The 131,020-nt window shown below is 46.3% G+C and overlaps 4 protein-coding genes across 10 annotated transcripts; 1 reads left to right on the top strand and 3 right to left on the bottom strand.

The window, feature by feature from the left end:
* The first annotated feature begins 17,642 nt into the window (after nucleotides 1-17,642).
* On the top strand, nucleotides 17,643-55,463 carry LOC141073814 (peptidoglycan recognition protein 1-like). Of its 5 annotated transcripts, none has more exons than XM_073561261.1 (7): nucleotides 17,643-18,440; nucleotides 37,521-37,625; nucleotides 43,365-43,566; nucleotides 43,918-44,036; nucleotides 49,947-50,148; nucleotides 53,900-54,018; nucleotides 54,092-55,463. In XM_073561261.1, the coding sequence occupies exons 1-7, from the start codon at nucleotides 18,413-18,415 to the stop codon at nucleotides 54,202-54,204; spliced, it is 888 nt and encodes a 295-aa protein (XP_073417362.1). In that variant the 5' UTR covers nucleotides 17,643-18,412; the 3' UTR covers nucleotides 54,205-55,463. The 5 variants fall into 5 exon arrangements, with proteins under 5 accessions (XP_073417362.1, XP_073417361.1, XP_073417365.1 ...); XM_073561260.1 differs by having other exon boundaries at nucleotides 17,657-18,440; nucleotides 54,112-55,463; XM_073561264.1 differs by lacking the exon at nucleotides 43,918-44,036 and adding an exon at nucleotides 37,927-38,004 and having other exon boundaries at nucleotides 17,665-18,440; nucleotides 43,365-43,507; nucleotides 54,112-55,463.
* An 8,612-nt stretch (nucleotides 55,464-64,075) lies between these two features.
* LOC141073815 (uncharacterized) lies at nucleotides 64,076-93,869 on the bottom strand. 2 transcript variants are annotated; one of them, XM_073561265.1, is made up of 2 exons: nucleotides 93,573-93,869; nucleotides 64,076-65,514 (listed from the first exon to the last, which is right to left on the bottom strand). In XM_073561265.1, the coding sequence occupies exon 2, from the start codon at nucleotides 65,345-65,347 to the stop codon at nucleotides 64,559-64,561; it is 789 nt and encodes a 262-aa protein (XP_073417366.1). In that variant the 5' UTR covers nucleotides 65,348-65,514; nucleotides 93,573-93,869; the 3' UTR covers nucleotides 64,076-64,558. The 2 variants fall into 2 exon arrangements, with proteins under 2 accessions (XP_073417366.1, XP_073417367.1); XM_073561266.1 differs by lacking the exon at nucleotides 93,573-93,869 and adding an exon at nucleotides 93,464-93,485.
* A 5,176-nt stretch (nucleotides 93,870-99,045) lies between these two features.
* On the bottom strand, nucleotides 99,046-107,516 carry LOC141073813 (uncharacterized). Its single transcript, XM_073561259.1, has 4 exons — nucleotides 107,369-107,516; nucleotides 103,763-103,886; nucleotides 103,286-103,387; nucleotides 99,046-103,032 (listed from the first exon to the last, which is right to left on the bottom strand). The coding sequence occupies exons 1-4, from the start codon at nucleotides 107,492-107,494 to the stop codon at nucleotides 100,706-100,708; spliced, it is 2,679 nt and encodes an 892-aa protein (XP_073417360.1). The 5' UTR covers nucleotides 107,495-107,516; the 3' UTR covers nucleotides 99,046-100,705.
* Nucleotides 107,517-115,391: 7,875 nt separating this feature from the next.
* On the bottom strand, nucleotides 115,392-122,254 carry LOC141073817 (uncharacterized). 2 transcript variants are annotated; one of them, XM_073561268.1, is made up of 2 exons: nucleotides 122,016-122,254; nucleotides 115,392-121,287 (listed from the first exon to the last, which is right to left on the bottom strand). In XM_073561268.1, the coding sequence occupies exon 2, from the start codon at nucleotides 121,273-121,275 to the stop codon at nucleotides 120,202-120,204; it is 1,074 nt and encodes a 357-aa protein (XP_073417369.1). In that variant the 5' UTR covers nucleotides 121,276-121,287; nucleotides 122,016-122,254; the 3' UTR covers nucleotides 115,392-120,201. The 2 variants fall into 2 exon arrangements, with proteins under 2 accessions (XP_073417369.1, XP_073417368.1); XM_073561267.1 differs by having other exon boundaries at nucleotides 121,781-122,254.
* Nucleotides 122,255-131,020: the final 8,766 nt, after the last annotated feature.

The following is a 131,020-nucleotide window of genomic DNA, read 5'->3' on the forward strand; positions in this document are numbered from 1 at the left end:
CCAAGTCTAATATGTCGAGCGGTTTACTTCTAGATTTTCTTGGTCAGTCCCACCCTGAACAGTGGATTGAGCTTGGCTATCTCATTTCCAAAGCCAGATTAAATTCCGGGAACTTTTCATCATCTGATTCCTCCATTTACGCCTTGGCTAAAAGACAGATGAATACGACAATTCAGAGTTTACTTAGAGGCAACCAGAGTTTGGGAAAACTGATTGAAGACCAGAACCTTAAATACGTAACTGTTCCATCTCCATCACACCCCAAACCAAAAAGCGGTAATTAATACTCAGGAGGATACATTGTCAAAACTCATGGCTCTCAGATGACCGGAGAGGTTGATGCCATTCAGATTGAGCTGCTCAAATTGGTTCGGAAAGGTACAGAGCGCCCAAAATTTGCAGCTGTGCTGGCCAGAATGATTATACATTACTATGAATTTAGCATTGGGCATTAACCCCTTCCCACATCCTGATGTACTTGAACGTTAGTCACAGCTTGCTCCGATCATTGCTGTTTAACCATTTATCTACTGTTGTCGATCACTGAACAATCCCTCCTCACACGTGACCTGACCGTAGGATGATGATGTTTTACTATGGCCGCCGGGTGCCTTTATCACCAATAAAGACCAGGCTGTAGTCTCAAAGGAAATTAGGGAAAAGAAAGGTTTTAAAAAATGTGAAAAAAATACTAAAATTCAAATCACTTCCTTTTTCACCATTAATAAATAAATAAAAAAAAGCAAATTTGGTCTGTAAAAGTCCAAACTAACAAACTAAGAAATTAATTAACCCCTATGTTTGATTATATAAAGAGAAAAAAAAACGCCAGGATTGTGAATTTTTTTGTCACCACACTTCCATAAAAAAGGCAATAAAAAAGTGTTGTTTGTAACGTAGAATGGTATTAATTAAAACTTCTCCTTCTCCTGCAAAGAATAAGTCCTCACACCTCACCATCCATGAAAAATAATGTTATGTATCTGAAAAAATTTCAAAATAAACAATTTTTTTTCATTTTTTACATTTTTTTCCACCACTTAAATAAGCACCTTAAAAACTTAATAAATATAATAGCGGAATTGTTTCTATTTCACTGCACTTGGAAATTGTTTCCTGGTTTTCCGTACACTATTCCGGAAAGAAAAAGGGGAGGAAAAGCAAAAATAAAAAAGCAAAAATTGTTCGTGATAGGAATGATTTATTTTTTGTGGTACAGATAAGGTTTGTGATGGGTCAATCAAGCAAACTCCTCTAGATCCCTGTAAGGAGGTGGCCGGTCCCCTCAATCGCACCCTCCTCTTTGTCTGTGTGACTCCCTGTGCACTTTCCTGTATATATGTTCTTTGTGTAATGTAATGTATGTGATATTATGTATTGTGTATGTTCTCTTTTAAATGTCTGTGCAGAGTTAAGGACAGGCAATAGTTAAAGGGGGGCTGAGCTTGCAGCCAGGACAGGACGCAGCAGCTCCTCAGAACTGCCTGGGACACTAGTGAGGGCAGACATGATTTTTGGATAGGGCACTGCCAGACCCCCCCATACGGGAGAGGTCTGTTGCCCCGGATTCAAAGGACTCCAGGGACTCGAGGGGTCCCAAGGATCAAAGGTCTGAGGTTCACAACATGGGTCCCAGGAATCTGGAAGGGCCCCTGCTGGAGGGGTGTCAAGGGCCCAGGACTCCAGAGCATGGACCACTGACTACCTTTGGCTGCCACAGCTGCTGTGGGTGCGGCTGCGGAGCATGTTAGAGAAAGATCAGGAATCCAGTGCTGTATTCTTTTGTTATTCTACTCCATCCATGTCTATTAAAAGTTATTTTCCCTGTTGGAGAACAGCTGCCTTTCTGGAGTATTAATTGACGGGACTGCTGTGACCAGAAGAGAGATGGTAACCTGTGGGGGAAATCTGTGTTGGTCCCATCTATCTATGTGCAAGGCACCGGGGGTACTCACTGAACGTGTGCTCAGTGGACTCTGTCTAAGTACTGTGCCTTTAAATAGCCCGGCCACAACTACCCTCTGGTGCCCTTGCTACACTTGGCGTAGTGCGGCAGGATGGACACCCGCAGCCTAAAGACTGATGATGGAATACTTAAAACTTGTGATTTTGGAATGCTGTCTGTCATAGAAGAAACAGAGATGGCAGCTGAATATGATTGTGAATCTGAAATGTGTGATGTGCTGAGATGGAGCTGTCAGCTGACAGCGATCCCGAGATGTGTGACTTTGAAATTGGGACTTGTGATGTGTTGCTCGCCATGACTGGATTCCAGATGGCGGATGTTGTGGACTTGGAAAAGAAGGCGCATGTTGGTGCCATAACTGGATTGCTGCCTTTGGTGGCATCATGCAGAGAATTTGGTGCCAGAAGAGAAAAGGCCGCACCCTGTTGTGAGAGATGCCCGCCCTAAATGGGTGCGGGTGAAGAAGGAGCTGCCGCCCTTGTAGCCTGATCAGGAGAAACAGTTGGAGCAGCAAGAATGACTCCACCCACCACTGGGTGGAACCAGAAAAAGATGGACTGTCTGTAAGTGGATGAGATGCCATTACTGGCTGGCATGGAGAGGAACAGTATGCCCTACCGCAGCGACATTGGGGGTACTCCAAGGCCTAGGCGGAGATGGGCCTGAGGTTCAAGGCCTGGTGGTCGGAAGAGTTGGAGGAGTGACCCCCATGGCAGTGGCCAAGCCAGCAACCGGTGGAGGACGAGGACCTGACGACACCCCGGCGGGAACCCCGGGGAGTGCGGAGGATCCTGGAGGCAGCCTTGCAGGGGATCATGAAGGCCACGATCACTGATACTAGCAGATGTTCAAGAGGACTACCGGCGGCTGTGGCGCTGAGTAAGGGACCCCTGTCTGGCCACCCCACTGCTTTACCTTTGGCCTACTCACCGCCCGTGGTTCCGCCATCTTCCCTGGAGGCGTCCTGGCTGCTGACCCCGCCATCATCTCCAGAGGTGCCTCGGCGGCCGACTTCGTCATCTTCCCTGGCCGCGTCGGCACCCGCGCTTCCCCAGGCAGCACCCGTTCCAGCTGACAGCCGCGGTCTGTGTGCAGAGGAGTCCCATGTGCCTACAGAGGCCGAGTGGATCCATGAGGTGATTTGAGAGAAAAAGAGGCCGGAGCGCCGCATCCATGAGGAGCTGCAACACTCCGACGGAGGAACCACAGCAGGCCAGATGACCTGTGGCGTCATCAGGTACCTAATCCGGAACAGGGGCTATGGCTTTGAACAGGAGCTGGAGACTGGTGCCAAGGTCTACATAAATGCTGTCTTCCATTTGTTTAATGGCCTCCTTCGGGAGGGGGACTACATGTCATTTATAAAGGAAGAAGGACCCCGGGGGCTGGCCCCTGATCGAGGGACTGGTCTGTCACAGGAGGTCTCAGATGACCGGCTGCTACAGCCGCAAATGCCATGGTGGCAAATGCCCCAGCCGCACAGGAGAAAGTGGTGCCTCAGGGCAGTAAGGCGGCCGCAGATGTGTCCACAGAGCCGGAGGCTCAAGGAACTGCAGGACCACCACTGGAAGGAGTGCGGAGTCGGAAGAATAGTGGGGACTCCTCCTCCAGTGAGTCCTTGTCTAATATCTATGTTGTAGTACAATGGCCAAATGTGGCCCACTATGCAACTCAGCAGCTGTCTGCAGACTGAGCGGCCCCTTAAGGAATTAATGTTAGTTGGTGCCGGTTGCACCTAGCAAATATGATGGACTGTTTCACGTCCAACAGAGGACAATGGACCTTGCTTGGCGGCCAAGGACGATGCCGTTTGTGGTGGCCACCTGTTGACGGCCACATTTGTTTGTTTTTCCCCTCCTCCTAGTTTTCTTTACACCCGTTGGTGTCCCCCCTGCTGGATCACGGGACCCCATGGGGTTAATAGCTGTGGACTATGGATGCGGCTGTTGGACTGCCCATTCCTGAACTTTGTCCCTACTTCAAACCACGAACTAGCCCCATGTTTGTAATAGCAGCCCACCACTGCTAAAAAGGGGCCCGTGATCCGCTGAAAGGAGGGAGGAGGAGACTGTCCTCAGAAGGACCAGGGTCATCCCCACACAGAATAAGAACTATTGGGTCTGAGCGTGGCCCACTTCAAGGACTTTGGCCGCCCATGTTAAAGGGATAACCGGGCATTATCAAAATTTATGAGCGCTTTATGAACTGTTGTCTTTTCGTAATTGCCGTGGCCGGGAACAGTCATGCTTAAGGAGGGGAGGAGTGTAAGGAGGTGGCAGGTCCCATCAATTGCACCCTCATCTTCGTCTGTGTGACTCCCCGTGCACTTTCCTGTATATATGTTTTATGTATAATGTAATGTATGTGATATTATGTATTGTGTATGTTCTCCTTTAAATGTCTGTGCAGAGTTAGGGAAAGGCAATAGTTAAAGGGGGGCTGGGCTTCCAGACACTAGGGGACAGGAGCAGCTGCTCCTCAGAACTGCCTGGGATCCTGGGGAGGGCAGATGTGATTGTCAGACGGGGCACTGACAGACCCCCCGAACAGGAGAAGTCTGTTGCCCCGGACTCAAAGGACTCCAGGAACTCAAGAGGGGTCGCAAGGATCAAAGGACTGATGATCACAACACCGGCCCCAGGAATCTGGAAGGGCCCCCACTGGAGGGGTGTCAAGGGTCCAGGACTCCAGCGCGTGGACCACTGTCTACCTTTGGCTGCCACAGCTGCTGTGGGTGCGGCTGCAGAGCGTGTCAGGTAAAGATCAGGAATCCAGTGCTGAATTTTTCTGTTATTCTACTCCATTCCTGTTTATTAAAAGTTATTTTCCCTGTTGGAAAACAGCTGCCTTTCTGGAGTATTAATCGCCTGGACTGCTGTGACCAGAAAAGAGAAGGTAACCTGTGGGAAAAAGCTGTGTTGGTCCCGTCTATCTATGTGCAAGGGACCGGGGGTGCTCGCTGAACGTGTGCTCAGTGAACGCTGTCTAAGTACTGTTCCTTTAAATAACCTGACCACAACTACTCCCCCCGGTGTCCTTGTTACATCCCCATCGAGACTCCCACCAAGTGAAGATATCTTGCTCTCTCCGGTAATGATTCTTCCTAGTTATCGGTCTTCACAGCGACCCTCAAATATTCCAGGTGCTCTTCCCATCTTAGAACCAGCACTGCAGAAGCTTCCATACTTGTCATTTCACGCCGCGCCGGCCGTCATTCATTTATTCCAATGTTTCCAGCATTTGTTTCATATTTTATTTGAGAATTGGTAACAAACTTTTATTTTTTAGGACAGTTCACAGTTTACACCTATCTGAGATGAAATCCATTTTTTTTCTATGGAATCTGAAGAATCTAATCCGTTTGATAAATGTTGGTTTTGAGAACAGTCCAAGACATGAACTACACAATAATAATGTTTCAGAGGAACGGAGACACTTTTGGCCAAAAAGTGGAAGCATCAAAAATCCTTCCTCATAATGAATTCAATGCTGTTGTGTAATTTAGGGGTATTATTGTAATATCAAGGGACCATTCTTTGTATCTAAAAGGAAGCTTTGGATTCATGACTTCCCACATATCAGTCCATGATAACACCTCTGTATTCAACAATGCAACAATGAGTCCTCTGTTCTTCGAGATTTGCTGGGTCATCTGTTATCAATGAGTCACCGTAGGAGGCAAAAACAGAAATACTAGCTAAGTCCAGAAAACCAGAGAAGTTGGCAGCTATCGGATTACAGACCCCTGAACCTATCAACAACAACTAGCAGTAGCCGTGGGGGGTTCCTACGGTGCCCTAGACCCCTTGATCACAGCCGGAGAACTACATAGGCCTAAAGACAGAAAGGGAAATCTAAACTGCCCCAGAGCAGACCCCAAAGCAATAGGCAGTCCCCAACATATAATGACGGTGAAGCAAGATGAAAAAACACTCACACAGATAGAAAGATAGGCTGAGCAAAAGATGGTGCCCAAGCTAACTACATAGGACAGGATAGAAAAGCTGCTGTCTGTAATCTGCCAAAACCCTATCAAAACAAGAGCCAACAGCTGATAGGGAAAAAAGCCCTGAAGACGCTAGGCTTCAAAAAGACTATATCAGCACTCAGGTATCTTCTGAAGACAGAGCAAAAAGGAATTCAGCACACCCCAGCAGGGAATGGCAGAAATCCAGAAAAACAAGGAAAAACAAAACCAAAACACAAATGCAAAAGGCAGAGCAGAAAACTTAGCTTTTGAGGAGCAGAAATCAGACTGGTCTCCTAGAATCCCTCAGAGAGATCACCAGCAAGGCAGAAGGGCGTCGGCTGCCTTATATCCAGTCAGCAATTCCCGTCACCCAGTCATCATCATCCTGCCCAGATGCTTGGTAATCAGCCTCACTACCTTCCTTCACCAGAAGAGGGAGTTCATCAGACCTCAATGGTGAAGGGGAAAATGAACTCACAACAGTCATCTGTAGATTGGTTCTGCTTTACTTTGCCTTTTACTTTCTGTCCTTTGTTTCAGTTTATTTTATAGGAAACTAGCTGAAGAGCCCGGTGTTGCTCGGGCATAGTAACTAACTGTGGTTAGTTATAACAAATTAGGACGGGATCACAAATGCGAGAAACTTGGACAAGTCTCGGATCTTAATACCCGGCACTGCCGCTGGCACTCGGGAGCGGTGCGTGCGGCTGCATAGAAATACATGCAGCCGCATGCTTCTCTCCCGAAAGCAGGCGGCAGTGCCGGGTATTAAGATGCGAGACTTGTCCGAGTTTCTTGCATGTGTGATCCCGGCCTTATAATGATTATATTGCACATAAAAACATTTAATCCTGAGAGATACTGCACTAGTTCCAATAAAAAAAGAAAAAATACTGATCAAACACTGAGATAAAATACTGACCAAATACTGAGGTAAAATACTGATCAAACACTGAGATAAAATACTGACCAAATACTGAGGTAAAATACTAAAACACTGAGGTAAAATACTGATCAAACACTGAGGTAAAATACTGACCAAATACTGAGGTAAAATAATGACCAAATATTGAGTTCAAATACTGATCACTGAGGTAAAATACTGATTAAATACTTAGGTAAAATACTGACCTAACACTGAGGTAAAATACTGACCAAATACTGAGGTAAAATAATGACCATATATGGAGGTCAAATACTTATCAAACACCTAGATAAAATACTGATTAAATACTGAGGTAAAATACTGAACAAACACTGAGGTAAAATGCTGACCAAATACTGAAGAAAAATACTGATCAAACACTGAGGTAAAAATACTAAAACACTGAGGTAAACCACTGACCAAATACTGAGGTAAAATGCTGATCAAATACTGAAGTTAAATGCTGATCAAATACTGAGATAAAATACTGACCAAATACTGAGGTAAAATAGTAAAACACTGAGGAAAAATACTGACCAAATACTGAGGTAAAATAATGACCAAATATTGAGGTCAAATATTGATGAAACACTGAGGTAAAATGCTGATTAAGGCTATGTGCCCACGTTGCGTGTTAAAACGCACACTAAAAACCGGACTCCTTCCCAGAAATCGCACTTTTTTTCCCGTGCGATTTCACCACGATTTTGCCGCGATTTTCTCAAGCACTTTCCAAGCGATTTGAAGCATCGCTTGGAAAGTGATTGACAGGTTGGTCACACTCGTCAAACATAGTGTTTGACAAGTGTGAGCAGCTTTTTACTATTGAGGCCGCCTATGCGGACTCAATAGTAAAAGATAAAATGTTAAAAATGATAAAAAAAATAAAAAATAGGGGTATATTTACCTTCCGACGTCCCGCGCTGCCATCCCGGGCCACAGTGTTCCCAGTAATGCCTTGCGAGACCTGTGATGACGTTGGTCTCGCGTTACTATAGCGATCTCGCGAGACCGCTAGAGTCACGCGAGACTACGTCATCACAGGACCATGCCGCAAGGTATTACTGGGAACGCTGAGGCCCCGGATGGCAGCGCGGGACGTCGGAAGGTAAATATACCCGATTTTTTTTTTTTTTTTTTACAGGGGTATGGTACCCAGGGCCTGGAGGACAGTCTCCTCTCCTCCACACCGTGGGTAACAACCGCACATGAGACGCTTAACTTCGCGCTTGGTGGGCATAGCCACATGCGGGAAGTAAGCGGTTCTCATGCATTCCTATGGGTGCGGAATCGCGGCAATTCTTTGCGATTCCGCACAAAAGAATGACCATGCTGCGATTTTTTCCGCGATGCGTTTCCGCCGCGGAAAAAACGCAGCATTAGCACAGCATGTGCGGAATGCCATAGGAATGTATGGGGGGCGTTCTGTACATGATTTTTAAACGTTTTCGCAGCGTTTTCGCGCCAAAAATCGCGGCAAAAACGCTTAAAATCGCATCGTGGGCACATAGCCTAAATACTGAGGTAAAATACTGACCAAACACTGAGGTAAAATAATGACCAACTATTGTGGGCAAATACTGATCAAACACTGAGATAAAATACTGATCAAACACTGCGGTAAAATACTAAAACACTGAGGTAAAATACTGACCAAATACTGAGGTAAAATACCGACCAAACACTGAGGTAAAATACTTATTAAATACTGAGGTAAAATACTGACCAACTACTCTTTAATTCTTCTGCGAGTTTTAGTCAGGGGGACATGCCCAGGTAGTGAGGACATCAGTGCTGGGCTGCCTGCACCTACACACACAGACTACGTCTGTCTGCTACAATCCCCTCTTGCAGTGAGGAATCCAGGCCATTTTTACCTTGTGCTCTGGGTGACTAAACGCTTCAGCACTATTTCCCAGGAAGGCTTGTTAATGCTAGCAATAGGGGAGCCTCTGTGACATACGCAGTGCGGCTCTTCTTATACATAGCAAGGCTGGAGTGGGCAGAGCAGGCAGTACACCTGCAGCACCACAGTCAGTGGGACAGCTCTGAATTGTGCTGCACCAGGACCCAGGTAACTGGCACCCTGCTCCTGCCATAGCCCCCCTCCAGGCATCATCCTCCCCTCAACCAATATCATCTGGTGCTTGATTGCAGATCATGGGCTGCAGGGAACCATCTACACACAGCATCAATCCCAGAAAGGCTGCAAGAAGAATTCTTCGCTAACAACGTGGGTTGTGTGGACAGGCCTTTGCGTGTGGAGTGAGTGTGGCTATGCAGAGTAGGCGGGCTATGTTGAGTGGGCATGGCTCGATACATACACACACACATACATACACTCAGTTTTATATATATAGATCTTTTCATGCCACTTACATAATTGGTGATCTCTAATGGTATCAGAAATAGAAACATTTGAGCTTTTAGTAAATGTCAGTGTGATGGTGTGATATGCTATGTAGATGTCATTTTTTGTATATTCCTATTTTTCTATTTCAGTCATTTTCATAGTGTTTTTCTTATTATATTGTAAGTCTACAGCCTCGCTGTATCTGGCTCTTGATGACCCCCTGTAGTGCATTAATCCCTAAGGCCCTTTGTTCTCCTCTGGGAGGCCTGGAAACCGGCCCCAACTTGTTTGACTACCCCTGGACAAGGAAGGGGGTGGGGGGAAGAACAGCAGCTGGACAAGTCAGTTCCTGCTTGGAGAGGATCGTGTACAGACAGCACTTCAGAGAGAGAAGGACCCATTTTATCCTCTGGTGCTAGAGTTTTGGAATCTCGTTTCCCTGGACATTTTATCCTGATACTGGACTGCATTCTTATTCTGGACTATCTTATCCTTTGTGTGGTGGACTGAATATGGACCTTTTCGTATTTTTGCCTGAATAAAGGTCTTGGAATTGTTCACTCTTTGCTTGCTTTGTTGATTGTGTGATACCAGAGAAGGACCCCGTGACAACTGGTGGCAGCAGTGGGATCAACAGAGCGTCACCCAATGGAGAACCACCCACAGAGTGAGTACAGAAATTGGACTGTATGCAGTTTACAGGAGAGAGCCAGAGACCTGGGCCTGAACTACCAGGGACTGACTAAAGAGGCCTTAATCGATCTACTGGTGGGTGCTAGACCGGCCACCTCCTCCCAGATGTCTGAAGGACGAGCACTGGAGACAGGGATCCCCATCCAGAAAAGCCAGTGGCTGGTGTGGTATTATTATTATTATTATTATTTATTGTTATAGCGCCATTTATTCCATGGCGCTTTACATGTAAGGAGGGGTATACATAATAAAAACAAGTACAATAATCTTAAACAATACAAGTCATAACTGGTACAGGAGGAGAGAGGACCCTGCCCGCGAGGGCTCACAATCTACAAGGGATGGGTGATAATACAGTAGGCGAGGGTAGAGCTGGTCGTGCAGCGGTTTGGTCGATCGGTGGTTACTGCAGGTTATAGGCTTGTCGGAAGAGGTAGGTCTTCAGGCTCTTTTTGAAGGTTTCGATGGTAGGTGAGAGTCTGATATGTTGTGGTAGAGAGTTCCAGAGTAGGGGTGATGCGCGAGAGAAATCTTGTATGCGATTGTGGGAAGAGGAGATAAGAGGGGAGTAGAGAAGGAGATCTTGTGAGGATCGGAGGTTGCGTGCGGGAAAGTACTGGGAGACGAGGTCACAGATGTATGGAGGAGACAGGTTGTGGATGGCTTTGTATGTCATGGTTAGGGTTTTGTAATGGAGTCTCTGGGCAATGGGGAGCCAGTGAAGGGATTGACAGAGGGGAGAAGCTGGGGAATAGTGGGGGGACAGGTGGATTAGTCGGGCAGCAGAGTTTAGAATAGATTGGAGGGGTGCGAGAGTGTTTGAGGGGAGGCCACAGAGCAGGAGGTTGCAGTAGTCAAGGCGAGAGATGATGAGGGAATGGACTAGGGTTTTTGCAGATTCTTGGGTGAGGAATGAACGGATTTGTGAAATATTTTTGAGTTGAAGTCAGCAGGAAGTGGAAAGGGCTTGGATATGTGGTTTGAAGGAGAGATCAGCGTCAAGGATTACTCCGAGGCAGCGAGCTTGTGGGACTGGGGAGAGTGGGCAGTCATTTACTGTAATTGATAGGTTCGTAGGGGGGGTCACGCGAGATGGGGGAAAGATGATGAATTCTGTTTTGTCCATGTTGAGTTTCAGAAATCTAGCGGAGAAGAAGGATGAAATAGTGGACAGACATTGAGGGATTCTGGTTAGTAGGGAGGTGATATCTGGTCCAGAGATGTAGATCTGTGTGTCATCAGCGTAGAGATGATACTGAAAGCCATGAGATTCTATGAGCTGTCCCAGGCCAAAGGTGTAAATAGAGAACAGCAGGGGCCCAAGGACTGAACCTTGTGGGACTCCGACAGATAGGGGGCGAGGTGAGGAGGTGGTGTGTGAGTGGGAGACGCTGAATGTCCGGTCTGTTAGGTATGATGAGATCCAGGATAGGGCCAAGTCTGTGATGCCAAGGGATGAGAGAGTCTGTAATAATAGGGAATGGTCCACTGTGTCAAAGGCAGCCGACAGGTCCAGGAGGAGGAGGACAGAGTAGTGTCGCTTGCTCTTGGCGGTTAAGATGTCATTGGTGACCTTAGTAAGGGCAGTTTCAGTGGAGTGGTGTGACCGGAAGCCAGATTGTAAGCGGTCGAAGAGGGAGCAAGAAGAGAGATGGGAGGACAGTTTAAGGTAGACGTGTTGTTCCAGGAGCTTGGAGGCGTAGGGGAGATGTGATATAGGGCGATAGCTAGATACAGAGGATGGGTCAAGAGAGGGCTTTTTGAGGATAGGTGTGATGGAGGCATGTTTAAAGATTGAGGGGAAAACACCAGTTGTTAGTGATAGGTTGAAGAGATGGGTTAGGGTTGGGATGAAGACTGTGGTGAGGTTTGGTATGAAGTGGGATGGGATCGGGTCAAGTGTACAGGTGGTGAGATGTGATCTTGAGAGTAGAGTGGAGAGTCGATCTTCTGTAATGGTGGAGAAGTTGGTTTTGAAGGTGGAGGGCTGGGAAGTCGGGAGGAAGGGCTCTGGGGGTTGTTGACCAAAACTGTCTCTGATGTTATCAATCTTCTGCTTGAAAAATGAGGCAAAGTCTTCAGCTGAGATGAGTGGGGAGGGAGGAGGTGCTGGGGGGCGGAGGAGAGAATTGAAGGTGTTGAATAACTGTTTAGGGTTGTGAGACAGGGAGGATATGAGAGATGAGAAGTAGGTTTGTTTAGCTGTGGCGAGTGTGGTCTTGAAAGTAGTGAGGGACTGTTTGAATGCGATGAAGTGCTCGTTGGAGTGGGATCTTTTCCATCTGCGCTCAGCAGCCCTGGAAGCTCACCTCAGCTCTTTGGTCAGGCTGGTGTGCCAGGGCTGTTTGTTGATTTTGCGAGTTTTGTTATGTGTAAGTGGGGCAGCGGATTCCAAAGCTACAGCTATTGTGGTGTTATATAGAGCGGCAGCATCATCCGCATTGTGTAAGGAACTTATATCTGTAAGAGGGAGGAGGGATTCAGAGAATGAGTGTAGGTCAAGGTGTTTAAGATTCCTGCAAGGGTGTGAAAGTTTGTGGGGTGGGGATTGTAGACATGGAGTGAAGAGGGAAGAGAATGTGAGAAGGTTGTGGTCAGAGAGAGGAAGAGGTGAGTTAGAGAGGTTAGATAGGGAGCAGAGGCGGGTGAAGATGAGGTCCAGTGTGTGGCCATCTTTGTGGGTGGCTGTAGAAGACCATTGAGTGAGGCCGAAGGAGGAAGTGAGAGATAGGAGTTTAGTGGCAGCTGAGAGGGAAGTGTCAATGGGGATGTTGAAGTCGCCCATGATGATAGTAGGGATGTCCGCGGAAAGGAGATGAAGTAACCAGGTGGTGAAGTGGTCAAAGAAGGTGGTGGCTGGCCCTGGGGGGCGGTAGATGACAGCCAGTTGGAGGTTGGAGGGGGAGTAGATGCGCACAGAGTGCACCTCAAAGGAAGGGAGGGTAACAGAGGGTGGCAGTGGGATTGGGGTGAAGGAGCAGGTATCTGACAGGAGAAAACCAACTCCTCCGCCATGTTTGCTGCTGGGGCGGGGGGTGTGAGAAAGGTGGAAGCCGCCATACGAAAGTGCAGCAGGAGAGGCTGTGTCAGAAGGGGTGAGCCAGGTTTCGGTGATGGCGAGGAAGGAAAGTTTGGTAGTAACAAAAAGATTGTGTATGTAGGAAAGCTTGTTGCAGACAGAGCGAGCGTTCCACAGAGCTCCTGTTAGTGGGACTGGGGAAGCGGGGGCTGGGTGAATGGGTATAAGGTTGGAATGGTTACGGAAGGTTGTGATAGAGCGTGGATGGGAGGTAGAAATGACTGTGGGAATGTGGTGATGAGGACCAGGATTTGGAGAGATATCACCAGCAGTGAGAAGGAGCAGAGAAAGTGTTAGCAGGTTGGAGCAGGAGAGGGAATGAGGGGGCTGTCTGTGTTTGGAGACAGAGGATTGTATGGTAAGGAACAGTTTTGAGGCGGAGGTGAGGTGGATGGGGAGGATTGAAGAAGAGATGAACAGTTCCTTACTAGGAGTAGGGATTAGGGGAATTAGCAGAAAGCGATGGATTATAGGGGTGAAAGTGAAAACAAACAGAAACATTGTTTACAGTGACTGTGTTCAGTTACTTTCAGTTCCCTTCTGGTTCAATTCTGGTTTTAATTCTTAAATTAATCTTCACACTTCTAGAACACACTTATAGGAATCACACTGCAGACTGAAGTCTTTATGCAGACTTGTGCTCTGCAATATATGTACAACTAAGTGCAGTCAGGTGTGAAGCAGAGAGGAGTGGTCTCTGCTCATCTTGGTCAGAGAAGTAAGGGTGGACCAGATGCATATGATCAAGCCAGAGTAAACAAGGTCATAAATACCACTGGGGTAAGCTGGGGTTAGCTGAAAGGCATACCATGTGAATGCTAGGTGCAGAGGCAAGTCTATGTGCAAAGCTGGGTGATGCACTGTGTACCCTTCATAGACAGACAGCAGGAGAGCTGGGTGGATGAACATACCATGTGAACGCTAGGTGCAGAGGCAAAGCTATGTGCAAAGCTGGGTGATGCACTGTGTGCCCTTCATAGACAGACAGCAGGAGAGCAGGAGAGCTGGGTGGATGAACATACCATGTCAATGCTAGGTGCAGAGGCAAGTCTATGTGCACTGTGTGCCCTTCATAGACAGACAGCAGGAGAGCTGGGTGGATGAACATACCTGTCGGAAGAATAGAGATGCTTGTTAGAGTGCGATGGTGGCAGGTAGCAGGGCACAGTCTGTATACATCCTTCTGGTATGAAGAAGAGATGGCGGTTCTGGGCCCCGGCATCTCTCAGGAGTACAAGGAGGAGGCTGCCCGCCGGGCACAGCAGAGACAGGAAGGAATGGAGCTTGAAAAAGGGAGTAACGCAATGTGGAGTGTAACCCCAACAATCCGGGAGCCTGTACGGATCACCTGGACAGAGTTGAAGCCATTTGATGAGGCTTCTGAGATGTGGAGGGGTTCTTCAAAGACTTTGAGCAGCAGTGTGCTGTGATGGAGGTGCCCCACTCTAGCTGGATGCGTTTGTTAGTGGGGCTCCTGAACGGAAGCATGGCGGAGGCTTACCGAACCATTGATGCACTGCGGAACCGGGATTATAACATTGTAAAGCGGACTATCCTGGATTACCATGCTATCACCCCTGACTCATATAGGGCCAAGTTCCGAGACCTCCCATGCACCACGGGGGGATCGTTTAGGATGTATGCACATTAGATGTCCGAGGCATGTCGGAGATGGCTGGAAGCAGAAAACGCCTTTACTGTTGAAGATGTTATACAGGCGTTCCTTATAGAACAATTTCTTGCCAAGTGCCCTGCAGAGGTACGGGAATGGGTCCGGGAGCGCACGCTGTGTACCGTGGATAGAGCTGCAGCCCTGGCCGATGAAGCCGTTACTATCCGGCCGCAATGGAGGAGGCTTCTGGACAATGAACCACGGCCTGCTCCTGCGCCCCGTCCCCCTCCAATTATATCTGCCCTTCCACCTAGTTGCAAGCCGATGACAATCACGCCTCGCAATCCTAGGCCCCAACAGTTCCGACCACGATGTTATGGGTGTGGGCAACCTGGACATTTGCAGTCTGGCTGTCCCTCCAGGATTCGGAGGGAGCCCCACGCAGCCCCACCTCGTCCAGTGCATCTTGTACATTCCACCACACCTGAGGAAGAGCTACCACCACCCCCACCAGAGTGGACCACGGCACCATAGATACTTCTCCTGGAGTGTACAGACTCCGACCTCTGTCCTTTAGCTACTCAGAGCAACGGCAACGCCATCTGCAGGATGTCTTTATTGATGGATACAGAGTGCAGGATTTAGAGACACGGGGGCATTCTTGACTATCGCTGACCCCCGTGTGGTTCGACCCGAGGCAATTTACCAGGGTCCGGGAATTCCCATTGTCCTTGCGGGGGGTGCCCGCAAATATATACAGCGAGCTTCTGTGCGTTTGAATTATGGTTGTGGAGAAAAACTGTGTTGGATTGGAGTTATGGGAGGACTTCCTGCAGATACCCTCCTTGGTAACGACATTGGGGAGTTACAGTGCCAATTTGTGGGAGCAGTCACCCGACTACAGGCCCTTCAAGCACTACGTCATCCGGACCCCACCGGGGAGCAACCACCACGAACCGCATCAGAGTCGGTAAGCAATACTTTTGCTGCTACTACATTGGCAGAGTCTTGGGACAGAGAGGAGTTTAGGAGAGAAATAGAGGGTGACACTACCTTAGCAACCCTTAGGCGAAAGACAGAAACTGGGCACATGGGAAATAATGGGGATGGCTTCCCTCGAGAAAACGGACTGTATTATCGTGTAACAAAGGGCAGTGACCAGGGCAACCCTGACGCAACGACCAGGCAACTCATTGTCCCTCAGAAGTACAGGGCACAGCTACTTCAACTGGCCCATGACATCCCCTTGGCTGGGCATCAAGGGAGAAAAAGGACTGAAAAGAGACTCACCCAAAGTTTTTACTGGCCGGGCGTCTCGCAGTCGGTAGCCAATTATTGCCGCACCTGCGATGTGTGCCAGCGAATGCGGCATCCAGGAGCTCGACATAAGGTACCCCTGCAATCCCTGCCCATAATTGAGGAACCATTTCAACGTGTAGCCGTTGACATCATAGGTCCTCTGGCCCACCCCAGCAGGTCAGGGAAAAAATATATCCTGACCGTGGTGGACTATGCCACTAGGTATCCTGAAGCTGTGGCCCTGTCCAGTATTACAGCAGTAAAGGTAGCCGAGGCCCTTGTTACCATCTTTACCCGGGTAGGGATTCCTAGTGAAATATTATCGGATCAAGGCACTCAGTTCATGTCAAATCTGGTCCAGTCCCTATGGCATACCTGTGGTGTTCGAGCCATTCGCACCACTCCATACCACCCGCAGACCAACGGCAGGTCAGCACCCGGCGCACCCGGGCAAGTGCCGGGGCCCTGGCGAGATGGGAGGGCCCACTCACGCTGTCTGGGATACCCGCCGGCCGCCGCCACGCCCCCCATGTACTGACCCCATCCTGCGCCCTCCGCGAGGGACCCACGCAGTGACGCAGCCCCATACAGCCAGCAATGATCATCGCTTCCTTCGGCTGTAATCTTGTGTGCGGTGCCAGCACAGGACCTGTGATGAGGTCACAGGAGGGGAGGAGTCGGGTCACATGATCAGGGCGGCTGCAGGACTCTGCTGTGCAGGTCGCTTTTCATTATGGTGCTGGTCTGGATGGATGAGGTAACGTTTATGTGTGGGACAGTGGGGTCAGGGAGGGGTTTAACAAGGTGGATGTAGCAGAGCCGTGTGTGTACTTGTGTGGGGTCAGGGAGGGGTTTAACAAGGTGGATGTAGCAGAGCCGTGTGTGTACTTGTGTGGGGTCAGGAGGGGTTTACAAGGTGGATGTAGCAGAGCTGTGTGTGTACTTGTGTGGGGTCAGGAGGGGTTTAACAAGGTGGATGTAGCAGAGCCGTGTGTACTTGTGTGGGGTCAGGAGGGGTTTTACAAGGTGGATGTAGCAGAGCCGTGTGTGTACTTGTGTGGGGTCAGGAGGGGTTTTACAAGGTGGATGTAGCAGAGCCGTGTGTGTACTTGTGTGGGGTCAGGGAGGGGTTTAACAAGGTGGATATAGCAGAGCCGTGTGTGTACTTGTGTGGGGTCAGGAGGGGTTTACAAGGTGGATGTAGCAGAGCCGTGTGTGTACTTGTGTGGGGTCAGGAGGGGTTTTACAAGGTGGATGTAGCAGAGCCGTGTGTGTACTTGTGTGGGGTCAGGGAGGGGTTTAACAAGGTGGATGTAGCAGAGCCGTGTGTGTACTTGTGTGGGGTCAGGAGGGGTTTACAAGGTGGATGTAGCAGAGCCGTGTGTGTACTTGTGTGGGATCAGGAGGGGTTTTACAAGGTGGATGTAGCAGAGCCGTGTGTGTACTTGTGTGGGGTCAGGAGGGGTTTAACAAGGTGGATGTAGCAGAGCCGTGTGTGTACTTGTGTGGGGTCAGGAGGGGTTTAACAAGGTGGATGTAGCAGAGCTGTGTGTGTACTTGTGTGGGGTCAGGAGGGGTTTACAAGGAGGATGTAGCAGAGCCGTGTGTGTACTTGTGTGGGGTCAGGAGGGGTTTACAAGGTGGATGTAGCAGAGCCGTGTGTGTACATGTGTGGGGTCAGGAGGGGTTTACAAGGTGGATGTAGCAGAGCCGTGTGTGTACTTGTGTGGGGTCAGGAGGGGTTTACAAGGTGGATGTAGCAGAGCCGTGTGTGTACTTGTGTGGGGTCAGGAGGGGTTTACAAGTTGTACGGAGCAGAGCCGTGTGTGTACGAGGTGTACGGAGTGAAGCCGTGTGTGTACGAGGTGTATGGAGCAGAGCCGTGTGTGTACGAGATGTACGGGACGGAGCCCTGTGTGTACGGAGCTGAGCCGTGTGTTTATGGAGCGGAGCAGACCCAGGGGTGTACGGAGTGAAGCTGCGTGTGTACAAGGTGTACGGAGCGGAGCCGTGTGTGTACGAGGTGTACGGAGCGGAGCCGTGTGTACGAGGCATACAAAGCGGAGCCGTGCGTGTACGAGGTGTACGGAGCGGAGCCGTGTGTGTACGAGGTGTACGGAGCGGAGCCGTGTGTGTACGAGGCATACAAAGCGGAGCCGTGCGTGTACGAGGTGTATGGTGGGGAGCATTTATACCTCCCGAGTCCCAACTGTCCCGGATCCAGCGAGACAGTCCCGATTTTGAGAGAGAGACTGCCCCAGCCGGGAGCATGCTTTCCCCGCGGGACACAGGAGTACACAGCGGAGCCCCAAGGAGCAATTTAAAACTTGCACATAACGTTCTACCGGAAGAGACGTGCTGGAAGCTGACCAGAAATTAGGTCATTTCAGTAGGAGATTGTGACGGAACCATGGAGGCACTTCAGGGAATGCTTCAGATCCATCACCGTGTCCTCCTCTGACAGCGGACAGCGAGATCGCCTTGGAATCGGGGATGTCGGCCATGTGAGCGGATCATGATATGTCCTGCACCAGGAGGCTCAGGTAGGCACTACAATGGGAGCTGGGCTGCTATAGTATCTTTATAGAATTTTTCTTTCTCTGTTTCTTTCTCTCTCTGTTCTTTCTCTCTAATCTTTTTTTTCTCTCTCTCTGTTCTTTCGCTCTCTGTTCTCTTTCTTTCTGTCTCTGTTCTTTCTCTCTGTCTGTTCTCTCTTTCCTCTCTTTCTTTCTCTCTCTCTGTTCTTTCTTTCCCCTCTTCCTCTCTGTTCTTTCCCCTCTTTCTTTTTCTCTCTACCTCTCTGTTCTTTCTTCCCCTCCTTCTTTTTCTCTCTCTCCCTGTTCTTTTTTTCTGTCAACTCTTTTTCTCTCTCCGTTCTTTCTTTCCCCTTTTTTCTCTCCCTCTCTGTTCTTTATTCCCCTCTTTCTTTCTTTCTTTCTCTCTGTTCTTTTTTTCTGTCCACTCTTTCTCTTTGTTCTTTTTCCTCCTTTCTTCTTTCTGTTCTTTCTTTCCCCTCTTTCTTTCTCTCTCTATCTGTTCTTTCTTTCTTTACCCTCTTTCTTTCTCTTTCTCTCTGTTCTTTTCTTTCTCTCTCTGTTCTTCCTTTCTTTCTCTCTGTTCTTTATTTTCTTTCTTTCTTTCTCTGTTCGTTCTTTCTATGTTCTTTCTTTCTTTCTCTCTCTGTATCTTTCTCTGTTCTTCCTTCCATTCATTCTCTTTCTTTCTCTGTTCTTTATTTCCCCTCTCTTCTTTCTTTCATGCGTACACTACTAATCAGTAGCCTCCATCACATGAACGTGTTTTGCCACAGAGCGAGTGTCCGTGTGGATCACATGCGTGTCCGTGTGATCCACACAGAGAGAAGTCCGTTTTTGGCCATCACCACGGATGTCACACGGCATGAGTCGTGGTATGTGTTAAGGGGGGGCCAACTGAGACTTTTTCGCCCGAGGCCCTCAAAAACCTGGAGCCGGCCCTGACCAACGGACTATGTGAACGCTTTAATGGAACCCTAAAAAATATGCTGAGGGCTTTTGTTGACGTTGAAAAAGACTGGGAAAAGTACCTGCCACATCTCCTCTTTGCCTATCGGGAGGTTCCCCAAGAGTCCACAGGGTTCTCTCCCTTCGAACTGCTGTTTAGCCGGAAGGTCCGTGGGCCTCTCACTCTTCTGAAAGAACATTTGGAGGGAGACATCTCAGATACCGGAATGCCCTTCGTTCCCTATGTTCTAGAGCTCAGAGACCGTCTCGCCCAGCTAGCTACCTTCGCTAAAGAACATCAGCGAATGGCCCAGTCCAGACAAAAAACCTGGTATGACCGTAATGCAGGAACCGGGAATTTATGGAAGGACAGCAAGTGCTCATGATTACTGCTTCCCCTGCCAACAAGCTTCAAGCAGTGTGGGAAGGCCCTTATCAGGTTGTCAAGAAAATTAATGACACTAACTATGTTATTGCCCTGGACTCTAGTAGTCGACGACAGAAAACCGTCCACATTAACATGCTGAAAGACTACCACGACTGATCTCTGCCTGTTCTAGCTGTCTGCCACCCCCCTAGTGATACCGCCGATGACGAGTATCTCCCAGATCTCCTCCAGGTTGCCCAAGCGGGAGGATCACTGAAACAAGTGCCCCTGGGCTCCCATTTATCGGATATACAAAAGGACGATATTGTCGCTGTACTAAGGCCGAGGGCTGCTGCTTTCTCCTCAAAGCCGGGGAAGACTACTCTCACCAGCCACCATGTGGAAACCCTCGGACAACGCCCCATCCAGCAGGCTGCCTACCGGGTTCCAGAGGCTGTTCAAGGCATGATAAAGAACGAACTGGAGGCGATGAAACAACTGGGAGTTATTCAGCCATCTCACAGTTCTTGGGCCTCTCCTGTCGTCCTGGTCCCCAAGAAGGATGGTACAATACGATTCTGCGTTGATTACAGATGACTAATTGATGCCACCAAGAGTGATGCTTATCCCATGCCCAGGATTGATGATCTATTGGATCGTCTGGCCAGTGCCCAATTTGTGACCCTGTTAGACTTGAGCAAGGGGTACTGGCAGATAACCCTAACGGAGGACGCTCGGGAGCGCTCAGCCTTCATTACTCCATTTGGGCTTTATGAGTTCCTGCGAATGCCCTTTGGGATGAAAACTGCCCCCGCTACTTTCCAGAGACTGGTGGATCGACTGTTACAACAATGTCAGGACTTTGCATGTGCTTACTTAGACGACATTGCCATTTTTAGCACAACCTGGGAGGAACATCTTAAACATTTGGGCATAGTGCTGGACTGTATCCTTACTGCAGGACTGACCATTCGCCCTGATAAGTGACAAATAGGGATGGCTGAGGTGCAGTACCTCGGACATAGAGTAGGGGGTGGGACACTAAGGCCTGAGCCTGCCAAGGTGGAAGCCATTAGCAACTGGTGTAGACCCCAGACTAAAAAGCAGGTACTTGCATTTTTAGGAACTGCTGGTTACTATCGCAAATTTGTTTTTAACTTCAGCACCTTGGCCAAGCCCCTAACCGACCTGACCCGCAAGAACATGCCTAGGAATGTGACATGGACGATGGCATGCGAGGATGCCTTCTCAGCGTTAAAGATTGCCCTCGTCACTGCTCCTGTCTTGGCTGCCCCGGATTATAAACGCAGGTTCCTTGTGCAGATAGATGCATCCACCTTTGGTATAGGGCAGTACTTAGCCAAGTTCACGCCGCTGGAGAAGAACATCCTGTTGCTTTTGCCAGTCGGAAACTACTGGATCGGGAAGTTGCCTTTGCCACTATTGAAAAGGAGTGCCTTGCCATCGTATGGGCGCTAAAAAAATTGCAGTCCTACATGTATGGCAGAGACTTTACAATTGTTACAGACCACAACCCCCTCACATGGCTGAATCGCGTATCAGGGGACAATGGAAGATTGCTGCGGTGGAGCTTGTCCTTACAACCCTACAGCTTCTCCATCCAATACAAGCGGGGAAGCCAACACCAGAACGCCAATGGACTGTCTCGACAAGAACCATAGGCTCCCCAGGCCGACCTACCCCTGCCACTGTACAAGGAACTATAAATAACTGAGCAATGTGGACTAAAGTGAGCAGGCCAGAGGTCTGTGTAGACCTCATGGCGTGCTCACTTATTATGGGGGGGGGGGAGAGGTTGTGATGGTGTGATATGCTATGTGGATGTCATTTTTTGTATATTCCTATTTTTCTATTTCAGTCATTTTCATAGTGTTTTTCTTATTACATTGTAAGTCTACAGCCTCACTGTATCTGGCTCTTGATGCCCCCCTGTAGTGCATTAATCCCTAAGGCCCTTTTTTCTCCTCTGGGAGGCCTGGAAACCGGCCCCACCTTGTTTGACTACCCCTGGACAAGGAAGGGGGTGGGGGGAAGAACAGCAGCTGGACAAGTCAGTTCCTGCTTGGAGAGGATCGTGTACAGACAGCACTTCAGAGAGAGAAGGACCCATTTTATCCTCTGGTGCTAGAGTTTTGGAATCTCGTTTTCCTGGACATTTTATCCTGATACTGGACTGCATTCTTATTCTGGACTATCTTATCCTTTGTGTGATGGACTGAATATGGACCTTTTCGTATTTTTGCCTGAATAAAGGTCTTGGAATTGTTCACTCTTCGCTTGCTTTGTTGATTGTGTGATACCAGAGAAGGACCCCGTGACAGTCAGAAAAATAGCTTTTAACTTTTTTTGCGCCAGACATTCCACTAATGAACCATTTGTTCTCCTCCACTTCTGAAGTAATCATCTACACTGAAATGCTTCTGCAGTCCCTCTCTCTCTGCAGAGACATCAGGGTACTTACCGCCAAGGCTCCCATCCTGCTCCTTCCAGGTCTGCTGCTGCTTGGGTGCAAGCACCCTTATCCAGCGGTTTCTCAGGTTTGCAAGTTATTATCGCCAGTTTATTTCTCATTTTTCTTCCCGGACTGCTCCTATTTTTGCCCTGACCCACAAAGGAGCCAATCCTAAGGAATGCACTCCTGAAGCAGAAGAAGCCTTTGTATCTCTCAAGCAAGCATTCTCCTCGGCTCCAGTGCTGCATCGCCCAAACCATAACAAACAGTTCTTCCTGGAGGTGGATGCATCTTCCACAGGGGCCTGAGCCTTCCTCACTCAGAAGTCTTTATCCGGTCGCATGGTGTTCTGCGGCTTCTTCTCTAAAATATTCTCTGCACCAGAATGTAATTACTCTATTGGTGAAAGAGAACATCTCGCGATCAAGCTGGCTCTGGAGGAGTGGTGGCACTTGCTGGAAGGAGCGCTGCACCCTGTAGTAATTTAAACTGACCACAAGAATCTGGCTTATCTGCAGTCTGCTCAGCGGCTTAACCCCCATCAAGCCAGGTTGTCTTTGTTCTTCGCTCGCTTCAGCTTCACACTTCACTTTCGTCCGGTTGATAAAATGTTAAGGCAGACGTGCTCTCCATGTCCTTCCAGGTCACCAACCAGGAGGAGGAGCCTAAGCATATCATCGAGCCCTCCAAAATAATCAGTCGCTCCGCTAGACTTATCTCGTGTCATGATCCAGGCCGGGTTTTGTATCCTGTCTCCCTTTCCCGGTCTGATCATGTCAAGGGTTAACTTTTCTCTGCCTCGTTCTGGCACCAGGCTGGCTAGTTCTCTTCACTGCATCCTGCAGGCGGTGTCAGTTATAGTTTCTGCCTATGGCATGAGTAGCTGACTCCGTGTATGCCCTGATTTGTCCTTCTGCTATTGATGACTTTGCCCATGTCTGTTTAGTTCCCCTCTTCCCGTCCCGACTCTGTGTTCCCCTTTCATGTTTTGGACTCTCTGGTATTTGGCTTGGCTTGGACCCTGACCTGCTGTTTGTCTCTTGTCTTTCGCATATCTGCTCCTGACTGGTACTCACCCATTTGGCTTGTTTCTGACTCTGTGTTTGTTTATTCCTTTGGTACTGCGCTACAGACTAATATCGACCCGGCTTGTTTGACTATTCTGCTGCCACCTGCTGGTAGCCTCGCTCTTGCACTGCAGGCCTGCACTTGCTGTGTGCAGTCCTCCCTCCACTCTATTGCTATCTATTGGAGCTTGTTGCATCTACCTGCATAGCAGCAGCGTGACATCTCGTCTACCCTCCGGTAAGACTTACGTTGCTGAACCTGACAGGATACGGGTTCTTCTCTGGAGACATTCTTCTAAGGTGGTGGGCCATGCAGGACAGAAGAAGACTCCTCTCCTTATATCTCTACACTATTGGTGGCCGATTCCGTGCAAAGATATTGCTTTTTTGTCTCTGCTTGTCCTTCGTGTGTCCGAAATAAGACTCCCAAACAGCTTCCAACCTGTTAGTTGCTTCCCTTGCCTGTTCTGTCTGCTCCCTGGCAGCATATCTCCATGGATTTCATCACGGATCTGCCAATGTCGGCTGGATTGTTTTTCCAAGGTGGCTCATTTCATCCCGCTATCCGGTCTCCCATCTGCGCCAGTACTGGCAAAGAATTGATTCCTCAGATTTTTCGTCTCCATGGCCTACCGCTTCACATAGTCTCCGATAGAGGTGTCCAGTTTACTTCTCGTTTCTGGAGGGCCACCTGTAAGCTACTGGATGTTACTTTGGATTTCTCATCTTCTTACCACTCTCAGTCCAATGGCCAAGTGGAATGAGTCAATCAGATCCCAACTAATTTTCTCCGGCATTTTGTTAATGCTCATCACAGTGACTGGGTTGAACTCCACACTTGGGCCGAATTCTCTCACAATAACCATGTAAGTCTTCGGCCAAATCTCCATTTTTTGTGATTTACGGTCAACACCCCAAAGTGCCATTCCCTGTGGCTGTCACCTCCGATATTCCAGCTGTCGATTCCCTCGTCAGGAACTATTCCCAGATCTGGGAGGACACCAAAACGTCTTTGGTAAAATCCTCCAAATGGATAAAAAGACACGCGGATAAGAGACGTCTGGATTCACCTCTGTTCCATCCTGGAGATAAAGTCTGGCTGCCATCTAAGTATATCCGCCTCAAGATACCATCCTATAAATTGGGTCCTTGCTTCATTGGTCCCTTCGAGGTGTTGAAACGGATTAATCCAATAGCCTACAAACTCAAACTCCCGGCCTACTTGCAAATTCCCTATTCCTTCCAGGTGTCTCTTCTCAAACCTGTTGTCCTCAGTTCTATCTTCAAGGTTCCTTGTGCCACTCCGACTCCTGTCAGCGCTGAGGACGTTTTTGAGGTAGAGAACATTTTGGCCACTAAGAAGGTAAGAGGAAAGACTTTCTTTCTTGTGGATTGGAAGGGATTTGGTCCTGCCGCTCTACTCCTGGAGAAATTTCTGACAGGCTTGAAAAAGAGGGAGCGTAAGGGGAGGTACTGTAGCGCCCGCATCTCTGCCTGCAGTCCCTCTCTCTCTGCAGAGACATCAGTGTACTTATCGCCAAGGCTCCCGTTCGGCACCTTCCAGGTCTGCTGCTGCCTGGGGTGCGTGCACTCATAGCAGATCTTCAGGCACTGTGCTTAGAGTGCGCTCACACTTCTTTCTTAAAGGGGCCCGCTCGCGTTCCTCTAAAGTGTCCCGAGCCAATAGCTGGAGGTCACTTACTATTTAAACCGCCCCCTCCAACATGGAGGTGCCTGTGCAATGTTGTGAGTTTATTTGTAACACGCTTGTCAGTTCTCAGGTCCCTATACTAGTGTAAAGAGGTGTCTGGAACCCTCATTTACTCCTCCCCCACTGTGAGGTTCTGAGCCATGTTTCTGTTCTGCCTGACTTTGCCCTTAATTTTGCCCTTATCAAAGATGGAGTGAGTAGCTTCACAAGGGGCCATCTTGTTCCTGTTTGACTTTTCCTGTTTCCTGCCTGCTGTGTACTTAAGGGACTCTGCACATTATACCTGTGCTTGTGTATCTGGATCTTCACCTGCTGCCAAGCTTGGAGAACTTGCATTGTGCCTGCTTCTTCTAAACCTCGGGATTCCCCGTTTGTTACTTACCTGCCGTCCTGCCTGACCGCCTCTCCTGTCCGGATCTGCTCTGCTTCTGTCATCTCTGCGGCCTGCTCTCCGCTTGGAGCCCGGTCCAGTCTCAGGACCTTAGGACTGTGTGCGCCTGGACCTCAGACTCTCGCTTACCTGTTGCCAGAACTTATATCTACATACCGTGCAATACTGAAGCTTGTTTACTATAATACCCTGAACTACATCTGCATAGTACTGAGACCTGTTGCTACAATACAATACTGAACCTTTGAACATATACTGTGTTTGTCTTCTCTGACCTATGCCACTGAGTTCCATAGAACCTATAGTACTAATTTGACACCCACATGGGGACTATGCGGTCCTTTCTACATTATGCTGTATTTGTTATGCAGTGTATGTCATGTATTTTATGCTGTGATGTGTTTGCAATGTGTGTACCACCATATGTTGCACCTGTTTATTATCTATTGTGGATGTTCCCCTTTAAATGGCTGTATATAGTTAGGGACAGTGAATAGTTAATGTTGGGGGCTGAGCCAGCAGCAGCAGTAAGGCAGGAGGAAGCTGCTGTCCCCAGTCAGAAGCTTGGTTACGTTAGCCCTGGGAAGATGTACAGTAAGAGACGGGGCACTGCCAGACTCCCAGATGGCAGATCTGTTGCCCTGGACTCCAAGAACAAAGAGGCGTTTGAAAGGACACAAGAGGACTCAAGAGGGGTCCCAAAGACTAAAAAGGACTAAACACTGCAACACGGGCCCCAGGACCACTGTAAATCTTCTGCTGCTGCAGCTGCTGTGGGTGCGGCTGTGGAGAGTGTCAGGGAGAGATCAGGAATCCAGTGTTGTACTCTTCTCCTTCTATTGCATCCCTGTTCATTAAAAGTTATTCCCTGTTGGACAACAGTTGCCTTCTTGCACTCTAATTTGCCTGGACTACCATGACCGGAGAGAGAACAAGGTAAACTGTGGGAGAAGCTATGTCGGTCCCGACTACTTATGTACAAGGGGCCGGGGGTGCTTGCTGACCGTATTCTCAGTGGACTCTATTTGTGTACTGTGCCTTTAAATAACTCCGCCACAACTACCCCCCGGTTGCCCTTGCTACACTTTGCGTAGTTGGCAGGATGGACCTGAACAGCCTTGCAACCCTGGGACCGATGGATGGAAGATTTAAGACTTGTGATTTTGAAGTCTCCGCCACAGAAAAAACAGAGATGGTGGCTGACCATGATTGTGAGCCAGGGCAGAGACGGGCTTACGCTTCAAGGCTTGGTGGTCTGAGTTATTGGAGGATGAGGACCTGATGGCACCTCGACGAGAACCCAGGGGAGTGCGGAAGACCTTGGAGGTGGCCTTGCGGGGGATCATGACGGCCGCAATCACCGGTGCTGGCGTTCATGCAAGAGGACTACCGACGGCTGCGGCGGTGAGCAAGAGACCCCTGCCAGGCCACCCCGCTGCTTTGCCCTTGGCCTACATACTGCGCATGGCTCCACCATCATCCCCGGAAGCTTCCCTGGCCGCCCAGGAGAGAGTGGTGCCTCAGAGCGGCGAGTTGGCCGCTAATGTGTCTACGGAGCCGGAGGTTCCAGGAGCTACAGGACCAAAACTAGAGGGAGTGCGGAGCCGGAGGAACAGCAAAGACTCCTCCTCCTCCAATGGGTCCTCATCACAGGCGTACGTGGTGGTACAGGGGCCAAATGCGGCCCACTATGCAACTCATCGGCCGTGTACAAACTGAATGGCCCCTTTAAGACATAATATTGGTGCCGATTGCACCTCAGATTAAGGGACTGTTCCACGTCGCTAGGAGGGCAGTAAACCCTAGATGGTGCCCAAGGACAATGGTTTCAAATGTGGCCACCTGTTAACGGCCATGATTATTTTTGCCCTCCTCCCAGCTTTGTTTTCACCCGTTGGTGCCTTTCTTACTGGATCATGAGACCAGAACCCCCATGGAGGTTGATCATGGTGGACTCTGGATGTGGCTGCTGGACTGCGTTACCCTGAACTGTGTCTCCACCTTGGTCCTTGAACTAGCCCCATGTTAAAAAAACGCAGCCCACCACCGTTAAGGGGCCCGTGGTCCGCTGAAAAGAGGGAGGGGGGAAACTGCCGGGCCTGAGTAAGGCTCACTAGTGCTAAAGGGCCCATTGGCTCTTATGGAACTATGTGTGACATATAAACTGTGAATTGTTTTCCTATGTTCATATGGGCAGGACTACAGAGAGACTGGGACTCTGATGTTATATGTACATTTTACAGAGTTTGCTGTTATGAGTTCATTTTCCCCTTCATTACTGAGGCCCGAGGAACTCCCTCTTCTGGTAAAGAAAGGTAGTGAGCCTGATTATCAAACACCTGAGGCTGATGATGATGACTGGCTGAGTGGAGTTACTGACTGGATATAAGGCTGCCGACGCCCTTCTGCCCTGCGCGTGATTTCTCTGTGGGATCCTTGGAGACCAGTCTGAATTCCTGCTCCTCTAAAGCTAAGTTTGCTGCTCGGCCTTTTGCTTTGGTGCTTTGACTTTGTTTTGCTTTGTTTTTCTGGATTTCTGCCATTCCCTGCTGGGGTGTGCTGAATTCATTTAGCTCTGTCTTCTGAAAATACCGGAGTGCTGATTTAGTTTTTGAAGCCTAGCTGCTTCAGGGCCTTTTTCATATCAGCTTGTTGGCTTATGTCTTTGATAGGGTTTTGGCAGATTGCAGACAGCAGCCTTCCTGTCCTTTCCTATCTAGGTAGTTTTGGGCCCCGTCTTTGCTCAGTCTATCTTTCTGTCTGTGTTAGTATTTTCATCTTGCTTCACCGTCATTATATGTTGGGGGCTGCCTATTGCTTTGGGGTCTGCTCTGGGGCAGTTTAGATTTCCCCTTTCTTTCTTTAGGCCTATGTAATTCTCCGGCTGTGATTGAGGGGTCTAGGGCATAGTAGGAACCCCCCACGGCTACTGCTAGTTGTGTTGATAGGTTCAGGGGTCTGCAATCTGATAGTTGCCAACTTCTCTGGTTTTCTGGACTTAGCTTGTATTTCTGCTTTTGCCTCCTATGGTGACTCATTCATAACAGTTTGCCATGGCCGAGGACGGCAATGTTTAAGAAGGGGAGGAGTGTAAGGTGGTGGCAGGAACCCTCATTTACTCCTCCCCCACACGGGGCCTATGTGGTCCTTTCTACATTATGCTGTATTTGTTATGCAGTGACTAATGTCTTGTGTTTTATGCTGTGATGTATTTGCAATGTGTGTTCCGCCATATGTTGCACCTGTTTACTATGTATTGTGGATGTTCCCCTTTAAAAGGCTGTATATAGTTAGGGACAGTGAATAGTTAATGTTGGGGGCTGGGCCAGCAGCAGATAAGTAGGAAGAAGCTGCTGTAACCAGTCAGAAGCTTGGGTACGTTAGCCCTGGGCAGACATACAGTTAGAGACGGGGCACTGCCAGACTCCCAGATGGGAGAGCTCTGTTGCCTCGGACTCCAAGGACTCAGAGGAGCTTGAAAGGACACGAGAGGACTCAAGAGGAGTCCCAAAGACAAAAAAGGTCTAAAGACTGCAACACTGGCCCCAGGACTCTGGGAAGGCCCCCCACTAAAGGGGTTTTAAGCACCCAGATCCCAGCGTGTGGACTACTTTAAATCTTCGGCTGGTGTGGGAGCGGCTGTGGAGAGTGTCAGGGAGAGATCAGGAATCCAGTATTGTACTCTTCGCCTTCTATTCCATCCCTGTTCATTAAAAGGAATTCCCTGTTGGACAACACTTGCCTTCTTGGACTCTAATTTGCCCGGACTACCGTGGCTGGAGAGAGAACAAGGTAAACTGTGGGAGAAGCTGTGTCGGTCTCGTCTATTTATGTACAAGGGGCCAGGGTGCTCGCTGACTGTAATCTCAGTGGACTCTGTCTGTCAACTGTGCCTTTCAATAACTCGGCCACAACTACCTCCGTTACCCTTGTTACACTAGCATAAGAGCCAGCTGCACCCGCCAGTGCTCACCTGAATGGCAGCAGAGCCAGCTGCACCCACCAGTGCTCACCTCAACAGCAGCAGAGCCAACTGCACCTGTCGGTGCTCGCCTCAATGGCAGCAGAGGCAGCTGCACCTGCCAGTGCTTACCTCAACAGCAGCCGAGCCAGCTGCACCTGTCAGTGCTCTTCTCAACGGCAGCAGAGCCAGCTGCACCCATCAGTGCTCACCTCAACGGCAGCCGAACCAGCTGCACCCATCAGTGCTCACCTCAACGGCAGCAGAGCCAGTTGCACTCGTCAGTGCTCATCTCTCCATTAGACTGTCCTGTCTTCACCTGCGGTTCCTGTCATCTTCTCGGCCTGTCTGCATCTGTTGGACATTTCCCTGGGCCATTCCAGTTATCCACTCCTAGGGGTCAGCCGCCATCTACCCAAGGTCAGTCCTGAAGTAGCACCTGGATCACCTCCCTTGTCTCTCCATGGATTGCGGTGTCATTAGCTGCTGTGTGTCTGTGGTTGGATTGCGTGAGGCTCCTAGTCACAAGAAAGAAAAAAAGACGGCACAATAAGGCGCAACCACCTAAGTGAAAAAAGGCTTTATTGTAACAATAGTGCACACACTAGTTAAAATCATTTAAAAAAACATAAAACCATTATGAAGGCTATGTGACATGGATAGCAACAATATGCTGACAAACAATATAATCTGCTTTATTACAATAGCAAATGATGTTATACACAGTGCAGTATAACATTAATCATTGGTGAGTATGGCCATTTCTGCATTCACATAATATGCATAGGACCACAGTATTTGACACACTATTAGGTGCTCACATGTCTTTGCATTGCCAGGGGTGATATTTCTTATTATGGGCTACTATTTATTGTGCCATATGTTGACAAATGTAGGTTTTTTTTATTTAAGAATTACGTATTTACTATTACAATAATTTTCTGCATATTTGATTGGACAGTAATTGTATCAAGATTGTAACATCATTTGCTATTGTAATAAAGCAGATTATATTGTTTGTCAACATATTGTTGCTATCCATGTCACATAGCCTTCATAATGGTTTTATGTTTTTTTTAAATGATTTTAACTAGTGTGTGCACTATTGTTACAATAAAGCCTTTTTTCACTTTAATAATCAGGTGGTTGCGTCTTATTGTGCCGTCTTTTTTCTTTCTTGTTTCCATACATCTACTTTTAGCACAATGGTAGCTCCCTGTACATAGGATATTGCTTCCACGTGGTGGTGCCCGCCCTTCTTATATTTTCTCATCAGGCTCCTAGTCACGCCCCTCCAGTTCTTACTTGGGCTTTGGCACAGTGGTTCCACCACCCAGCCAGTTACACTGTTTACTTAGGTATCAGCTTATAGCTGCCTATCGAAGTCTATGGAGGATGACAAAACAGAGAGACACACACAAAAAAGTAGCTACTGCTTTCTAATGTTTTATCTCATCCAAAGGTGAATTCACAGCAGCATTGCTTAGTACTAGTGTATAATGTCCTCCAGACTGCTGCTTTCTGGTGTTTTAGCTCACTAGCAAAGCAGGATTCACAGCTATACTGCTCAGTACTGCTGTATAATATCCTCCATGCTACTGCTTCTGATTATTTGCTATATAAAGACAGGTGAGCAGGAATTCCTCATGTTTGTGCAGTGGTCAGAATGTAGTAATGGAAGAGTTTGATCTGTCTCTATTATGGTCAATGGTGGGATCCTGTGTCTTCCATCTTTTTGGTCCTTGTGAGTATAGTGATTGTGTACTTTTCTGTCAATGTAATAATATGAGGGTTGCTTTGCATTTTTCAATTCCATTATTTTTTGGGAACTACAACTGTTTAATTATTATTATTTATTACACATTATGTAATGTAATAAGTAATATAAATGTATAAAATGAAGAATATCACTGTCCGCACAAATCAGTAAGTTGCACAATAACCACAATCACAGCACTAGAAACCCAAGGTAAAATATATGGAGAAAATGTCAGCCAAAATGGTCTTATAAAAATCAGTTAAACTGCACATGTAGGTATCATACGCGGGCTGTAGCCGTGTTCGAGGTACTCGTCTCTTACAGACCGATGACGCTGGTTTGCCAGGATCAGATATTTCACAGTTTAATGAGGGATGCCACCATTCAAAAATAAACTTTTTACTGACTGGGCCCTTTGTATGATTATATACAGGAGATAGCGGGCACTTATCTTGATGAACGTTTCTTTTACAACACCAAGCATTTTCCGCACATAGTTTCCTTCCTCTTTTCTCACTTGTCCTCCGTCTGCACATTTCCTCTTCTCTTCACCACAGCCCAGCATAGTACCGCAGTTCAGCTGGTTAGAGTCCTATGCTCAACCTGCAGTTCTGTGTCCTTTTTTCCTTAGGGAACAACTTGACCTCTATGGCCGGTACTTATCTCCTCTGTCTCTGACGCTCTGGACCTCCCCCCCGGGGCTCTCGCTTCGTCTCACCTACTTTGTCCCGTTTAAGCCCGTTACCTTTCCGAGTTATAAATTCCAGACCATACTGCTAGGCGTCCTGACCTGTCTCCGATCACTCTATTTCCTCAATCACTTCTCTTCTATCCCTCTGCCCAGGATCTCGCTATCCTCAGTCTCTGTCTCCACTCTTGGTAGGGACACCCACTTTAGACCTCAGGGCTTTACTCTTTCCACAGTGGGCCCTTTTTGGCTATCTGTCAGGAACTGACTCTTTCCATTTAGCTTAGCCCCTACCACTATGGGCTAATCCCAACTGTTAACTCTCACTTTCCCTGCACTCCTCAGTAACACCATTAATGCATCACACAATTCACATTACACACCATGACAAGATACTTGTTCTTCAAGAGAGAATGTGGACAGCATGTCCGTTTCCATACAGGTATACCGAGCTCTCTGCTCAGCCCCCGCTAAATGTCATATTTGGGTATTTTCCATCTCTTTTAAGTTTTGTCCCAAATTTTAAAGCTATGTACACCCCTTCTACTAAGTCCACATGGCCTAATGGCTACTTTTTCCCTCCTCAGTACTTACTGGGTTCACTACAACTGATGCAAAGAATTTTAAAAGTTTGTCCCAGTGACATTTCTGCCTAGAATAAAACGTTATCGCTGCAGAGTCCAACTTGTAGTTCTCCAATTATTTCAGAAGTACAACTCTCACTGTGTCCTGACAACCGCAAGTCAACTTTTCACACATGAGTAAATGGCATTATGCATCAGATGCAGAGTTAGTATTTGGTCACAAAGTCACCCGGGTGCCATAGATGGGCACAGCCCCTATGTCCTCCTTCCATCCCCTCTCCATCCGTTATTTCTTACTCATTCTGATGAAATAATGGATGGCTATCCTAATCCTATTATCTAGATTAACCCAAGAAACAAATAAAGATCTGGCTATTACTGCATTTTCTTTCATGTTGTTCACAGCGTTGTGTGGCAGTATCTGGTGTTACATGTGAGGGTCACTGTATGTTCCCCCCAGGATGCGCACAGAGTCATAATGAGACCATGAGAGGGCATTGCAGTCGCAGGTGTAGCTGTTGTTGCAATGCAGACTAAACTGAGCATAGGTCTTGGACATGCTGGTTGTCCAAGGCAGATTTATGGAAAAACTGCTCTGGGTTTTGGTGTTTTGAAACAGACTGCAGATGGTAGTGGTGCAGTCCATTTCATTCCCGTCCTGGGTTTTCCATGTGGCTGAAGGCCACAGGTTGCTAGTTAAAAAACCTGCAGTATAGGGTTTGGGTGTGTGGGTTTAGAGTCAGTGTCAGTCTGGTGTTGGCAGGAGCACAGAGCAGGAGGCTCTGCAGAGCTCCACCTGTGTGAGGTAACACAGGCCAGTGGAGCCAAACAGCCAAGGCAGCTGAAAGCCTGGCACCCACAGCATACACAGATGTGCAGTCGCCCACTGCAACTGGTGTCAAGATGAGGACTGGCTGGGTCACTGCCTCATTACTGCACAGGGGGCTACTGCTGCACTACATATGGTGGAGAGAATGCGGGCAGTGTGAACTGAGGCATACCCAGGGCCGGCGTTAGGGGCAGGCAGACCAGGCAGCTGCCTAGGGCCCCTGCTCCCCCAGGGGCCCCCAGTTAGCGGCACATCACACAGCCGCTATGGGGCCCCTGTGAGGCAGGGGGGCCCACCTGCCCCCGGCACCGACTCCCCCGCCGCCGCAGTAAACTACCGGCGTCATAGTCTATGACGCCGGTAGAGTTCACAGCAATGATGGAGGAGAGAGCGTTAGCTGACACTGCCTCACCCATCATTCCCCGCTCTGCCTCTGACACAGCGGGTGAGCGATGACGTCATCGCGCGCTCACTGTGTGCATAGCAGAGCAGGCGACAGCAGGGAGCAGCTCGGGCACAAGGACAGGTGAGTTTTTTTTTTTTTTAATATATCTCTGTGTGTGCTGGACTGTGGGGCCACTCTCGGGGGGGGGGGGTGAGGGTATGCTATGTGCGATGTGCGGCTGGGCTGTATATACCGTGCGGGGCTGGGTTGTATATACCATGTGTGGCTGGGCCATATATACCATGTGCTGCGCGCTATATACTATGGTGCTGGGCTGTATACCATGTGGTGCAGGGCTGTATATACCATGTGTTGCTGGGCTATATATATACCATGCAGGGCTGGGCTGTATATACCATGCTGGGCTGTATATACCATGCAGGGCTGGGCTGTATATACCATGCTGGGCTGTATATACCATGCGGGGCTGGGCTGTATATACCATGTGGGGCTGGGCGCTATATACTATGGTGCTTGGCTGTATACCATGTGGTGCTGGGCTATATACCATGGTGCTGGGCTGTATATCATGTGGGGCTGGGCTGTATACCATGTGGGGCTGGGCTATATACCATGTGGGGCTGGGCTATATACCAAGGTGGGGCTGGGCTATATACTATGTGACTGCATTATATACCATGGGGGGGTACATTTTACATTATATTCTATGGGGGAGGCTGTTATATAATAAGGGGGCTGCATTATATTCTATGGGGAGGTGGGCTGTATTATATTCCATTTGGGGCTACATTATATTCTATGCGGGGCTGTATTATATTTATTATATTCTGTGGGGGGGTGATTGCATCATACTGAGGGGCTACATTATACTATATGAGGGGGCTACATTGTATTCTATGGGGGGCTGCATTATATTCTGCGGAGGGCTAGATTATATTGTATGGGGGCTTCATTATAATTTGAGGGGGCTACATTATTTTATGGGGCTGCATTATACTATATGAGGAGTGCTACATTGTATTCTATGGTGGGGCTACATTATACTATATAAGGGGCTGCATTATATTCTATGGGGGGATGAAATATACTCTGAGGGGGCTGCCATATATTCTGTGGAGGGGCTGCATTATACTATAAGAGGGGGGCTGCATTTTATTCTATGGGGAGTTACATTATATTGTATGGCAAGGCTGGATTATACTCTGTGGGGTGGCTGCATTATACTGTATCGAGGACTATGGGGAATACATTATATGAAGAACTATCGGGTGCATTATACTATGGAAAGTGAATTATACTACATGGATGACTATGGTGGTGCATTATACTATATGGAGCACTGAAGAGTGTATTATACTATATAGAGGACTATGGGGTACATTATATTATATGGAGGACTATGGGGTGTAAACTGTAGATGTGCTGCTGATAACATGATACTGTATGATGATCTGTTAGTGATCCATTAGTCATCGTTCTGTCTCCATCATTCTTTCTCAGACGGTGGAAAGAGGCCGGGAAACAAGTGTTGAACGATTTCAGTATTGTCAATCACACTCACTTAGCAGCCTGAACTCAGCACATGTAACTACAACCAAAATGCTTCTGTGTGATGTGCAATATGTTAGCATTTGGGGCCCCATTTTAAACTTTGCCTAGGGCCCCACTTTGCCTAAAACCGGCCCTGGGCATACCCAAAGCGTGCTGCATGTCGGTGAGCAAGCCGGCTGGGAAAATGGAGGAGCTTTTGCAAGAGGTGCTGCAGATTCAACAGCAGCAGGAGCTGCAGTTCCAGCAGTACCAGCAAGAGGTGCTGCAGTTGCGGCAACAGCAGGAGCTATTGTGCCAGCAGCAGCAGGAGCTACAATTTCAGCGGCAGCAGCAGGAGGCGCTGCAGTTGCAATTGCAGCAACCGGAGCATCAGCAGTGTAAAGAGGAGACCCCTAAGGTGAGGGATGATCAGCGGTGTAAAGAGGAGACCCCTAAGGTGAGGGGCGAACAGCCGTGTCAAGAAGAGACCCCTAAGTTAAGGGGCGATCAGCGGGTGTACCAGTGGTCCTTTACAGAGTCTCATCCCGCCAGGTCTCCGGTGTATGAGCTATTGCAGTTGGTGGAGAAATGGCTCCAGCCTGAGACTTTGACCCCGGCCTAGATGATAGAGAGGGTGGTGGTCGACCGGCTGGTGAGGGCTCTGCCGGCTACCATGCAGCGTCGGGTGGGGAAACGGGACCTGGGCACTCTGGACCAGCTGATAAGTGGGATTGAGTATATAGAGCCACTCAGGATGATGTACAGGAGCATGGGAAAAGTCCACAAACCACTGTTGGGGCTAACCAGGACCAAACGTGTGATGAGAGGGTAACCCAAAGTGAAGGTGACAAAACTCCTGTTTCCCCTAAAGTGGCTCCAAGGTATAGTTGTGCTGCAGTGGTTAAGTGTTGGTGGTGTCAAGGGCCCAGAGATGTGGCTGTCAACTGTCCTCTGACATCTGAGCTTATGGACTGTGGGTATACTCGCTGTGTGTCTCTCTATGCCCAGCCAGTCTGTACCGCCACTACGGGCACTGCCGACGGCGAACCGCAGCTGTGCCGGGTACTCATCATTAAGTGCCAAACAGAGGCTCTACTGGACTCGGGGAGCTTTGTGACTTTGGTCCATGGGTCCCTTGTTGCTGGGGACAACTCCAGAGGACAGAAAGTGGGGGTGATGGGTATCCATGGGGAAATCCGGGAGTACCTGACCGCGGAGGTTAATTTTTTCACATCATGTGGGGACATTAAACATGTGGTGGGAGTGGTGAAGACCCTGCCATATGGGGCTGTGTTGGGAAGAGACTTGCCCCTGTTCTGGTCCCTGTTGGAGACCAGGGTCAACCCTCCCAAGGTAATACTCTTCCGGGCGAAGAACCCAAAGATCCTGAGATAGGGATACCTGCCATAGAGGTCGCCAACCTAGGAACAGGGTGTAACCCCGATAGGTTCCACCTAGAGGTTGTGGCAGAAGAGGTTGTGGAAACCCGACTGAACCCCGAGCTGGAAATGTCTCCTGATAAGTTCGGGACAGCTCAGTTCCAGGGTCCCACGCAGAGACGCAGGTATAAAAAACGCACTTATAAAATGAAAGCCTGGAGGAAACGGGAGTGTGTGGTCGCAGAGGCGACTAGGGACGTACGCACGAGGAACCCTCTTGCACCGGCCAAGGATGTGGCCAGGGGTCAGGGTAAAATGGATAGAGCTCTCACTAGGCAGCAACTTCGGGGGGGCTTGGATTCGGGTGCGACGTGGTACAGATGTATGCCCGGAGTTGCCGGGGCGGACCACGGCGTTTCAGCATGACATAGTCACCGAGGCACGAGTAAGGGTATGGAGTAAATGGTACCAAGGGCCCGAAGGCAACTACTTAGGTCACAGGATGAGCTGTGCGTTTAGTTAACCCCAAATAAACAAACATGTACATGTATATAGCGACGCATGTCACCCATGGCTCCAATTGTAAAAAGCATATACTGCATGCATACATATTTTTTTACATATGCCTTTATTTAGTAATGAGCAGTATGGATACGATCACGTGTATCAGGCGAGGCATCGGCGCTGCCGTCAGGTTTGGGGAGGTTAGCAGAGTGCGGCTGTCTGGACCTTCCTGTATTGGCGCGGTGGGATGTGTTGGCCCATATTGAGCATCTATTTTATAACTTTTTTTTACCAGTTTTGTATTAACTTACTATGTAAGATTTTTTTTTTGCCATTTTATTAATTGTCCATTACAATAAGCTCAAATTGTTATCTTGTTAAAGTTTGTTTTCGTGAAAAAAAAAGGGAATAATAAACTTTCCAACTTCAGAAATCCCCGTATTACTGATGCCAAAACGCTGTGTGATAATGATACTTGTTCTCTAATTTTAGGTGTGACCTCCGAGGTCCCTCCCCGTCCTCTCCGGGCGCTCACAGATCTGTATAAAGGGCGATGGGAACACCAGCGTCCTCGATCAAAGGAGTGTCGTCCTGGAGGTGAGTCTCGCACATTCTCTGCAGACGCAGAACTGTTTTTCTAATTTTTTGAATTTCAATAAAAAAGTTTTATTGAAGGAAAAAAAAAATAATTTTTTTACATTGCTCCATAAGGGAAATGACTGGTCACATATGCTGCATGGCGGCTCAGAAGCTTAACGCTCAGCATTATGTCCCGCCATATGTCGCAACGTGATTTTCTCTGTTAGTTACGGCTAATACAGAATTATTTGTGGTGGTCTTTATACAAATGTATTGTGTGACAATTTACTGTAACATCCTTGTCTGATCAATCTCTTAGAGAAGTTGCTGTCTTGATCCGGTGTCACTATGACTCATCTCGCACTGTTCCTTTCGGCCGTCTGCATCATGGCACATGGTACGTTACCCTCCATACGGTCCTAATATGGGAACTTTACTGCCAGTGAGGGTTTTTCACTATAGGAGATACAGAACACACACTCTATATCCAGTCATTGGGCTCTCTCTTGTCTGGCCTTGATTACAGACCTTCCCCAGCAGGAACAATACTTTACTGGTTTCCGCTCATGGCTATAATTGTGCTGCCATAGCGGATCGTCTACTGTACATACGTGTGCTCATCACACCACGTAAAATCTGCAGCCCCAGCTATGTCTGACTTTTATATCTCCTGTCCAATCCTCACCTGGTCTCTGAGTCCTTAAGACAACAGTCCCCAACAGTCCAAGGCACAAGAATCCCTTCAAATTGACTGATTAATAGACAGTAGACAGCTGAAGAGACCCTGTGCTCAGGATCATGCTGAGAGCATCAGCTTTATTTTATTGGAGCACAATATAGGCAGGGGTGAAGCTAGCCTCTCTGCTGCCTGAGGTGAACAGCAAAATGACGCCCCCCCCCCCCGCACACACAAAGTAAATTTTCATATCTATCCTGTAAAACTGAGTTCAATAGTGAACATTTTGATTTAGATAAATAGAAAAAAAGGTGTCCAAACACAAGGATGTCAGCGCCATCACACGCACATACAAGACCAACACAGAAGTATCCAGAACAAGGGCCATTAATGGCAATGGTAGGCCTGGCACAGGGCCGGACTGGGACTAAAAAGCAGCCCTGCCACACAAACCCCACCAGCCCACAAACTATAACACTCCTCACCCCGATCAGTGAATTTTTGCTATACTTTGTCGTCCCCTCATCACTCTCTTTAAGGAGTTATTTGAAGAGCCACATGTGAATGGCACCACAGTGTGTATGACTGACCACAGCTCCATCTACATGGTGCTCTTCAAAGCTACGTTTCCCAGGATCATGGGGTCCCAGCGGTCTGATCCACAACAAACAGAAAGTCATCCCCTATCCCCACATAATGTCCATACAGTATTATGGGCCCCATATAATGCTCCATACAGTATTATGGGTGCCATATATTACTGCATAAAGTATGTTGGGCCCCAAATATTATTTCATAAAGTATAATGGGCCCCATATATTACTTCATACAGTTTAATGGACCCCATATATTACTTCATACAGTATAATGGGCCCCATATATTACTTCATACAGTATAATGGACCCCATATATTACTTCATACAGTCTAATGGGCCCCATATATTACTTCATACAGTATAATGGACCCCATATATTACTTCATACAGTATAATGGGCCCTATATATTACTTCATACAGCATAATAGGCCCCATATATTACTTCATACAGTATAATGGGCCCCATATATTACTGCATACAGCATAATGGGCCCCATATATTACTGCATACAGCATAATGGGCCCCATATATGACTTCATACAGGATAATGGGCACCATATATGACTTCATACAGTATAATGGGCTCCATATATTACTTCATACAGCATAATAGGCACCATATATTACTTTGTACAGCATAATGGGCCCCATATATTACTGCATACAGTATAATGGGCACCATATATTACTTCATACAGTATAATGGGCCCCAAATATTATATATTATTATATTATATATTACTTCATACAGTATAATGGGCCCCACATATTACTTCATACAGTATAATGGGCACCATATATTACTTCATACAGTATAATGGGCCCCATATATTACTTCATACAGTATAATGGGCCCCATATATTACTTCATAGAGCATAATGGGCCTCATATATTACTTCATACAGCATAATAGGCACCATTTATTACTTCATACAGTATAATGGGCACCATATATTACTTCATACAGCATAATGGGCACCATATATTACTTCGTACAGCATAATGGGCACCATATATTACTGCATACAGTATAATGGGCACCATATATTACTTCATACAGTATAATGGGCACCATGTATTACTTCATACAGTGTAATGGGCCCCATATAATTCTTCTACCCAAACCCCGCTGTTCTGGTCTCCTCAGTGTATTTGATCCTCCGCAGTGCTTGGCACAGGGACATCATTAACTTTACCTATATAATTGTCCACTTGGACTGATAGTAAGTGATTTGTTTGTACCCTGTTGTCTGGCGCTGGCCCACTTTATGGGGGTGCTCAGGGCATATGATTATACACCAGTAAAAAGTATGAGAGGCTCAATGTGACCAGTGCCACCTAGTTTCCTACCCCTCTTATTTGACTGGTACTGTGGGCACACTGACTTGTACTGAGGAAAAGAGAGAAAGAACAGAGAGAAAAAGAAAACAGAGAGAGAAAGAAAGAACAGAGAGAGAAAGAAAGAGGGGAAAGAAAGAAGAGAGAGAGAAAGAAAGAGGGGAAAGAAAGAAATAACAGAGAAAGAAAGAAAGAAGAAGGAAAGAAACAGAGAGAGAAAGAAAGATTCTATAAAGATACTACAGCAGCCCGGCTCCCACTGTAGTGCCCACCTGAGCCTCCCGATGCAGGACATATCATGATCCGCTCACATGGCCGGCATCCCGAGTCCACGGCGATCCTGCTGTCTGCGCTGTTGGGGGAGGATACGGAGATGGATCTGAAGCATTCCCTGAAGTGCCTCCATGGTTCCGTCACAATCTCCTCCCGAAATTACCTCATTTCCAGTCAGCTTATAGCACGTCACTTCCGGTGGAACGTCACGTGCGAATTTTAAAGTGCTCCTCGGGGCTCCGCCGTGTACTCCTGTGTCCGCAGGAAAAGTAAGCTCCCAGCCGGGGAAGTGGGGCAGAATCTTTCTCAAAATCGGGACTGTCCCGTTGGGAGGTATGAATGCTCCCCACCATACGCCTTGTACACGTATGGCTCCGCATACATCATACACACACGGTTCTGCTTTTTATGCCTCATACACACACGGCTCCGTTCTGTACACCTTGCACACACACGGCTCCACTCAGTACACACATGGCTCCACTCCGTAAACCTCGTACACATGCGGCTCTGCTCCGTACACCTTGTTCACACGTGGCCACGCTCTGAAAACCTTGTACACAAATGGCTCCACTCCGTAAACCTTGTACACATGCGGCTTAGCTTCATACACCTTGTACACACGCGGTTCCGCTCCATACACCACACACGCGACTCTGCTCCCTACACCTCGTACACGTGCGGCTCCACTCTGTAAACCTCGCACACGCGCTGCTCCGCTCCGTATACCTCGCACACGCGCTGCTCTGCTCCGTACACCTCGCACATGCGCTGCTCCGCTCCGTACACCTCGCACACGCGCTGCTCCGCACACACGGCTCCACTCCGTGTACACAGACGGCTCTGCTCCGTACACATGCAGCTCTGCTCCTTACACCTCGCACACACACAGCTCTGCACACCCCACACACTCGCGGCTCTGATCCGTACACCTCGTACACACACACGGCTCTGCTCTGTGTACACACACAACTCCACTCCGTACACATCTCTGCTCCGTACACATCGTACACACACAGCTCCACTCCGTACACATCTCTACAACGTACACCTCGTACACGTGTAGCTCTGCTCCGTTCACCTCCCACACACGCGGCTCTGCTCCATACACCTTGTACACACACACGGCTCCGCTCCGTACACCTTGTACACACACACGGCTCCGCTCCTTACACCTCGTACACACGCGGCTCCGCTCTGTACACCTCGTACACACGCGGCTCCGCTCCGTACACCTCACACACTCGAGGCTCTGCTCCGTACACCTCGTACACACACACGGCTCCACTCCGTACACGTGCAGCTCTGCTCCGTGCACCTCGGTCCTCGTACACACGCGGCTCTGCTCCTTACACCTCGTACACATGCGGCTCTGCTCCTTATACCTTGTACACACGCGGCTCTGCTCCTTACACCTCGTACACACGCGGCTCTGCTCCTTACACCTCGTACACACGCGGCTCTGCTCCTTACACCTCGTACACACGCGGCTCTGCTCCTTACACCTCGTACACACGGCTCCGCTTCGTACACCTCGCACACACAGCTCCGCTCCGTACACCTCACACACTCGCGGCTCTGCTCCGTACACCTCGTACACACACACACAGCTCCACTCGGTAAACATCTCTGCTCCGTACACCTTGTACACACAGCTCCACTCCGTACACCTCACACACTCGCGGCTCTGCTCCGTACACCTCGTACACACACACACAGCTCCACTCCGTACACATCTCTGCTCCGTACACCTTGTACACACACACAGCTCCACTCCGTACACATCTCTGCTTCGTACACCTCGTACACTTGCAGCTCTGCTCCGTACACCTCACACACTCACGGCTCTGCCACATCCACCCTGTAAACCCCCCTGACCCCACAAATAACTTCCCTCATCCAGAATGATGACAGCCAGCACAGACAGCAGAGTCCTGCAAAAAAACAAGGGCTGATGCGCACAGGACCTGTGATGAGGTCATAGGAGGGGAGAAGTCAGGGTCACATGATATCCGGATTGAAGGAGCTACAGATAAGGAGAGGAGCGACTACAGGACCTGTGATGAGGTCAAAGGAGGGGAGGAGTCAGGGGTCACATGATCAGGGGGCCCCTGACTCCTTCCTTCCTGTGATCTCATCAATTACAGCTTCTTGCACACTGCAGCACCAGCGTGCAGAGGCTGAATTGTAGGTGCTGCGGGTAGAGGAGCGCATAATGCCGCCCCCTGCTGCCTGCCTCTTCAGCACCTGGCTCAACTTGGCTCATTATAGCTGCGGCCCTGAATATAGGTGCATTTTTGCATTTATATTTCAGCCGCAAGCAGACCCGGACTGACCCACGGGAGAGCAGGAGAATCCTCTGGTGGGCCCCTGTGCAGGAGTATCTCACCATCCTCTTATATGAGCAGTACTTGGCACTATATACTTGATTCACTATGTACAGACAAAGGCGACATCTCCTTTATTCCACAATCAACCTATCTGATTGCTATAGAAATTTGTGAATGTAGCTGAAAAGTGGGGCCCTGGAGTTGATGTTACTGGTGAGCCCTTGGCATCCCAGTCCGACACTGGCCACAACCCTAAGCACAGTTTCATAGAGATCTACGAAGCTGATAATTTGGGTCATTAGACCCTTGGTTATTACACTTGTGTGGGATTGAAGTTTCATTAATTGGAACTTTTGAGAAATGTCTTAAGCTTTATTGTCATCTTCTATCTTCAGGAGCGCACCGCTCCCCTGCCTGCCGACTTACTACTTGCTTGGTGGCGGCGTGCTCCTGATGATTGGCAGTTTGCTGACGACTGTAGATGTGACTTACCGAACAGAAATTGATAATACTTTCTAATTTTATTTTTTTTCCATCCAGGATGTCCCAATATCGTCAAAAGCTCGTCCTGGAGTACAAAGAATACCAACTGCAAATCTGGATTAATGACTCCTGTCCCCTGGGTGATTGTCCATCATACGGACACCCCGACCTGCCAGACAAAGGACTCCTGCACCGCACAAGTGAGAAGCATTCAAGACCACCACACTCGTAACAGAAAGTATTGTGATATCGGCTACAAGTTAGTATTGAACTTTGTCTTAGGGTGTACATGGCTTAGAAACCTTTACCATCTTCATATGTGGGTTAGTGGGACGGCCTGTCCTTGGTAAGTGTGATCCGTGTGTGGTGCATCTGGAAGCAGCCCCACCAATAGTCTGACACCCAATAACCACAATTTTGTGGCAGCATTATATAGATACGGTATATCACTAGATGATGTTATGTAGTCACTGTGTTGGTTATTTGTACTACGGACACCATACAGGGAAAGTGACAATGGGAGATATCACACGTGGATGGCTCCAGGATATTTCCAGATTAATAGAGATGATTATTACAAAGTGCAGAATTCTTTCCTGTTATTTCACAGCTTTATAATTGGAAATGATAGCACCATATTTGAAGGTCGCGGCTGGACAAAACTCGGGGCTCATGCCCAAGGCTTCAACTCTAAGTCCATTGGCATCTCTTTTATTGGAAACTTTCTCAGTAAGTAGAGAAATGGATTACATGATGGAAGTGGACATTAAAACGCTTATTATTAAGACTGATTGGAGAGGGTCTGACTGCTGAGATCTAAGTGACTCTGACATGACAGCCAATATAGAAATGTATTGGGCGGTGATGGCGCAGGAGGGATTCTAGGCCACATGTATACTGCAAAGTTTCCCAAAAAGGTTTACTTAAGTAGTTTTAGAGATCCTCATCAGTTCTATACTAGACTGTGAGCTCTCAGGATGGGTTCACACGTAGACTATTTCGTGCAGAGATTACGTGCAAATTTCAAAACTGTTTCTGCACTAAAAACTGAGTTTTTTTGTTGCCGAAAATGCAACGAGACAACTGAGAAAAGCGATTTAACCCACAGGTTTCAGGATCCCTGTTGAAATGACGGAGTAAAAATAGCACCAAAATGGTTATTTTCTGAAGAAGACATAAACATATTCAAAATCACAAAAAAAACTATTTCTGCGCAGTCAAAAAAGCAGGAAATAGATGTGATTAAGATAAAACACATCCACATGCTGTCTTGAATAGGATGAAATAAATATGCACTACCCAAAAAAACTCGTAATTTGGATTGTGGCCGCACTACTCGTACACCATCCGGCAGTACCTGTCTTTTTGTGTAATGTACCTGACATCTTTCTTCCTCTCCTCTTGTAACCAGACCATCTCCCATCTTCGGACGCCTTGAAAGCAGCCAAAAGTCTCATTCATTGTGGAGTCACCCTAAAGAAGATCAAACCCAACTACACCCTGAAGGGTCATCGCGACGTCCTCGGCACAACGTGCCCTGGGAACGCTTTATATAAAAACCTCCAGCAATGGGGCCGGTTCTTGGCTAAGAAGGAATCGCTGCCATAGTGCTGTACACTGCAATGTAGGAGAATAAATCCACGCACCGCACAAATGAGTCTGCTTTTATTTCACCACAAATGGCCGAAAGATCAGAAAATACATAAATACTAAACTGTAGATCTATACATTCAGAATGAGCCCGTTATGTACTGTAGCTTCTCGACATTGGGGGTCAGGCGTTCTCAGCAGAGTCCCCACATTTAATAATAAACATTACAGAGGATTCTTCTCCTATGGATTAATCTTAACCAGATAAAAAATATGTTTTATAATAAATAAATGTCCTCATCCCACGGCTCAGTCCTGGATAACTGGTCCCTATTAATCTTGGGCCACCATGCTTCTGTCTCTGGAGAAACAATACTGAACACCTCCTCAGCCTTGCGGATTGACGAGCTTGCGCCTAATGGTGCCCATATGCATTAGATAAAGGTTTCCAAAATGGCCAGTTTCGACCATAACAATCGGTGGCTGTTTCAGATGGTACTTTTGACCAACGACCAAGTCGAATTTTTGTTCTGATTCATAACACCGGTTGGACTTGTCTGATTTTTGAGATGTACTATGGCTACTTCGACCAATTTTGATCTGATGTGTATACGGACCTTCCCTCCCTCTTTGCTGTGGGTTAATACAGCAGTACTGGGCACTATGGTGAGCTCTGGAGGACTCTCGGCAACTGTGGCTGACTCTAGGTGGGCTGTTACTGATTCTGGGGGGTATTATACTTGACCTTGAGTAAACTGCGTCTGCCTTGCAGAGAGCTTTGATTCTGTGGACACTGTGACTAATTCTGTGGGCTCCGTCTTACTCTGTGGACACTAGCTGACACTGAGTGACCTGTATCTGACTCTCAGGGTATTGTCGTTGACTATTGATGAGCTGTGGCTGGTTCTTGGGACACAGTGGCTGACTCTATGGACTGTAGCTGACTCTATGGGCATCGGGCTTGACCTTGGGTGTGCTCTAGCTAACTATTTTCATCTGGCTTGTCTTTGGGTGGGTTGTACCTGACTCTATGGGCATCGGGCTTGTCTTTGGGTGGGTTGTAGCTGACTCTATGGGCATTGGGCTTGACTATGGGCATCGGGCTTGTCTTTGGGTGGCCTGTAGCTGACTATGGGCATTGGGCTTGTCTTTGGGTGAGTTGTAGCTGATTGTTGGGACAGTGGCTAACTATGGTTGGGCTGTAGCTGACTCTGTGGGCATCAGGCTTGTCTTTGTGTGGGCTGTAGCTGACTGTGGGCATCGGGCTAATCTTTAGGTGGGCTATAGCTAACTGTGGGCATCGGGCTTGTCTTTGGGTGGACTCTAGCTATTTGCTTCGGGCTTCGCTTTGGGTGGGCTGTAGCTGACTATGGAAATCGGGCTTGTCTTTGGGTGGGCTGTAGCTGACTTTGTGGGCATTGGGCTTGTCTTTGGGTGGGCTGTGACTGACTCTATTGACATCGGACCTGGCTTCGGGTGAGCTGTAGCTGACTAGGTGAACTACAGATGAATCTGGTGAACCCTGGCTGATCCTTCGGACACTGTGGATCACACTAGAGCGATTTATTCAGGGGTGATGGATTCTGTAGACACTATAGTTGATTCCATGTGGGCTGTGGCTGACTCTTGGGGCGCTGTGCTTGACTTTGGGTGAGTTGTAGCTTACTTTATGAGCTATAGTTAAATCCCTATCAGGTTTACTAACTGTCCCAAACCACCACTCTAACATTATATCTGCCAATTTCTGTATTCTAATATGGTCTTAAAAATTATCTTATGGCAACCGCAGCTCAGCATATGTAAGTAAATCAGGACTAGTCTGGCAGGGTGCAGCTTCCCTTTCAGTTCTTCTAATCACATTACTCTGGGTGTCATTGATATCCTCCAACCCATGCACTATCACAGTAGGAATCTTGGAAATTTCTTGCATTCGTGCTGACCCTGATGTTGGGGGAAGGCCGAGATCACATTCTTCATTATAGGAAGGGGCTGAAGTCTGGGCTATGTGTGGCCCGTCATGGTCCCCCCTGCATATCTGTATGGACCATGTGCACTGGGCACAGTCATGGGGGACAGATCAGGGTCTTCCCCAAACTGTTCCCACAAAGTAGAAGCTACAATTTTTCACAATGTCTTGTGCTGAAGGTTAAGATTTCCCATCACTGAAGCTGAGGGTCCAAGGCCACCCCCCTGATAACAGCCCCTAGCATTATCCCCCTCCACCATTTTTACAGCGGGCACAATGCAGTCAGGGGGGAACGTCCTCCTGGAGTCACAAAACCCAGACTCCTCCATCAGACGCCATAAAGAGAAGTGCCATCTGTCACTGCACAGAACACGTCTCCTCCAGAGTCCAGTGATGGCAGCTTTACACTACTCCATCTGACTCTCGACATTGTGCTTTGTGATGTACGGCTGCATGCAGATGCTCAGTCATGAAGCTCATGACATTTACACAGGTGGCTCCTATTACAGGATAGCACTGGTATCATTTTGTCACAGATCAATAAGGGCAGGTGGCATGGCGAGGTGTCTGAAGTTATACCCCAGGAGCAATAGGACCGAATGTTATACATTGGGGATAATGAGGCTGAAACAGAAACCTGAACTCAATGACTGAGACATGTGTCCAATAGTTTTTTCTTTAGGCCGGGGTCAGACTTGTGAGAAACACATGAAATACATGCAGCCGCGCACTCCGGTCCTGAGTGCCGGATGTTAAGATGCGAGACTCGTGCGAGTTTCTCACAAGTCTGACCCCGGCCATATCGTGCATATCTACTTTTGGGAAAGCTAAGTGACAACTAGTATGGCCGCCATTACAGTTCCTGCAAGGTTTAGGTGCCGTGCTGCACACGTGTTGTTGTGATTGCTGTGCATGGAAGCTGATCCTGTGCAATCATGGAGGGGACGCAGTGATAGTAATGGTCAGGATGGAGAAAATCTCTGATATTAGCTGTTTTACCTCTTAGGTGCCCAGGTTATAGACGCCGTTATAGGTGGTTAGCAAAGGGAGACTATCGACGTCATGCGACCTGTGAAGGCTTATCATGGCAGCGTCGGCATGAAAAGGTTCTCGAGTCAGCCATCACCATATCACTATTATATATAGATACTATGTCTTCAAAAGCATCATGTAAGAGGCTAACGTCCCCAGGGTGAAAAAAAAAGCTAAAAGTAACGTTCTTAAAGTTTATTTAAAAATCCCCCCCAGAAAATAAAAAAAGCTGGTTGTTTTGCTCTCCTCAAAAATGATTGCAATTTTGTACAGAAAAAGCATATGTACCCCAAAATGTTCCTACTGACAATGACAGGTGAGCCCACAAAAATCAAGTCCTCAAATAATGTATCCAAGAAAAAATAAAAAATGTTAATTTGAATGCAATAATAAAAAAAGGGGAAAAAAAAAATCGTCCGGTCCCAAAGGAAAGTATTATTATTATGTTCTTTAACAACTGTGGGTTCCTCTGGTATCTCCTGACTTCTAAGGTAGCTGTGGGTTTAGGAAGGCATCCACTCACCGCTCTGGGGCAGGGCCAGATTTCCCAATCCTGACATCAGGTTATAAATACAGAAGCAGCAGAGACATTTCTCAATCTACACAAGGAGTCGTCAGCAGCTCCCCGGTCATATGTGCCCTGACACCATGATCCGTCTGCTCCTGACTCTGTCCCTATCCTGCGTTGTTACACACGGTAAGTTTCTGTGCAATTACAATGCTGCAATAAGGTGATTGATGTCGTAGGAAGATGGATCTTGTGCAGTCTAGACAGGTCCACCAGTGTCTAAACAGGTCCACCAAGGTCTTCTCTGCTGTTATCTTGATTGTATCTGCCATTAGGTTGCTGGTCTTCCTCTTTGCTTTATTCCTTCAATTCTTCTGACCATGATGTCCTCCTCCAGTGATTGCTCACTTCATATGATGAGTCCACAGTGGACACGTCGTAGCTTAGTGATCCTTGCTTCTAGTGACATGTCTGAATTGATTTCTTCTAGTGAATGGAAAAAGTAAGTGTCCAGCAAGGACTAGCCGCCTGTCCAAGAACCAATGCAGAACACATCACGTCAGCTCATTAGCTGGAAATTGGGATCCAACCGTGCATAGATTTTCTCCAGGATTAGTAGATTCCCAAGTGCATAGTAAATAGTCGATGCAGCAAAGGAACTGTCAATAAAACGTCCATGCTGCAATAAAACTTCAGACCAGGCGCTGCTGATCATCCAACACGTTCCAGGGATTAAACTTTAATCCCCATTGATTGCAGAAATCCCAGCGGTGACTAAGGTTCTGTTGTTAAGTTTTTACTATAACACGTTTTATTGGAAATTCCTTTTTTGCTGCACCCTCCGATTATCCATGCTTTGTCACCGGCTGCTGCGCTCCCCCATCCATCTGCTTAGAGGGACAGGAAAAAGGATTTCATGTGCAAAAAAAGATCAGTTGCATTAATAATGAAAATGGAAAAAAGAGTTGGGCTCCATTAATTATTACGGGGTCTCTCTGGGGTCCATTGTGTGTCTATTTTCCAGAATAGCAAACAAAAAAAAAAAGTCAAGTGTGCAGAGAACTTTCTTTTGTTCTAAAAACTGGCGCAAAAGGGACCTGATAATCTTTGGGGTCCCTCTACTTCCGTCTGCTTCACTGACGCATGTGGAGACCTTTGTGCATGAATTATGTTTTTTGTCCTTTAAACCAAACATAAAAAGGAACGTACATAAAACTGAAGTCAGCCTTACTGTCATTACATCAGTGAAGGAACTCAGGGAGTGTGAAGGCTCAGGATTGGGGGAAGCAAAATACTTGCCTTGTCCTGGCACTGGCCTTAGGTCAAGCTCATGTCTTGCCATCTTTGGCATCAGGGATGGGGTAAAACTATCATCAGAAGCGGGAGCATCAATACTTGAAGAAAAGCACCTCTTTAGGATATTTGTCCATAGTAAAGTATTTAGTTATTTTTGGGTAGTTTCCTTACGAACTTAATGTAACTGGATTTAGCGGTGCCCATTTACTGCAAACGTCAATGCGTCTCCATCTTCCTTTTCGTCAAGGTTGTCCAACTATTGTAACAAGAGCACAATGGGGAGGGAAGAACCCAACCTGCCGATCCTATCTGAGGACCCCTGTGCCTAATGTGATCATCCACCACACGGAAGGGGCTTTCTGTAACTCCAGGACGACGTGCAGCGCCCAAGTCAGGAACATACAAAACTATCACATGAAGTCCAGAGGCTGGTGCGACATTGGCTACAAGTAAGAGGCAAAACCACTGGCCTGAAGGTCAAAAATGGCCAAAGGGAATAAAACTGTTTCATCACCTTTAATAGCCAAATGCTCATTTGCAATGGGATAAAGAGTGATGCCGGACGCCCCCCACCCCGACCTTCATTCACCTTTGATAGCGGGTTATCTCCCCTGAAAAAAAAAGATCAGTCATGGAAATTTAACTCGACAAATCCTTCTTTACCCAACATCATCTACTAAGAGAAAGTAGGGTGACCCCTGCACACCAGGCATAGGAGAATTTTAGGCAGGTCTAGTAAATTTGGCAAATTTGTCTAATTGATGAATAAACAGGAAATAATTATGTTCCCGCTCTACGTACTATGGACAGATACAACCTTGCCGAGACATCCAGTTAGGTCCATATATATTTGGACAGAGACATTTTTCTAATTTTGGTTCTAGACATTACCACAATGAATTTTAAACAAAACAATTCAGATGCAGTTTAAGCTTTCATTTGAGGGTATCCACATTAAAATTGGATGACGGGTTTAGGAGTTTCAGCTCCTTATCATGTGCCACCCTGTTTTTAAAGGGACCAAAAGTAATTGGACAGATTAAATAATTGTAAATAAAATGTTCATTTCTAGTACTTGGTTGAAAACCCTTTGTTGGCAATGACTGCCTGAAGTCTTGAACTCGTGGACATCACCAGACGCTGTGTTTCCAAATTTTTGATGCTCTGCCAGGCCTTCACTGCGGTGGTTTTCAGTTGCTGTTTGTTTGTGGGCCTTTCTGTCTGAAGTTTAGTCTTTAACAAGTGAAATGCATGCTCAATTGGGTTGAGATCAGGTGACTGACTTGGCCATTCAAGAATATTCCACTTCTTTGCTTTAATAAACTCCTGGGTTGCTTTGGCTTTATGTTTTGGGTCATTGTCCATCTGTAGTATGAAACAATGACCAATCAGTTTGGCTGCATTTGGCTGGATCTGAGCACACAGTATGGCTCTGAATACCTCAGAATTCATTCGGCTGCTTCTGTCCTGTGTCACATCATCAATAAACACTAGTGACCCAGTGCCACTGGCAGCCATGCATGCCCAAGCCATCACACTGCCTCCGCTGTGTTTTACAGATGATGTGGTATGCTTTGGATCATGAGCTGTACCACGCCTTCACCATACTTTTCTCTTTCCATCATTCTGGTAGAGGTTGATCTTGGTTTCATCTGTCCAAAGAATGTTCTTCCAGAACTGTGTTGGCTTTTTTAGATTTTTTTTAGCAAAGTCCAGTCTAGCCTTTTTATTCTTGATGCTTATGAGTGGCTTGCACCGTGCAGTGAACCCTCTGTATTTACTTTCATGCAGACTTCTCTTTATGGTAGATTTGGATATTGATACGCCTAACTCCTGGAGAGTGTTGTTCACTTGGTTGGCTGTTGTGAAGGGGTTTCTCTTCACCATGGAGATTATTCTGCGATCATCCACCACTGTTGTCTTCCGTGGGCGCCCAGGTCTTTTTGCATTGATGAGTTCACCAGTGCTTTCTTTCTTTCTCAGGATGTACCAAACTGTAGATTTTGCCACTCCTAATGTTGTAGCAATTTTTCGGATGGTTTTTTTTCTGTTTTTGCAGCTTAAGGATGGCTTGTTTCACCTGCATGGAGAGCTCTTTTGACCGCATGTTTCCTTCACAGCAAAACCTTCCAAATGCACCACACCTCAAATCAACTCCAGGCCTTTTATCTGCTTAATTGAGAATGACATAACAAAGGGATTGCCCACACCTGTGCATGAAATAGCCTTGGAGTCAATTGTCCAATTACTTTTGGTCCCTTTAAAAACAGGGTGGCACATGTTAAGGAGCTGAAACTCCTAAACCCTTCATCCAATTTTAATGTGGATACCCTCAAATGAAAGCTGAAAGTCTGAACTTCAACTGCATCTGAATTTTGTTTAAAATTCATTGTGGTAATGTCTAGAACCAAAATTAGAAAAATGTTGTCTCTGTCCAAATATATATGGACCTAACTGTATATGTATATATATATATATATATCACCGATAGACAATTATTTATCGGAGGATCCACTGACACGCAAATCTCTGCCAGGGATCATCATTAGAATTAGCACATTTGCTGTTCCTGTAGGGCTAGGTCTCGGCCGTTCTATTAACATCAATGGATGTAAGTTACATGCGACTTAATTCTGTATGGAAATTTTCTGCTGCATGTGAATGGAATGAAGTATGGGACGTGGTCATACGTGAATGAACCTTAAAGAGTTTTTCCAGGACACATATTAGTGGCCTATCCATAGGATGCGAGACTGGTTGGGTTGGACATGTGGCACCTACACCAATCTCCTGATGCAGCTCCGGCTGGATGCACACAACATGGTGTAACGGCTGTTCTCGGGTACCGCCTGTTAGTGCAAATTCATTTTAATGTGAGATTAGCAGCTCTATCGACCACAGCCAAAACACACTGTGCGGAGCTGAGACTGAGATAGAAGCAAAACATGGAAACTTCTCTATAAAATGATTTTTAACCCCTTTTTATGCGCCGTACATGTAAAGCGCATGTCGTGTCTCTCCCTTTCGTATGGGCTCCAGCACTGAGCCCACATCTTTCCCATGTTTTGAACAGCTGACATGTGCCCCTAACAGCCACGGGTAGAATCGTGAGCCACCCGCGGCTGTTAACCTGTTAAAAGTCGCTGTCAATCTCTGACCGCAGCATTTAATGTGATCATGCTGCAAGCACATCACTAATCCCGCCCATCGGCGCCCATGTCACATGACCGAGGGTCTCCGATGGTTAGGCATGACAATCCAGGGTCTACAGCACACCCCTGTGATTGTCATAGCAAGTCAAAATAATTCTGCTACACAGATCATTGCCTGTGTGTAGCAGAGGCGATCAGAAGATCGCAGCTTCTAATCTCCCATGAATACTATTAAAGCAAGTGAAAAGTAAAAAAAAAAGTTTAAAAATATAAAAAAAAAATAAAAATAAAAGTTCAAATCACCCCCCCCTATTCGCACCATTCAAAATAAAACAATTAAAACCCCCCCACATATTTGGTATCACAAAGTTCAGAATCACCCGCTCTATCAACATATCAAAGGAATTAATCCGATCAGTAAACGGCTTAGCAAAAAAAGTCAAAACGCCAAAGTTACTTTTTTTGGTCGCCGCAACATTGCATTAAAATGCAATAGCGGCGATCAAAACATCGTATCTGCACTAAAATGGTATCATTAAAAATGTCAGCTCGGCGCGCAAAAAAAATAAACCCTCACCCAACCCCAGATCACGAAAAATGGAGACGTTACAGGTTTTTTTTTAGCAAACTTTTGATTTTTTTTTCACCACTTAAATAAAAAAGAACCTAGACATGTTTGGTGTCTATGAACTCGTAATGACCTGTAGAATCATAATAGCAGGTCAATTTTAGCATTTGGTGAATATGGTAAAAAAAATCTAAAAAACATTTGTAGAATTGCACTTTTTTGCAATTTCAGCGCACTTGGAATTTTTTCCCGATTTCCAGTACAAGATATGGTAAAACGAATGATGTCGTTCAAAAGTACAACTCGTCCTGCAAAAAACAAACCCTCACACACCCATAGTGACTGAAAAATAAAAAAGTTATGGCTCTGGGAAGAAGGGGAGCAAAAAACAGAAATGCAAAAACGAAAAAGGGTTGCGGCGTGAAGGGGTTAAAAATTGCAGATAAAATCTAATGATGATTTCCACCTCTCTCCATGCAGTTTTCTTATTGGAGAGGATGGCCTCGTGTACGAGGGCCGAGGATGGACGACACTCGGAGCACATGCCACATCCTACAACCCCATCTCCACAGGCATCAGCGTCATAGGATCCTTCACCGGTAAGTGGTGAGATATTCTCTGCATGTGATGGTATTGGGCAACAGTTTCTCAGTTCTTTTCTCTTTTGCTCAGGTTCATTCTTGTTTTTTCAGACCGTGCTCCCAACTCTGCGGCTCTTAACGCAACAAGGAGCCTCATCGCTTGTGGGGTCTCCAAAAATTTCATCAAGGGGAGTTATGCACTGAAGGGACATCGCAATGTGATGAGCACAAGCTGCCCAGGGAACAGCCTGTACCGGGTGATTCAGGGCTGGCCGCACTTCAAGGCCTGAGGTCGACATTCCCACTGATCCAACATCTACAAATCAAAGACGTCATAAAGCATGAAGAAGAGGCCACAGCTGAGAACATCCTCAGGTGGTGACGCCGTGACGCTTCCCCAATCATTGTCTGATTATAGACATATTTATCGCATATCATTTGCCATTTTTTCCTGGTACATATTCTGTTTGTATTTTCTGTATTATACATGAGGCATGCAGCTTCAATGCAATGGTTTGATTAACCAGATGCAAAAATTGGTCTACGCCTTTCTCCAAAAAAAGTCTCAATCTGAAAAACCTGGAAGATTCAATGAATGGATTGCTTCAATGGCAAGAGAGCAACTTAAGGGCCTGTTCACACATAGCATTTTTGCTGTTTTTTTTTCCCCATGCAGAAAGCAGCGATTTACAGTGTTTTTTACCCACTTAGTTGAATGCATAAAAAAAGCGCATCAATAATATGCGTAATGCAGGCAGCACTTTTCCTGCCATCACTCTTCGTTTTTCATGAAGAAAAAAAACCCACTCTAAAAAAGCACTGTGTGAACATACCCTTAAGAATTCTGAAGGTTTCTTATTTTCTAACAGATTATTTAGAAATATATCAGCGATCGTCAATACTCTAGTCCTTTGTTAGAGTTGCAGGGTGAAGGCTGCAACACGCCGGCACGGATCCTATATGGTGCTTGGGCAGGAGCCATACAGACTCCATGTGCGTTCCAGGGTCGTCTTCCTGCATAAACCCATTAATCTTCTTTCTCCCTTGGTAATACGATCTCTATCCAGCACAAGGATCAGGCCATACTGGTTAAGTACCTCTGCATGTATGGAATAGTGTAAGGGGTGTACATAGAAATTCATGGACCTGAATTGCCCCCTTTTTGCCAAAGAACCCATTGGGTTCCCCACGATTGCTTTGCAGGGCTCAAAGAGGGTGATAAAGAAAACCCCCATAGCTAACCGCTTAGATACCACAGTCACTGGTCACCTTGGCATCTATACAGTATAACTGCTGTGATTGGAGCCATCTCTAATGTCAGCACTTACCGACAAGTGTCTGCTGTGTAAAACAGCTGGCACCCGCCAGGTATACAATGGGGGCTTTAGGGTACGCTCACATAGCAAATAAAAATAAAATTTTGTCCCATTCTCATCCAGAAAAGTGGGATGATTTTTTTCTCACTTGTCATCCGTGTACAATCTGTTTTTTAACTCAGCAGTGATTAATCTTTGAATGGACAAGTTACAGTTTCCGACGCTACAGAATTGAAATGTGCTATAAAAATTGGATGCCATTCTGATGGTCCGTATACTGAGGGTCCGCATACTGACGGTCCGTACACTGATGGTCCACGTACTGATTGTCCGTGTACTTAGGGTCCACACACTGATGGGTCTGTATATTGATGGTCCGCACACTGAGGATCTACGTACTGATGGTCCGTATACTGAGGGTCTACAAACATACTGATGGTCCGTACACTAATGGTCCGCGTAATGAGGGTCCACACACTGATGGGTATGTATACTGATGGTACGCACACTGATGGTCCGTGTTCCGAAGGTCCACACAGTGATGGTCCTACAACTGAGGGTCCACGTTCTGCGGGACTGCACAATGATTGTCTATACTGCATGCGATTTTTCTTCTCACAGCCATGAGATTTTGGAGTGAAATCGCAGCACGCTGAATACAGATGAGAAGACATACACAGATCTGCACGGCTTCATTGAATAACATTGGTCCGAGCACATCACCTTTCTTTCTCGCATTGCACTCATCCGATTTATATGCCAATGTGAGCAAACCCCAATACAATTCCGACTGGTGGAGTTTAGCAAAAAGATTTGCAGGATGCCGTATACGAAAGAGCAAGTCAATAGACAAGAGCCCCATGAACTTCCTTTTACCTGCAGCTACCTCGCATCGCCAAGTGTGTGTCGCATCGTAATGATGTTGTGGGGACTACACCTGCTGATAACAGATGTTCACTTATATTTCTGTCTGCTTATTGGGGAAAACTAGGACACATTCTAACCCCACAAAAGGCATACACAATTAACCCCTTTGTGACTGTCGCTATATAAACCGGACACCGATCAAGTACTTACCGCATCCAGACACACAAGGCCTTATTTGCTGTAATAATCAAAAAATAAATAGGAAGTTTGCAATAAATCAATTCAATAAAAACAATACTAGTTGTTGAACACAAGTAATGGCAGGCACTGTACTGAATAAGGATCGTACCTCTGACGGTAGAGCCCCAATGGATTTGATGATAAGCGAACTCCGTGCAGTGCCTTCCCTCCCACTACTCCCCCCCTGGTGATGCCATAATTTAGGACGCCCCACTGACCAACGGAAAGAGAGAGGAAGGGGCGTCCGGCCACACCCTCGGGTTAAATTCAGGTGCTGGGGTGGGAGTCTTTCTATTTCCTCTCCGGCTGATATCTAGGAGCTTTTGTGCCAGGAATCCCCTGAAGCCATTGTCTGAGGAATTGATTGCGGCCCTGCAGCAGAGAGCAGCACAGGTGGGTGATCCATGTATTATACCCCCTTTATCTAAACTGGATGGGCACCCACCTGTGCCCTCTCCTGATCCCCCATTGCCGCAGGCCTCCCCTTTGTCTCCTGGGGCCCAATCCTCCCCTGGGCCCCAGGCTTCTCTGTCACCCCCTCATCCAGCTCCAGCACTGCCCTCGCAGCACACATCCATCCCTCCATGCCCCGACCTCACCTGTCTCTTCCGCTGGCCTTCTTCCCCCTGCGACGTCCTCTTCTCAGCAGCCACCCGGCTTATCTGGGGCTGCTCCTGCCTCCACTACAGCTGCTCCGGCCTCCTCCCCTGCAGTCTCGGCGAGACCTGGCAGGCGCTCTGAACGCACATCGCACCCACCGGAGCGTCTCCATGTCGGTGGTGGCGACGCCCCTGGTCACCGATGCCCCCGGTCTGCTGCTGTTCTGGGCCCTGTCCTGGCCACTCACGCTGCCTCAAGTAGGCCGCAGGCCCGGACTCCATTGTTAGGCTCCGGGCGTGTATCCAAGCCCGTTGCCACGCCCACTTCCTCCACCAACGGTCCACTCACCACCCACCCCTTGTCTAGCGCAGAGAGGTGGGTGGAGTCGGTCAGAAGCTCTGCCCATTTCCACCCAGCGTCACCACAAAGGCCCTACCTGCAGTATGCCCACCTCTACTGTTTTAATAGGTGCCAGTCATCAGAGCCGGCTGCAGGCTCCGCCCACCCAGCGTCACCACTGCTCCAGTGGCCGGCCCAGCACAGCCCCCACCACTACAATACCGAGGCCAGGGCAGCAGCTTCCAGAGGGAAGGCAGCGAAGCACTGAGCGCAGATTAACCCTTTCCAGTAGCAGTAACGTCCCACTACCAAGCCTGGACTCCCACGTCTCCCCTACGGGCGCAGCATTGCCGCAGTGCGGAACGTCGGGAGTTTGGGTGGAAATAGCCATGGTGCTGCCGAGCGTGCTGTCCGGTCCAACCCGACCGTTCAGGACGCTCTGCAGCAAAACCTATGTGTAGCACAAAACAAACACAGCACACTACCAACCCCCCCAATGTCACAAACACCTTCGTCGCACACTATTCCATTGGCGGTCAGATCACCATCCCCCTCAAGGTGCACATCACTGCCAGTGAACGCCTATAGTGATAGCAATAATAACTCCACACCACTTATTCTCGAACCTACCAACAACCTGCATGCATCCAACCATCACGGACGTAGTCACATACGTCACAGATCCTCCACACCCTCCTCAGTGGATTCCCACCACCACCATTCTCGCTGTCCCTCTGTTTGTCGCTGTTCCCATTACAGGCGAAGGCGTAGCTCCAACAAGAGCCGCCACAGGTCATGCTCCTCCAGATGGAGGTCACCATCTGAACGGTCCGATGCGTCCGAGGGGCACCGCAGCAGGCGTTCTTGGACAACCAGCAGAAGACGTCGCACAAAATCTCCACCCCACACCAGTAGCCTGAGGTGCATCGATGAACATCTTGTGACCTCCAGCCAGACCGTCATTCAGGAGGGAGCGCTGTCACGAGCTCACGACAGCCATCGGCTGCGACGTGCTCCATCATCATTATCAATCCGAGAAGATCCATCTGTATTTCTGGAGGGAGCGCTGCCACGAGCTCACGACAGCCATCGGCTGCGACGTGCTCCATCGTCGTCATCAATCCAAGAAGATCCATCTGTACCCATCATGGCCCAACATCATCAAAGTTCTATCACCGAAGCAGGTTTTCAGCAGCAAATTTCCGGGCAATATCGGGCCGCCAGCCGGGAGCAGGATATCGCCAGGGTACCTCCTTCAACTGGAGACACGCGATCGGCGACAGACAGTGGTGAGTCACGTATAAACAACACGCATAACAAAATACACAACACAGAAGAGAGCGATCTGGCATCTGCCATCAGGGCATTAGTCATCCACTTGAATCAGCCCGGAGGTCAACCCATCACCGGGGGCATACCTCAATCAGCTAGTCTACACAAAGATGCCTTTTTCTGCGGAATTAGTCAGCTAGGTACACACATAAACCTAGAGAAGAAAGAGAAGATCTGGAATAATGACTATGTAGACATATGGTCACTCTTATCTGCGGACCAACAGTCAGTGGATAAGGAAAGGAGGTCTGGCGAATGGTCATACGATAGAAATAGAGGTAAAATAGCACATACAATGAACGACTGGCTGCAGGCCTTCGCAGTCCTCGGCTGCAAAATGGGTCAAAAACATCCTGAACGCTGCTCTGAGTTATTCATATACCAGGATTTAATATATAACTCCTATAAGTCTCATGGTGGTGTTGCTTGGAAGCGCTATGACGAGGAGTTCCGCAGGAGGCTAGCCCTGCAACCTGATCTAGGATGGGGTGTAAAAGCGACAGATGTTTGGCTACGACTAATGCTTACACAAAAAAAAAACCCTTTTCATCAACGGCCACTAGTTTCTCAGCAGCCACAGGCCAGAACTCAGTGGTCGTACGGAGACCAGGGGCCTGCTTGTTATACAATAATGGAAACTGTTGCTTCCAGGCAGCATGCAGATATAGACACGACTGCTTATCCTGCGGTGCCGGACACCCTGCAGCAAGGTGTACACGCCTCGCAGGTGGAACTTCTACAAAGCAACACCCCGGTCAACGTAGCCACAATGGGCCCCTGGCTAAGCCTTTATCCCAATAAAGAAGCTGCTCAGCAATTATACGATGGTTTTAAGTACGGTTTCTTCATCCCCTTTAAATTTAACCGAACACCAAAATCAGCAAAAAATCTAAAATCAGCTCGGGAGTTTCCGGAGATTTTACAGCAAAAAATCATAAAAGAGGTAGAACTAGGCAGGATGGCGGGCCCTTTTCAATCATTAAAAATTTCAGAATCTCGCCTTTAGGTATTGTGCCAAAAAAAGAACCAGGTAAATATCGGCTAACACATCACCTTTCCTACCCAATAGGCGATTCGGTCAATGACGCAATACCCCCAGAAGACTCGTCGGTAACCTACGCTTCGTTTGACAGAGCAGTTGAGCTTGTGCGCGCGGCGGGGCCCGAAGCCCTGCTGGTAAAAACCGACATAGAGTCAGCTTTCCGTCTTTTACCGGTGCACCCTGAATGCTTTCATTTGTTGGGTTGTAAGGTAGACCAGCTTTTTTATTTCGACATGTGCCTACCAATGGGCTGCTCCATTTCCTGTCACTATTTCGAGCTTTTCAGCACCTTTTTAGACTGGGTAGTGCGTCACGAAACAGGCAGCAATTCAACAATTCACTACCTCAATGATTTTTTGTTTGTCGGACCGAGGGAATCTAATCTCTGTTCTTTTCTTCTTCAAAAGTTTAAATTTATTTCTAGGCGTTTTGGTGTCCCACTATCGCCGGAGAAAACGCTCGGTCCGTGTAACATTCTCCCTTTCCTCGGTACGATGATTTTTCGTTTACCGGCGAATCAGAATCGCTCAATGAAAGCGGATTTGTCCACCTGGAAAACATTCATGGAATCCTACAATGGGCATACATGTGTCAAGTCTCAAGAAACGCTAAACAGCGCCCTTGGTCTACTGGTGGGCGCGGAACTCACAAATGGTTTTGTCGCAATCTACTGCAACCAATGGTGCAAAAGCAGATGGCCGGTCCCGTGGACCTCTGCCAACTGGGGCCGCAACCCCGTTTTGTGGGAGATATTTGCCATAGTTACATCAGTCGAACTATGGGGTGACAAACTAAAAAATGCTATTATCAGATTTCTAATCAAAAACCAAGGAAGTGCAAAATGCTTAAACTCTATGTTTTCCTCATCACCACCGATTCTTGCGCTGTTGCGCCGCCTTGCACTATTATGCCTTAGACACAACATCTGTTGCCGAGCCAGAGTGACGTCTACTGTGGATGATAAGATGGTTAACTCTCTGTTGTCTTCCGATTGGCAGGCCTTCAAAGTCTTCCTTCCAAGCGCAGAACCAACGGGCCTACTGTGTCCTTCTTCCCTCTGGGACACAGTGGCCAATCACTGATGCCCTTGATCCGAGCCTCAGTGACACCGGCTACCTGGCAGGTTTATGGTAAGGCATGGGAAGAGTGGTGCTCGCTAATTAAAGGGAGGCCAGTCGATACATGTGATCAGGCGAGATGCGACGTGGTGGTAGAACTCCTGAATCAGCTCAAGAGTAGAGGCGCGTCGGGCACATTAGCGCAGCGTCATCTATCGGGAATAGCCTTTTTCTTTCAGCTAGTGGGATGGGCCGATGTAACTAAATATTTTTTCATAAAGCAAGCCGTTAAAGGCTGGAGAAGGCTCCAACCTAGTCAGGAATGTCGTCGCCTCATTTCTTTAAGTCTGTTGCATGATAATATAACAATATCTAAAACGGTATGCAAGTCACAATACGAGTCAGCCCTAATATCTGCAGCGTTTGCAGTCGCATTTTTCGGGGCGCTGCGGATTAGTGAGCTAGTGCCGCATTCTAAAACAGCATCAATAGGCGGGTTAATATATGAGGATCTCACAATATGCAGCGACGCTCTGCGTATTAGAGTGCGGAAATCAAAATGTGACCCCACCGGTAGAGGGTCGTGGGTCCTGGTCAAGGCCCTAGACGGCCCTATATGCCCGATCAAAATAGTCAGACACTACGCAGCTATAAAGCATGAAAGTAGATTTTTCCTCTCACACACCGACAGGTCCCCACTTACTAAATATCAATTTCACACAATCTTTAAGAAATGTGTGCAAGCTGTCGGTGTAGACCCTAAAGAATACGGGACGCATTCTTTTAGAATCGGAGCGGCCACTGAAGCAGCTAGGGCCGATGTAGCAGAAGCTGAAGTACAGAGATTGGGACGTTGGAAATCCGCATGCTTTTCAAGATACATAAGACCATACCTGCTATAACACATCTTGTTTCTTACAGGAGGTCATAAGCCCGATGTTTGGGTATTGGGACATTCTTTTATTTATTGGGCGTGCAAAAGAGCCGAGATACGCCCTGGTGGAAAGAATTTTTACTTCCCACAACTTGAGGTCAACTGGAGAGGCATCAGAGGGCTCCAGTGGGATCAGATCTTCCCGGAGTTGGTTAAAATTTCTAAAATGGCAAAAGGGCCACTGATATTGGTGTTACATGCTGGTGGTAATGATTTGTGCAAAACAACAGGTGCGGAGCTCTTCACGACAATGAAAACTGACATAAAGCGGGTTGTTTGCTTTATACCAGATATGGTGGTGGTGTGGTCTGATATTATACTACGAACGGTCTGGCACGGAGCTAAAGACCCTAAAGCCATAGACAAGTCAAGGAGAAGGATAAATGCAAAGATGGCAACGTTTGTCAAAGAAAACTACGGCATCGTGGTTCACCACCACAACCTGGAAGAAGACATCTCATGCCTCCTGAGACCGGACATCGTTCATCTAACAGATATCGGGCTAGATATGTTTTTAACTAACTTGTAGGACGGGGTTGAACAGGCCTTAATGATGTTGTGTGGGGGTCGGAGTCCTGTGTAGGTCATACACATGATCCTCCGTGGCGGTTAGTGTAGAGGGGGGCAAGGTTCGTAACCTCTCATCAGCCGACGTGCCCAGCGGTCGCAGGCTTACAGCTTTGAGTCCGTTGCGAATTGTACTTTCCTCTCTCTGCTTATTAATAAACTGTGACCAACCTGTTCAACCCATCCATGCTTGTCGGTGTTTTATTAGGGGATTGGTGGGAGGCGGGAAGGCACTGTTTACGACACACAGGTCTCTGCAGTCTGGCAGGCACTGTACTGAATAAGGATTGTGCCTCTGACTGTAGAGCCCCCATGGATTTGATGATAAGCGAACTCCGTGCAGTGCCTCCCCTCCCACTACTCCCCCCCGGTGATGCTATAATTTAGGATGCCCCACTGACCAACGGAAAGAGAGAGGAAGGGGCGTCCGGCCACACCCTCAGGGGTTAAATTCAGGTGCTGGGGTGGGGGTATTTCTATTTCCTCTCCGGCTGATATCTAGGAGCTTTTGTCCCACCCTCCTTCCCTTATAGATTAGCAGATGTGCGGCGCAAATGTTGTTTAAAATTTCTAAGAAAAATTTTTTTTTATATATATTTGATTTTGTGCAAATTCATTATTCATGTTATCTTTTTATTCTGTCACAGTGGTTAGTGTAGAGGGGGGCAAGGTTCGTAACCTCTCATCAGCCGACGTGCCCAGCAGTCGCGGGCTTACAGCTTTGAGTCCGTTGCGAATTGTACTTGCCTCTCTCTGCTTATTAATAAACTGTGACCGACCTGTTCAACTCATCCATGTTTGTCGGTGTTTTGTTATTAGGGGACTGGTGGGAGGCGGGAAGGCACTGCTTACAACACACAGGTCTCTGCAGTCTGTAAGAAAACAGAAGAAGAGGTTTCTCCAAACTAAGCACAACAAGAGAAGGCCGTCAACGGCTGCCACCAGATTCCTGAGGAGAATGGTGGTCAAAAACTCTTGAGTGACTGCAAATAACCTTCAGCGAGATCTGGTGACAGCGCGTGCTGAGGGTTCAGTTTGCAAAGGAAGGCGCAGACTAAACGCTGAGAGTCTCCATGTCTGGTCTGACACAAAAGCAAGAGAAAACATGGCTCCAATAAGCTGAAAAACCATGTAACAAAACACAGAGGTTTAGGGATTCTACTAAGTGGAGCAAAGAAGCAAAACTGGACATTTTAGTTACAATTAAGAATCAGTTCAAAGGCGACAACTAGATTATTATACTGGATGTAGATCTTTCTTCTATTACACGGGATGGAGGCCTCTCCTATATAACACGGGAAGGAGGTCTCTCCTATATTACATGAGCTGGAGGCCTCTCCTACATTACAAGGGATGGAGGCCTCTCATATGATAAGTTGGAAAAGTTGGGCTTGCTTAGCTTAGAAAAAAGACGCCTCAGAGGAGATCTTTTACATGTATAAATATATGTGTGGTCAGTACAAAACAATGGGACGTAACTTATTCCTTCCAAAGACCATACTAAGTACCAGGGGGCACTCATTACGGGTGGCAGAAAGGCGATTCCAGCAGCTAAATAGGAAAAGATTCTTTACAGTTAGAGCAGTCAGAATGCCAACAAGAGGTAGTAATGGCCGACACTATACCAGCTTTTATACAATGGCCGGATGATTTCCTCAGTACAAGTAATATTGTGGGTTATAGTTAATTTAGTGACAAAATGAAAAATTGGTGGAGACAGGCTGGACTTGAATGGACCTAGGTCTTTTTTCAACCTATGTAACTATGTATAAAACTATAATTATGTATAAAAAAAGAATCATAAATTTTATTCACCCCCCTAGAACAGAATCATTAAAAATTTTAAACCACGCGCTCAAAAAACAAAACCTCACACAACTGCATCCACCAAAAAATAAAGACGTTACTGGTCTGAGAATATGCTGGCGATACATACAAATAATACAGAAATGTCACTAAATTCACGTATCAGAACTGACACAGACAAGTGCTGGATTCTAATGTGAAACCAGACTGCTCGACTGATGATTTCTCCAAGGTGCATCAACTCGATCTTTCATATATTAGAAATCAGGAGGAGATGAGTCGACGTGACGAGTCCTGTAACAGAATCTGACCACATTGTAATAATTACAATTACTAAAACAGAATTCTTTATTTTTTCTCTTCATTATCGTAACGGCCTCTCATCCTCCTCTGGCCACACAGGATCGAACATCCTGCTGTTGGTCAGACATCATGGACAATGTCAATGTTGACTTTCTCAGTTGAGTGCTGCATGCTTCACATGTACCTTTTTGTGCTTGATGAGGCTGGAGTTTTGATTAAAGGCTTTCCCGCATTGGTTACAGACATATGGTCTCTCTCCGGAGTGAGTTCTCTGATGTTCAATCAGGTTGGACCTCTGCGTGTAGCTCTTCTCGCAGGTGGTGCATGTGTACGGCCTCAGCCCTGTGTGTGCTCTCTGGTGTGCAATGAGGTTGGAGATCTGAGTGAACCGTCGGCCGCATTCGCTGCAGGAGAACGGTCGCTCCCCTCTGTGCGCCCTCAGATGTGTGATGAGGTGAGAACTGCGAGAGAACCTTTTCCCACACTCTGTGCATGCATAAGGACGCTCTCCTGTGTGTGCCCTCTGATGGGTCACAAGGTTGGATACAAGAGTAAAGCTTTTTTCACAGTCACTGCAGACATATGGCTTCTCTCCTGAGTGTGCCCTTTGATGTGCGATAAGGTTTGAGCTGTCGGTAAAAGTTTTCTCGCACTCGTTGCAAGCATATGGCCGCTCTCCAGTATGTGTCCTCTGGTGTTTTACAAGATTTGAGCTATCTGTAAAGCCTTTGCTGCAGTCCATGCAGATGTATGGCTTCTCCCCGGTGTGGATCCTATGGTGTGTAACCAGCGATGATCTTCGGGTGAAACTTTTCCCACAATCTGTACATGTAAACCTCTTTCCATTCCCTGGCTGTGCCTGATCATCCTCACACAGTGTAATGTTTGGGGACAGGGATTGCTCTTGGGTGAACTTTTCTCCATTTTTCACCTTGTGTCTCATTATTACTGGATGGAGATTCTTGACATTCGGGCGACTCAGGAACGCTTTTCCGCCTTGGTGAGTGTGAACATTGTGTCTTCCTACAGTGGACGTCAGTGGGATCCCTTGACATCATCTCCCATCATAAATGGAAGAATGGTAACAGGATCTCTGAAGCGGCTGCAAATCTGTGAAAACAGAAAACATTTTTTTTATTTTTTAAAATAATAAATTAAACTTCTTACATTATTCCAAAACCAAGTTCTGATGCTCATTTTCCACCATAGGCAGCAGTGGAAGAGGAGGCGGCAAATCAAGCATTCTCACCAGATTACAGCTACGCAATACAGAGCAAACTGCGGTGCTCTGAGCACTCATAACCACCCAAATCACCCGCCGTTTACCGGGAACACCCCACAAGACACGCCGTGTACCGGGAAAACTCCACAAAACCTGCCATACTGCATATACCAGGAACACCTCCACAAGACCCGCCATATACCGGGAACACCCCAGAAACACTCAGTATACCGGTAACACCCCACAAGACCCACTGTAGACCGGGAACACAGCGCAAGGCCCGCCTTAAACTGGGGACACCCCACAAGACATGCTGTATACTGGGAACACCTCACAAGACCATCCGTATACCGGGAACACCCCAAAAGACCCGCCGTATAATGGGGACACCCCACAAGACCCGCCATATACCGGGAACACCCCAAAAGACCTGCCGCTTCTGCTCCCCCAGGTCCTGCTGCACCTACCTGAGGGTAGATGCTAGTGTATGGGCTCCTTCCATGTGTGATGTCATTTCTGGGGGCGTGTCATACCGGGGGGCGTGTCCTGACAGCAAAGGCAGGAAGAGAAGACGCCATTACACATGTGTCTCTGCCGTCTGGTGCAGGGAGAGAAGCCTCCATTTGTCTCAGCTGCCTGTGAGCAGTGTGGAGTGAGGTCAGCGGCGTCAGAGACAGGCAGGAGGGTTTAGTAAGTAACAGGTTGGTGTCTTCTTAGATGTTTGGTTGATGGGGGCTGATACTTGGGGCTAACTAGTGGGATTTGGGTGCTTATCTGGGAGCTGTTGGGCTCCCGGAGGGGAGGGGGGATTAATGCACGCCGGTGGGGTCTGGTTGGGTCCGGGGGGGTTAATGCATGTTTACGGGGTCTACTTGGGGTCCGGGGGGGTTAATGTACGCTTACGGGGTCTGTTTAGGGTCCCAAGGGGTTAATGCTTGTGGAGTCTGCTTGGGCTCCCAGGGGGGTTAATGCATGCTTGCATGGTCTATTTGGAAACTGGGCGGGTTAATGCATGCTTGTGGGGTCTGTTTGGGTAGGGGGGTAGGGGTTAATGCACGCTTACAGGTCTGTTTGGGGTCCGGGGGGTTAATGCATGCTTGTGGGGTCTGTTTGGGGCAGAGGGCTTGGGGTATAATGCACACTTCGGGGGGTACTAATGCATGCTTGTGGGGTCTGTTTGGGTAGGGGGTAGGGGTTAATGCACGCTTACAGGTCCGGGGGGTTAATGCACGCTTGTGGGGTCTGGTTGTACTTCGTGGGGTACTAATGCATGCTTGTGGGGTCTGGTTGGGGGTGGGGGGCTAATGCATGCTTGTGGGGTCTGGTTGTACTTCGGGGGGTTCTAATGCATGCTTGTGGGGTCTGTTTGGGGCAGAGGGGTGGGGGTTAATGCACGCTTACGGGTCTGGTGGGGTCCGGGGGATTAATGCATGCTTGTGGGGTCTCGTTGGGGCAGGGGGGTGGGGGATTAATGCATGCTTGTGGGGTCTGGTTGTACTTCGGGGGGGTACTAATGCATGCCTCTGGGGTCTGTTTGGGGCAGGGGGTGGGGGTTAATGCACGCTTCTGGGGTCTGTTTGGGGGTTAATGCACGCTTGTGGGCTCTGGTTGTACTCCGGGGGGGTGCTAATGCATGCTTGTGAGGTCTGCTTGGGCTCCCAGGAGGGTTAATGCACGCTTGCCATGTCTGGTTGGATCCCGGGGGGGGTTAATGCACGCTTGCCGTGTCTGGTTGGGTCCCGGGGGGGTTAATGCACGCTCGCCGTGTCTGGTTGGGTCCCGAGGGGGGGGGTTAATGCACGCTTGCCGTGTCTGGTTGGGTCCCGGGGTGGGGGGGTTAATGCACTCTTGCCGTGTCTGGTTGGGTCCTGGGGTGGGGGGGTTAATGCACTCTTGCCGTGTCTGGTTGGGTCCTGGGGGGGGTTAATGCACGCTTGCTGTTATGAATGAGTCACCGTGGGAGGCAAAAACAGAAATACTAGCTAAGTCCAGAAAACCAGAGAAGTTGGCAGCTATCGGATTGCAGACCCCTGAACCTATCAACAACAACTAGCAGTAGCCGTGGGGGGTTCCTACAGTGCCCCAGACCCCTCGATCACAGCCGGAGAACTAAATAGCGTAAAGACAGAAAGGGAAATCTAAACTGTTATGAGTTCATTTTCCCCTTCACCATTGAGGTCTGATGAACTCCCTCTTCTGGTGAAGGAAGGTAGTGAGGCTGATTACCAAGCACCTGAGCTGGGAGAGAATGACTGGGAGACGGGGATCTCTGACTGGATATAAGGCAGCCGACGCCCTTCCTCCTCGCTGGTGATTTCTCTGTGGAATTCTAGGAGACCAGTCTGATTCCTGCTCCTCAAAAGCTAAGTTTTCTGCTTTGCCTTTTTGCATTTGTGTTTTGGTTTTAGTTTGCCTTGATTTTCTGGATTCTGCCATTCCCTGCTGGGGTGAGCTGAATTCCTTTTTTGTCGGTTGCTCTGTCTTCAGAAAATACCTGAGTACTGACATAGTCTTTTTGAAGCCTAGCGTCTTCAGGGCCTTTTTCCCTGTCAGTCTGTTGGCTCTTATTTTCATAGGGTTTTTTGCAGATTGCAGACAGCAGCTTTCCTATCCTGTCCTATCTAGTTAGCTTGGGCCCCATCATTTGCTCAGTCTATCTTTCTATATGTGTTAGTGTTTTTTCTTCTTGCTTCACCGTCATTATATGTTGGGGGCTGCCTATTGCTTTGGGGTCTGCTCTGGGGTAGTTTAGATTTCCCTTTCTGTCTTTAGGCTAGGCAGTTTTCCGGCTGTGATCGAGGGGTCTAGGGCATCGTAGGAACCCCCCACGGCTACTGCTAGTTGTTGTTGATAGGTTCAGGGGTCTGCAATCCGATAGCTGCCAACTTCTCTGGTTTTCTGGACTTAGCTAGCATTTCTGTTTTTGCCTCGTACGGTGACTCATTCATAACAGAATCACCAGCCATACTGTAGATCCTAGAGTACTCAATAGCAGGAAAGAATTAAAAAAAAAAAAAAAGGTGTGTATATTTTTTTTTTCCTCTATATCTCTGAGGCCATAGGGGGAATTTTTTTTTCTCTCAATGGAGATAAAGCAATTGTCTGATCGTGTGTAGCAGCTCGCTGCGGAAGTGCGGGGAATTTCCACCTACCTTGCTCATTCACATGCTGCTGAACCAAAGATCCCTACTCCTGATGTGTTTTTTGGGGATCGGTCTAAATTTTTGAATTTCAAAAATAATTGTAAATTATTTTTTGCCTTGAGGCCTAACTCGTCAGGGAGCTCCGCGCAGCAGGTTAAAATTGTCATCTCTTTGCTGCGTGGCGATCCCCAGGATTGGGCGTTTTCTTTGAAACCTGATGATCCTAGTCTGACTAATGTGAACGCATTTTTTCAAGCCTTGGGGTTGTTGTATGACGAACCTAATGCTATTGATCAGGCTGAAAAGACCCTGTTGGCATTGAGCCAGGGTCGAGATTCTGCAGAATTGTACTGTCAAAAATTCCGAAAGTGGGCGGTCCTTACTGCCTGGAATGATAATGCCTTGGCAGCTCTCTTTCGGAAGGGTTTGTCAGAAGCCGTAAAAGATACTATGGTGAGATTTCCTGTTCCCTCTGGTCTGGACGATTCTATGTCATTAGCCATTCAGGTTGATCGGCGTTTACGTGAACGCAGGACTGCACGAGAGGTGTTGCCACCTGTTGAACAAGTGTCTGAACCTATGCAATGTGACAGAGTTTTGTCCAGGGAGCAACGTCAGGAGTTCAGAAGGCGTAATAAGCGGTGTTTTTTTTTGTGGAGATGCCTCGCATATTATTTCTGTCTGTCCTAAACGAGAGAAACGTTTTGCACACACGTTTTCTGTGGGTGGTGTTCAACCTAAGTTTCTTCTGGCAATTACTCTGATCTGCTCCCTGTCCACATTTTCCGCCAAGGCTTTTGTGGATTCGGGAGCAGCCCTGAACCTAATGGACTTGGATTTTGCTAAACGTTGTGGATTTCCTATGACACCTCTGCGGACGCCTATCCCGTTGAGGGGGATTGATGCTACTCCTTTGGCGAAAAATAAACCTCAGTTTTGGACCCAGGTGGTAATGCGGGTCGCCCCAAACCATCAAGAAAATTGCAGCTTTTTGGTGTTGCATAATTTGCATGATACCATTGTTCTGGGGTTTTCCTGGTTGCAAATTCATAATCCAGTTTTGGACTGGAAATCTGTGTCTGTGGTGAGTTGGGGTTGTCGGTGTGCCCTTAGTGAGGCTCTGGTTTTTTCCACCTCTCCTCAGTCGCATGATGTTCCTGACTATTTGGCGGACTTTTATGATGTATTTAGTGAGAATGAGTCTGCGTCTTTGCCTCCTCATAGGAGTTATGACTGTGCAATTGAACTGAGCCCGGGGTGTAAATTTTCCAAGGGTCGGCTCTTCAATTTATCTGTACCCGAGCACGAGGCTATGCGATCCTATATTAAGGAGGTGTTGGAGAAGGGTCATATTAGACCATCCTCTTCACCATTAGGTGCTGGGTTTTTTTTCGTGGCCAAAAAGGATGGTTCATTAAGGCCTTGTATTGATTATCGTGCCCTCAACAAAATTACTATTAAATATCAGTATCCGTTACCCCTGATTTCTGATCTATTCTCCAGAGTTAAAGGTGCTTGCTGGTTTACCAAGCTTGACCTCAGGGGGGCGTATAATCTTATTCGCATTAAACATGGGGATGAATGGAAGACGGCGTTTAATACTCCAGAGGGACATTTTGAGTACCTGGTGATGCCTTTTGGGCTCACTAATGCCCCTTCTGTCTTCCAGTGCTTCACGAACGACATTTTCCGAGACTTTGTGGATAAATTTTTGATTATCTATCTGGATGATATTTTGATCTTCTCCAAGGATTGGGATTCTCATGTGGAACATGTTCGGACGGTGTTCCGGATCTTGAGGGAGAATTCCCTGTATGTCAAAGGATCGAAATGCCTTTTTGGGGTACAGAGGATTTCATTTTTGGGATTTATTTTGTCTCCGTCAACTATTGAAATGGATCCGGCCAAGGTACAGGCCATTTATGATTGGGTTCAGCCCACTTCTTTGAAGGCCCTTCAGAAGTTTTTGGGTTTTGCTAATTTTTATCAGAAATTTATAGCAAAATTTTCTAGTATTGCCAAGCCATTGACTGATCTGACTAAGAAGGGTGCTGATGTGTTGAATTGGTCTCCGGAGGTTGCTTCTTCCTTTCAGGAGCTGAAGCGAAGATTCACTTCTGCCCTGGTTTTGCGGCAACCTGATGTCTCACTCCCGTTCCAAGTAGAGGTGGACGCTTCTGAGATTGGTGCAGGAGCTGTTTTGTCCCAAAAGGATCCTGTAACATCTAAAATGAATTCCTGTGCTTTCTTTTCCCGAAAGTTCTCCCCATCTGAACGTAACTATGATGTGGGGAATCGGGAACTGTTAGCCATGAAATGGGCATTTGAGGAGTGGAGACATTGGTTGGAGGGAGCTAAACATCAAGTCGTGGTCCTCACTGACCACAAGAATTTGATTTACCTGGAGTCGGCCAAACGCTTGAACCCTAGACAGGCTAGATGGGCCTTGTTTTTTACACGTTTTGATTTTGTGGTCTCTTTTCTTCCTGGCACTAAGAATGTCAAGGCTGACGCTCTTTCTAGAAGCTTCTTTGCTGATTCTACTGTGGTGACCAAGCCTGCTACCATCTTAGGCGAAGGGGTAGTTCTTTCTGCCATATCGCCCGATTTGAGATGAGCTCTGGAAGAGTTCCAGGAGGACAAACCTGAGCGTTGTCCCAGTGGAAAGTTGTATGTTTCTGACCAGTGGAAGAAGAGAGTGATGTCTGAAGTTCATTGCTCTGCATTGGCTGGTCATCCAGATATTTTTGGTACTAGAGATCTGGTGAGTCGGTCTTTTTGGTGGCCCGACTTGGCTCGTGATGTAAGGAATTTTGTGCAGTCCTGTGGGACTTGCTCCCGGTCTAAACCTTGTTCTCGCTCTAGTGGGTTGTTGATGCCTTTGCCGGTCCCCAGGAGGCCATGGACCCATATTTCAATGGATTTCATCTCTGATATGCCTGTCTCTCAGAGAATGACTGTTATTTGGGTGATTTGTGATAGGTTCTCTAAGATGGTTCATCTTGTACCACTCCCTAAGTTGCCATCTTCTTCTGAGTTGGTGCCCCTGTTTTTGCAACAGGTGGTTCGCTTGCACGGGATTCCTGAGAACATTGTATCTGACAGAGGAGTTCAGTTTGTGTCTAGATTTTGGAGGACGTTCTGTTCCAAGCTGGGAATTCAGTTGTCCTTCTCCTCTGCGTTTCACCCTCAGACCAATGGGCAGACGGAGAGAACAAACCAGACCTTGGAGTCGTATTTGAAATGTTTTATTTCCGCTGATCAGGATGATTGGGTTTCATTTTTACCCTTGGCCGAATTTGCTTTAAATAATAGCGCTAGTTCTGCCACTTTGATGTCACCTTTTTTTGCAACTTTGGGTTTCATCCTCGATTTTCTTCAGGGCAGGTGGAGCCTTCTGCCTGCCCAGGTGTTGACACTGTGGTGGAGAGAATGCACCAGATCTGGGACCAAGTGGTGGATAAGTTATCTCTCTCCCAGGAAAAGGCCCAGCGGTTTTCCAACCGACATAGGACCATTGGTCCCCAGTTTAAGGTTGGTGATATGGTTTGGTTATCATCCACCACAGTGTCAACACCTGGGCAGGCCGAAGGCTCCACCTGCCCTGAAGAAAATAGAGGATGAAACCCAAAGTTACAAAAAAAAAGGTGACATCAAAGTGGCAGAACTAGCTCTATTATTTAAAGCAAATTCGGCCAAGGGCAAAAATGAAACCCTATCATCGGAAATAAAACATCTCAAATACGACTCCAAGGTCTGGTTTGTTCTCTCCGTCTGCCCATTGGTCTGAGGGTGAAAAGCAGAGGAGAAGGACAACTGAATTCCCAGCTTGGAACAGAAAGTCCTCCAAAATCTAGACACAAACTGAACTCCTCTGTCAGATACAATGTTCTCAGGAATCCCGTGCAAGCGAACCACCTGTTGCAAAAACAGGGGCACCAACTCAGAGGAAGATTGCAACTTAGGGAGTGGTACAAGATGAACCATCTTAGAGAACCTATCACAAATCACCCAAATAACAGTCATTCTCTGAGAGACAGGCATATCAGAGATGAAATCCATTGAAATATGGGTCCATGGCCTCCTGGGGACCGGCAAAGGTATCAACAACCCACTAGAGCGAGAACAAGGTTTAGACCGGGAGCAAGTCCCACAGGACTGCACAAAATTCCTGACATCATGAGACAAGGCGGGCCACCAAAAAGACCGACTCACCAGATCTCTAGTACCAAAAATACCTGGAGACCAGCCAATGCAGAGCAATGAACTTCAGACATCACTCTCTTCCTCCACTGGTCAGGAACATACAACTTTCCACTGGGACAACGCTCAGGTTTGTCCTCCTGGAACTCTTCCAGAGCACGTCTCAAATCGGGTGAGATGGCAGAAAGAACTACCCCTTCGCCTAAGATGGTAGCAGGCTTGGTCAACACAGGAGAATCAGCAAAGAAGCTCCTAGAGAGAGCGTCAGCCTTGACATTCTTAGTGCCAGGAAGAAAAGAGACCACAAAATCAAAACGTGTAAAAAACAAGGCCCACCTAGCCTGTCTAGGGTTCAAGCGTTTGGCCGACTCCAGGTAAATCAAATTCTTGTGGTCAGTGAGGACCACGACTTGATGTTTAGCTCCCTCCAACCAATGTCTCCACTCCTCAAATGCCCATTTCATGGCTAACAGTTCCCAATTCCCCACATCATAGTTACGTTCAGATGGAGAGAACTTTCGGGAAAAGAAAGCACAGGGATTCATTTTTGATGTTACAGGATCCTTTTGGGACAAAACAGCTCCTGCACCAATCTCAGAAGCGTCCACCTCTACCTGGAACGGGAGTGAGACATCAGGTTGCCGCAAAAGCGGGGCAGAAGTGAATCTTCGCTTCAGCTCCTGAAAGGAAGGAACAGCCTCCGGAGACCAATTCAACACATCAGCACCCTTCTTAGTCAGATCAGTCAATGGCTTGGCAATACTAGAAAATTTTGCTATAAATTTCCAATAAAAATTAGCAAAACCCAAAAACTTCTGGAGGGCCTTCAAAGAAGTGGGCTGAACCCAATCATAAATGGCCTGTACCTTGGCCGGGTCCATTTCAATAGTTGACGGAGACAAAATTAATCCCAAAAATGAAATCCTCTGTACCCCAAAAAGGCATTTCGATCCTTTGACATACAGGGAATTCTCCCTCAAGATCCAGAACACAGTCCGAACATGTTCCACATGAGAATCCCAATCCTTGGAGAAGATCAAAATATCATCCAGATAGATAATCAAAAATTTATCCACAAAGTCTCGGAAAATGTCGTTCATGAAGCACTGGAAGACAGAAGGGGCATTAGTGAGCCAAAAAGGCATCACCAGGTACTCAAAATGTCCCTCCGGAGTATTAAACGCCGTCTTCCATTCATCCCCATGCTTAATGCGGATAAAATTATACGCCCCCCTGAGGTCAAGCTTGGTAAACCAGCAAGCACCTTTAACTCTGGAGAATAGATCCGAAATCAGGGGTAACGGATACTGATATTTAATAGTAATTTTGTTGAGGGCACGATAATCAATACAAGGCCTTAATGAACCATCCTTTTTGGCCACAAAAAAAATAACGGCACCTAAGGGTGAAGAGGATGGTCTAACATGACCCTTCTCCAACACCTCCTTAATATAGGATCGCATAGCCTCGTGCTCGGGTACAGATAAATTGAAGAGCCGACCCTTGGGAAATTTACACCCCGGGCTCAGTTCAATTGCACAGTCATAACTCCTATGAGGAGGCAAAGACGCAGACTCATTCTCACTAAATACATCATAAAAGTCCGCCAAATAGTCAGGAACATCATGCGACTGAGGAGAGGTGGAAAAAACCGGAGCCTCACTAAGGGCACACCGACAACCCCAACTCACCACAGACACAGATTTCCAATCCAAAACTGAATTATGAATTTGCAACCAGGGAAACCCCAGAACAATGGTATCATGCAAATTATGCAACACCAAAAATCTACAATTTTCTTGATGGTCTGGGGCGACCCGCATTACCACCTGGGTCCAAAACTGAGTTTTATTTTTCGCCAAAGGAGTAGCATCAATCCCCCTCAACGGGATAGGCATCCGCAGAGGTGTCATCGGAAATCCACAACGTTTAGCAAAATCCAAGTCCATTAGGTTCAGGGCTGCTCCCGAATCCACAAAAGCCTTGGCGGAAAATGTGGACAGGGAGCAGATCAGAGTAATTGCCAGAAGAAACTTAGGTTGAACACCACCCACAGAAAACGTGTGTGCAAAACGTTTCTCTCGTTTAGGACAGACAGAAATAATAAGCGAGGCATCTCCACAAAAAAAACAAAGCTTATTACGCCTTCTGAACTCCTGACGTTGCTCCCTGGACAAAACTCTATCACATTGCATAGGTTCAGACACTTGTTCAACAGGTGGCAACACCTCTCGTGCAGTCCTGCGTTCACGTAAACGCCGATCAACCTGAATGTCTAATGACATAGAATCGTCAAGACCAGAGGGAACAGGAAATCCCACCATAGTATCTTTTACGGCTTCTGACAAACCCTTCCGAAAGAGAGCTGCCAAGGCATTATCATTCCAGGTAGTAAGGACCGCCAACTTTCGGAATTTTTGACAGTACAATTCTGCAGAATCTCGACCCTGGCTCAATGCCAACAGGGTCTTTTCAGCCTGATCAATAGCATTAGGTTCGTCATACAACAACCCCACCAAGGCTTGAAAAAATGCGTTCACATTAGTCAGAATAGGATCATCTGGTTTCAAAGAAAACGCCCAATCCTGGGGATTGCCACGCAGCAAAGAGATGACAATTTTAACCTGCTGCGCGGAGCTCCCTGACGAGTTAGGCTTCAAGGCAAAAAATAATTTACAATTATTTTTGAAATTCAAAAACTTAGACCGATCCCCAAAAAACACATCAGGAGTAGGGATCTTTGGTTCAGCAGCATGTGAATGAGCAAGGTAGGCGGAAATTCCCCACACTTCCGCAGCGAGCTGCTCCACACGATCAAACAATTGCTTTATCTCCATTGAGAGAAAAAAAAATTCCCCCTACAGCCTCAGAGATATAGAGGAAAGAATATACACACTTTTTTTTTTTTTTTACAATTCTTTCCTGCTATTGAGTATCCTAGGATCTGCGGTATGGCTGGTTATTCTGTTATGAATGAGTCACCGTAGGAGGCAAAAACAGAAATACTAGCTAAGTCCAGAAAACCAGAGAAGTTGGCAGCTATCGGATTGCAGACCCCTGAACCTATCAACAACAACTAGCAGTAGCCGTGGGGGGTTCCTACGGTGCCCTAGACCCCTCGATCACAGCCGGAGAACTAAATAGCCTAAAGACAGAAAGGGAAATCTAAACTGCCCCAGAGCAGACCCCAAAGCAATAGGCAGCCCCCAACATATAATGACGGTGAAGCAAGATGAAAAAACACTCACACAGATAGAAAGATAGGGTGAGCAAATATGGGGCCCAAGCTAACTAAATAGGAAAGGATAGAAAAGCTGCTGTCTGCAATCCGCCAAAACCCTATCAAAACAAGAGCCTACAGACTGATAGGGAAAAAAGCCCTGAAGACGCTAGGCTTCAAAAAGACTATATCAGTACTCAGGTATTTTCTGAAGACAGAGCAAAAAGGATATCAGCTCACCCCAGCAGGGAATGGCAGAAATCCAGAAAAACAAGGCAAAACAAAACCAAGACACAAATGCAAAAAGCAGAGAAGAAAACTTAGCTTTTGAGGAGCAGGAATCAGACTGGTCTCCTAAAATCCCTCAGAGAGATCACCAGCAAGGCAGAAGGGCGTCGGCTGCCTTATATCCAGTCAGCAATTCCAGTCACCCAGTCATCATCATCCTGCACAGGTGCTTGGTAATCAGCCTCACTACCTTCCTTCACCAGAAGAGAGAGTTCATCAGACCTCAATGGTGAAGGGGAAAATGAACTCACAACAGCTTGCCGTGTCTGGTTGGGTCCCGGGGGGGGGGTTAATGCACGCTTACCGTGTTTGGTTGGGTCCTGGGGGGGTTAATGCACGCTTGCCGTGTTTGGTTGGGTCCCGGGGGGGAGTTAATGCACACGCTTGCAGGGTCGGGTAGTCCCGGGGGGGTTAATGCACGCTTGCCATGTCTGGTTGGGTCCCGGGGGGGTTAGTGCACGCTTGCCGTGTCTGGTTGGGTCCCGGGGGGGTTAATGCGCGCTTGCCGTGTTTGGTTGGGTCCTGGGGGGAGTTAATGCACACGCTTGCAGGGTCGGGTAGTCCCAGGGGGGGTTAATGAGTGCTTGTGGGTTCTGTTTGGGTCCCGGGGGGGGAGTTAATGCACGTTTGTGAGGTCTGGTTGGGCTCCCGGGGGATTAATGCACGCTTATGGGTTCTGGTTGGATCCCAGGGGTGGTTAATGTACGCTTGTGGGTCCTGTTTGGGTTTCCGGCGGGATTAATGCATTCTCGTGGGGTCTGGGTGGGCTCCTCACTGTGGGGGGGGATTAGTGCACATTTTTGTGTTTAGGTTGGCTCCAGGGGGGGTTAATGCACGTTTGCGGGGTCTGGGTGGACCCTGCATTAACCCACCCCAGAAGCCCACAAGATCCCACAAGCGCGGAGGGTTTAATGCACGCTTATGTGTCTGGTTGGGCTCACGGGGAGGGGATTAAAGCATGCTTTTGTGGTCTGCTGGGCTCCTTGGGGGTCTAATGCAGGGTCCAACCAGACCTCTCAAGTGTGCATTAAACCTCCCCCGGGGCCCTACCAGACTCCACAAGCATGCGTTAATCGACCCCCCAGAAGCCCAACCAGACCCCACGAGCATGCATTATCCCCAGTAGGCCCCCCCCCGGGGACAAACAGACCCCACAAGCATGCATTAACTCCTCCTGGTCTGGTTGGGATCTTGGGACAGGAGGGGATTTAATGCACAATTGTGGTGTCTGAGTTTCTTGGGGACTTGATGCTTGGGCAACGGGGCCTGTCTGCATCTGTTGTGACTTGAAAGGGGGGATTGATTTTGGGGTAGGCACTCGACTGGTAGGGCTTTTTGTTTGGGGAAGAGGTGCCATCTGGTGGGGGTTTATACTTGGGGGGGGGGTGTCTTGATGGGGGGTGGACATCCGATGGGGGTTTATGATGGGGAAGCTGGACATCCGATGGGACTTAAGTTGGGAGGGGGTGGACGTCCGATGAGGTTTATGCTGGGGAGGGGTCAGAGGTGGAAGTCCGATGAGGTTTTATGCGGTGGATGTATGTCCAATGACGGTTTTATGCTGGGAATGGCATCCAATAGGGGCTTATGCTTAAGGGGGGTGGATGTCCGATAGGGGCTTTGGCTTAAGGGGGGGGGTGGACGTCCGATGAGGGTTTATGCCAGGGTGGACGTCCGATGGGGGTTTATTCTGGGTTTGGACGTCTGATGGGGTTTTATGCTGGGGGGCGTGTGGACGTCCGATGGAGGCTTATGCTTAAGGGGGGTGGACGTCCGATGAGGGTTTATGCTGGGGGGTGGACGTCCGATGAGGGTTTATGCTGGAGGGCGTTTGGATGTCCGATGAGAGCTCATGTTTGGGGGCATGTGGATGTCTGATGGGAGTTTATGGGTTTATGCTTGGGGGTTGGACGTCCGATGGGGTTAATGCTGTGGGGGAGGGGCGTCCAGTGGGGGGTTTAAGCTGGGGTGGCATCCGTTGGGGGGTTTTGTTTGGGGGTGGAGGGTGCAAAATGGGGATTTATGCTTGAGCGGGCGTCTGATGGGGATTTACGCTTGGGGGAAGGGGGCATTTGGGCTTTGATGGGTTTATCCTGTGGGGTCCACTGATTAGTGTGAGGTGGAGGTTTATGATTGGACAGGGGGGTTACCCTGTGTGGCCCTCTGGTTGGTGTGTGGGGTGGTTAATGCTTCATTGGGGCACAAAAAAAACTATGGTTCTATGCTGCTTATGCTAGGAGGGTACACCAACTGGCATGAAGCTAATCCGTTTTAGCTTAGTGTCAGTAGGAGGCAGACATGGGTCCGGACCACCCAGGCTGGTTTCTGCCTTAGGTCTTGATTTTTTTTATTAATGATTTCCCTTTTTCTTTCAGATATGGCTTTTAAGGGCGACAGAGTGGAGTTATCACTCTGATCTCCCACCTAGAATTGTCACTACCATATCATCTGTGGTCTACGAGACAGGGCCCTAACACATCAAGAGTGTTACCCTCTCGCCCCCTCAGAGCCAGATAGAGTAGGGAGGGAAGACAAATCCGTTACCTGCCAGTCGCCTGAAAGTCTGTGTAAAGGTTAGAATTTGAAATCTTCAGGACAGGTATATCCTACCAGGCAGTGAGGGGGCTCCATTAAAAAAATGAAGGGACAAGACAAATATGTCCTAGTTTTAACCTGAGCAATATGGACATCTCCTGGGGAAACCTTCCTCTTCATGCGGCCTCCACGTTTGACAGAGGCTCCTGCGACCCTACTCTTAAAAAAAAAAAAAAAAAAAATCCAGGCTCTCGTCTAGCCTCTGGTGGCCGGGCCACACCGCCAGCGCCCTGAACAATCATGCACGCCAACTTTCTAGTGCTTCCTGCCCTCTACCTATCAGGGTAAGAGTACTTTTCTTCTGCAACAGAAGCCTAAACTCATGCTTCCCAAGAGCTGCAGGGTCCAATTGTGGTTATTTCGGAAATGTTCAGTCCAAAAAAGCAACCAACAGGACAACTCTCCTACCCGCCAGGAAAAGAAACCTTCCTTCAGGCTCAACCCCCTCCTGGCGTCCACAAACCCATCAGCGCTGGTCTACTACACCTGGATCTAGCAGACTACCTTTGGCATGACGGGGTGTTCCCACCTTGGATGTCTCTCAGGGTTGGCTACCGTCTCCTTCACTATTCAAGGCTGGTATTATGATATCTGGTCCTAGACACTGGATGCAGACCCCGGGGGCCGAGCCACAGACCCATCAGTCCTGCCCGCATGCACCAACAGCATATTACAGTTGTACAATACATAAGAAATGCATTGCATGAAACAAGCAAAAGTTTTCAATGCAAAAAAATGCACTTTTACAAAATTAGAAAGGTTTCTATATATATAAGAATGTTATTTAGCCAATATTACTGTAAGCGCCGCTAAGCCCCGCCCCCTCCGGTCATCTCCTCCTACTATCGCACATCGCTGCATGCGATCTGCGCACCCTATCTTTAGCATAGGGTACGCAGACCGTGCGCTAGTAGGATTTTGCGTGCGCTGCGCTCTTTTGACGGTGCGCCGAGCGCACCAAGATGCAACATAGTAGGAGATGACCGGAGGGGGCGGGGCTTAGCGGCGCTGTGCGCTGCGTATAGATACGCTAGTGTGAAACTAGCCTTAGACAGGTAAACCACTTTTGAGACCATGAAGTTCATTTGTACAAGCTGCATAGATGTAAGCCTGCCTAAAGGGAACCTGTCACCAGGATTCCCCATAAAAAAAGATACAATCTGGTGTGCATGGAGCGTGTAAGCGCACGTTCACACTGGCCACTAAACAGAAAAAAAACACAAACATGATTGAATACCCTGCAGTAAATGGCATAGTGCATGAAAATAATATAGGGGATTTAGTTAACATGTTCTTAAATTCCACCCTAACTCTAATTTCACAGTGATCACAATGAATGAATGAAATCTGCAGCAGCAGATTCCGGCGGGCGCACTGCGCATGTGCCCGCCATTTTCTAAGATGGCGGCGCCCATGATCCGGGACTGCGGGACACCGGGAGCAGCACACGGAAAGGTACCGGGGGGTGGGAGGGGAAGTGATCGGAAGGCGGGGGGCAGCAGATGATGACAGCGGCAGCCGATCGCCGCTGTCATTCAGCGGTGGGGGGCAGATCGCCCCCGTTAACTGTGGGCGGGGGTCAGATCGGTGTCTCCAGCCATGTCCGATGCTACTGCATCATCGGCCATGGCTGGATTGTAATGTTTCATCAAATTTCATTGATGAAATATTACTATCGCTCTGATTGGCTGTTAAAAGTGAAACAGCCAATCAGAGCGATCGTAGCCACGTGGGGGCGAAGCCACCCCCCTGTGGTGAAGTACAAAGCCCCCTGTATCTGCGGGACGGGTGACCTTTCATTGACCCCGGTCACCCGACCCGCAGGCGGGCTTTAAATCCATGACACAGCATATGCGTCATTGGTCGGATTGGCACGGACTTTCATGACGCATACGCTGTCACTGGTCGGGAAGGGGTTAAGTCACTACTTGTAGGGGGTCATTACTGTATATTCAGGAGATGTGGTGGGTACATACTTCATAAAAAGATCTGTGTGGCCCGGTAGTGTACAGTGTTGTGAAATACTTTTTGCCCACCTCTCCTGATTTTTTACTCTCTTGCATGTTTGTCATACTTAAATGTTTCAGTGTAACAAACAAATTAAAATATTTGACAAAGATAGCACAAGTAAACACAAAATTCAATTTGTAAATGAAGGTCTTTATTATTGAGAAGAAAATACAGGGCCCTGTGTGAAAGTTATTGCCCCCTACTTCTTTTTAACTGTGGTTAGTCACATCTTTGAAAAGCAAAGTTCAGTTTCCCTAGCCCTACCCAGGCCTGATTACTGCCACACCTATCCTCAAACAAAATATCACTTAAATAGGACCTGCTTGACAAAGTGAAATAGACAAAAAGATCCACAAAAGTTAGACCTTATGCTGCAATCCGAAGAAATGCAGGAACAAATGAGATGGAAAGTAATTCAGATCTATCAGTCTGGAAAAGGTTATAAAGCCATTTCTAAAGCTTTGATATTCCAGCGAACCACCGTGAGACCCATTATCCACAAATGGAGAAAACATGGTACAGTGGTGAAAATTCCTAGGAGTGGTCTGGTCATTAAAGTTAAAATATACTGGGGGGGGATGAAAAGATTATTGAAATTGGCATTTTTTAAAGTTTATTTTATATGAAAAAAATATTTTCTTCAACTGCACAATATAGGAACATAGAGATACATTGCTATTTACAAAGTATCTCTGTACTTATAGCCTCTGCTTCTGAACTCAAAACCTGCAGTATAGCTCACTATTAACAAATCTTGCAATATTTTTTTCAGTGTGGGCGGTAGATCACTGATGGAGCTGTTACCTGTGGGCGTTATTTTCCATGATTTTAATGTTTTGGATAAAGTTTTTAGTTTATTTCTATTTTTTAATGGTGATGCAGTTGTTTTTTTCTCTTTACATATACTCCATTCCGATGTCATCACTGATACAACTGTGCTCAAAAGTTTACATACCGCCGTAGAACTTTTGCTTTCTTGGCCTTTTTTCAGAGAATATGAATGATAACATCAAAACTTTTTGGTGGTCAGAGTGGTCAGCTTTACCATCTGAGAAAATAAAGAACCTTATCCATAACTACCACAAATGACTTCAAGCAGTCAATTGATATTAGAGGGGGCAATACATGGTATTAAAACAATGTGGTATGTAAATTATGATCAGTGTAATTTGGATGTTTTGGGTTGTCATTATAATTAAAAAAAAAGACAACACAGTAGTATGACAATAAATGGCTTCACCCAAACACTAACCATGAGTGGAGAAAAAGTTTTGATGTTATCATTTATATTCTCTGAAAAAAAGCCAAGAAAGCAATAATTCTGCTGGGGTATGTAAACTTTTGAGCACAACTGTATACCTGACAGGCCCATACATTCTGATATCCTCACAAATACATACCTGACAGGGGATCATACATTCTGTATCTACAATAATATATACCTGACAGGAGCCCGTACAGTCTATATCTAAAATAATATATACCTGACAGGAGCCCGTACATTCTGTATCTACAATAATATATACCTGACAGGAGCCCGTACAGTCTATATCTACTATAATATATACCTGACAGGAGCCCGTACAGTCTATATCTACAATAATATATACCTGACAGGAGCCCGTACAGTCTATCTACAATAATATATACCTGACAGGAGCCCGTACAGTCTGTATCTACAATAATATATACCTGACAGGAGCCCATACAGTCTATATCTACAATAATATATACCTGACAGGAGCCCGTACAGTCTGTATCTACAATAATATATACCTGACAGGAGGCCATACAGTCTATATCTACAATAATATATACCTGACAGGAGCCCATATAGTCTATCTACAATAATATATACCTGACAGGAGCCCGTACAGTCTATATCTACAATAATATATACCTGACAGGAGCCCGTACAGTCTATATCTACAATAATATATACCTGACAGGAGCCCGTATAGTTTATATTTACAGTAATATATACCTGACAGGAGCCCATACAGTCTGTATCTACAATAATATATACCTGACAGGAGCCCGTCCAGTCTGTATCTACAATAATATATACCTGACAGGAGCCCATACAGTCTGTATCTACAATAATATATACATGACAGGAGCCCGTACAGTCTATATCTACAATAATATATACCTGACAGGAGCCCGTAGAGTCTATATCTACAATAATATATACCTGACAGGAGCCCGTACAGTCTATATCTACAATAATATATACCTGACAGGAGCCCGTACAGTCTATCTACAATAATATATACCTGACAGGAGCCCGTACAGTCTATATCTACAATAATATATAACTGACAGGAGCCATACAGTCTGTATCTACAATAATATATACCTGACAGGAGCCATACAGTCTATATCTACAATAATATATACCTGACAGGACCCCGTACAGTCTATATCTACAATAATATATACCTGACAGGAGCCCGTACAGTCTATATCTACAATAATATACACCTGACAGGAGCCCATATAGTCTATATCTACAATAGTATATACCTGACAGGAGCCCATACAGTCTATATCTACAATAGTATATACCTGACAGGAGCCCATACAGTCTGTATCTACAATAATATATACCTGACAGGAGCCCGTACAGTCTGTATCTACAATAATATATACCTGACAGGAGCCCGTACAGCCTGTATCTACAATAATATATACCTGACAGGAGCCCGTACAGTCTGTATCTACAATAATATAGACATGACAGGAGCCCATACAGTCTATATCTACAACAATATATACCTGACAGGAGCGCATACAGTCTATATCTACTATAATATATACCTGACAGCAGCCATACAGTCTATATCTACAATAATATATACCTGACAGGAGCCCGTACAGTCTATATCTACAATAATATATACCTAACAGGAGCCCGTACAGTCTGTATCTACAATAATATATACCTGACAGGAGCCCGTACAGTCTATATCTACAATAATATATACCTGACAGGGGCCCGTACAGTCTATATCTACAATAATATATACCTGACAGGAGCCCGTACAGTCTATCTACAATAATATATACCTGACAGGAGCCCGTACAGTCTGTATCTACAATAATATATACCTGACAGGAGCCCGTACAGTCTATATCTACAATAATATATACCTGACAGGGGCCCGTACAGTCTATATCTACAATAATATATACCTCACAGGAGCCATACAGTCTATCTACAATAATATATACCTGACAGGAGCCCGTACAGTCTCTATCTACAATAATATATTCCTTGACAGGAGCACGTACAGTCTGTATCTACAATAATATATACCTCACAGGTGCCCGTACAGTCTGTATCTACAATAATATATACCTGACAGGAGCACGTACAGTCTGTATCTACAATAATATATACCTGACAGGAGCCCATACAGTCTATATCTACAATAATATATACCTGACAGGAGCCCACACAGTCTGTATCTACAATAATATATACCTGACAGGAGCCCGTACAGTCTATATCTACAATAATATATACCTGACAGGAGCCCGTACAGTCTATATCTACAATAATATATACCTGACAGGAGCCCATACAGTCTATATCTACAATAATATATACCTGACAAGAGCCCATACAGTCTATATCTACAATAATATATACCTGAGAGGAGCCCATACAGTCTGTATCTACAATAATATATACCTGACAGGAGCCCGTACAGTCTATATCTACAATAATATATACCTGACAGGGGCCCGTACAGTCTATATCTACAATAATATATACCTCACAGGAGCCCATACAGTCTATCTACAATAATATATACCTGACAGGAGCCCGTACAGTCTGTATCTACAATAATATATACCTGACAGGAGCACGTACAGTCTGTATCTACAATAATATATACCTGACAGGAGCCTGTGCAGTCTGTATCTACAATAATATATACATGACAGGAGTCCATACAGTCTGTATCTACAATAATATAACCTGACAGGAGCCCGTACAGTCTGTAACTACAATAATATATACCTGACAGGAGCCCGTACAGTCTGTATCTACAATAATATATACCTGACAGGAGCCCATACAGTCTATATCTACAATAATATATACCTGACAGGAGCCCACACAGTCTGTATCTACATTAATATATACCTGACAGGAGCCCATACAGTCTGTATCTACAATAATATATACCTGACAGGAGCCCGTACAGTCTGTATCTACAATAATATATACCTGACAGGAGCCCGTACAGCCTGTATCTACAATAATATATACCTGACAGGAGCCCGTAAAGTCTGTATCTACAATAATATAGACATGACAGGAGCCCATACAGTCTATATCTACAACAATATATACCTGACAGGAGCGCATACAGTCTATATCTACAATAATATATACCTGACAGCAGCCATACAGTCTATATCTACAATAATATATACCTGACAGGAGCCCGTACAGTCTATATCTACAATAATATATACCTAACAGGAGCCCGTACAGTCTGTATCTACAATAATATATACCTGACAGGAGCCCGTACAGTCTATATCTACAATAATATATACCTGACAGGAGTCCGTACAGTCTGTATCTACAATAATATATACCTGACAGGAGCCCGTACAGTCTATATCTACAATAATATATACCTGACAGGAGCCCATACAGTCTATATCTACAATAATATATACCTGACAAGAGCCCATACAGTCTATATCTACAATAATATATACCTGAGAGGAGCCCATACAGTCTGTATCTACAATAATATATACCTGACAGGAGCCCGTACAGTCTGTATCTACAATAATATATACCCGACAGGAGCCAATACAGTGTATATCTACAATAATATATACCTGACAGGAGCCTGTACAGTCTGTATCTACAATAATATATACCTGACAGGAGCCCATGCAGTCTATATCTACAATAATATGTACCTGACAGGAGCACGTACTGTCTGTATCTACAATAATATAGACCTGGAAGGAGCCCATATAGTCTAGCATCTTCAGTAGTGAGCAGGCTAGACTGTATGGGCTGCAGTTAGGACCTGGAAGGAGCCCATACAGCCTGGAATCTTCAGTAGCGAGCCGGCTAGACTGTATGGGCTGCAGTTAGGACCTGGAAGGAGCGTATATATTCGGCTGGCTTTAATAATTTATACCTTGAAGGAGCACATAAATTCTAGTGTCATGTATGGGCTGCAGTCAGGGCCAGGCAGCAGCCCATAATGTCTGCTATCTTCAAGAAAATATACCTGGAAGGAGCCCATATAGTCTAGCTTCTTCACCAGTGAGCCGGCTAGACTGTATGGGCTGCAGTTAGGACCTGGAAGGAGCCCATACAGTCTAGGATCTTCAGTAGTGAGCCGGCTAGATTGTATAGGCTGCAGTTAGGACCTGGAAGTAGCCCATACATTCGGCTGGCTTTAATAATTTATACCTTGAAGGAGCACATAAATTCTAGTGTTATGTATGGGCTGCAGTCAAGGCCAGGCAGCAGCCCATAATGTCCGCTATCTTCAAGAATATATACCTGACAGGAGCCCATACAGTCTATATCTACAATAACATATACCTGACAGGAGCCCGTACAGTCTGTATCTACAATAATATATACCTGGCAGGAGCCCGTACAGTCTATATCTACAATAATATATACCTGGCAGGAGCCCGTACAGTCTGTATCTACAATAATATATACCTGACAGGAGCCCATACAGTCTATATCTACAATAATATATACCTGACAGGAGTCTGTGCAGTCTGTATCTACAATAATATATACAAGACAGGAGCCCGTACAGTCTGTATCTACAATAATATATACCAGACAGGAGCCCGTACAGTCTATATCTACAATAATATATACCTGACAGGAGCCTGTGCAGTCTGTATCTACAATAATATATACCTGACAGGAGGCCATACAGTCTATATCTACAATAATATATACCTGACAGGAGCCCGTACAGTCTATATCTACAATAATATATACCTGACAGGAGCCCGTACAGTCTATCTACAATAATATATACCTGACAGGAGCCCGTACAGTCTGTATCTACAATAATATATACCTGACAGGAGCCCATATAGTCTATATCTACAATAATATATACCTGACAGGAGACCGTACAGTCTGTATCTACAATAATATATACCTGACAGGAGCCCATACAGTCTATCTACAATAATATATACCTGACAGGAGCCCGTACAGTCTATATCTACAATAATATATACCTGACAGGAGCCCGTATAGTCTATATTTACAGTAATATATACCTGACAGGAGCCCATACAGTCTGTATCTACAATAATATATACCTGACAGGAGCCCGTACAGTCTGTATCTACAATAATATATACCTGACAGGAGCCCATACAGTCTATATCTACAATAATATATACCTGACAGGAGCCCGTATAGTCTGTATCTACAATAATATATACCTGACAGGGGCCTGTACAGTCTATATCTACAATAATATATACCTGACAGGAGTCTGTGCAGTCTGTATCTACAATAATATATACCAGACAGGAGCCCGTACAGTCTGTATCTACAATAACATATACCTGACAGGAGCCCGTACAGTCTGTATCTACAATAATATATACCTGGCAGGAGCCCGTACAGTCTATATCTACAATAATATATACCTGGCAGGAGCCCGTACAGTCTATATCTACAATAATATATACCTGGCAGGAGCCCATACAGTCTATATCTACAATAATATATACCTGACAGGAGTCTGTGCAGTCTGTATCTACAATAATATATACAAGACAGGAGCCCGTACAGTCTGTATCTACAATAATATATACCAGACAGGAGCCCGTACAGTCTATATCTACAATAATATATACCTGACAGGAGCCTGTGCAGTCTGTATCTACAATAATATATACCTGACAGGAGGCCATACAGTCTATATCTACAATAATATATACCTGACAGGAGCCCGTACAGTCTATATCTACAATAATATATACCTGACAGGAGCCCGTACAGTCTATCTACAATAATATATACCTGACAGGAGCCCGTACAGTCTGTATCTACAATAATATATACCTGACAGGAGCCCATATAGTCTATATCTACAATAATATATACCTGACAGGAGACCGTACAGTCTGTATCTACAATAATATATACCTGACAGGAGCCCATACAGTCTATCTACAATAATATATACCTGACAGGAGCCCGTACAGTCTATATCTACAATAATATATACCTGACAGGAGCCCGTATAGTCTATATTTACAGTAATATATACCTGACAGGAGCCCATACAGTCTGTATCTACAATAATATATACCTGACAGGAGCCCGTACAGTCTGTATCTACAATAATATATACCTGACAGGAGCCCATACAGTCTATATCTACAATAATATATACCTAACAGGAGCCCGTATAGTCTGTATCTACAATAATATATACCTGACAGGGGCCTGTACAGTCTATATCTACAATAATATATACCTGACAGGAGTCTGTGCAGTCTGTATCTACAATAATATATACCAGACAGGAGCCCGTACAGTCTGTATCTACAATAATATATACCTGACAGGGGCCCGTACAGTCTATATCTACAATAATATATACCTGACAGGAGCCCATACAGTCTATCTACAATAATATATACCTGACAGGAGCCCGTACAGTCTATATCTACAATAATATATACCTGACAGGGGCCCGTACAGTCTATATCTACAATAATATATACCTGACAGGAGACCATACAGTCTATATCTACAATAATATATACCTGACAGGAGTCTGTGCAGTCTGTATCTACAATAATATATACCAGACAGGAGCCCGTACAGTCTCTATCTACAATAATATATACCAGACAGGAGCCCATACAGTCTGTATCTACAATAATATATACCTGACAGGAGCCCGTACAGTCTATATCTACAATAATATATACCTGACAGGGGCCCGTACAGTCTATATCAACAATAATATATACCTGACAGGGGCCCGTACAGTCTATATCTACAATAATATATACCTGACAGGAGCCCATACAGTCTATCTACAATAATATATACCTGACAGGAGCCCGTACAGTCTGTATCTACAATAATATATACCTGACAGGAGCCCGTACAGTCTATATCTACAATAATATATACCTGACAGGGGCCCGTACAGTCAAGATTCAAAGAAGCTTTATTGGCACGACTAAATACACATTAGTTTTGCCAAAGCAGGTGTACAGAAGGGAATATGGATAGGGACTGTAGGGATGTTGGGAAGGGGCTGTAGGAAAGGTGGATGGGGCAGATCCAGGATGGGGCTATAGAAGTCCATGGCATAGGGAAGGTGGATGGGGGCAGATCCAGGATGAGGCTATAGAAGTCCATGGCATAGGGAAGGTGGATGGGGGATTGGGGCATATCCAGGGTGGGTGCCATAGAAGTCCATGGCATATCATAGTTCTCTTTCTAGCAGTCTATGGCATTCGCTCACATATTGCGCTGCTATCTCCACTGCTCTCTCTTCTTCCCCCAGCAGGATGTATGTTTTCTCTTCCTCCTTCATGGTGGTGAAATCCGGGAAGAGATGTGAGAGTCTCCTGAAGTGTGTGTCCCTCACTGCTGAGTACTTGGAGCAGTGTAGCAGGAAGTGGGTCTCATCCTCCAGGGCCTCCTGGTCACAGTCTATATCTACAATAATATATACCTGACAGGAGACCATACAGTCTATATCTACAATAATATATACCTGACAGGAGTCTGTGCAGTCTGTATCTACAATAATATATACCAGACAGGAGCCCGTACAGTCTGTATCTACAATAATATATACCTGACAGGGGCCCGTACAGTCTATATCTACAATAATATATACCTGACAGGAGACCATACAGTCTGTATCTACAATAATATATACCAGACAGGAGTCTGTGCAGTCTGTATCTACAATAATATATACCAGACAGGAGCCCGTACAGTCTGTAGCTACAATAATATATACCTGACAGGAGCCCGTACAGTCTGAATCTACAATAATATATACCTGACAGGAGCCCGTACAGTCTGTATCTACAATAATATACACCAGACAGGAGCCCGTACAGTCTGTATCTACAATAATATATACCAGACAGGAGCCCGTACAGTCTATATCTACAATAATATATACATGACAGGAGTCTGTGCAGTCTGTATCTACAATAATATATACCAGACAGGAGCCCGTACAGTCTGTATCTACAATAATATATACCAGACAGGAGCCCGTACAGTCTATATCTACAATAATATATACCTGACAGGGGCCATACAGACTATATCTACAATAATATATACCTGACAGGAGCCCGTACAGTCTATCTACAATAATATATACCTGACAGGAGCCCGTACAGTCTATATCTACAATAATATATACCTGACAGGAGTCTGTGCAGTCTGTATCTACAATAATATATACCAGACAGGAGCCCGTACAGTCTGTATCTACAATAATATATACCAGACAGGAGCCCGTACAGTCTGTATCTACAATAATATATACCTGACAAGAGCCCGTACAGTCTATATCTACAATAATATATACCTGACAGGAGCCATACAGTCTATATCTACAATAATATATACCTGACAGGAGCCCGTACAGTCTATATCTACAATAATATATACCTGACAGGAGCCCGTACAGTCTATATCTACAATAATATATACCTGACAGGAGCCCGTACAGTCTATCTACAATAATATATACCTGACAGGAGCCCGTACAGTCTAATAATAATAATAATCTTTATTTTTATATAGCGCTAACATATTCCGCAGCGCTTTACAGTTTGCACATATTTTCATCACTGTCCCCGATGGAGCTCACAATCTAAATTCCCTATCAGTATGTCTTTAGAATTCAAGATTCAAAGAAGCTTTATTGGCAGGACTAAATACACATTAGTTTTGCCAAAGCAGGTGTACAGAAGGGAATAGGGATAGAGACTGTAGGGATGTTGGGAAGGGGCTGTAGGAAAGGTGGATGGGGCAGATCCAGGATGGGGCTATAGAAGTCCATGGCATAGGGAAGGTGGATGGGGGCATGGGGGCAGATCCAGGATGAGGCTATAGAAGTCCATGGCATAGGGAAGGTGGATGGGGGATTGGGGCATATCCAGGGTGGGTGCCATAGAAGTCCATGGCATATCATAGTTCTCTTTCTCGCAGTCTATGGCATTCGCTCACATATTGCGCTGCTATCTCCACTGCTCTCTCTTCTTCCCCCAGCAGGATGTATGTTTTCTCTTCCTCCTTCATGGTGGTGAAATCCGGGAAGAGATGTGAGAGTCTCCTGAAGTGAGTGTCCCTCACTGCTGAGTACTTGGAGCAGTGTAGCAGGAAGTGGGTCTCATCCTCCAGGGCCTCCTGGTCACAGTGTTGGCACAGTCTTTCCTCCCTGGGCTTGTAGCTCTGCCTGTGTCGGCCGGATTCGATGGCCAGACTGTGGGCACTGAGTCTATACCGGCTCAGGATCTTGCGGTCTTTGGGGTCCGGGAGTTTCTCCAGGTATGGGGCCAGTCTGTAGTCTCTCTGTAGACTCCGGTACATGGTCAGTTTCTATGAGCTGATGATGTCGTTCTTCCAGTCACTTACATACCTCTCCTGGCCTTCGTCTACCATCTTCCTGATTCCGGCTTTTGTCAGGTTGTTGTGATTGGTTTTCTGGTCAGGTTGGGTTTGGGTGAGCTGTTCCGAGGGTCCTGGTTTTTCTGTTTCCCCTACATGTGTCAGGGCTTTATGGTGATGGGAGCTTGGATTGCTCCTACGTAGGTGAGCCCGGAATGACAGTGCACTCTTTAGAACCGTTAGGTGTAGAGGGAATCTGCCCAGCTCGGCCCGGCAAGCACTGTTGGAGGTGCTCCGATGGACTTGGAGAAAGTGCTTGCATAATTCCAGGTGGAATATTTCTGTTGGGCTTGAATCCCACCTTGACCAGTCTGGGTAGGTGTGAGGACCCCAGACTTCGCTGCCATACAGGAGGATTGGGGCGATGATAGAATCGAAGATTTTTAACCAGACCCTCACTGGTGGCTTTAGATGGTATAGTTTCCTTCGGATGGCATAGAAGGTTTTGCATGCCTTGTCTTTCAGGGTCTCTATGGCTTGTTTGAAGCTCCCTGATCGGTGAATCTCTAGGCCCTGATAGGTATATTTGTCCGTTCCTGTAAGGGCGCAGTTGTTGAGGATAAATGAAGGGTACAATAATATATACCTGACAGGAGCCCGTACAGTCTGTATCTACAATAATATATACCTGACAGGAGCCCATACAGTCTATATCTACAATAATATATACCTGACAGGAGCCCGTACAGTCTGTATCTACAATAATATATACCTGACAGGAGCCCGTACAGTCTGTATCTACAATAATATATACCTGACAGGAGCCCATACAGTCTATATCTACAATAATATATACCTGACAGGAGCCCGTACAGTCTGTATCTACAATAATATATACCTGAGAGGAGCCCGTACAGTCTGTATCTACAATAATATATACCTGACAGGGGCCCGTACAGTCTATATCTACAATAATATATACCTGACAGGAGCCCGTACAATCTATATCTACAATAATATATACCTGACAGGAGCTCATACAGTCTGTATCTACAATAATATATACCTGACAGGAGCCCCGTACAGTCTGTGTCTACAATAATATATACCTGTCAGGAGCCCATACAGTCTGTATCTAAAATAATATATACCTGACAGGAGCCCGTACAGTCTATATCTACAATAACATATACCTGACAGGAGCCCGTACAGTCTGTATCTACAATAATATATACCTGACAGGAGCTCGTACAGTCTGTATCTACAATAATATATACCTGTCAGGAGCCCATACAGTCTGTATCTACAATAATATATACCTGACAGGAGCCCATACAGTCTGTATCTACAATAATATATACCTGACAGGAGCCCGTACAGTCTATATCTACAATAATATATACCTGACAGGAGCCTGTACAGTCTATATCTACAATAATATATACCTGACAGGAGCCCGTACAGTCTATATCTACAATAATATATACCTGACAGGAGCCCGTACAGTCTGTATCTACAATAATATATACCTGAGAGGAGCCCGTACAGTCTGTATCTACAATAATATATACCTGACAGGAGCCCGTACAGTCTATATCTACAATAATATATACCTGACAGGAGCCCGTACAATCTATATCTACAATAATATATACCTGACAGGAGCCCATACAGTCTGTATCTACAATAATATATACCTGACAGGAGCCCATACAGTCTGTATCTACAATAATATATACCTGACAGGAGCCCATATAGTCTAGCTTCTTCACCAGTGAGCCGGCTAGACTGTATGGGCTGCAGTCAGGCACCTGGAAGGAGCCCATACTCTCTAGGCTTAACCCCTACCTGAGCCCATAAGTAGAAACTGGTTCCTGGTGGAGTGAAGGACCTGTGATGATGACGTCTCCATGTGACCTGTTTGTGGGAGGAGTCAGGCTGTGAGGACTGACAGCGACTGTGCAGTCATGTGACCAGGGCAGGAGCGCGCCTGTCCCTCTATCTACATGCACAGACAATGGCGTTGTCCTCTACAGATATAACAGCTCCGCTCTTCTGGAAAGGGTTTCTGGAATATTTTCTGCTCCTCAGCACTCGCCCCCCGCTCTGTAACCTTACGGGGTCTCCACTCCATTGATGAATTTCCTTCCACGTATCAATAATATCAGTCACAGGTGATACTGGAATCCGTGAGCTCTGCACCATAGGACTCAGGACTCCGCCATGTCTGACATTAGTCTCCACTGTCACATGATCCAGTCACTGATAGTACAGTGTGATACAGCATATCTAATCCTCTCCTGTGAGATACTGACTGCTGAGCCGTGTATCTAATCCTATCCTGTGTGATACTGACTGCTGAGCCGTGTATCTAATATTCTGTGTGATACTGACTGCTGAGCTGTGTATCTAATCCTATTCTGTGTGATACTGACTGCTGAGCTGTGTATCTAATCCTATCCTGTGTGATACTGACTGCTGAGCTGTGTATCTAATCCTCTCCTGTGTGATACTGACTGCTGAGCCGAGTATCTAATCCTATCCTGTGTGATACTGACTGCTGAGACGTGTATCTAATCCTATCCAGTGTGATACTGACTGCTGAGCCGTGTATCTAATCCTCTCCTGTGTGATAGTCTGCTGAGCCATGTATCTAATCCTATCCAGAGTGATACTGACTGCTGAGCCGTGTATCTAATCCTATCCTGTGTGATACTGTCTGCTGAGCCGTGTATCTAATCCTATCCTGTGTGATACTGTCTGCTGAGCCGTGTATCTAATCCTATCCTGTTATAGTGTCTACTGAGCCTCGTATCTAATCCTATCCTGTGTGATACTGTCTGCTGAGCCGTGTATCTAATCCTGTCCTGTGAGATACTGACTGCTGAGCCGTGTATCTAATCCTATCCTGCGTGATACTGACTGCTGAGCTGTGTATCTAATATTCTGTGTGATACTGACTGCTGAGCTGTGTATCTAATCCTATCCTGTGTGATACTGACTGCTGAGCTGTGTATCTAATCCTCTCCTGTGTGATACTGACTGCTGAGCCGAGTATCTAATCCTATCCTGTGTGATACTGACTGCTGAGACGTGTATCTAATCCTATCCAGTGTGATACTGACTGCTGAGCCGTGTATCTAATCCTCTCCTGTGTGATAGTCTGCTGAGCCATGTATCTAATCCTATCCAGAGTGATACTGACTGCTGAGCCGTGTATCTAATCCTATCCTGTGTGATACTGTCTGCTGAGCCGTGTATCTAATCCTATCCTGTGTGATACTGTCTGCTGAGCCGTGTATCTAATCCTATCCTGTTATAGTGTCTACTGAGCCTTGTATCTAATCCTATCCTGTGTGATACTGTCTGCTGAGCCGTGTATCTAATCCTGTCCTGTGAGATACTGACTGCTGAGCCGTGTATCTAATCCTCTCCTGTGTGATACTGTGCTGAGCTGTGTATCTAATCCTGTCCTGTGAGATACTGACTGCTGAGCCATGTATCTAATCCTGTACTGTGTGATACTGTGCTGAGCCGTGTATATAGTCCTGTCCTGTGTGACACTGTCTGCTGAGCCGTGTATCTAATCCTATCCTGTGTGATACTGACTGCTGAGCCGTGTATCTAATCCTATCCTGTGTGATACTGACTGCTCAGCCGTGTATCTAATCCTATCCTGTGTGTGATACTGTGCTCAGCCGTGTATCTAATCCTATCCTGTGTGAAATTGACTGCTGAGCTGTGTATCTAATCCTCTCCTGTTATACTGTCTGCTGAGCTATGTATCTAATCTTGTGTGATACTGTGCTGAGCTGTGTATCTAATCCTATCCTGAGACAGACTGCTGAGCCGTGTATCTAATCTTCTGTGTGATACTGTGCTGAGCTGTGTATCTAATCCTGTCCTGAGATACTGACTGCTGAGCCGTGTATCTAATCTTGTACTGTGTGATACTGTGCTGAGCCGTGTATATAATCCTGTCCTGTGCGATACTGTCTGCTGAGCCGTGTATCTAATCCTATCCTGTGATACTGAGCTGTGTATCTAATCCTCTCCTGTGTGGTGCTGAGCCATGTATCTAATCCTATGCTGTGTGATACTGACTGCTGAACTGTTTCTAATCCTGTACTGTGATACTGTGCTGAGCCGTGTATCTAATCCTGTGCTGAGCTGTGTATCTAATCCTGTCCTGTGAGACACTAACTGCTGAGCCGTGTATCTAATCCTCTCCTGTGATACTGACTGCTGAGCTGTGTATCTAATCCTGTACTGTGTGATACTGACTGCTGAGCCGTGTATCTTATCCTATCCTGTGTGATACTGACTGCTGAGCCGTGTATCTTATCCTCTCCTGTGTGATACTGTGCTGAGCTGTGTATCTAATCCTCTCCTGTGTGATACTGTGCTGAGCTGTGTATCTAATCCTGTCCTGTGTGATACTGACTGGTGAGCCGTGTATCTAATCCTCTCCTGTGTTATATTGTCTGCTGAGCCGTGTATCTAATTCTGTCCTTTGTGATACTGTCTGCTGAGCCGTGTATCTGATCCTATCCTGTGATACTGTCTGCTGAGCTGTATATCTAATCCTCTCCTGTGTGATACTGTCTGCTGAGCTGTGTATCTGATCCTCTCCTGTGTGATACTGTCTGCTGAGCCATGTATCTAATTCTGTCCTGTGATACTGTGTGCTGAGCTGTGTATCTAATCCTATCCTGTGGGATACTGTCTGCTGAGCCGTGTATCTAATCCTATCCTGTTATAGTGTCTGCTGAGCCTTGTATCTAATCCTATCCTTTGTGATACTGTCTGCTGAGCCGTGTATCTAATCCTATCCTGTTATAGTGTCTGCTGAGCCTTGTATCTAATCCTATCCTTTGTGATACTGTCTGCTGAGCCGTGTATCTAATCCTGTCCTGTGAGATACTGACTGCTGAGCCGTGTATCTAATCCTCTCCTGTGTGATACTGTCTGCTGAGCCGTGTATCTAATCCTGTCCTGTGAGATACTGACTGCTGAGCCATGTATCTAATCCTGTACTGTGATACTGTGCTGAGCCGTGTATATAATCCTGTCCTGTGTGATACTGTCTGCTGAGTCGTGTATCCAATCCTATCCTGTGTGATACTGTGTGCTGAGCCATGTATCTAATCCTATTCTGTGTGATACTGTGTGCTGAGCCATGTATCTAATCCTATTCTGTGTGATACTGACTGCTCAGCCGTGTATCTAATCCTATCCTGTGTGATACTGTGCTGAGCCGTGTATCTAATCCTATCCTGTGATACTGACTGCTGAGCTGTGTATCTAATCTTATCCTGAGAGATTGCTGAGCCGTGTATCTAATCTTCTCCTGTGTGATACTGTGCTGAGCTGTGTATCTAATCCTGTCCTGAGATACTGACTGCTGAGCCATGTATCTAATCTTGTACTGTGTGATACTGTGCTGAGCCATGTATATAATCCTGTCCTGTGTGACACTGTCTGCTGAGCCGTGTATCTAATCCTATCCTGTGTGATACTGTGTGCTGAGCTGTGTATCTAATCCTATGCTGTGTGATACTGACTGCTGAACTGTTTCTAATCCTGTACTGTGATACTGTGCTGAGCCGTGTATCTAATCCTGTGCTGAGCTGTGTATCTAATCCTGTCCTGTGAGACACTAACTGCTGAGCTGTGTATCTAATCCTATCCTGAGACACTGACTGCTGAGCCGTGTATCTAATCCTCTCCTGTGATACTGACTGCTGAGCTGTGTATCTAATCCTGTACTGTGTGATACTGACTGATGAGCCATGTATCTAATCCTATCCTGTGTGATACTGACTGCTGAGCTGTGTATCTAATCCTATCCTGTGTGATACTGACTGCCGAGCCGTGTATCTTATCCTCTCCTGTGTGATACTGTGCTGAGCTGTGTATCTAATCCTCTCCTGTGTGATACTGACTGGTGAGCCGTGTATCTAATCCTCTCCTGTGTTGTACTGTCTGCTGAGCCATGTATCTAATTCTGTCCTTTGTGATACTGTGTGCTCAGCTGTGTACTATCCTGTGTGATACTGTCTGCTGAGCCATGTATCTAATCCTCTCCTGTGTGATACTGATTGCTGAGTCGTGTATCTAATCCTATCCTGTGTTATACTGTCTGCTGAGCCGTGTATGTAATTCTGTCCTTTGTGATACTATGTGCTCAGCTGTGTACTATCCTGTGTGATACTGTCTGCTGAGCAGTATCTATTCCTATCCTGTGTGATACTGTCTGCTGAGCTGTGTATCTAATCCTCTCCTGTGATACTGATTGCTGAGCAGTGTATCTAATCCTCTCCTGCGTAATACTGATTGCTGAGCTGTGTATCTAATACTATCCTGTGAGATACTAACTGCTGAGCCGTGTATCTAATCCTCTCCTGTTATTCTCTGCTGAGCCGTGTATCTAATTCTGTCCTTTGTGATACTGTCTGCTGAGCCATGTATCTAATCCTATCCTGTGTGATACTGTCTGCTGAGCTGTGTATCTAATCCTATCCTGTGTGATACTGTCTGCTGAGCTGTGTATCTGATCCACTCCTGTATGATACTGTCTGCTGAGCCGTGTATCTAATTCTGTCCTGTGTGATACTGTCTGCTGAGCCTTGTATCTAATCCTATCCTATATGATAGTCTGCTGAGCCGTGTATCTAATCCTCTCCTGCGTAATACTGATTGCTGAGCTGTGTATCTAATACTATCCTTTGAGATACTGACTGCTGAGCCGTGTATCTAATCCTCTCCTGTGTTATACTGTCTGCTGAGCCGTGTATCTAATTCAGTCCTTTGTGATACTGTCTGCTGAGCTGTGTATCTAATCCTATCCAGTGTGATACTGACTGCTGAGCTGTGTATCTAATCCTATCCTGTGTGATACTGTCTGCTGAGCTGTGTATCTAATCCTATCCTGTGTGATACTGACTGCTGAGCCGTGTATCTAATCCTATCCTGTGTGATACTGACTGCTGAGCTGTATATCTAATCCTCTCCTGTGTGATACTGTCTGCTGAGCTGTGTATCTGATCCTCCTGTGTGATACTGTCTGCTGAGCTGTGTATCTAACCTTATCCTGTGTGATACTGTGCTGAGCTGTGTATCTAATCCTCTCCTGTGATACTGTGCTGAGCTGTGTATCTAATCCTGATCTGTGAGATGCTGACTGCTGATCTATAAAGTTATGTGACAGTAAATCTCAGTCGGCCAAGAATATTTCTGCCACTCAGGAATCGGATAAATTTCATGGATAGACTAAATCCGGCATCTGCTGAGAATACAGAGTAAAGACGGACAGCAGTGATGGCGATGATAAAAAAAAAAACTATTTATTGTTACATATAACTTACATATTTCAAATATTAGAGTTCTGAGATATATCCTGAGGAGCGGTCATCAATGTCAGGTCAGTGGGGGTCACCCCCCATCCCCGATGAACAGAATGTAGAGCTCAGTACGCTGTCTAGTGGATGTTCCCGGTACTGTATCTCAGATCACATTCACTTCAATCGGAACTGAGCTGCACTGAGAATGGCCACTGCCCAGTGTGTGGCGCTGTTCTGTCTCGGTACACTGTGCTCTATGACCACCGAAGGACCTGGAAACCGCTGATCATGGTGGTGCCAGGTGTCAGACCCCACTGATCTGATTCTGATCACCTATCCTAAGAATAGGTCAGAAATATTAAATTGTTGGAAAACTGTAAAACTTGCTGCATTGCTGATTGTTCTCACTAATTTATCTTAGTGTAAACTAAGCTAAGTGCTCTCTTCAGTGGAATCTTATCCATAATGTGGCTTACAAAAATGGATTTAGCAATTTTGAAAAATTCTGTATTTGTACACAGACGCAGCACCCGCCTATAAATACAGAGTCCTTCTGGTCTGTGTTCTGGTACATCACAATCATCGGAAATAAACTGATTATACTCTTCTCTCCATCCTCATTTGCGCCTATGTAGTATTTTTCTCTTTGGATGCTTCAGGTGGTTTGGACAGCTACAGCCCGTGTCTGCGGAGTGACCCCATATAATAGATGTGCTGTCCTGTATCAGTAGAGACTCTGATGACACCAGATCGATGTGCGACCGCTGTGAATGCACTGTGTCTCCGCTCGTCTTGTCTAAGAGGCCTCAGATTTGTCGTTACAATTAATTGGCGCCAACAGAGTCTCCAGAAATGGCTCAATGGAAGAAACAAGATGATAAATGCTTTCCAGAGACCGTGACCAGTGGGGATCACAGTAATTCGACCCACGAGCCCACATTAGGAAATACTATAGGGCTGTCCTGATAGAATAAAGGCAAATGTTCTCATGACTATAACGTCCACAATTCCTGTCCCAATGACGCGTTTCATGGCCTCCAGCACTATCATATCTGCTTATGAGGCTCTATGTTCACTTCACGAAAGCTGTGGCCATAATACAAACACGAAAAACAGAAACTGTATTAATAAGAAAGATGCTCCAAACTCAACATATCGGCTCTGGTTGCAGCACATGCACTTCAGGCTTTACTTTAACGAAGGAGAGAAGGTTCCTCCCTTTTTATGTGACGGGTCCTGACTCACTGATTCCATTCGATATCTAGCCAGCCCCCTACCCTTTCTCTGTATCAGCCGTGATGGAGAATGGGCTGGGTTAGATATTGAAATGGTGCAGTCAGCCAGCCCCCCTGTAAGTGTATCACCGATACCGCAGAAAGCGCTCTACTATGTAAGAAAAACAAGGCAGAAGAGGAGATTCCGGACCGATATCGCGAGATCAAGACGGCATTGTAACTTTGTACATTAGCAACTTTCATCTTTTTTCATTCTACGCACTTTTTTTTTTTCTAGCTGCATATCGCCTTAAATTATTTTCCTGCAACAACCCCCTTAATACATAAACTATAAAGCGACTGCTTAGTCGGAAAGGACTACAAGAAGAGTGAGGGAATGCGGGATCTCGCGGAAAATCCATTATTAGAATCTTGCATCTTCTTCCTCTTTGATTTCCAGCTTTACAGTAATGTGATTAAAATCTTCTTGGTTTTCAGAAATGTCAGTATCTCCTGAATTTTTCGGCTTTTCAGGTCGATCTGAGCATCCACAATCGTCTGTTTCGCTGGCTGTGTGAGCTTTCTGGTGTTTGATAAGAGCAGACCTCCTTGCATAGCTCAGTCCACACACGGTGCACATGAACGGCTTTTCTCCTGTATGAAGTCTCACGTGTTCGACGAGTGACGATTTCCAGTTGAAGCTCTTGTCGCATTCAGAACAAGAGAACGGTTTCACTTCTTTGTGGACGGCCTGATGTTTTATCAGTTTGGAACTGTCTGTGAAGCCTTGGCCACATTCTGAGCAAGTGTACGGCTTCTCCTCAATGTGAACACTTTTGTGTCTGTCTAGAAGTTTTTCCCCAGTATGACTCCTAACATGTTTGTCAAGATGCGATTTCTGAGAGAAGGCCTTTCCACACTCAGAACATGAAAACGGATTGACGTTCTTGTGAACTTTCTCGTGCTCAGCAAGGCTTGAGTATTTAGTAAAAGTTCTGCCACACTCAGAACATATATATGGCTTTTCGTCATCATGTAGGACCTGGTGCCGCTCCATATGGGCTTTCGTTAGAAAGCACTTCTCACATTGAAGGCATGAAAATGGCTTCTCTCCGGAGTGAGTTTTCACATGCTGCTTAAGATTGGATTTTGTACAAAAGCATTTTTCACACTCCGAACAGGAGAACGTCTTCCTTCCTGTGTGGATTATGAGATGCCTGGTAAGATCTGACTTGGTGAAGAAGTTTTTACTACACTCTCGGCATGAAAATTGCTTCACTTTGTTGTGAACTCTCTCATGTTTCACAACTTGGCATTTCTGGCTAAAGCGCTTCTGACAGATAGCACATTCAAATGGTTTTTCTCCGGTGTGGGTTCTCAAGTGTTTGATGAGGGCAGATTTCTGAGCAAAGCGTTTGTCGCATTCGGAGCAGGCGTGTGATTTCACTCCTGTATGAACATGCTGGTGATTGCCAAGGTTTGACATGCTGCTAAAATGCTTCCCACAAATTGAGCAGGAATATGGCTTCTCCCCTGAATGAGATCTTAGATGCTTCAGGACTTCGGACTGGTAAGTAAAGACTTTCCCGCAATCTTTATAAGGGCAGGTCTTCTTATTGTGGACCTTTTGGTGCTGGGTCAGTGCCAACTCTCTCGTAAAGCACTTTCCGCACTCGGCACAAGAAAAGCGAGCGTCTTCACAGTGCACCACCTGGTGCCGTATTAGATGCCTTTTGCGGCTAAACCTCTTGTCACAGCCTGAGCACGCATATGGCTTCTCTCCTGTGTGTGTTCTTTGATGCTGCTCCAGATTAGATCGTTTATAGAAAGATTTATCACATTCAGTGCAAGGAAAAAGTTTGTCGATTGAGTGAACTCGCTGGTGCTCCACCAGAGAAGACTTCCAACGAAAACTTTTTGTACATTGTGAGCAAGAAAATGGCTTCTCACCCGTGTGAATCCTCATGTGTTCCAAAAGGGAGGACTTCCACCGAAACCGCCTTTGGCATTCGGAACATGTAAACGGCTTATTACTAGAGTGCACCAGTTTATGTTTTGCGTGGTCGGCAGCGGAGGAAGAACGAACGCCACATTCCCAACAAAAGAAGAACTTCTCCGCAGAATGGGTTATTTTATGTTTCTCCAGATGTGACTTCTGCCTGAAACACTTCCTGCACATAGAACAGGTGTACGGCTTCTCACCCGTATGGATACGCAGGTGTTTAACAAGGCCTGAACTTATGCTGAAGCTTTTGCCACATATGGTGCAAACAAACGGTTTCTGCCCACCGTGGATTTTGTCGTCTATAATAAGATCGGACTTCTGCATGAAAAGCTTTCCACTTTCCAAGCAAGAAAACGCCGTCTCTCCTTTGTGGATTCGACTGTGCAGGAAAAACGTTGAGTACTGTGTGAAGCATTTTCCGCATTCTGGACATATCAGCGGTTTTCGGTCAGAGTGAGTGACCTGATGTCTCACAAGATGCGATTTTGTGCTGTAACTCTTTCGACATTCATGGCAAAAGTATGGCTTCACAACGGCGAGGGATTTCTGGGGTTTTTTAAGAGCCAGCTTATTAGGGAAAGGCCTTTTGAGTTCAAAGAAAGGAAAAGATTGATTCCACTTTTCTGTTTTCACAGGTTCGGCAGCGAGCAGTAACTTGTCCTTATCATCGGGATTTTCCCTTGTTGCTGGAGGAGTCACTGAGGCTGCAGACAGCATAGAAGAAACCGGCTGCAATACATCTTCATCTGAAAAAAATAAGGAAAAAATTAGTTCTGTGCACAGAAACACTATGCAATGTTCAGCAAAAAATGGGAAAAATGCAATATTCTTATTTTGGAGCTGCTTCCAAATGCCCTTTTAATGGGAACCTCTGCAAGAAATTAACCACAAATGACATGAAAAAAAGAAAGCGCAAAATAGCTCGCCTACCGGTCAGGAGACGTTTCCATGTGGCATTTACTCTACTGTCACTTTGTAACTAAAGATGATGAACCTTACCTGGGTGACTTTGCACTATCTTGTGCGCCCATTGCTCCGAGACCCAGGGCTCCTCCCCGTCTTCAATCTTTGATATAATTTTGGGTTTTTCAGTGACGTCACCTTGGTGATAGAAGACACAGAAGTAAATCTTTTCATCAGATGTGATGGTGGAGGAAGATATCAGAAAACGATCTTCACTCTCTCTGCATTTCTGCTGTTTCCTATAAATAGCTACTTACAAGGATCGTCCTATTAGAATCTCCCCTGTCCATGTGTGTTAGGCTCATGGATCTCATTGTCGGGATCCCCCCACCCGGGACGCTTCCACCTACACACACCTTACCTTCAAAAAGAGAATATGCACCACACGGCAGCACATAATCTGGAGCTGCAGCAGGATCCATGTGCCGCCATACAGGCTCCTGCGTGTGGTTATATCGTGCCTTAGCGACAAAATGAAACCCCAAAGACCTACAAGATAAGAGGACGACCTACCAACAGACATGAGACACCGGAAGTTTTCCATCATCACTTCCTTATACATTTCTTTCTCTGTCAGCGGCAGACATTGCCACTCCTCCTGTGAGAAATACACCGCTACGTCTTCAAAGGTCAGCATCTGTGGGAGAAAGAGGAACAAAGATGATGTGTGTGTGTATAATGTGTGTGTGTGTGTGTGTATATATAATGTGTGTGTATAATGTATGTATGTAAGTATATACAGAGCCTTGCGAAAGTATTCGGCTCCCTGGAACTTTTCATCCTTTTCCCACATATCATGCTTCAAACATAAAGATACCAAATGTAAATTTTTGGGGAAGAATCAACAACAAGTGGGACACAGTTGTGAAGTTGAATGAAATTTATTGGTTATTTTAAATTTTTGTGGAAATTCAAAAACTGAAAAGTGGGGCGTGCAATATTATTCGGCACCTTTAACGTAATACTTTGTTGCGCCACCTTTTGCTGCGACTACAGCTGCAAGTCGCTTGGGGTATGTCTCATTCAGTTTTGTACATCGAGAGACTGAAATTCTTGCCCATTCTTCCTTGGCAAACAGCTCGAGCTCAGTGAGGTTTGATGGAGATCGTTTGTGAACAGCAGTTTTCAGCTCTTTCCACAGATTCTCGATTGGATTCAGGTCTGGACTTTGACTTGGCCATTCTAACACCTGGATACGTTTATTTGTGAACCATTCCATTGTAGATTTTGCTTTATGTTTGGGATCATTGTCTTGTTGGAAGACAAATCTCTGTCCCAGTCTCAGGGCTTTTGCAGACTCCAACAGGTTTTCTTCAAGAATGGTGCTGTATTTGGCTCCATCCATCTTCCCATCAATTTTAACCATCTTCCCTGTCCCTGCTGAAGAAAAGCAGGCCCAAACAATGATGCTGCCACCACCATGTTTGACAGTGGGGATGGTGTGTTCAGGGTAATGAGCTGAGTTGCCTTTGCGCCAAACATATTGTTTGGCATTGTTGCCAAAAAGTTCGATTTTGGTTTCATCTGACCAGAGCACCTTCTTCCACGATTGGTGTGTCTCCCAGGTGGCTTGTTGCAAACTTTAAACGATACTTTTTATGGATATCTGAGAAATGGCTTTCTTCTTGCCACTCTTCCATAAAGGCCAGATTTGTGCATTGTACGACTGACTGTTGTCCTATGGACACTGTCCCACCTCAGCTGTAGATCTCTGCAGTTCATTCAGAGTGATCATGGGCCTCTTGGCTGCATCTCTGATCAGTCTTCTCCTTGTTTGAGTTGAAAGTTTAGAGGGACGGCCGAGTCTTGGTAGATTTGCAGTGGTATGATACTCCTTCCATTTCAATATGATTGCTTGCACAGTGCTCCTTGGGATGATTAAAGTTTTGGAAATCATTTTGTATCCAAATCCGGCTTTAAACCTCTCCACAACAGTATCACAGACCTGCCTGTTGTGTTCCTTGGTCTATATGATGCTCTCTGTGCATCAAACAGAACCCTGAGACTATCACAGAGCAGGTGCATTTATACGGAGACTTGATTACACACAGGTGGAATATATTTATCATCATTAGTCATTTAGGACAACATTAGATCATTCAGAGATCCACAATGAACTTCTGGAGTGAGTTTGCTGCACTGAAAGTAAAGGGGCCGAATAATATTGCACGCCCCACTTTTCAGTTTTTGAATTTCCACAAAAATGTAAAATAACCAATAAATTTCGTTCAACTTCACAATTGTGTTCCACTTGTCGTTGATTCTTCACCAAAAATTTATATTTGGTATCTTTATGTTTGAAGCATGATATGTGGGAAAAGGTTGAAAAGTTCCAGGGAGCCGAATACTTTCGCAACGCACTAATATATATAATTAAAGGGTGGAAAATGCTAATTTTTTGTTTTAAATATGCAATTTTTTACATTTTGTCCATTTATTCATCTGCTGTCAATGAATATAGGCGACTGATATTTCACAATAAGGTTGTCAGAGATCATCCCGGATCCTGACCTCCTCCCATCACCTTCATCTTGGGGTCCCATCCTCCACCCGCCACTCTCATCAAGGAGTCATGTCCTCCGTCCATCACCCTCTTCCCGGGGGTTCAGTCTTCCGCCTGTCACCTTCATCAGTGTCGCAGATTACATCCGGTGTAGTGTGTCCTGCGCCTGAGCCGACAGCTCTCTATCCTTTAAATTGTGCAGCAGAGGAGTGTGCTGTGCTCCTGTCCTCTGCCGGTCACCTTTATACTGGAATCGGATACTCTGCTTGTCTCCTTTATCCCGGGGTCCCATCCTCTGACCCATCACTCTCATCCTGGTGTCCTGGCCTCCGCCTCTCACCTTTATCCCGTGTCCCATCCTCTGCCCGTCACACTGATCCCGGTGTCCTGTCCTCCACCCTGATCCCGGGGTCCCATCCTACGCCCATCACCTTTATACCGAGAACGCATCCTACGCTTGTCTCCTTTATTCTGGAGTCCCGTCCCGTCACCTTTATCCCGTCCTCCTCATCCGTGAGTCCCGTCCACCTGTTACCTTCATCCCAGACCCCGTCCTATAATAATGCTATGTAGAGTGTCACAGCTGAGATCCGATGGTGTCACAGCTGAGATCCGATGCAGTGTGTCTTGCGCCCGAGCTGATAGCTCTCTATCCTGTATACTGTGCAGCAGAGGAGCGTGCTGTGCTCCTGTCATCTGCCCGTCACCTTCATCACGGGGTCCTGCCCTCGGCCGTCACTTTTATCTTTAGGCCCGTCCTCTGCTCGTCACCATCATCCCAGGGTTCCGTCCTCCACCCTTCAGCCTCATCCCGGGGTCCTGTCCTCCGCCTGTCACCCTCATCCCATGTCCAGACGTCTGCACGTCACACTCATCCCGGGGTCGCGTCCTCCAGCCGTCACCCTCATCCCGGGGTCCTGTTCTCCGTCCGTCACTCTCACCCCGTGTCCAAAAGTCTGCCTGTCACCCTCATCCCAGGGCCCCGTCCTCTGCTCATCACCCTCATCTCGGGCCCCCATCCTCCGCTCGTCACCCTCATCCCGGAGTCCTGTCCTCCGTCTGTCATCCTCACCCCATGACCAGAAGTCTGCACGTCACCCTCATCCCGGGGTCCTATCCTCCGTCCGTCACTCTCATCCCGTGTCCAAAAGTCTGCATATCACCCTGATCCCAGAGCCCCATCCTCTGCCCATCACCCTCATCCTGTGCCCCCATCCTCCGCCCATCACCCTCATCCCGGTGTCCTGTCCTATAATAATGCTATGTACAGTGTCACAGCTGAGATCCGATGCAGTGTGTCCGAAGCCCCAATTGACAGCTCTCCATCCTGTACACTGTGCAGCAGAGGAGCGTGCTGTGAGAGGAGTATACGCCGCATCGGGCAGGAGCCGCACACGTGGATATGACCCTGTACACACCGCCCCCCATGAATTGTACAGCGCCGCAGAATACATAGGCGATATACACAGGCGATACAGAACGCACATCTGCCTGCAGAACTACAAGTTCCAGCAGTCACTCTGAGTCTATCCAGAAATACATTGGGCAGAGATTAGAGAACCGACTGGGAGTTGTAGTTCCCCACCAGGAGCGAAACCAAAGCGCCTTCTCCTCACCTGCACCAACCCCGGGAGCAGCGACAGGACCTGCGGTGACGTCATGGTCATATGACAAGTCACAAGTGTGGGTGGAGTCAGAGCTGTGTACCCCGCGTGAAGTGAGCCCTTTACACTTTTCTCCATAGAGCGATTGTTGTAATTTCGTGCAGTCACCACTAGGGGGAAGGTTTATTTATTCCTGATCCTGAGTCGTATTCACTAGTGATGGGAAGTTCGGCTCTTTTTGGCGATCCGGCTCCGCTCACCATAAAGAGCCGGCTCTTTTAACGGCTCTTTTTTTAATATTAATCCGTTTTCCACAGTCCTAGTTCCAGGTGTTTGCCTGTGAAGTGAGGGCCTCATTCTCCACCTATAGAAGGATCTAGTGACGCAGTGTAAGCTGTTATTCAGCATTGCTGTCGCCTCAGATTGTCAGCTCTTGTGATCACGCCCCGACTCCTTGGTTGCAGACAGTCTTACCGTGTATTCCTTTCTAATCTGTGGCGTTTTTTGTACATGTCGTGTCTGGATTAGTAAGTGCTGCAATCGGTGTTGGTGCTGTATAAGGCCTCTTTCACACATCAGTATTTTTGATCAGTATTTCATCAGTATTTGTATGCCAAAACCAGGAATGTCTCCAAAACAAAGACCAGACATCAGTCTTTCAATTATATTTTTTCTTGGTAAGTTCCATTCCTGGCTTTGGCATACAAGCACTGATGCCAAATACTGACAAAATACTGACGTGTGAATGAGCCTTCAGAGTATAATCCGTAAAAGCTATGCTGGAAGCCCTGTGCCAACACACACACTCCAAAATATGTAAGCAAAGCATAGTGAATGGTAAAATCAGACACTAAGAGCAGCTGCCTGGCCGGGGTGCTCGGTGTCGCCCCCTCACTGATCAGACATTGCTGACCTATTCTAAGGTCAGCCCGCATTAAAGTCATGGACAACCTCGCAGGTGCAGTTATTGGAAGCCTGCGAAGTGATTTGGACCAGGGCCAGTTTTGTTTCCATATTACACTGAAAAGATCCTTCATGTTCCCCACTGGCCCCTTCCTCCTGACTCCCCTATTACTGCAGTGTAATAAAGTCATGTGCAGTAAGAATAGTTTCCTATCGGCCCTGGTGATCTGATAATGAACCAGCAGTAGCCCAGCGGGACGTCTATCCCCCCAGACTAGCAGTCCGCACCTTCATTGCTGCAGTCATTCCCTCTTGGACGCAATTTATTCGCATCCGTGTTTTTTCTGCAAATGGATGCAAACGCATGGAACTGCACCCTGATCAGGATCTGGTTGGAAATGTGAAATTCTGACTTCTGGGGCAGAGGAGAGAGAGAGAGACTGGTGAAAGAAAAAAAGAAAATGGGGCTGGGAGCCTGCGCGGTATGAAATCCACATGCAGATTGGGCGCAGGCATCCTGATTCAGGTGCGTCTACATTGACTATCATATGTTTTTGCTGACACACATATCAGGATGTCTGCAGATTTTTATTAAAACCCAAAATTCGCACTAAGCTGTATTTTGGGAGAACATGGAAAATTCTGATGCAAACGCAGGTCCGTGCCTCCCTATGTTAAGTATAGAGATGTGATCTAGATCAGGATTGCTACGCTTCACAACACACCGTACCACAACGCTAGTGTGAACGCAGCCCCACTCGTGCAGCCCCTAACCATGTGCCCCCATGTTATATACATGCTCCCAATACATTGTATTACCATTACCACACTGTAACACAGGGCACAAACCCTTCTAGTGAGGCGGGAAAGATCACTGTATGACAGAGCAGCATGCGGACATAGTCTAGATTATGTCTGCATAATGTTCCCATGCAGTTTCATCACTTTCCCGTACAGCACATCCCTCACTTCCGAGCATCAGTGCCGCAACACGGATCCCTGCACACGGACCAGTGTTGTCCTGGATCCGTGCTCCATGTTAATTCCAGACGTGTAGCCGCGGATCCGTGCGTCTCCCTGTGCCTGTGTGTTTTTCAGATGACACAAAACTGCAACAAGTTGCGTTTTTGTGCATCTGATAAAATATGCAGACACACGGATCTGTGGGAAAACGGTGACAACTGGATGCACAGTCCCATCCGTCACCACTGAAAGTCAATGGAGACGAAAACGGATCCGTGTGCATCCAAAATATGCAAGTGTGACACCAGCTTAACCCCATAAGGCCATGTGCACACGGTGCGGATTCTGCTGCGGATCTGCAGCGTTTCAGGCTCTGCAGCATCTTTAGGTGCGTTGTACAGTACCATTGTTTTCAATGGTAAACTGAAAAATGCTGTGCACATGCTGCGGATTTTTCCGCGCGGATTTGCTGCGGGTTCAAATCCACAGCATGTCAATTCTTTGTGCGGAATCCACTGCAGTTTCAAACCTCCATTGTAGAGTTGTGAAACCGCAGGGCTAAACCGCAGGCTAATCCGCAGATCTTTTTTACCTGCAGATTTTTCCAAATCCGCAGCACCAAAACTTATGTGTGCACATGGCCTAATTATTGGGGCTGGACCTAGATCTCTGCACAGTCTTGCCTGAAATCACTTTATTATATTGCTTACCCTTAAGCGGGAGTCACACATAGCAATCTCACTAGCGATATCGCTGCTGAGTCACAACTTTTGTGACGTAACAGCGATCTCACCAGCGAGATCGCTGTGTGTGACAGCGATCAGCGAGCGGCCCCCCTGCTGGTATCGCTGATAGCTGTAAGAAACCTCTGGACATTTCTTTGGTCGCCGGTCTCCCGCTGGTCAGCACGCATCGCTGTGTGTGACAGGCGGGAGACCAGCGATCAGCTGTAAAAAATAGAATTTAAATAAAAAATATTGTTATTCTCACCTTCCGACGTCCCGCACAGCATTCCCGCCTCTCTCCACGCTCCGGTCCCAGTAATCCTTTGCACGAATGACCGCGAGACTTCGCGCTCCCGTGACGTCTCGCGGTCATTCTCGCAAAGGAGCACTGGGACCAGAGCGTGGAGAGAGGCGGGATGGCTGCGTGGGACGTCGGAAGGTGAGAACAACAATATTTTTAATTTAAATTCTATTTTTTACAGGATGGCCAGCGATGCCGGGCGCTCGGCATCGCTGTGCTGATCGCTGGTGAAGCTGTCTGACAGCTCACCAGCGATCCTGACACCTTGATATCGGTGTCGGTATCGCTGGTAAGTCGCTTTGTGTGACTCCAGCTTTACCCTCCCCTCAGCAAGAACTGCCGCTTCTCCCTGTAGGGTTCCTGTCCTGTGTGACTGTCCTGAATCCTCCTCACTCACTCAGTGCTGCACTGCTGCTGATGCTGAGTCGGCTGACTTTAACTAATAGTATGCTATACTATAGTATATATGAGAGTCTACATGAGACCAATTTGCTGTCACTTGAGTTTAACCCCTCTACAGTCACATGCCATATACTGAATGCCATGCATGCATGTCCGAAGCTAGGAGGAGTATATCACTTTAAATATTTCCACTCACTCCAGCACAGACAGCACACATTTCTCTCTGTCTCCTGACAGCTCCGCCTCCTCCCAGATAAATCACTGCCACTGCCTGGCGCCAGAAAAAGAAAAAAAAAGAACCGGCTCGTTCACAGTGCAGAGCCGGCTCATTTCGTTCCCAGCGGGGAGCCGGCTCTTTGAATCGGATCGTTCATGAACGACACATCACTACTGCACTTTGCGGTACACTGCCCCTGACGAAGGACGTGTTCCGAAACGCGCGTCGGGTGGACGCGCGGACCCCCAGCCCCTGCACAGGATCTATTACAGGTACCTCTTGCAGCACTATTTTTATGTTATATAACACCTATTACCTGTGTAACCAGGCGGTATACTGATGGTATCTATGGATTTAGTGTGGCCAGTGACCACTTGTTATTCATTTATTGGTATTTACACATATCTCTATACATATTATTACGGTCGCACTTCCGGTCATATCCTAGGAATATGACGACCTTTAGGCTAAGTGCACACGTTGCAGAAAATTTCTGCTCAAAAACCTGAATCCCTTCCCAGAAACCGCACCTATTTCCGTGGCGGTTTTTGCGCAGTTTTGATGCGTTTTTTTCCGCAGCGGTTTCAAAATGCATGGAAGAAGCCAAAAAGGCGGAAAAATCCGCAAAATTAATGAGCATACTGCGTTTTTTTACCGCGATGCAGTTTTTTCGCGGTAAAAAAATGCATCAATGTGCACAAAAAGTGCAAAATGCATAGAAATGACTGGGAAGCTTATTTTTAGCGGTTTTATAGTGAAAACCGCTAAAAAAAACGGTGTGTGTGAACACAGCCTTATTGGGCATTGGTCATCTTAGGTTATGTGCACACGCTGCGGATTCACCTGCGGGTTTTTCCGTGCGGAACCGCAGGTAAAGTGACCTGCGGTTTTGCTGCGGCTTACACCTCTACTATGTTAAAGATGTGAAACCGCAGCGGAATCCGCAGAAACAATTGACATGCTGCCGTTTATAAACCGCAGCAAAACCGCGCGGAAAAACCCGCAGCGTGATCACAGCGGTTTTTAAAACCCATAGGGTTACATGGTACTGTACCATGTCTGCAGAACTGCTGCAGTTCCGCAGGGCCAAAACCGCACCGGAACCGCGTGTGCACATAGCCTTAGGGGTTCGTGCGTCTTCGTGTTTTTATGGCACTGATGTGCCTCATGGCTGTACTCACTGACACTGTTTGTCCTTTGTATATCTGTTCAATAAAGATTCATATTTTTGATATCCATGGACTTTTTGGTTGTATTTGTGGTCCCAACAGACCACCTTTTGTTCTCTTCATGTAGGACCAGACTTATTTTCAACTTATATTGCCCCTGCTGCCCACAGGAGCTTTTCTCCATGTCCTGCTGGTTTTTAATCAGTCTTATCTCATCCCAGGGCTGGAACTACATTGGTCAGTACTGCTGTAACGTATTTGAGCCGGCTCAAACGCTGCGGAAACGCTTAAAAAAACGCATCGTGTGCACACAGCCTTAGACTTGAATATCACCTCACTTATCTAACTATACCCGTTTTGCCCATACAAAACTTTCTTCAAAATCAGGACCCTCGTATCATCTGTTCACATACTCCTCTCACTTATTAGCCCTTGGTGCCAGTGCTGTACACACACTGGTTGGTGAACGGTTCATGCAGCGTTATGTGAAAACTCTATAAGGCCGGTTTCACATTAGCGCATTTTATGCGCACGCACGGCCGGGGGTAGCTCCGCCCCCGATCCGGCTCTCTGCCCGGCGTGCCCGCCCCTTCCTTGTAGCGCCGCCTCCTAGCGGACAGCGGCGCCTGCGATCGGCGCACCCTATCTTTAGCATAGGGTGCGCCGATCGTGCGCAGGCCGTGCGCTAGTTGCGCTTTGACCTGCGCTGCGCACTTTTGACGGTGCGCCGTGCGCGCCAAAATCGAACTTTTCGGATTTTGGCGCGCACGGCGCACCGTCATAAGTGCGCAGCGCAGGTCAAAGCGCAACTAGCGCACGACCTGCGCACGATCGGCGCACCCTATGCTAAAGATAGGGTGCGCCGATCGCAGGCGCCGCCGTCCGCTAGGAGGCGGCGCTACAGGCAAGGGGCGGGCACGCCGGGCAGAGAGCCGGATCGGGGGCGGAGCTACCCCCGGCCGTGCGTGCGCATAAAATGCGCTAATGTGAAACCAGCCTAATACAGTTGTGCTCAAAAGTTTACATACCCCGGCAGAATTTTTGCTTTCTTGGCCTTTTTTCTGAGAATATGAATGATAACACCAAAACTTTTTCTCATCTCATGGTTAGTAGTTGGGTGAAGCCATTTATTGTCATACTACTGTGTTTTCTCTTTTTAAATTCACAAACCCCATTCCTTAATACTGTGTATTGCCCCCTCTAATATCAATGACAGCTTGAAGTCTTTTGTGTTAGTTGTGGATGAGGTTATTTTGTCAGATGGTAAATCTACCCACTATTCTTGGCAAAAAGCCTCCAGTTCCTGTAAATTCCTGGGCTGTCTAGCATGAACTGTGTGGTTGAGATCTCCCCAGAGTGGATCAATGATATTGAGGTCAGGAGACTGAGATGGCCACTCTAGAACCTTCACTTTATTTGGCTGTAGCCAATGACAGGTTGACTTGGCCTTGTATTTTGAATCAGTGTCATTTTGGAACGTCCAAGTACGTCCCATGCGCAGCTTCAGGGCTAAGTGCAAATTTGCCTCCAGTATTTGCTGATAACATGCTGCATTCATCTTTCCTTCAACTTGGACCAAGTTTCCTGTGCCTTTGTAACTCACACATCCCTAAATCAACGATCCACCTCCATGCTTTACAGTAGGACTGGTGTTCATTTCATCATAGGCCTTGTGGAACTCTGTAATGTTAGGGTTGTGGCCAAAAAGTTCAATTCTGGTCTCATCACTTCAATTTACCCTGGTTCCAGAAATTTTGAGGCTTGTCTCTGTGCTGTTTTGCATATTGTAGGTGAGATACTTTGTGGCATTTGCGCAGTAATGGCTTTCTTCTGGCGACTTGACCATGCAGCCCATTTTTCTTCAATTGCCTCGTTATTGTGCATCTTGAAACAGCCACACCGCTAGTTTTCAGAGAGTCCAGTAGTTAAGCTGATGTTATTTGTGGGTTTTTCTTTGCATCCCGAACAAATTTCCTGTCAGTTCTGGACATTTTTGTTGGTCTACATGACTGTGCTTTTGTTTTTACAGAGCCCCTGATTATCCATTTGTCAATCAGTTTGAACGCTGATTGGCATGATCAGTTCCTTGGATATCTTTTTGTATCCCTTTCTTGTTTTATACAGTTCAACTACCTTTTCCCGTAGATCCATTGACAATTCTTTTGCTTTCCCCATGACTCACAATCCAGAAAAGTCAATGGCTGGATGAAAGATGCAAGAGTCTGTCTGGATCCCAGAAACTCACTCACCTTTTATGCATACACACTGGTTACAAGCAAACAGGTCACAGGTAAGGATGCTACCTTTAGTAGCCAGTCAAAGCCATTTGTGTCAACTTCTGTGTTTGTCATCAGACCAAACTCACCAGGGTATATAAACTTTTGATCAGGGTCATTTGGATGTTTTTGGTTGTCATTATGATTTAAAAAGAGAAAACACAGTAGTCTGACAATAAATGGCTTCATCCAACCACTAACCACGAGCGGACAAAAGGTTTGGTGTTATCATTCATATTCACTGAAAAAGGCCAAGATGGAAGAGGCCAGGAGCCATCTGGTGAGCTGCATTTCTTGCTACATGTTCACAGATTTACCAGTGGAAAAGCCAAACTTCACATGCCACAAATGCAAGCTTGTGTCCCTGTTGGAGGAAAAGTTGCAAAATCTCGAAGAGAGGTTAGCTACGTTGAAGATCATTAAGGAAGGTGAAGAGTTCTTGGACAGAGCAGAATTATCTCTTCATGTTACAGAAAGAGAAGAAATTCGAAGTGCACCTGAAGAAACAGAGGAATGGAGACATGTGACCCAGAGAAGCAGGAGGATCAGGAGGCAGTCAGCACCCATACTGCTCAGAAACCAGTACCAGGCTCTCACGCAGGAAAACGATGAAGAAATACATCAGGATAAGACTTTGCCAACAAACAGCAACCTTGTACGCCTTCAGAGTCCTCCTGGATGGAGAAAGAAAAATGTTGTGAAGAAGAAACGGAGAGTGGTGGTCATGGGGGATTCCCTGTTGAGAGGAACAGAGGCCGCTATCTGCAGACCGGATATAACTTCAAGAGAAATGTGCTGTCTTCCAGGTGCAAAAATTAAAGATGTGTCTGACAGGATATCAGGACTCTTCAGACCTACAGATGACTACCCATTCCTGCTACTACATGTGGGGACAAATGACACCGCAAGAAACGACCTGGAAACCATCTGCAGAGACTTTGAAGACTTAGGCAAGAAAGTGAAAGAACTGGGAGCGCAGGTGGTCTTCTCTTCCATCCTCCCAGTGGATGGCCATGGAACAAGGAGGTGGAATAAGATTCTGCAGGTGAACAACTGGCTACGTCGATGGTGCCGTCAGCAACGATTTGGATTTCTGTTTTAATGTTTTATTTATCGAAATCTGCAAGTTACATCCGAAAGAAAGCAATCAACAGGGTAGCTTACAAAATTATTATATAACCTACAAATTCCACTTTTCGGGAGATAAACAGATAGTTTGAAATATCAATTCATGGCAAAAACTATTGATATATAGAGGTTTAAGGACACCAACAGCCTTAAAGGAACTTCCAGCAGCAGGATTATCTGGGTTCAAATCTGGGTTCTTCCCATCCACACGCCCCTGCTACATCACATATGCCATGATTTCAAACAAAGATGAAGAAGAACAAAAAAGAAGAAAAGAGAAGAGAAAAAAAAAAACAGTATAGGGAGTAAAGGGACAGGAGGTCAAGTAATTAGAGGAAGAAGTTGGGATATAGGGGTGGAATATAAGGGAGATAAGGGGAGGGGGGGGGAACACCAGGCAATAAGGATTTCGTCCACTCTGATAAAGCCAAGCAAGGAGGCCACCATAGCCTTATCAACTTCTACTAATGGATCTGAATCGGGTCCATGGGTGCCATACTCTTTCAAAAGCTGAAAGTGAGCCATTCACCAAGGCAGCCAGTTTGGCTACTTGATATAGCATATCTACCTTCTCTTGCAATTGGGATATAGATGGAATGGTAGTTGACTTCCAGTTCATAGGTATCAAAAGTTTCGCTGCTGAAAGAATGTGTTGAGTCAACAGAGCAGTATTTTTATGTCCAGTCGGTGACAGAAAATTTAAAAGCACTATCTCCGGTGTCAAAGTAAGCTTTTTGCCCACAATTTCCCCGATATAATCCTCTACTAGTCGCCAGAACTGCAGCAGGGGTGGACAGGACCACCACATATGTAAGTATGTTCCCTCCGAATCACAGCATCTCCAGCATCTAGCAGAAGACCCCGTCCGCCAATAAGTGTTCTGCTGTGGTGTAATATACCATCTGGCGACTATTTTAAAGGAATTCTCTTGTGCTCTAACACATTGTGATGGGCCATGAGATGAATTATAAATGTGTGATATTTGATTTGGGGTAAACTTGAATCCCAAATCCTTTTCCCAATGTGTTATATAAGCTCTTTTGAGACAACAGTCAGTTATATTTAAAATCTGGTAAATAGACGACATTATCTTTTTGGGTTTATCCTTTGTTGCACAGAGAGTCTCAAATGCAGTCAGTGGGCGGGTAACGTCTGCTCCTAAAAGATACCGTGCCAAGGAGTCTCTTATAGAGCCGAATTGTATAAAGGTCAAGTTGGAAAGCCCTGGTTGCTTCTTCAGTTCCTGAAAGGAGGGGAGTGCCCCGTCCGCCAAGAGGTCATCAACCGCTACATTTGCCAGGGAACCGGGTTTGATTACATCACTGTCTCGGGAATAAGATGCATGTGGCATTATATCTGCCAACTTGAGTAAGGGGGACAAAGGGGGAACTAGAGTTTTCACCAATCCCTTCCATAATTTTAAGGTAGCTTTGGTGTGTATATTAGGTAGATTTTTGTTTATGTTTTTACAAGGATATGCCAAAAGGATGGATCTCAGGGGATAAGGTGCTAGGGCTTCCTCCACCTCAATCCACTGCTTATTGTTAGGAGACCGTAACAGGTCTACCACTCTGGTAAGCATTGTCGCTTGGTAGTACCTCATTATGTCTGGTGCACCCATCCCACCCCTTGATTTGTTTAATGTTAATGTCCTGTATGCTAATCGGGGCTTTTGCTTTTTCCAAACATATCTGCGGAATAGTGTATTAATTTTAAAAAGATACGATTTGGGGATGGTTATAGGGAGCATTTGGAAAATATATATAAACTTGGGTAAGATTAGGCTCTTCAGTAAATTTTTCCTTCCCATCCACGACACATACGAGTCCCTCCATGATTTCATGATGGTTTCTACTGAGGCAATTAGGGGGGGAATATTCTGTTGAAAAAGGTCTCTATCCGATCTTCCTATCTTTACACCTAAATATTTGATATATTGTTTTGGCCAGGTGAATGGGTATGTACTTTTTAGTTTAGCTAAGGTATTCGGGGATATATGTATGTCTAGCGCTTCCGACTTAGACATATTTACTTTAAAATTGGAAATTTTGCTATATTGATCTATAAGAGCCATCAATGTTGGGAGTCCCAGCAAAGGATTAGTCATCAAGACTAAAAGATCGTCCGCAAATGCCGCTATTTTATAGTGTGTCTTATTGATGCGAATACCCTCTATTCCCTCATGTACTTGTATGGCCTTTAAGAGAGGTTCCATTGCTAGCACAAATAACAACGGGGATAGGGGACAGCCCTGTCTTGTTCCGTTCTTTATAGTAAATGCATCTGTTGTAAAATCGTTAATCCTAATATGTGCTGTGGGCTTATCGTACATTGCCATTACGGCTGCTATAAACGCTTCGGGTATCTCAAACTTGATCAGCACTTCCCGTAGGTATACCCAGTCCACCCTGTCAAAGGCCTTCTCTGCATCTGTTCCAAGAAGCATCAATGGTAGTTTACGATTTTTTGCGTATTGAAGAAGGTGCAATACTTTATGGACATTATCCCTTCCCTCCCTTCCACCCACAAACCCGGTCTGATTTAAGGAAATCAAATTTGGCAATGACTTGGCCATTCTTTTTGCCATCAGCCCTGCTAGGATTTTTAGGTCCACATTAAGGAGAGAGATTGGCCTATAGCTACTACATTGTTCAGGATCTTTCCCCTCTTTGTGTATTAGGGATATTCTGGCTGTAAGCATTTGGTTTGGCAATGGGTGGCCTTGTAAAACTGCGTTGCAAACGTTCAATAAATGTGGGAGTAGGAGGCCAGAGAAGGATTTATAGTAAAGTGCTGAGAATCCATCTGGACCGGGCGCTTTCCCCTTCGGGCACTTTGACAGGGCGGACTGCAACTCCCCCAGTGAAAAAGGTCTAGTAAGATATTGTTTTTGGGAATCAGACAAGACAGGCAGATCTAAAGTGCTTAGGAAGGACCTAGTGTCCATGCTTCTTTTAAGTGCGGAATCGGCGTTATCTTCCGGACGGAGATTATATAATTTCTTATAGTAGTCAAGGAATGCCCGCTCCATGTGCTCAGGAGCTTGCGAGCTGAACCCTTGTTCATTCTTAATTGAGTTAATCAGCGTACGTGACTGCCGCTTCCTTAGTTGCGATAACATTAATTTGGATGCTTTGTCTCCATGGACGTACATTCTGTTTTTCCATGTTGCATATAGCTTAGCAGATCTCGAGTTTAATATGTCTTTAAGTTGCTGTCTTTTTTGTTGCAGCTTCTCTAAGCTATGTTGATCTATTTTATGTTTATGTGTAAGCTCCAGCTGTGATATACTATCATAAAGATCCTGGATTTCTTTTTGTTGCAGTTTATTTAGAAAGGAAGTGATAGATATCAACTCCCCTCTGACAACTGACTTATGTGCTTCCCATAGTATCTGTGAGGAAATTTCTGGTGAAGCATTTTGCTCAAAATATTGGGAGAGCACTTTGTTTATACGTGTCTGTACCTCGGTACTTCCAAGTACTGACTCATTGAGCCGCCATACTCTATGTCGGGGAAAGGCTTTAGATAATGAGAATTTTAACAAAACCGAAGAGTGATCGGAATAAATATTCGGAATTATTTTCGCCTGTTGTATATTGGCAAGCATTTTACTGGATATAAAAATATAGTCTAAACGGTGGTAAGATTTATGAGGGTGGGAGTAGAAGGTGTAGTCTCGGTCAGAGGGGTTTAGATATCTCCATGTGTCAATCAATTGTAGAGATCCCAGTTGTGACTTTATTCTGTAAAGATCTTTAGGTGAGAGCGAACTTTTCTGTTTAGTCGTGTCTAGCAAAGGCTCTAATGCAACATTCAAGTCCCCACCCACTATCAATGCACCCTCTCTAAAGCCATCAATTTTTTTCAGTGTTGAGAGTACCCATCTCAATAGTTTTTTATTTGGTGCGTATAAACTGCACAATGTTACCAGGGCACCGTTTAGTAGACCTTTGACAAAGATGTAACGACCCTGAGGGTCCGCCATAGTTTCTCTTAGCTGGAAGGGCACTCCCCTTGCCACTGCTATTGACACTCCTCTGGAACCGGACTGGGTGGTTGTCGCATGAAACCATTTATCATAAATCGAGCTTTCAAAGGAGGGCAATTTATCCGGTTTGAAGTGCGTTTCCTGAATAAGCAATACTGCTGCCTGCTGTTTTTTGAATAGTTGTAATGTGTGGCGTCTAGTGTTTGGAGAGTTCAGCCCATGTGCGTTAAAAGAGATGAATGTGTGTACCTTATCCGAATCCATCATGTTTCTGTACACAGCAGCATCCTTGCAGCTCACGACGGGGACGAACCCTTGTGCCTATAGGTGTGGGGAGGGGGTCTAGGACAAGTAGACCAGACGAAAGAAAGAAAAGGGTAGAGAAAACAGAAAGGTAAAGAGGGGGAGAACACAATATTAACATTATCCATGTTATTAAGTTGCACAATATCATTGACCAATATGCCAACGTACCATAGTTACCTACTGACATTGTTTCATAGAATGCCAGCTTGAGGAAAATTCCAATCAGCCTATAAACTAAATATGAAATATGAAATGCTCCATTCTAGGAGAATGCCCAGTTTGGGCTGTAACTAAATCTAGGTTGAAACCTTACAACGAATTATTGGATAGATGTGGCAGCAGTGCTTACCCATATTTGGAAAAGCACGCCAACCCCATCAGATTTGCTTCAACCACATTCAATACCCCAACTGGGGTAGACACCAAGAAAAACTTAACTGCAAAATCTGGGTCTAACCCAAAGATCAAGTATTGTCTCTGGAGTCCTTAGGAAGCGAGGTCTTTGTCAGCTTCCTTTTCAGCCTTTGTGATTTTGGCGTCAGGGCTATCTGCCACGCCGGGTCATCTGGCAGCGGATGCAATAGGGTCGCCGAATGGAAGGACTCCAGATCCGGGTAGGCCTCCAGCTCAATCCCCAAGGACTCACATGCCTCTTTGATGTCTTGTGATGTTCTTGCTGAGATACCTTTTTCTCCATTTGTGATATGTACTCCAAACGGGAACAACCATCTAAAACGGACGCCTTTTTTTATCAATGCTTCAGTGAACGGTTTCAAGATCCTCCGCTTCCTGAGAGTGCTGGCCGATAAATCCTGGAAAAGTTTAATTTGTGAGCCTTCATACGAGATCTCCTGCGCCTCCCGCGCTCTGCGAAGAACTAAGTCTTTTGCTCGATAATCGAGGAAGCGACAGATCACATCTCGTGGAGTTTCCCCTTGAGAAGGCCTCGGACGCAATGCTCTGTGTACTCTCACCAGTTCAATTTCCTGCGGATCTGATTCATTAAGTAGTTCTTTGAATATCTCTTGTGTTGCTTTCCATAACGCCTCAACGGCCACCGTTTCAGAAAGGCCTTTAACTCTTATGTTGTTACGACGTTCTCTGTTCTCATGATCTTCTAGCACCGTGTGAATTGTATGTAGTTGGATTTCATGGACTTTTAAAGAGTCTAGTACAGCGTTCGAACTTTGCGTCATGGCAACTTGCGAATTTTCCAATGTCTCAAGTCTGTGGCCTTGAAGTTTTAGGTCGTGTTTTATCTCTGCAAGTTCTTGTCCTATTGGCTCAAGAGCTTTAGACAATATACGTTTGATGAACGAACGAGTGACTAAGGCCTCTCTCGCTGTGCTGCCCGTGTCAGAGTCACTCTCCGGTTCAGAATCTGAATCTCCTAATGAGGTCAAATCACGAAGCTTGGATGGTTTAAGAGAATCTGACGGAACCGTTTGTTTTGTAAGAAAGTCATCCATGTCTGTTTGCGTAGTGGACTTTGTAGGTTTGGGCATGCTTTTTTGCGTTTTTACGCTGGATCTCCCCATTTTTGCAGTTATCTAAAGCAGAGAAGAATAGAGCAGTTTGAAGATTAGAATTCCTCTCGCTGGCTATGAATTTAGCTAATGTTCCATTTTATGCCCAATCTTATAAGTGATAAACAATGGAAAGAGATGTCGTTCTGGCTCTGGTCACTAGATGGCAGTCTATAACCACTTTCTGCTGGTTTTCCAGAGAATCCTCTCTTATATTCGTACAGCTAGGTATAACATGGGTCAATTAGAAAGCAAATAAGGGGGGGATGAAAGATGTAGGGACAGCACTGGTGGGGGGGGAGCGCTTAATACAGATCTAAGGCTCCTTATATTACTCCCTTCTCTCCTCGCACCCCTCGGGTCAGACAGTCTCAGGCCCCCACTTGATTAATTGATTATCTCCTTTATTGCTACGGAGTTAGGGAGAATGACCATGCTCTCCTGGTCCTCTGTCCCCTGAATCAGACCCCTCTGCTTAAGACACTCCGTCACCTTGCTTCTGTTATTTCAATGTTACCTCAGCTCCAGGAGACGCTTGAATTCCTCAGATCTCTCTCACTGACTGCAGAGAGGGGAGGAGGCTGAAGCGTGCCGCTGCACGTCTATTCTAGGTCCCGGGCCGCGTGTCTTCTGCAAGCCCGACGGGACTATTTTCAATGCTGCGGCGTGATACACACTCTCTGTAGCCGTCCCCCAGCTATGAGAATAGTAGCAATTTTATGTGTCCTGGTCAGGGGGTTTCGCAATGGTACCTTATTTGCAGGGGAGGGTTAGCTCCGGGGTCTCTCTTATCTGACAGCCTTGGGTCAGGGGTGAAGTCCTCTACCCGAGGCGATGGTGCTGTTAGCAGTATATCCTTCCGCCACTCCGGCAATCTCCCGCCTGCAGGGCCACAGTTATATGAATCCCTTCTTTATCCCGAACGTGACTTGCCACCCAGGGTCTATGCGATCCAGTGGGGTCCTGGTTTGGGTTGTAATGCGGGGATGGTATAAAAGAAGGCTCTGGTGATATTAGAGCCCCTTTTGGTGCATTTGTCCGGGAGCTCAGGTTTCCTGCTTCTTGCTCCACCAACGTTCAGGCTCCGCCCCCACGATTTGGATTTCTGGATCACGGAGTGAACTACTTATACGATGGACTACTTGCTAGAGATGGGGTGCACCTTACGAAGACTGGAAAACATGTATTTGGAAGTCGCCTTGCTACACTTGTAAGGAGAGCTTTAAACTAGAACAACATGGGAAGGAAAGCAAAACACCAGAAAAAGCCATACACCTGACAAATGCTATTGAGAACTCTGCTATTAGAAGTGGAAAGGAAGAACAAAGACGAAAGAATCTAATTAATAAAAATATTGGAGAAAGAGAAACCAATCACAAACTAAAGTGTTTCTATACTAATGCACAAAGCATGGGCAACAAACAAGGAGAATTGGAACTACTAACACAGGAAAAGAAATATGATGTCATTGGAATCACTGAAACTTGGTGGGACGATACACATGATTGGAATACAAGACTAGAAGGATACAACTTATTTGCAAGAAACAGACTTGATAAACGAGGAGGGGGTGTCGCATTGTATGTTAGAAACGCGTATATCTGCACAGAGATTGAAGCTTCAGAGACTGGGAGTTCTGTGGAAACTGTTTGGGTAAGAATACAAGGACAGAACAATTGAAAGGACACCATTGTAGGCATTTACTACAGGCCGCCTGTGCAAGCTGAAGATATGGATGAACTCTTTATGCATCAAATGGCCAAGTTCTCCAAAAAATATGACATAGTTGTCATGGGAGATTTCAACTATCCAGACATTTGTTGGGAATCTCTCTCAGGCAAAACTAACAGGTCAAGGAAATTCTTATCCTCTCTTGCTGACAACTTTATCTTCCAAAAGGTAAGGGAGAAAACAAGGGGAACTGCTACCTTGGATCTAATCATTATAAACAGGGAGGAAATGGTTGAGGAGGTAAAAGTGGCTGGGACCCTAGGAGGTAGCGACCATGCTATTTTAGAATTTTGGATAACTAGAGGCGGAAGACCTGTGAAGACTCAGACGTCAAGGTTAGATTTCAGAAAGGCAGATTTTAAGGGATTCAGAAAGAGAATTGGAGGGATCCAATGGCTGGATATCCTTAAAGACAAAAATGTCCAGGAAGGATGGGAAATCTTGAAAAATGAAATTCTCAAAGCACAGTTGTTAACAATTCCGAAAAGAGGGAAGAATAGGAAGCATTTAAGGAAACCAGGATGGATGAACACAGAACTTAAGCACATGCTAAAAAGGAAGAAAAAAATGTTTATAAAATGGAAAGAGGGAGGCATATCTAAAGAAGAATATAATGCTGTCTGCAGAACCTGCAGGGCACAAATCAGATTATCTAAAGCTGAAAATGAATTGAGGCTTGCAAGAGATGTCAAAAGCAATAATAAAGGATTTTGGGGATATGTCAAAAGTAAAAGAAAAGTCAAAGATGCTATAGGATTTTTACAGGATGAAAATGATGAAATGGTAAGACAGGATGTTGAGAAGGCTGAACTTTTAAATTCCTATTTTGCATCTGTTTTCTCTCACAAAGGAAATGTAACATCAACTGTTCTTCACTGTCCTATTAAGGGAATAGAATAATCCAGGATATCTATAAACAGAAAGATAGTGAGGAAACACTTAGCTAACCTAAATGAATTCAAGTCTCCAGGTCCAGATGAATTACACCCCAGAGTACTGAAGGAGATAGCAGAAGAAATTTTTGAACCCCTCTCTATAATCTTTGAAAATTCTTGGAGAACAGGAGAAGTGCCAGAAGACTGGAGAAGAGCAAATGTTGTTCCTATCTTCAAAAAGGGGAAGAAGGTGGACCCAGGCAACTATAGGCCGGTGAGTCTGACTTCTATACCAGGAAAGATCTTTGAACAAATTATTAAACAACATGTATGTCAATACCTGGATAAGAATGAAGTGATTAAACAGAGTCAGCATGGGTTTGTAACTAATAAGTCATGTCAGACTAACTTAATTTCCTTCTATGACGGTATCACTGATTGGGTGGATCAAGGAAATGCTGTAGATATAGTATATCTTGACTTCAGCAAAGCATTTGACAAAGTCTCTCATACAATCCTTATTGAAAAAATGACTAAGTATGGAATGGACAAGGCAACTGTTAGGTGGATTCATAACTGGCTTAGTGATCGGACCCAAAGAGTGGTCGTAAATGGCTGCACATCCAGTTGGAAGAATGTCTCAAGTGGGGTACCACAGGGCTCTGTCCTGGGCCCTGTATTGTTCAACATCTTTATCAACGATTTAGATGAAGGAATTGAGGGTAAACTGATTAAATTTGCTGATGACACAAAGCTAGGAGGGATAGCTAATACTAGAGAAGAGAGAGAGGATTCAAAAAGATTTAAATAAACTGGAAAAGTGGGCAGCAACTAACAGAATGGTTTTTAACAGGGAGAAATGCAAAGTACTACATCTGGGCAATAAAAATGAAAAAACCATATATAGAATGGGAGGAATAGGGCTAAGTGACAGCACATGTGAGAAAGACTTGGGTATACTAATAGATCACAGACTGAATATGAGTCAACAGTGTGATGCAGCAGCAAAAAAGGCAAATGCAATTCTAGGATGTATTAACAGAAGCATACAGTCTAGATCACGTGAAGTCATTATTTCCCTCTACTCCTCTTTGGTCAGACCTCATCTGGAATATTGTGTCCAGTTTTGGGCACCACATTTTAAAAAAGACATCAACAAACTGGAGCAAGTTCAGAAAAGAGCGACCAGAATGGTGACCGGTCTGCAAACCCTGTCTTATGAGGAAAGGTTGCAGGATTTGGGAATGTTTAGTTTGCAAAAGAGAAGACTGAGAGGAGACTTAATAGCTGTCTACAAATATCTAAAGGGCTGTCACATTGTAGAAGGATCAACTTTATTCTCATTTGCACAAGGAAAGACTAGAAGCAATGGGATGAAACTGAATGGGAGGAGACACAGATTAGATATTAGAAAAAACTTTTTGACAGTTAGAGTGATCAATGAGTGGAACAGGCTGCCACGAGAAGTGGTGAGTTCTCCTTCAATGGAAGTCTTCAAACAGAGGCTGGACAGACATCTGACTGGGATGATTTAGTGAATCCTGCTTTGAGCAGGGGGTTGGACCAGATGGCCCAGGAGGTCCCTTCCAACTCTACGATTCTATGATTCTAGGCCAAGAAAGCAAAAATTCTGCCAGGATACATATACACTCACTGGCCACTTTATTAGGTACACCATGCTAGTAAGGGGTTGGACCCCCTTTTGCCTTCAGAACTGCCTCAATTCTTCGTGGCAGAGATTCAACAAGGTGCTGGAAGCATTCCTCAGAGATTTTGGACCATATTGACATGATGGCATCACACAGTTGGCGCAGATTTGTCGGCTGCACATCCCTGATGCGAATCTCCCGTTCCACCACATCCCAAAGATGCTCTATTGGATTGAGATCTGGTGACTGAGGAGGCCATTTGAGTACAGTAAACTCATTGTCATGTTCAAGAAACCAATCTGAGATGATTCGAGCTTTATGACATGGCGCATTATCCTGCTGAAAGTAGCCATCAGATGTTGGGTACATTGTGGTCATAAAGGGATGGACATGGTCAGCAACAATACTCAGGTAGGCTGTGGCGTTGCAACGATGCTCAATTGGTACCAAGGGGCCCAAAGAGTGCCCAGAAAAAATTCCCCACACCATGACACCACCACCACCAGCCTGAACCGTTGATACAAGGCAGGATGGATCCATGCTTTCATGTTGTTTACGCCAAATTCTGACCCTACCATCCGAATGTCGCAGCAGAAATCGAGACTCATCAGACCAGGCAACGTTTTTCCAATCTTCTACTGTCCAATTTCGATGAGCTTGTGCAAATTGTAGCCTCAGTTTCCTGTTCTTAGCTGAGAGGAGTGGTACCCAGTGTGGTCTTCTGCTGCTGTAGCCCATCTGCCTCAAAGTTCGACGCACTGTGCGTTCAGAGATGCTCTTCTGCCTACCTTGGTTGTAACGGGTGGCAATTTGAGTCACTGTTGCCTTTCTATCAGCTCGAACCAGTCTGCCCATTCTCCTCTGACCTCTGGCATCAACATGGCATTTCCGGCCACAGAACTGCCGCTCACTGGATTTTTTTTCTTTTTCGGACCATTCTCTGTAAACCCTAGAGATGGTTGTGCGTGAAAATCCCAGTAGATCAGCAGTTTCTGAAATTCTCAGACCAGCCCTTCTGGCACCAACAATCATGCCACGTTCAAAGGCACTCAAATCACCTTTCTTCCCCATACTGATGCTCGGTTTGAACTGCAGGAGATTGTCTTGACCGTGTCTACATGCCTAAATGCACTGAGTTGCCGCCATGTGATTGGCTGATTAGAAATTAAGTCTTAACACACAGTTGGACAGGTGTACCTAATAAAGTGGCCAGTGAGTGTATATTACAGCTCTGGCAAAAAAAAAAAAACTAAGAGACCACTTTCAAATGTTCAGTTTGTCTGATTTTTGTCTTTATAGGTATATTTTTGAGTAGAAGGTAAATTTTCTTTTAGTCTATAAACTACAGACAACATGTCTACAAATTTCAAAGCAATACATTTAATATTTTTTTCTGACAAAGAAAAATGGTTAAAATTAAAAATAAACAAACAAACAGTGCTTTCAGACCTCAAATAATGCTAAGAAAACAAGTTCATAATGATTTAGAAACAACAATACTGTTTTAACTCAGGAAGAGTTCAGAAATAGGGATTTTTGTGTACTCACTGTAAAATCCTTTTCTCCGAGCCATTCATTGGGGGACACAGACAGTGGGTGTTATGCTGCTTGCCACTAGGAGGACACTAAGTAAACCAGAAAAAAAGGTTAATTCCTCCCCTGCAGTATACACCCTCTCGCTGGATGAGATTTCTCCAGTTCGGTGAAAAAAGCAGTAGGAGCATAAACAGTCAACAATAACCATAACTATGTCAAAACGTAAGAATGCTACAGTGAGCCAATAGGCTAAACAGGGAGGGTGCTGTGTCCTCCAATGATTGGCTCGGAGAAAAGGATTTTACGGTGAGTGCACAAAAATCCCTATTTCTCCTACGCGTACCCCATGTACCACTGACTTAACACTGTGGTACTGCCGATTGCAGGATGCATCTGCCGAGAGCTGCATTCGCAGAGGCCGGAGAATGAATTTGGTAATGTTTTGTAAAAGTATGCAGACTGGACCAAGTCGCAGCCTTGCAGACCTGTTCCACCGAGGCCTTGTGCCGAATAGGTGCCCACTGACCAGGTAGAGTGCGCCTTAATCCCCACTGGGACAGGCGTGTCCCTGATAGAGTAGGACTACTGAATCGCCAGGGGAATCCACCTGGCTAGCGTTGCTTTGACACGGCTAGACCCTTCCTATGCCCCTCTGGAAGCGTGAACAGGGCATCTGACTTGTGGAAGGGAGGCGTCCGCGAGATGTACCGTCTCAGAGCCCTAACCACATCCAGGGTGTGGAGGGCCTTCTCAATGCGATGGACTGGTGCCGGACAAAAGGAAGGCAAAACAATTTCCTCATTGAGATGGAAAGAGGAGACGACCTCGGACAGGAAGGACGGGGACGTCCTGGAGAACTGCCTTGTCCTGATGAAAATTCAGGAACGGAGAACGGCAGGACAGGGCCGCCAATTCCGAAACTTGTCTAATTGATGTAATTGCCACTAGAAAGACCACCTTCCAAGAGAGGACGGTCAGTGAAACGTCCTGCAGCAGTTCGAAAGGAGCCTCCTGTAAGGCCCCGAGAACCAGGTTAAGGTCCCATGATTCCAATGGCCATCTATAAGGAGGCGCCACATGGGAGACTCCCTGAATGAACGTCTTGACCTGAAGATTCGTGGCAATTTTGCATTGGAATAACACTAACAAGGCCGAAATTTGCCCTTGAACGAGCTAAGTGCGATGCCTGACTTTAATCCGGATTGAAGGAATTCTAATATGGCCGAAATGGAAAACACCAGAAGGGATTGACCATGATCCTTGCACCACGAAAAGAAGGTTATCCAGGTGCGGTGATAGATGCGCATGGATACAGGCTTCCTAGCACTAATCATGGTGGAAATCACGTCGTGAGAAAACCCAGCCTGTGTTAAAATCCAGGATTCAATGGCCACGCCATCAAAGACAGGGCCCCAGAGTTCTGGTGGTAAATCGGGCCCTGTGAGAGTAGATCGATGCGATCCAGAAGTCGCCAGGGAACGTCGGCGATTAGTTATATCAGTTCTGCGTACCATGCTCGGTGCGGCCAATCTGGCGCTACTAGGATCACTGGTACTCCCTCTGTTCTGATCTTATTGATTACCCTCGGAAGCAAGGGAAGATGTATGGGAGCAGGAACCGGTGCCACGACAGAACCAGGGAGTCCGCTCTGATGGCGCATGGATCGCGCGATCGGGCAATGAATAGCGGAACCTTGTTTAGTCTTGAGACCATGAGATCCACATCCGGAGTCCCCCAACGATGACAAATCTGCTGAAAGACTTCAGGATGAAGAGACCACTCTCCTGAGGCAAGGCCCTGGTGACTGAGAAAATCTGCAGCCCAATTCTGTACACCTGGGATGTGGATTGCTGAGATGGGCAAATGGTTGGTCGCGGCCCAATGGAGGATGTGACTCACTTTGTGCATAGCCATCCTGCTCCGAGTACCTCCCTGGTGGTTGATATACGCTACAGCCGTAGTGGTGTCAGATTGGATCCTGATGGGGTGACCTGCGAGATGGTGGAAACTCCATAGAGCTAATCTGATCGCACGTATCTCCAAAATGTTGATGGGGAGACGTGACTCTCGAGTTGACCAATGACCCTATGCCGTGTGGTGACGAAAGACCGCACCCCAGCCCAGAAGACTTGCGCCGGTGGTTACTACCAACCATCTTACTGGGAGAAAAGACCTCCCTTGATTCAGGGAGGACTTCAGTGTCCACCACTTGAGGGCTTGTATGACCCGCAGGGACAGAAGAAACCGACTGTCCAGAGAACGTGTTCTTGTCCCAAGCTAACAGCAACGCTTTGTTGTAAGAGACGGAGATGGAACTGTGCGAATGGGACTGCTTCCATCGCTACCACCATCTTTCCGAGAACTCATGCTGAAACGAATAGAGTGAGAAACCGGTCAGGAAAGAGTCCACGCTGCCTGTTGTAAGGCTTGGGTCTTTTCTGGAGGGAGAATGACCAACCCGTGGGAAGTGTCCAAGATCATTCCTAAAAAGGAAATCTGCTGGGCCGGTTTTGGGAAAGCCTTTTCGAAGTTCCTATTTTGCATCTGTTTTCTCTCAGAAAGGAAATGTAACATCAACTGTTATTCACTGTCCTATTAAGGGAATAGAAGAATCCAGGATATCTATAAACAGAAAGATAGTGAGGAAACACTTAGCTAACCTAAATGAATTCAAGTCTCCAGGTCCAGATGAATTACACCCCAGAGTACTGAAGGAGATAGCAGAAGAAATTTTTGAACCCCTCTCCATAATCTTTGAAAATTCTTGGAGAACAGGAGAAGTGCCAGAAGACTGGAGAAGAGCAAATGTTGTTCCTATCTTCAAAAAGGGGAAGAAGGTGGACCCAGGCAACTATAGGCCGGTAAGTCTGACTTCTATACCAGGAAAGATCTTTGAACAAATTATTAAACATGTATGTCAATACCTGGATAAGAATGAAGTGATTATACAGAGTCAGCATGGGTTTGTAACTAATAAGTCATGTCAGACTAATTTAATTTCCTTCTATGAAGGTATTACTGATTGGGTGGATCAAGGAAATGCTGTAGATATAGTATATCTTGACTTCAGCAAAGCATTTGACAAAGTCTCTCATACAATCCTTATTGAAAAAATGATTAAGTATGGAATGGACAAGGCAACTGTTAGGTGGATTCATAACTGGCTTAGTGATCGGACCCAAAGAGTGGTCGTAAATGGCTGCACATCCAGTTGGAAGAATGTCTCAAGTGGGGTACCACAGGGCTCTGTCCTGGGCCCTGTATTGTTCAACATCTTTATCAATGATTTAGATGAAGGAATTGAGGGTAAACTGATTAAATTTGCTGATGACACAAAGCTAGGAGGGATAGCTAATACTAGAGAAGAGAGAGAGAGGATTCAAAAAGATTTAAATAAACTGGAGAAGTGGGCAGCAACTAACAGAATGGTTTTTAACAGGGAGAAATGCAAAGTACTACATCTGGGCAATAAAAATGAAAAAACCATATATAGAATGGGAGGAATAGGGCTAAGCAACAGCACATGTCAAAAAGACTTGGGTATACTAATAGATCACAGACTGAATATGAGTCAACAGTGTGATGCAGCAGCAAAAAAGGCAAATGCAATTCTAGGATGTATTAACAGAAGCATACAGTCTAGATCACGTGAAGTCATTATTTCCCTCTACTCCTCTTTGGTCAGACCTCATCTGGAATACTGTGTCCAGTTTTGGGCACCACATTTTAAAAAAGACATCAACAAACTGGAGCAAGTTCAGAAAAGAGCGACCAGAATGGTGACCGGTCTGCAAACCCTGTCTTATGAGGATAGGTTGCAGGATTTGGGAATGTTTAGTTTGCAAAAGAGAAGACTGAGAGGAGACTTAATAGCTGTCTACAAATATCTAAAGGGCTGTCACATTGTAGAAGGATCAACTTTATTCTCATTTGCACAAGGAAAGACTAGAAGCAATGGGATGAAAC

The sequence above is a fragment of the Dendrobates tinctorius genome, unplaced genomic scaffold (genome assembly GCF_039654945.1).
Source record: "Dendrobates tinctorius isolate UK_male_01 unplaced genomic scaffold, ASM3965494v1 ptg000315l, whole genome shotgun sequence".
Classification (NCBI taxonomy): domain Eukaryota; kingdom Metazoa; phylum Chordata; class Amphibia; order Anura; family Dendrobatidae; genus Dendrobates; species Dendrobates tinctorius.

Coding starts and splice junctions, on each gene's coding strand:
- LOC141073814 (XM_073561260.1), top strand. CDS start 18,413: ATGATATGTCCTGCACCAGGAGGCTCAG. Junction 37,626..43,364: donor AAAGGAGTGTCGTCCTGGAG/GTGAGTCTCGCA, acceptor TTTTCCATCCAG/GATGTCCCAATATCGTCAAA. Junction 44,037..49,946: donor TTTTATTGGAAACTTTCTCA/GTAAGTAGAGAA, acceptor CTTTTCGTCAAG/GTTGTCCAACTATTGTAACA.
- LOC141073817 (XM_073561268.1), bottom strand. CDS start 121,275: ATGGGGAGATCCAGCGTAAAAACGCAAAAAAGCATGCCCAAACCTACA.
- LOC141073813 (XM_073561259.1), bottom strand. CDS start 107,494: ATGGAGAAAAGTGTAAAGGGCTCACTTCACGCGGGGTACACAGCTCTG. Junction 103,388..103,762: donor CCGGTGTCTCATGTCTGTTG/GTAGGTCGTCCT, acceptor TCTATCACCAAG/GTGACGTCACTGAAAAACCC. Junction 103,033..103,285: donor GATAGTGCAAAGTCACCCAG/GTAAGGTTCATC, acceptor TATTTTTTTCAG/ATGAAGATGTATTGCAGCCG.
- LOC141073815 (XM_073561265.1), bottom strand. CDS start 65,347: ATGAGACACAAGGTGAAAAATGGAGAAAAGTTCACCCAAGAGCAATCC.